The 137,373-nt window shown below is 49.2% G+C and overlaps 7 protein-coding genes and 1 non-coding gene across 12 annotated transcripts; 4 read left to right on the top strand and 4 right to left on the bottom strand.

Moving 5' to 3' along the window:
* Positions 1 to 54,635: 54,635 nt before the first annotated feature.
* Positions 54,636 to 59,148, top strand: DUSP26 (dual specificity phosphatase 26). Its single transcript, XM_052806578.1, has 4 exons — positions 54,636 to 54,926; positions 57,009 to 57,281; positions 57,693 to 57,901; positions 58,366 to 59,148. The coding sequence occupies exons 2-4, from the start codon at positions 57,103 to 57,105 to the stop codon at positions 58,563 to 58,565; spliced, it is 588 nt and encodes a 195-aa protein (XP_052662538.1). The 5' UTR covers positions 54,636 to 54,926; positions 57,009 to 57,102; the 3' UTR covers positions 58,566 to 59,148.
* Positions 59,149 to 61,228: 2,080 nt separating this feature from the next.
* Positions 61,229 to 69,399, top strand: RNF122 (ring finger protein 122). 3 transcript variants are annotated; one of them, XM_052806566.1, is made up of 7 exons: positions 61,243 to 61,341; positions 63,891 to 64,035; positions 66,744 to 66,900; positions 67,865 to 67,910; positions 68,165 to 68,206; positions 68,559 to 68,641; positions 68,740 to 69,381. In XM_052806566.1, exons 3-7 carry the CDS (start codon positions 66,788 to 66,790, stop codon positions 68,852 to 68,854), a joined length of 399 nt encoding a protein of 132 aa, XP_052662526.1. In that variant the 5' UTR covers positions 61,243 to 61,341; positions 63,891 to 64,035; positions 66,744 to 66,787; the 3' UTR covers positions 68,855 to 69,381. The 3 variants fall into 3 exon arrangements, with proteins under 3 accessions (XP_052662524.1, XP_052662523.1, XP_052662526.1); XM_052806564.1 differs by lacking the exon at positions 63,891 to 64,035 and having other exon boundaries at positions 61,229 to 61,341; positions 68,562 to 68,641; positions 68,740 to 69,399; XM_052806563.1 differs by lacking the exon at positions 63,891 to 64,035 and having other exon boundaries at positions 61,229 to 61,341; positions 68,740 to 69,376.
* Positions 69,400 to 69,675: 276 nt separating this feature from the next.
* Positions 69,676 to 69,770, bottom strand: LOC128150578 (small nucleolar RNA U13). Its single transcript, XR_008238104.1, has one exon. It is a non-coding gene; the product is annotated as a small nucleolar RNA U13 (small nucleolar RNA).
* A 281-nt stretch (positions 69,771 to 70,051) lies between these two features.
* TTI2 (TELO2 interacting protein 2) lies at positions 70,052 to 73,904 on the top strand. Of its 2 annotated transcripts, XM_052806402.1 has the most exons (8): positions 70,052 to 70,944; positions 71,215 to 71,401; positions 71,857 to 71,949; positions 72,335 to 72,519; positions 72,608 to 72,751; positions 73,325 to 73,487; positions 73,584 to 73,671; positions 73,781 to 73,869. In XM_052806402.1, the coding sequence occupies exons 1-7, from the start codon at positions 70,283 to 70,285 to the stop codon at positions 73,635 to 73,637; spliced, it is 1,488 nt and encodes a 495-aa protein (XP_052662362.1). In that variant the 5' UTR covers positions 70,052 to 70,282; the 3' UTR covers positions 73,638 to 73,671; positions 73,781 to 73,869. The 2 variants fall into 2 exon arrangements, with proteins under 2 accessions (XP_052662362.1, XP_052662361.1); XM_052806401.1 differs by lacking the exon at positions 73,584 to 73,671 and having other exon boundaries at positions 70,053 to 70,944; positions 73,781 to 73,904.
* On the bottom strand, positions 73,880 to 77,442 carry MAK16 (MAK16 homolog). Its single transcript, XM_052806403.1, has 10 exons — positions 77,350 to 77,442; positions 76,919 to 76,968; positions 76,590 to 76,699; positions 76,377 to 76,441; positions 76,067 to 76,218; positions 75,697 to 75,751; positions 75,531 to 75,605; positions 75,053 to 75,163; positions 74,757 to 74,813; positions 73,880 to 74,481 (listed from the first exon to the last, which is right to left on the bottom strand). The coding sequence occupies exons 1-10, from the start codon at positions 77,362 to 77,364 to the stop codon at positions 74,293 to 74,295; spliced, it is 879 nt and encodes a 292-aa protein (XP_052662363.1). The 5' UTR covers positions 77,365 to 77,442; the 3' UTR covers positions 73,880 to 74,292.
* A 1,299-nt stretch (positions 77,443 to 78,741) lies between these two features.
* On the bottom strand, positions 78,742 to 88,686 carry SLC18A1 (solute carrier family 18 member A1). Its single transcript, XM_052806006.1, has 16 exons — positions 88,307 to 88,686; positions 87,136 to 87,329; positions 86,548 to 86,908; positions 85,883 to 85,941; positions 85,533 to 85,616; positions 85,150 to 85,242; positions 84,744 to 84,833; positions 83,755 to 83,798; positions 83,530 to 83,590; positions 83,296 to 83,391; positions 81,394 to 81,472; positions 81,218 to 81,269; positions 80,940 to 81,003; positions 80,719 to 80,838; positions 80,393 to 80,526; positions 78,742 to 80,074 (listed from the first exon to the last, which is right to left on the bottom strand). The coding sequence occupies exons 2-16, from the start codon at positions 87,257 to 87,259 to the stop codon at positions 79,961 to 79,963; spliced, it is 1,575 nt and encodes a 524-aa protein (XP_052661966.1). The 5' UTR covers positions 87,260 to 87,329; positions 88,307 to 88,686; the 3' UTR covers positions 78,742 to 79,960.
* Positions 88,687 to 93,183: 4,497 nt separating this feature from the next.
* On the top strand, positions 93,184 to 101,649 carry ATP6V1B2 (ATPase H+ transporting V1 subunit B2). The gene is made up of 14 exons (XM_052806005.1): positions 93,184 to 93,342; positions 96,101 to 96,156; positions 96,909 to 97,007; positions 97,663 to 97,756; positions 97,857 to 97,934; positions 98,447 to 98,586; positions 98,724 to 98,825; positions 99,199 to 99,296; positions 99,545 to 99,668; positions 100,108 to 100,258; positions 100,642 to 100,724; positions 100,814 to 100,918; positions 101,148 to 101,277; positions 101,400 to 101,649. Exons 1-14 carry the CDS (start codon positions 93,234 to 93,236, stop codon positions 101,540 to 101,542), a joined length of 1,512 nt encoding a protein of 503 aa, XP_052661965.1. The 5' UTR covers positions 93,184 to 93,233; the 3' UTR covers positions 101,543 to 101,649.
* Positions 101,650 to 108,501: 6,852 nt separating this feature from the next.
* On the bottom strand, positions 108,502 to 128,428 carry LZTS1 (leucine zipper tumor suppressor 1). 2 transcript variants are annotated; one of them, XM_052806452.1, is made up of 4 exons: positions 128,332 to 128,428; positions 114,029 to 114,516; positions 112,778 to 113,599; positions 108,502 to 111,441 (listed from the first exon to the last, which is right to left on the bottom strand). In XM_052806452.1, exons 2-4 carry the CDS (start codon positions 114,377 to 114,379, stop codon positions 110,776 to 110,778), a joined length of 1,839 nt encoding a protein of 612 aa, XP_052662412.1. In that variant the 5' UTR covers positions 114,380 to 114,516; positions 128,332 to 128,428; the 3' UTR covers positions 108,502 to 110,775. The 2 variants fall into 2 exon arrangements, with proteins under 2 accessions (XP_052662412.1, XP_052662411.1); XM_052806451.1 differs by lacking the exon at positions 128,332 to 128,428 and adding an exon at positions 127,705 to 127,869.
* Between the last annotated feature and the right edge of the window lie 8,945 nt (positions 128,429 to 137,373).

Raw genomic sequence — 137,373 nt, forward strand, 5'->3', positions numbered from 1 at the left:
TTGCCCAGTCTAAAAGAAAAGGTGGGTTATAGTTTGTGCTTCATTATTGGACAGAGACTAGAAGAGCAAAGATTTATAAAGTTAGGTGATGCTGTGTCCCTCTTATCACTTTGTCCTTTCCTACTTGTCTATTCTCTGTTTCTTTTAGACAAAAACCTCCAAGGTAAGGAGGAAAGTGTGTTGCTTAATATCCTTGTTTTCATGAGGATGTCATCTAGAACAACTTCCTTTTCCTAGTGGTCTTGCTGAAACATAGGTACAGAATGCCTGTGTGGCCAATTAGGATATCACTTACCTGTAGGAGAAGATCAGTCTGCTCAGCCCACGTTGTTACAAGTTTGATTTAAACCCAGTGTGTTTAAATGCCCTGTGGACATTGATATACCCTGCACAAACTATTTTATATATAACCCCATAATATACATATATGTGTATGGGTTTTTTAATCTCTCTGAGCTAAACCATTCTGAGCTGAAGTTTTGGTCCTAATTGAAATCAGCGTCAAAAGGACTAATCAGTAAGTCCAGATTTTTACCTGCCATCTTTTCAGTCTTTGAATTAAAATCCCTCCAGGACTCTGATCATTCCCTCCACTGGTCTTTTAATACCTGTTTCTCTATTGCATAGTGAGGTTCCATTTCTGATCTCTCAGCTTGGACATGCTCCAAACCTGGCCACAGGTGTATCACTGGTACACAGGACTGGAAATGTTCTCTACAAATGAATTTTCTCCATATTCTTGGGTTTGAAACATAATCAGCAAAAATTACTTTACAACAATTTATAGCAATAGGGCAGTGGCAACTTTCCCAAGGACAGACTAGCAGGAATCTGGAAATGATTGGACAGGAATATCTAGATAGGCTGTTTGATACTGAAATAGATGTTAAAAATGTATTGCATTACTATTAGCTGAAGTAGTAATAGTGGGAATGGTCATACTGGTAGCTGTCATGAAAAATCTTAAATCTAAAATTACTAATTGCTATCAGCACTGTTAATCTAGCTATGAAATCCTCCAATTGGTATCTAGAATGATAAACTATTGGTCTTTGTTATGGTCATCACTGATCGGGCCAGGTTGTGACTGAATCTGTTTCTGGACTCTCGTGCTCTCCCTCAGAGATAATGTTCAAAGTATAACACAAGGAGCAACAGCTGGATTCTGAGACAGATGTGGGGAGCAGAGTCAGTGAGATTGCTGTGATTAGTGTGATAAGCAGCAATCACAACACACCAGCTGCCTTGTCACTTTGAAGGTTTTTGCAACATGGTGTAGCTTCTGCAATGTCTCAGTCTAGGGAGGTCCCAAACATCTGTGTGCAGAGCTCAGACTTCTCTTTCAGCAGAACAAGAGCTCACATGTGTGAAGCATTAAAAGATGTTCTACAGTGAGCCCTACAGTTACTGTCTGCTAACCTGAGATACTAAGGGCTTCCCTTCTGTCAGGTGAATGCAGTCCAGAGCTTTACTAGCACTCATGGGATTTTGAGACTGCTTCTCAGTCCCAGGTGACCTGTTTCTCGCCTGTTCTTTCTGAACTCTATACTGACCTGTATGCTGAGGCATCATTTCAATCTAAAGGCAGATGCCATTTTCCTTGATTGCCAGATTCTTATGATGTTATAATGTGACCTGATAAAAGTGTCAGCAGAATGCATCCATCTGGCCTTACTTGGTTTGATAAAGTGGTAATGAGCTGAGATCCAAGTTATATGCAGAAAACACAAATGCACACATGGGCACCCTCTGTGCACCCATGAGGTCACATGCTTCTCTAGTGCTTCTCTTCAAAAACATTTGATCAATAATTCTCTACCCATGGGGTAATGCAAAGGACCTCTGCGTGTCCTAGAAGCAGCCTATTTTCAAGACCTTGGTAGAAACCCTGAAGTTTTCCTAGGGCTTCCTCGACAGCTGGCAGCTTATTTAGCTGTGGGTTTACTCCTGCTAATGAGACAGTGGTGTACAAAGACACTGAGGGCTCATGATTATGAACAGGTGCAGTTATTCTTGTAACCAGAGACTTTTACTGCATTTAAGATCAAGTGCTGAAAGTATAACTATGTTACTGATTTTCTTGGGCACCTTTTATCAATTGCATACACTTATGCCTGCCTGGTATTTCAGAAGTGTCCAGAGAGCCTCACGCCTAAGACAGTGAACGATGACAAATGCTCTGGAAACAAGAGTAACACCAAGAGATGCTCATTGCCAAAATGGCAAAAGCGGTTTCAAATATTATTGCCTTGCCTTTATTACCACTAACCTTCCAGTATAATAAAATCTAGCAATGCTCCAAAGCAGTGCAAGTCTGGTGACTAAGCTCGATGCAGTAGCTAGAACTAAGCCAAATTTTTCACTAAAGCATATGAAGAGAGTGCATATGCTCTGTTTTACCAGCAGAGCTTTAAGGATAGTAACTTTTATCAAGAGAACAACAATTTAAACCATTGCAGCTATTTTGATAGTGACCCTTTTCTATAACCTAAGAGCTAGTTCCTTCCCTGATACAATGACATGCTGAAAGCATAAGGTGCATGTGAGGGAAAAGGCAGGGTTATTATTTTGATTTTACAGGTGAGAAATCTGAAACATGAGGGAGATGATGTGATTTTCCCCAAACTTCACAGGAACTGATAAAAAACACTAGACTTCAATGGAGATGTATCCATTCTACAGTTATATTATGGGTGGCAAGTGCAGCTTGTGACTGCAACTGCAAGGTGATGTTCTGATTTCAAATTTTCTTGTCTACTGTTGGATGGAGGGAGCTGGATGGAGGCAGTGAAGCTGCTGAGGGGACTGTGTTAAATGTGCCCATGTAATTACAGGCCAGGGAAATGTGATGGTTGAGAGCCTATAGTCTTTCAGCACATTTAATAAAGATCCCTTTCTTGCTGCAGCAGCTAGGGCTAACAAAATGGTGCTTGTATATACTTGATGAGAAGACCCCTCATGCCTGCCACTTTGTGTGTGTGTGTTCGCTGAGGGTCAGAAGGCTGCAGAGCAAGTCAGCTTATGACTTGTCCTTAGAGCAATTCCTTGCTTTGTGCTCTCCTCAATCTGCTGTGAATGCCAACTGGATGGATATAAACACAGGAGCGTTTTTTGCATATGGGAAAATACATCAGGAGAGGAAGGGTGATGTGCAAACCTCCCTGTGGGGAGTGGCATAAATTATCTGTTGAAGAGCTAGGCTGTGGCCATTACCATTACCTGAATTATAGGTCTTTAGTCTGAATGGCTTCAAAGCAAGCTATGTTCTTGTGTATTACCCCTTCATCCTTTTATATTTTGAAGATGAAAGCAATGATTTCAAGCACCGGGTGGGGAACTTAGGCAGGAACAGAACATACTGTTACTTATTGTGTAGACAGGATATCTCTTAATTAAGGTAGAAACTATGAGCACAACTACATAGAAATGCTCATTTCTAATGGCTTATGGGATATGCCTGGGAATACAACTTACCTATGTGTGTTCTGACCAATTCAGGCCAAAAGCAGGACACACCAGAAGGCCTGTGGTCCTCAATTTTTCAGCTCAGTTTTTGATCTGTTAGACAAGTCTCAAGTCAAAGCTGCTGAAAGCTAGGTAAAAACAATGGATGATGTTAGCTTATAATTTCATGAATAATTACAAATTACTACTCTGGATTTTTCAGAAGAAAATACCTAGTAACAATAGCAACAAACCTCCATTTTGGGGGCTTTCTGCTAGACCAGAAAGCAGCTCTTGTGAGGCATAACAATTGTGTATGATGCCAAGGAGAAATGAGAGCTAATAAAATGCAGAATATACATCACCCATTTACATTTATTGCACATTAAACCTCGGCACACACAAAAGATAATGACAGATGCAAATTAAGAGCCCTCAAACAGTGTACCTGTCCATGGGGAATGGGCACAGAGCCAGAGACCCATATTTTCAGCAACCACATGTTTTGAGGGAGGGTCAGGGAGGAACCAAGCTGCAATGGAGGGTCTATTAGACTGTGGATTAACATTACCAGGGAAGTGTGCTAGCACCTTTCCTTCTGTTTTGCACCCAGATTCACTGCAATCAATTATTTGCAGACATGGGACTGAAGCCGAAGCCAAATTACCACCTTTGCAAGCTTAGAGTTTTGATCCAGACAGCCTATCTTGGGATCATCTGACTGTTCATTTGTATTAGGGCAGCAGCTAGGAACCCTAGCTGAGGTAAAAGTCCTGTTGTACAAATGTATAAAAGGCAGTCCCTAGCTGGAAGAATTTATGATATAAACAGACAATTCATACAAAGGAGTTAGCATCCCTCTTGCTCAGGGGGGGTGATGCTGAACTTTGGTATACACACACAAGATTCCATATGGAGTGTATGGTAGAGCTGGAGATTGCCTTCTAATGTGCTGTCCTTATGCAAGTGTATTAATTATAAGGCAAACTTTCTAATCTGCTCTAGGAAAGAGCTGGCTAGTTTGTTCTTTCTCCTTATTCTTTGTATTCAAACTCTTTACTCTTCTTAGATCACTTTTCTTTAGTCAATCAGCACAAGAGTCTGCTCCTGTAATGTAGAAACTCCCTTTTTAGGTGGGAACAGCAGAGCAAGATGCAAGTTTCTGCACAGCTGGAACATAGCTATAGTACTGGAGAAATATCTGGATAGAACACAAAGCACTTAATATTACAGGCAAGTGGGTTGACAGGTCTCTATCAAAATAGTCACCTGGACAATTACCTAGAGATCTGATCCTTGTTCTTGTATTTATTTTCAAGAAACAATGCTGGCACTGAAGACCAAATACGTTTTTCTTCAGCCTTTCTGTCTCTCCCCCTCCTGTGAATGAATTGCTACAAGAACATTTTGCTGCTTCCTTTGCTTCTGCTGTGCCCAAAGATAAACAGCCTGTCAGCACAATGCTGAAAAGGAACAGAGAAAGGGGGCTGGAAGTAGTTTAATTACTAAGAGTGCTTGTTTTGTGTACGGTGTGATTGCTTCCTATGATACAGTAACTTCTCTTTCCCTATGCGAGTGTGGTGTTTCTATTTATCAAGATGAAACTGAAGCAGCAAATTACAGAGGGAGAAGGAGCAAGTGTATTGCTCTATTTGTAAGCAAAACTGGCAGCGTGTGTGAAAAAGCAACAGTTCCTTTTGGAAGCCTATTATGGATTTTCTCTCTGCAGAATTCCAGCTGCTTTGGCCTTTCCTTGCACTTCCTGTTCTTAATTAGATTTTAAAAGATTGTCCAAGTTCTTGCCAAGTTTGAAAGAGTTGGATATCATTATTTTCCCATTTTACAGAGGGGAAAACTAAGACACAGAGCAACTTTCATCTGTGAACATTGGTAGTTACCATTTTTTTTAATACTGAAAATGTATTGAAGCTGGAAAATCAGATATAGTGGACAGCAAAGCTGACTCTGCTCTAGCCTGGCTCCTTGCTTGCAGGGAGCCACCTCAGTTGGGTCCAGAGCTGTTCAGGCCTTGAGATGTCATGGGCTATGCACCAGAAAACCTGCCTCAGTACAGCAATGCAACAGACTGGAAACATGCAGTCTAGCCAGTGGATTCATGTGCAGCACTAGGGGTCTCTGGCAGTGGGGGAAGAGTTCTGTTTACATTAGGTAACGTTTCTTTAATCACCTCTTCCATTTAATTTTCTGTGCTTTGTGCTGCCTGCTAGGGATCGTTAAGCAATACTCTAGTTATCACTGCATATCACTTGGTGTGCTTTGCTCTAATAAGCTTTTGTAAATAAAACCCGGAGAGATGAAAAGGCCAATGCCTGATTATGAGCTACCAATTTTGTCTCATTAAGTTCTTATAAGGGGAAAAAAGTAAACAGAATCTTTATCAACCTCATACACTTACAGTGTTGAAGAGAGCTTTCCACATTCATTAAGGAAGATGCTGAGAATAGAGATGCATTTCCAGGCGTTTTTTTTCTTATGAAGCTGTTAAGGGATGTTTTACTGATGATCAGCTTTTACTTCAATCAAAAGATGAGAAGGTAAAGATGGAACCAAAGGAATCATAAAATATTTATATGCAGAGGTTGGAAGGGGCCAATACACAATGGTATGCCATTTTCACTCTTCAAATGTGTAGTCTATGTTGGCAGTGTTATAGATACTAAAATAGAAGAATAGCTTTCCTGCTGGAAATTTCTGCATTTCCATTTTTGTAGCTGTTTACATGGGTTTACCACTAAATGTGGAAAAATATAATACAGGAATCATACATAATTGGGTTGACCTGTCTGCTGATCAACAGGAACTTACCTGCCATTTTGTATTTCTTTTCTACATCTACAATTTAAAACAAAAAAAAAAACAAAAAAAAACCCAAAACAAAAAAACCCAAAACAAACCAAAACACAAAACCTTGAAATAGATGTCATTTATCTCTGTTTCCATCTTTTAACATCCATACTTTCTTGAATATGTTAGTTATCAGTTTAAAGACAAATTATTGTTGTGGTCGTTTGTGACTATTTCAGTAAAAACATCCCCAACTTCAGCTCTTACTAGATACATACCTTTACATGGAAAGCCTTCCTGTTGCAGGTTTTTCCCTAAAATCTGGGGTAAAATTTACTCCAAAGTCTGCAATTGGAAAATGTTGGCCAACTATGAGCAGACCCTGGAATTTTCATTGGCAATTTGAAATTCAGAGAATCCTGATGGATTCTCCTCAGGGGCAAGGCTAGTAGCCTGCATATGTATCCTTGCTTTGTTAGTTATGTGTTGTTATATTTTTTTCTTTTAATACACTGAATATATAAAATCCCCCATTATTCTCCATCTTTCATTATATAGTCCCCTTTTATCTTCTTACACTTCCATACTCCAGCTTCAGTGTCCTTGTGTTTCCTTCCTTCATGAAGACAAGCAATTCATTCATCAGACAAATTCATGAAATAGATGAGTAGAGATGGCTTAGTCAGCTAATTTCTTGTGGGCGTCACAGCACAAGTAGATGATTTAAAAATTGTAATAGCGTTTTCTTCTGGAGGAGATATAGTGTGGAATTTTTCTTTTCATATTTCTCAGGTTCTATTTAGTCTTTTTTTTTTTTTACCTAGTCTTCACAGCTTTGACCTCTATCATTTCTGATCATTCTTCCTTTCATCCTGTTTAGGAACAAGAGCAATCTTCCCCATGGGGTACAATGGCAAGGAGCTTAACCTTTGCCCCTTCCTTTAAATACTGAACAGAAATCATCCATTAGCATTAGCCGAATGAAACCTGCACTCCCTAAAACTGCTTGGCATTATTATATTGACATTCCTGACCTCTGTTGATATTTGAAGCCTGACCATTTTTCTGGCATGCTGTTCTCTGAAAACCACTCTGATGCACTGCGTATGAAGTGATCTTTAGTCCTAGACTGCTCAGGAGCTGTGGGTGTCAGAGAGGCGTTAAGTAACCATCCAGTTGGAAAATTGGGCTGTTTGCTTTCTTAGTTGTGGTGGTTGGGTTGGATTTCTTGCATTCAGTGGTAGGGGCATCGCAGCCCAACTCTCTGCTGCTTCTCATAGGACATGCCTCTTCTCACTGTACCCATTTTTCCAACTCTCTGCTGCTTCTTGTAGGATGTGCCTCTTCTCACTGTACCCATTTTTCTCCACTCTTTGGGTTGTGCAGTGCCATTTTTGTTCTGTTGATAGGCTTGGATGGCACCAAGATGTGCTCTCAGCCATTGCACACTGTCTCAAGCTGTAGTCTCCAATGCACAAAGCTGATACTACAGAAGCATGGAAAAGGGGTTTTGTGAACCAGTGTGGCTCTAGGTTCTTCTGTAACTAGTGGGTACTCGGGGTCTGAGAGAGGGCCTGGAGGGCCTGTTCTTCCACTACTATTTCTGTTAAAACCTCGCTAAGGCTGCTGAACCAGGGATGCCACACACCACTCAACACCTCTGGCTAAAAGTGAGCTCAGCAGCAGCAATAGGAATACAGATGCACCAGATGTGTTAATGGCAAAGGCATACATGCAGGTGTCAGGCTTAAATATGGCTTGTGAAGTTAAACAATACACAGTTTTAATCTACAGGCAACTTGATTTAACGTTTTCTTTAATAAAAAAGGTGTATTTGCCAGTGTACTGCCTTTAACAGTAAATGCAACAGCACCACCTTTGGGTCCTGGAAGAAAATGCACCTTGAGCCGCAGCTACGTTCCTCCTGTTTTTCTCTGTAGCTGACTTATCTGCTGCATTGATGAAGATTTAATATGAATAGTAAAACCGGGGAGAGGGGGGAGGAACTGCTGCAGTACTGAAGTAGCCTATCACAGGGTAGAAGCAATGGCAGGTCCATAGCTATTGTATATATGATGTCTTGATGCTGGTAGTCAGTGGTAAGCACAGAATGCAGGGACGAACTCAGACTTTGTAGGCAATGCTAGGACCCAGAGTCAGGCTAGAGTGGATTTCCCCACCTCTAATTCTTATTTTTGCGTCTGGCAATAATTCATGCTAATGTTAGGCATTTGACCAGAAGCATTTTAATTAGAAAGATTAGCTCTGTGAATAGCAAGCCAGGTATTCTTTTTCCTCTGGAAAGAAGGTTTTGAACATTTTGCTCTTGCTTACAGAATGTGCATGTCTGCCTGAGACTGCATAGATGGGTGCACGTAGCTGTGCAAATATGCAAGCATGCATACGTGATGATTGTGCTGATAAACATGGCTGAGCACATGCACGGAGTTCCTGTACATGCCTGTGTGTCCACGGGCAGTCAGGTAGCTGTATAAGCAAGTGGTTGCATGAACGTATGTTCATGTAGCTTTCATACTGGTGTTGTATGTGTTTGTATACTCCCACTGATATGCTGATGTCTTATTGTGTTTATATGGATGCGTAGATGGTGCCTGTGTGTGCACAGGTAGTTATTATGCTTGTTTAAGAATCTAATACCTATATAACTTTGAGTGTGTGTGCATGTGGGAGTGTTAGCACAAATACTAGTGAAGCTAAAAAAATTCCAGTAGAAGTAATTGGATACCGTTATTATAGTCAGTGCATTCAGAAAGTGAGATTTCTGACCAGAACAACTTTTCCCCCTAAGAAACAAAACAAAAAGCCCCAAACAACCAAGTAAATGAAGCAAAAATGCTGTTGCTTTTAGATGCGGAAGGTGGAATCTAAACCTTGTTAGCTGTTGTTCTTCCACATGGTCTAAGACTCTGGAAACTCACTAATCACAGGGAGATAAACTGGAGAAATGTTGCTAACAAGCCTTCAAACTGACAGCAGGATTTGGCAGGGTTGCTGTACTGCTGTGTTGAAGGTGTTTAAACTTTAGGGGTCATTATCCTCTGACCCTGGAAAAAACCCTACCAGATATCCATGCACACTGGCTGTGCAGTTCTCACTCCTAATTGGACATACAAGCATGCTGAGGAGCATCTGACATTGCTTGATGGACTATCTGCATAGTTTTCTCATGTCTCTACTTTGTGCTATTACAGAACGAGAGAACAGCTTGCATTGTGTCTGTCCAAGATGGTCATCAGCCTCATACCAAACTTTGGATACTAGCCAAAAAGCTCCCCTGGGCTCCAGCAGGCTTTAAGCCAGACCTGGCCAAATCCTCTGCTTTTGTAGGTATTTGTGTGTGAGTGTAAATACAACCCCAACCTTGATCCTCCGTACTTAATGTTCACAGGACTTGCAGGGATTAGCAACCAGCAAAACACCTCTTTGCATTTCATGTTCGCATCCAGTCCTATGAACTGATCCCTTTACATTCAGGCTTGATAATCCTGGGAGTACAATCCTTCAGCACTATTATCCTTCGTTCTACTTAGCTTTCAGCAAGGTCATTTCCTCACCTTTCTTACGTCCTCTGTCATTTCTTCTTCCTATACTTGCTTTGATGCAATTGATTTCATCGCTGCTTCTCAACTCCCCAAAGGGTTTTTCTCAGATCCTGCCAAACATGCTGCAGTCATGTACCTCTTAGCAGCTTCTAGCTAGGCTCTTGTAAGACCCTTTAATTGAAAAGGCTCCTAAGATGTAGCAGTGTATGCACGTGTCATTTGAAGTATCTGTATTTTTTTTCTCACAGTTCACTTGCATATAATGCTCAAAGGAATTAAATTAGTGAAGTGGGATTTGGCCTATTCCATCTCCTGCTTTTCCTTCCCTCCCCCATCTCTGAGGCAGTGGTAAAAAAAGTGAGGATCTGCCCCTCCACGGCCACAAATGGAGATCAGCTCCCTGGGGTGGAAAGGACAAAACCCAGATTTGTACTGGTTCAGCTGATGCTACCGCTGCTCTGTTCGCTTCCCATGGGCTCAACACTGGAAGACTGAGCACAGCACAGATTCCACAAGAACTTGTCTGATCTACACTGTGGTTTCATCCACATGTTGTCAGACCCCTCTGAGCCTCTTTTTGAGGCCTACAGAGTACTTTTAACCACATGCAGCTGCTCTTGGAACAAGCTGCAAATGCAGAGCAGTGTTTGAGATCAGCCCCCTGAGACCACTTGCTGCATGTACCTTGTTCTCCTTAGGAAGTTCTCTGGGGCTATAGGCTCTCAGGGGTGGGGGTAAGCTATATGCATTTTTACAGATGAGAGCAAAGCACCACGCAGATTTATAGCACTGCACAGATGATTTTAAGTCCCTGTGAAGAAGAATTGATAGCAGCATTGACACACAACCTGATCCTGCCAGGTGCCATGGCTTCCATGAGGAATGAGATGCTGCCAACTCTCTCTGACCTTGGTGCTTGAGATCGTGTTGCACCCTTGGGGAGGCATCCAGGTAACTTCTCTGGATCAGGCCCTTTGTTAGCAATACTTTCAGATCACATCCATTAGAACCAATTATTGGCTGAATTATCAATAAAGGGCAGCTTGGTGACAGCAACGGGTGACCACATGAACAAACAAGCAGATGTATCTTGAAGAGAGTTCCTTCATAGGAAGGAGAGGGAGGAAGGAGCAAGCTATGTTGCTACTTCCACAACATTTCTTAAGGGAAAAAAGAAAGCAAATGAAGTGGAATAAAAGCTGCAAAATAAAACACCCCTGACAGTTTGCTACTGAATGTAGTTTTTTATTTAGAACCAAGAGGGTGGTTCATAACAGGAGCAGAATGAGGGGCACACAAGTGTAGGTGCCATCCCAGGGAGATTTCAAAGAATATCTTGAATTGAAGAATTTGTATGATTAGCTGGAATTACACAAAGATGCACAAACAACCTTGGCAAAATGGCATGAGCAAAAAGGAAAAAAAAAATTCCAGAGCTTCACAGTGTCTGATGCTATTTTGTCTTTTGATGTTTGTTTTCTTCACAGTGCCAGCAATTTTTGTCATCTCTGGTACATGTTGCCAAGTCTATTATTCGGGATGATTCCTGCTTTAAATATTTTTAGCAGCAGCGGATCTTTAATCATGGGGAAATTGTTTTCAGGGGTGATTATTTTATGTACATCCAAAAGCAACTCTGAAGGTCTAATCCAAAAGCATTTGTGATCATCTTTAGCCAAGGGACAAAGTAGAAAGGATGGGGCAAACTCAAAGGCCATTAAGGAGAAGGATGTTTCATTTAGATGAAACAACTGATCTCTGCCCTCTGCTGAATCTGTAGGGTGCTTTTGACTGGTGATGATAAATTCAATCGGTGACCACAGAAAGCAGTCCACCCTCTGATATCGATAATGCTGGAAATTAAGTATTTATCTGTAGCATGTTTATGATGAGCTAAGTAAATCATAACTATAGAAAAGACTTTTTAATGTTCCAGTATATCCATTGTTCTTTTGAAAAGAAGCAATGATTTTTGATGCTTGAGAGTTAGATATCCAGCTGGTCTACATCTGTATAGTTCCATTGACTTCACTAAGGAAACAGCAAACTGAGGAGCAGAAATGTAAAGTCAAGCTTGTTTTTTATTATGTCATTCCAAAGATCCTGGAATACAACAGTCTGATTTTGAAAAGTCCTATTAGGAATTTAAGAACTGTGGCTTTGGAGCTAAGTGAGACATTGACCTTGAATTTGTTCTCCCTGTGAGGTAAATCTCACCCAGGATACTCTGGTATTTGAGTACAAAGCTTCCGTGAATTTTACTGCTGTGTTTCTGTGTGTGTGTGCTAAATATCTTCAACAATGTTACCTCAGTATCAGAGGCTTGAAGGTTCAGATAAGCACATAAAATCTCAGATGATTATCTGAATCAATTTTGGAATGTAAAATTAATACAAAAACTTAACAAGAGCACAGTTTTTGTAACAGCCTATCTGAGTGACTCCTATTGATTATTATTTGTATTAAGAAAGCATCTGTAGTTGTCTACTGACATTAAAGGCAGGCATTTTTCATACTTGCATTTAAAATCCATAGCCAAGGCTTGCAAAGTCAGAAATGTGCGCACAGCATGCATTCGTAGGGATTTCTGTGCTGTTGGTGAAGCAACAAAGACATTAAGAGCTTGTTTGGACAGGTAGACACAGAAAAACTAATCCAAACTAACTTTCAAAGTAGATTAATTACATGACCTTAAATTGTGGTGCGGACAACCTCAGTCAAAACTAAAGGAAATGTAATTCAGTTAGTGTGGATGCAGGATTAAAAAGACTGAGCTGCACAGCTTTCCGAGCTACCACCTGTCAGCTGCATTGCAGTAACTGACTGTGCACAAACTCTTACCCTGGCCCAACTGTAAAGCAAAATCCCAGTAAAGCTAGTGTTTTTCTCGGCAGTTAAGATGGGCTAAGAGCATACACACAGGCAGTTGCTGTCTGATGTGAAGTAAGTTATTAAGTCATGGTTACTTGATTGCTCTCGACAATACCCATTGTCTCTAGATGGAATTGAAGTTTTTTCAGTTATGAATGTGTGTGTCCCCATGAGGCTAAACGTGTTTTAACTAAATCTTTCTAAATTCACATCATTAGTTAATTAGGATCAACTTTCCTATCTCAGTACTGTATAGGAAAACTAGGGCAGAACAGGGAGATACATTAACCAGCTCATTTCTTAGCCAAGACTGTCTTTTCTGTCACTGCAACTAGATGTTTTTCCACAGTATATTTTAGTATTTTGCTGTTGGTCCTTCTCTGAGCCTACTGATAGGAATAGAATACAAAATGAGAAAATAAGGAAGAAAACCCCATAGAATGTTTGGGCCCTTCCACACAAAGCTGTGGTTCAAGGTCCGGTCTGGATCCTGTATAGACACAGTAGCTGGTTCTTATTTTAGCCTGGGGTATATGGTCCACCTCTGGATTCTGATGCTTGATGTCTAGGCTGTATCATTGAGCACAGTTGTATTTATGACTTTCCCAGAGCTGTCACCTCTGCAGAGCGCTGCTTCTCAGCCCCAAGCTATTTGACACTGGGATGTTGCCAGTCCCATTATGCCATATGTGTGTGGAGCTCTCTCAGTAATGGTAATTTAGGCAACGTGTGATTCGAGCGCTATGACAATCCAGGGAGTAGTCTCAGAGCTGCCCCTCTCTAACAGGAGCTAATCTTTCCCAGCCAGAACGCCGTCTGCTTGGAGCTGGCGGTTTTACCTCAATAGAAAATTACAACAACTGACAGGACCACATTAGTTACAGTAAATTAGCTTTGGTAACACTCATAGAGAAACAAGCATGCAAACAGTCTCTAAAGGAGTTTGCTGCTTGCTGACAAAATCAAGATGGGATGGTGTGTGGGTTCCCATCCTTCAGTACGGTAACAAAGAGCTTCGTTTTAACTTGGGGCAGCAGCCTGCACCGCAGTGCTCAGGCTGATCCAGTAAGAGGCATTACTCAGAATGGAAATTTACAGTGCAATGAATTTGATTATTTTTGAAGAAAACAGATTGAGAATCAGAAGAGTAATTCCTTGTCTCTTTTGCAGAAATATGTAGGAGTCAGTTCATTCTGAGTTATTACAATGTATGCCAGTCAAAAGGAATGTGTGAAACAGGCTAAAATGAGGCATATTATGTTTCTGTTACTGGTATTGTTGTTGCAGCCTAGCATTCATTAACTAATTCCTCAATGGTATAGACATACCTGCCTCAGGAAATTAATAAGAGTGTGATTGAGACCATCTTCTGGGTAATGTGGGTCCAATCAACTCTAAGTAAAAATTAAATGTATCAGGGAGAGTTTAACCTTAATAAATCTTATATCCTGGGTGGTACCAAACATTTGCTTATGCCTTGCTTAGAAGCTTAGAAATAAGATAACATTTACAAAAGTGGATTCAGCTGATATAAGCATTTGGGGGCAAGGTCTGTCATTTTCTTTTGTCTTTGTAGGATAGTTTTCTTGTTACGCCTGTAGGCACTACTATAATAAACGCAATGGCATAAGGTACATGCAGAGCTGGAGTACAAGGGCTGCCTTGGGTCAGCACTTGAGGTGCAACAGAAGAGCTAGGAAGGAAAAAAACCTCTTTGCCTGAATAATAGTCTGATGCATATTTGTTACTTAGCCCTGCAGAGAATCAGTATGTGAAATTTTGTTACTACTGGGCCAAAACAAGTATATTTCAAGCTGATGCTAAATGCAAAACATAATCACGTGCTTAAAATCTAAGGTGCTGTATACCTGTGTCAAAAGAGATAACTCTAATGAAATTGGCCCCAGGAGCATAATTCAGTACTCATTAGCCTCCTCTCTTTCATGATTATGCTAATCCAAAGAAGGAGATGAGGAGATGGCTGAGGTAATCCTACAAGTGATCTTTAAAAAAAAAAAAAAAGTTTATTTTAAATCTCTTTTATAATTTTGGGCTGAAAAGAAACCTGGTCATTAAATACAACGAACAATCCTAAAGCAAACCTGAAATCAAAACGTTTCTTTTTTTAGTTCCTGCATCCTTTTTCCTTTTCTTAATGTAGCAGTTTCTCTGTGGCAATGTAAATGCAAACAAATGAGAAGGGCCCCAAGAAGGGACTACATTGTTTGCAAATGAGCTAATACAATGCAATCATGACTTGGCTGATCCCTTGGCACTCCAGTAACAGAGCCAGTTAAGTATAGTAATTATACAGTCCAATCAAGAGGTAAAGGACTGATCTGGTTGCTTTACCAGGTGGGGCTCTGATATGTATGAAAGATTCTGTGGCTACCAGCTGTTCATGGAAACTCAGATAACTTGCATCAGTTTTGCAGCCGTTCAGCAAGAAGAATTCCTGGGCCTGACAGTTCATACTGCAAAGTGTGTGATGTGGCAAGGGGCCCCGTCATGGGAGAAACCTGGAGCTGGAAGAAGAGGTCCTGCAAGCCTGTTGCAGAACCCAGTTTCCTTCATTATGCTGCTGTTGCAAATCGGGGCTTTCACAGAAACCTGAGGCGGTCTGCTTCTGTGGGAGTGCCACACACCATTTGCTTTTCATTCTTTCTGTGTTTAAATCACTTTAGGCTTCTAGTTAGGAAGCAGACCTGTAAGACTTACAGCAACCAATCTCCCACCACCAAGAGCAGATAGCTATGGTAGAATTTACTGAGCAAATACTTCTTGGATTGCAAGCTTTTAAGGATAGGCAGGAGATATTCAAAGTCTCCAAAGGGATTTATAATGTTGCCAGTTTTTGCGATTCTATCAGTGCGAGTCTCTCAATATTTACTGTTTGTTCTTAAGGCTGCATTTGTTGCAGAGATGTGATTACATGTGCATCTCAGCATTATGCACTTGTTTCTTTATGAAAAGTAATGTTTCTAACCCTTGTAGACTTAGAGGAAAAATGGGAGATGTGCCTTGCCTATACCCTGGGGCAAATAGAAAGAAATGTAAGCTTGAACTTTAAAGATATTCCATAAATTTAATCAGAAGTTTGTATTTTGAGCTGTGCCTTTGACATACAATAGCCTTAGTTGAGCTGTATGCTGCCTCTGTATCTCAGCTTCCCTGTCTTTATCATGCCTGAGGCAGATTGCTGTCTTGATAGTACTGTGACCACTCCACAGGAAAAGTTTTCTGCTTGTTATTAAAAGTGACTCAGATGTAAATTCCTAGTTCCTAACGCTTTATGTATGTTTATAAATCTGTACCAGGGAATATGGTTCAGAATCTCCAGGACTCACTGTTTGCCTCTGAGCTGTGATGGGACAGGGATGCAGCAATGTAGTTTCAGCCATTTCTTCTCCTGCCAGAGCCAGAACTGCATGTGTATGGAAGCTTTTTCAGATGTGCTCCCTTAGTCCACATTTCTACTGCCTTACAGCCAAAGCAGGCCTACCTCCTGGCTGCTACTATCCAGCCTTGTGGTGCACTAAGGCACAGATCTTCTTTTACCCTCTGGCAGTCTAACTATCTTCTCTAATGTAATTAAAATGATAATTATTCCCTGTCCAGAACATTTCTCTTACTTATAGTCTGTGAAAGTATTAAAGTTGATTAAACACATATGCTGCTGGTAGATAGCTCCTCCAATCACACATGGAGTGATAAAGGGTTAGCTAAGGGAGGACAAAATATAATGCAATACTCTGCTAATGCAAAAGAAAAGGCAACTGAAAAAAGCTGAGTCTGTAACAGCGGGAAGGCCTGCATTCAACAAAAAGACCTCTTTGCGTAAGGCAGGGCTAAGGCAGTAGTGAGAACAAGCCTACAGAAGTTTTGAGAGAGCTGGGAGAGCATTTCTTACCTCTACCCAGTAGAGGCCAATTATCTACACTGCCAAAACGGAACATTCAGCCAGGAGACAATCCTAGTACTCTGCCCTCACCAGGTATCTGTGCAATTACTTTGCTTGGTTTCAGTTTGTGTGAGGTGCATGTGCTCAGTTTTCAGTGAAGTGCAAATGCAGAGAGATGGTGTAGATAGGCATATGCCAGATCCGATCTGTCTCTATTTGTCTATGTATCCACCATATGTCTAGCCATCCATTTATTCCTATATTTATTTGCTGTTGTCTTACATACGTCTACTCTCAATCCTGATAGAACAAATGGAATCAGAGGGGCAATGTTATTAACAATTATTTCACAGTGTGTTTTCCTGCACACTGAAATTAAGCAAAGTCTGAGGTGTATATACATAAATATGCCCCTATCTGACAAAACTGGCTTAGGGCTGAGAGCAGTTCAGTGTTGGCACCAAGGGGTCCTGCTGCGATGATGTTTTTCCCTTGAGGAGTGCCTGCATGGGCACTGGTATGGGAGCACTGCACCCATCTCGGGTACTGCACTGACTCAAGCACTCATGTACTATGAATAACCAACAGTGGGAACCCATGGCAGTTTCAGGCCTGAAGAACACTATGGAAGAAAGTTTGCAGGCTTTTGTGGATAAAAGAAATTCAGTCACCAAGGCTTTCAAGGAATTTTATTTAACTACTGTGAAAACTAGTATGAAGCAAAGCTATTTCCTCATTCCCTGATCTCATAGACTAGACGCAAACTGCTGAAGGTGGCCATCTTCCTCACCACAAATAAGTGTATCTTTATGTATCTTAAAAACATTAGTAAGACTGCAAGGCGAAAGGGACAGAAATAGCACTTGCTTTCACAGTGTAATTGCCTATATTCCATCTGGGGAAGAAGTGTGCATTTTCTAATTTGCAGAGGTCACAATCTAAAATGCTTTAAAATGTACTCTTTTTTTTTTCCCTCCCCCATTTTCTTCCCATGGAAAAAGTGCTGAGGTAGATTTTTCTTTCCCAGTAAACAGGATGCATTTTATCATTGTGGTAGGTACACTGCAAACCTTTACAAAGAAAAGAGTGGAAGTCAGAGTGAGAGAGAGAATGACAAAAGCTTCATGGATTGAATTGGCTCCCCTGTATACTGGAGGAAAAGAATAGGAGCATGTTACTATGGAACAAGGCCTTTGATCATGTGAAAAAGTGGAGGAAGCTGCAGAGGTAGGGGCAATTTTTGAATAACTCATAACTAAAAAAAAATTGTTTGTTGCATGCTCTTTGCTCAGAATTTATTCCTTTCTAACCACTACCTTTGACTACTTGCTTTTCTTCTGCTGCTGTCAGCAAAGTTTCACGGAAGACCCAGGTTCCTTTTCCTGCTTCTTCAGTGACACGGCTGCATTACTTGGGCTGTGTATTTTGTAAGACTGAAGCTGCTGAAGGCACAGGTTTACATTTGCCAACCCTCTTGACCCACACATTTTCTGCCCACATAGCCTTCTGTTAACCTGGCTGTACCTCAGGGCTGTTTATTTTTTAATATACGCCTGCATGGTACCCTAGTACAAGGGTTAGGTCCAGAGTCTATAGCTGCAGCTGTAAATAACAGAAATATCTAGCTCTTACTGCTGGAAAACAGCCTGCTATGAGGATTCCCTTCTGTAAGACTTACTTTCCCTTTCCAGAAAAAGCCGTGGAGGATTTTTCCTCTAAGGGAGGCCATGGCTATCCATGAGAATCTCAAATGTAAGGATCCAGCCTGTAATTTGTAGATCCAAGATCTCCAAGCCTGAGATGTAGTTTAGATGAGATCACACCTTTGAACCAGTTCTGTGTGCTCCTGCCCTCTCCGTTGCTTTGCCCGTCAGTGGCTACAAATTGGTGTGCCCCACTCCCTGAGAAAGGCTCTTGCAGGGCATGTGATATGGCTTTCTGACTCAGCCTTTGGATAAATTGAAAGCTCTTCGTGACCATCTGTCTTGTTCTGGTGCATGAATGGATGATGAGTAGACCCTATTCTAGTTCATCCTCTGCCCATCCATCATCCACCCTGCCACCTGCTGTCCCCTTAATGAAGGGAACAGAGACAGATGAGAGCTAGACAGACAAATGGACGAAGACTGACAAAGGGGTATGCTCCTGGGTTTCACTGCTTTCAGCACCTTATGAATAAGGGGTACATAGAGCTAATTGAACTACTTCCCCTTGATGGAAACTGTTACAACTGGGGATTTTTTCCATATTTTTTCTCTTAGGGATTTGCAGATAACACAGTTAATTTGGGAACAGTGTATCTGCACAGACATAGGTAAAGCAGGAATCATTAACTAAAAGATATGGGTGGGAACAACGAATTCCATAGAACGCTACTGTGGTTTTGTGATATAACCTGCTACAACATGGCTCACAGAGAAAGTCTCTGTGCAAGTAGGAGAACCCTTTAGCTTCATGCCACACTATTTATAAGGAACCTAACACAAAGGTGATTGATATCTATGCAAGACTGCAGCGGCCTTTGGATCAAGCTTGTATTCACAAAGACAGACATCTGCAGCATTAATTGTACTCAGGACTTTTATGGCAAGTAGAACTTAAAGCAGCTTGCAAAAGCAGGCACTCTAGTATACTACTCCTTGTGCCGTGTTGGTATGTCACCCTGTGCCTGCCAGTCATGCAATGGAGATAATAAAAAATATCTCTCTGGCAACCTTCTCATTTACAATCTTAGATTAACACTGCCTACAAGGAGGAACTCTACCCTTATATTTGACTGTTGTCAGAGAAACAGTGACAGAGCACTAGTTTCCTGACAGCCTTATCTCTCCCAGAGAAACCACTACAGAGTTTCTTCTAACTGAAAGAAGATTTGCTCCTGTGCCAAGAGAACATATAAGAGGACGTGTAAGGGCACCATCTGGAGCCCCCTGCTACAGTGGTATTAGCAAAGACATCCAACTGAAATGAATTGTAATGAAAGTGCCATTTGTTTTTAGAAGGGAAAATGCAAATTTGTTATCCTGCAGGAGGGGGAGGTGATACTAGCATATTCTTGCCCCAGATGCCAGTTTCAGCAAGCAGCAATACAAGCTGAGAGTAGAAGTTCCCAAACATTTACATGGATTCAAAAAGTTGCAGTAGGAAAGGCAGCTCATGTCTGTCCTGTAGTGTCTGGCTTTCTCTTCTCCTATGATGTTGTTTCAGGTCAGCTCATGCTCCGAGTTCCCTGGTAAAGACTACTGCTGCCCTCCTTGTTGCTAATGCATATTGACATACTAGAGACTCTCCAACCTCATTTAACTTGACAGAAAATATTACGCTGTTGTAAGTACTGTTGATGCAATAAGTTATGTCTGTAAGCTCACCTGTTACCTTCCAAGGCGTGGGAAAGGATGGAGATGCAGTCTCTGAATTCTCTTTGCTCAATGGGTTTTTGAACAAGGCAGAAGAAAATTCTGTTGTGTGGTTTGGGGTTTTTTCTTCTGTTTTAATGCAAACTGTTTTGGTTATAGAAAAAATAACATATGCTTAGCTTTTTGGTATATACTCATTTCTTGGAAATATCTCAGAATGAAGAAACCTTGTCCCAACCTCACCCAGGATTTTCATGCCTCTCCACAAAACTTAGGGAGATAGTATGCAGGACTGTCTTGTATTTATCTTCTTGTGGTTATTACCAAGAGGATACAGTAGCTAGCATGGATGCTCAGGGATTTGAGAGAACAACCTGGCAAGAAGGCAGACGGCATCGCTGTGGTGCACATACAACTGAGTTGCGGAATACCAGTGCTCTGCTTCCAAACAAACTCTGCCCGTTGCTACTGTCAGCTTGCTCTATGGCATGGATGTGTGGTCAAGGCATAACATAAAAGCAGTAAAAATCTGTTGCAACCTGCTGAGCCACCTGCAGATTGCAAAGTGTGCCTGATTATATGTAAAACCAGACCTGATGAGAAGCTACTGCATTCAAGTTGTACTGGGTCCATTAGAGACAGGTAGCTGACTCCCCAGGTGGAAGCAAATACCTGATTAACTCAGGCATGCTGTTTGGCAGGTACGCAGAGCCCTGGGAAACAAGAGAAAGACAAAGAGAGGGATCCATGATCAATAATTAATTGCCATACTCAGTGTTTTACTGAGACATGATTACACTGTTGAGAACTGCCTTTTCTTTTTCTCTTCTTGTTCAGGATTTTTCAAGCTTTCTGTGCATCAAATGCTCTTTTGAGTGAGCATTGTGGCGATGACTGTTTTCAGTCCTGACTGGGTACCAATGCTATAATAAACGCAAATACCTTCCAGGCCTCTGATCGCATCCAGTACAAAAGCCACATGAACACTAATTGTCTCCCTGTGTACTACTTCTGGATGCTGTACACAGGCTGTGATGAACTTACCAGCTTGTTTGGCACCATCCAGATGAAGCAAGTGCAGTGCCAGCTATGCTTCTGTACCTCTTTTGCCAGCAGATAATTAGACCTGCACAGGGTGGTCCTGGCAAATGATATGATACTCACCTGATTTAGCAGGAGATACAGGTTATGTTCTTTGCAAGATTCATGAACTTTTCAACCTATACAGATCCTCCCTCCACTTAGATGAGGATAATGTCTGAACATTTCACCAGCACGAATGCTTTATTCTACCAATGCTGCCGCTAGCTAAACAAGGATTATTCCCATTTTATAGGAAGAACTGAATCACAGATGGATCAAATGACTTATCATAGGGAGTAGAAGGTGGCACCAGGAAATGAATGTAGTTCTGATGCCTATCAACTATTTTGATTAACCTCTGTGAATCTTGCTACATGTGGTTATTGGTGAGCTTTTAGGGGCTTTGCCTCAAAATCAAGAGAAGCTGGTGATTTTTCAGTGTTTCAGGGTAAAATCAGATGCCATTTGTCCTTGGGTCCCTTTGTTTAGTCACACAATAGGACTTTTTCAGCATTTAAGGACAATAAATTCCTTTCACATAATGTCCCACAAGCACAGATGATAGAAAGAGGCAAATCTCCCATTGCCTTGAAGTGAATCTCTGCCTACCCGTCTTGCAGCACCAGGGTGTTTGAAGAGAGCTGGAAGCTTGTTAAGATCAATGGGAACCAAGCACAGACAGGGGTAGGGAAGGCTGCAGAGATTTTAATATCAAGTTATGAAGGAAAAAGAAAGGTGCCTTTCTGCTTCAGCTGAAGGGAGAATGGGAAAAGACAGCTCTCTTCTTCCCTAAACGAACCCATCTGCAACAGTTCCAATTTGAATCCAAACAATATCTGAGGTTTGGGATTCACCAGCAAACTAGCTTTGAGTCCTTAATCCCAGCGCCTGATGTTTGGGGGTGTTGGGATTTGGAGCTAATTAATTCAGCCACCTGTAATTTTCGCTCAGATGTACTGTCTGCCTTTTCCTTAGATATATCATACGGTTTGGAAGGCTGCAGACAATGCTGGCCTGAATCCTAATCCCCCTGTACTGCTTTTTAAAAAAAAAAAAATCTTTCCCTTATTCTTTTTTTCCATGCTTTTTCTTGTTTCTTCTTTTTTTCTTCCATCTTTCTCCTGCTGCTGTCCCCCTCTTCTGCATCCTTACTCAAAAAAAGCCCAATCAAAAAAAAAAATCTGACATTCAGTAAGTGATTCGGCTCTGCACGAATGGAACGGTCTTGTTCCCTTCAGGCCTGTCTGCAGAATGATGCTCCCAGTGCCTGTCCCAGTCTCCCTGGCTGGTTTCATCTAAGCACAAAAGATTCAGTGCTGAGTGTTCCTGTTGAGAACAAGGCTTCAGGTGATAAATATTGCAAGATCTAGAAAGCCCAGGAGTGCTGTCCTGATTTCTTTCCCTTGGCAGTGAAAGGATGGAAGAAGAATGGAAAGATAATTAGTTTGGAGTTTTCAGAAATGAAATGGAAAAGGTTAGTTCATTCCCTTCTAACACCAAGTGAAAGCTTGGGTTTAAACTATCCAGGCTGCAAGGTTCTGCAGCCAGCGAATGTGTCTGCTTGCTTGTTTGCAAAACGCCCTCTGCTTCTTTGTTCCTGTAAAAATAATGCCTTGCAATAACTAAAGCTGGAGTCAGTTTTCCCACATCTGTAGAGCCTGGAGCTGTTATTTTTTATGACTACTTTTCATATTATGTTAGTGCCAAGTGAGCCTGGGAGCCTGGTTCTGCTGGGTGCTGCACACACAAGCGGCAGGAGGCAGCTGCAGCCCGAGCAGCTTGCAGCCCGAGGCCTCCGTCCAGAAACGATCTCTCTGCAGCAGTTCTGGGCATTCATGCAGAGGCTTAATGGCTTCAGTGGGAGCGCCATACTGAAGAAGGGTGTCTCTTCAGATCTTATGCAGGCCTGGAGGCTAATGGGTACATGAAAAAATGAAGAGGGATGGAAGATGTCAGAGCAACAGGAACAAGAGTGTTGTTGTATTGGTTACCTTTACATCCAGCTTTCAGGTGCCTAATACAGATACACTAAACCAATCAACAGTACAAGGCTCATCTCATCCTCTGCCCAGCCAGTATCAGCAGCATTGTGAGTTTCTCAGCTAGTCCATTTGAATTTCCGAATCCCCACCAGATTTACCTTGATTTTGCAAGGGAAAATGACCAGGCTTTGCGGGATTTCCTAGTTCAATCCCTGTTTTCCCAGGCTGTTAAGGATGGCTTGTAATAAAACTTCCCCTAATTCACATTTGTCATTTCACTTTATATAAATTGGTAGCAAAATTGAGAAAATCCTACAGCTGCAAGCCCTTCACATGGTTTGAAAGTCTCTCTTGCAAATATGTCCTATTGCTCCTGCCTGATTTTAGGTGTGCCTGGTAGATTCGGGTGTATGAAAACCCTTCTTTGTCTCCTGCTACCTTAGCAAGCATCAGCTTATATTCTTGTCTCATGCAATCAGGCAGCAGAGCTATAGTTTCTGGTGCTGGCAGCTGTTCATTAATATGGTTGTCCATGCTTGGATCTGTCTTGAGGACTTGGGTGAAGCACTTTGATACTGGTATAGTCAGACTGCTAATGCACGCTACCACTGTTTCTCTTGCAGAAATCTTTCTTTTGAAGGTACAGAGAGGCCACCCAGGTTGTTTCGATTGAAGGTCAGGGGACATCTGCAGTGGTAGCAACAAATAGGCCAAAAGGACCCTGGAGCTCATGGGCCATTGCTGTTTGAATGAGATAAAGTTATAACCATTTAACATTCCTGGGTGTGAAATTAGAATGATCACATAATCTCCTTAGTCTCTGACTACAGGTCCAGCATGGGAATAAGAATCTTAATTGGTATTTTCTTATCAATACACTCAAGTTGAAGGATTAAGGATAAGACTCTTAATACAACCTGAATTTTTGGAAGATGCTTCTGATTTTAGTGTGATCAAAGAAGCATCACTGGTGCATAGAGATCCTGGGGAGAAAGGAGTGTAGGAACACAAACGTCAGTTCTCAAGGTGCACATACTTTGTGCACACAATCCCACCCATGCTCTTCTTCACCTGCACACCTAATGTACAGGCTGTGCAAAATGTCTCAAAGAATCAGTAACACGGACAGGTAGGAAATGCAAACGCATTGTTGCTTGGTCTCTAGGTAGTTTTTTAGGCATTTTATTGGTATGACAGTGCTTTAAATGATGCTCCATAAAAAAGATCTGTGACCATGTGAATAAATACACAAAGGACTCCTGTTGATTGCTCTATTTTTATTTGCTATTTAAAGTTAAAGGCATGGTTAAAAACTTTGCTGAACAGTGATGATGATGATAAGATGAATCCCCTTAATGTATACCAAAAGATGCATTACAACCACATGCTGCACCTCCTCTGCCTTCTAACTACAGCGTCATGAGTTACTGTGTTAATGCAAAACTCTTGCCATCCTAACAAATGAAGAATGGCAGGTATAATATACCATCAACCCAGTCCCAGAGCACCAGCTGCTGGCTTTGTCAGGGTGACCTGGAGCAACAACAGGATGTGTGAATTGGTGTATTTTCCTCCAATTAAGTGCAAACTCAGGGCTCCTTGGAGTACATTAGTGTGCAGGAATGCCCTCTGTGTGAGACTGCCTGCCAGCACACATCCGTGTCCATCTTCATTTACAGTGAAAGGCAGAGGTTTGTACCGTCTGTGGTAGTAAATGGGCAAATACGACTGCAATAACCAAATCTGCAATTCTCTTCTGTTGTGGGAGCTCTTCCTATTTGTTCCCTCCTGTCAGCTCCAAGTTGCATTTCTCTCTTCATTATGTCAGCTATAACTATACATCTCAACCCTCCTTCCCTGCTCCCCCTTGTTCCCTAGAGCTTTTCCTGTGAAGTTCTCTTATTTCATTCTTTCTTAACTGCAGTTATGTCCTCTGCCTGACCATCAACCTTAGAAGTTGAACGGATACAAGGAAATACTGCTATATAGGGGGATATTTCCATCACCTTACTCTCTAAAATGTCTGGGTTCAAAGCACGTCCCCATAGACTCTCCTCTCGTAGTTGTGAGACAAATTCCTCTCGTGAGCAATTCAGAGCCAGACCTAGCTTAGGAGCAGAAGCAGCTTGGAGTGAGGAGGAACCGACCGTATCAGTTTAATAATCGTTTCTTTGCGAATGAGAACTTCTCTGCAGACAACCCTGAGTGCAGAGATGATAAGGCAAGCACCCCCACTTGTTTTTATTTCATTTTTCATTGCTGTCAAGCAGGAAGATCACAAGATTTGGCTATTGTATCATAGTATATATACACACTGGGCTGTGTCTTCTCTTTAAAATATTCAGTGTTGAAGGCAGTTAGAGACTGACAGAGCCATAGTCCAGACAGTGGCCTAATCCAGCCTGTGAATTGCAGTGGATCCTGTATTAGCATGTATCAGGCCTGATTTTCCTCACAGTTGACCGCATATCAGAAGTATTTACAATTGTGTATTCCCACCCTGTAACCAGCAAAAGAGTTGTACTTTCTTTTCTTAGCCTCAGTGGCTGAAAGGTTAGAAAGTGAAGAGGATATTTTATTCCTAGAGCTCAGAGCATTTACCATTTTCCTCATGAAAATTCCTCTTTTTCCATACAGATGGAGTTGGGGACACATGGAGGGGCGTGGCTGTATATATTAAGGATGTCATATAGGAAATCAGTGGCAAACTGGGAAAAACTCTCATAACTTCCAAGACCAAACAGTATTAGAGAGACCAGAGGAAACGCCTTGCAGAAAACTACAAACGCTTCCTTTCCAAGGAGCCAGAATCCTATCTAACTCAAACAGCCACCAATACTGTTCTTGGCACCATAGTGTCAAGTCTCCTGAAATTGCTCTGCTGCTTAATCCTTCATGCCTTGCATAACATGATGCTTAATTAAATGTACCATTTCCTCTTCCAAGTAATGTTTCAGCAGTAAATAGAACCCTTGGCCTCAATGAACAGGCCATTTTGTGCGTAGTTATTAGAGTCAGTTTGTGAAACGAGCTTGCTGTGCTGCGGAGATGGTTATTATAATACAGCTGTCAGAAACTGCTGGGATCGCAGAGGGTGAAGGTAAGGCTGCCTGGCCGGGGGCAGCCTCCCTGCTCTAACGAGGCGCAGCCTGGAAGACCTCCAGCCCTGGGATGCACCACAGTGTCCAGTCCAGCCCCAGTCGCTCAGGCTGGAGCGTGACAAAGCAGGACTTTGTTACTAATGAGAGCAGTAACAGGCCATGTTATACCGCAGTGCAGGGTTGCGTGAGCCCACCCAGGCTGTGCTGTTATCAGCCTGCTTTAAATTAACTTTTCTTCTCTGTGTGGGATAGCGTCAAACTCCCAAACTTAGGAGCCTGGTGATACTTGGCTCCTTAGTGTGAGATACCTGTTTTTAGAGCGCTGCCAGCATAGGAAAAGTGTGCAGTTGGTGAAACCTAAACCTGTGTGGGGAAACAACAACAAATCTCTGCATGGTGCAGAGCTATCAGGTTGTGTCTACAGCTGTAAGCGTGCTTTGCCCACACTCAGGGCCAGCTGGATGTGAGCCAGGCCTGAAGTGGAAGCCATAGAGAGGTATTAGTGCAGTGCCAGCACCAGGCTAGTAAACTCTCCTGAGAGGCTGGGCATATTAGCCCAGGCTCAGCATTGCTCTAAAACCGGTCCACCTCTTTTGGACTGGAGCTGGCTCACATCTGCCCGTAGCTGACCCTATAGATACTCCTTTAAATCCATCATTTGCATGCTAGTTCTCTGCGTAATGATGAATCTCACCCAGTATAATTACTATCCAACTCCAGTCCCTAAGGTCAGAAGCTGGTTCCAAGGAGTTAAAAGTATATCCAGGAAACTTTGGGTGATCTGGTATGCACAGGCTCAGGCACTATCTGGAATAGTTCAGTTCAGGAGTCTGCACTTAATTAAAACTGCAAAATGGAACAATTAGCTGAGGCTGAAAATTTCCTACAGCCTCAGCTGAGTGTAACGGGTGTTTTCCAATCTCTCTATTTATCTTATTGTTAATCTGTAGCTATCAATTAAAATAATTCTGCAAACTTTGATGACTCCATTTGGAAACTACTCAGATAACAATAGAATCATTTAACTTTTCTTTTGTGAAGCTTAATTTGCCTTCACTTTCTTTTCAGTGCTTGCCATTATTAAAGGGAGTTTATGCTCCGATCTCAGACCTGGTTACGGAGGATGCTGTTGGGGTACCAACGCTGTCTAGGCTGGCAGAAAGGGCAGAAGTATAATTTATGGTGGTTTTCAGGTGCTGTAGTAACTCCCAGTCATGCTGATAGTTTCAGTCAGTTGAGGAAAAACATGCAGCAGAGTCTTGGGCCGGGAAAAGCGGTTGAGGTATGGAGCCTTTGAAGTCTGAAAATTGATTTTCTTCAAAAGGAAAAAAGCTTCCTATCAGCTCACAGCTACAGTCATGGGCCATGGTGGCTTTTTCCTGTAGTCACAGTTCAAATCCAGACTAAGAGTTAAAGAATAAATAGTGTGTAATGCTTAGTCAGTTACAAGGCGTTACTTTAGGTCCATTTTCTGCTAGTCAGGCTGGGGGCATCTAATTGAATTGGCACTGGTGAGAAACTATATTGCCAGGTCAGGGTGTCACAAACTTCTGCTGGTGCAAGGAAATGCAGCTCAGTAATTTTGTATGAGCCACACAGCTTCTGCTAACATGTCACCCTGTCGGTGTGTCCCAGGCCACCTTGTAGGGAGGCTCTCTGGGCTTGGGGAAGATTTAAGTCACACCATTCTGTCCTGGATCGCTCTGTTTGCCTTGTAACAAGGCGGGCAGTTCTGGTGCATGTGCATTTTTTTTTAATCCAATGTAGATGTTGCTCTTTCAGGCCGTTTCACAGAAGTTGCTGGGCAGGCAGAAATAACCCGTATTGTCTGTTGGCCTCAGGCAGTGCTCAGAGCTGTAGCAGAGGGACAACAGCTCTCCCTCCCTGCCCCCTCTCAGTGGAGCCCTCCAGTTCCACCTTAGCATTTGATTCAATAATCATGAATATACTGTGGGAAGAGCTGACCTTTGCAGTGACCCTTCCCGCACAAAGCTCGTGTTCTAGCTGAGAGCTGCATTTTTGTTTTTAGCATGAGTTTTAAGCACTCTAATTAAATCAGGGACCTGGTTTAATAATCCTAGTTGGCTCAGGCAGCTGAGACAATTCGTTCACAGTTGCTTTATTAATGCAGCAGTAATCTCCAGGTTGGGAGTTCATCTCTTTATTCATTCATCCAATTCTTTGGGAATGGGGAATGATTTTTAAAGCAGCACTTGGTCTGGCTGGGAATGCCCAGCCTGCAGCCCAGTGCACAGAATTAAAGCACTTGCCCAAAGAGGGCAGAGAAGGATGGAGCAAGGAAACCGCACTGACAGTTTTCCATCAGACTTTCACATTATGCCATTTTGTATTTCCACGGCACCCGGCATAGTTCAGGTCCATTAAGTCTCGAATCTAAGCTCCTGGGCACCCACTACAATTAATAAATCTGTTGTCACCTGTCCATGGTTTAGAGCAAGCCTAGCAAAACCCTGACCAGGTTTTGAGCTGAAAATCGTATTGTTCTGTAAGTCTTAAGTATGTGGCTTTGACTATTGAGCTTCCTGTATCTGGCTTGGATTAGAATTTATTCTAGTATCCTCCCTGTAAAACTGATATATTCATCCGATGTCTGATGCTGTTTGCACTCACGAGGGTGTAAACCAGGAGCCGCTCGATTCAAATTGACAGCTACACCACATAAAAATTGGCATGAGCAAGAGGAGAATCAGTCCCCTGTGTATTTGCAAGGTGTAGAATGAAACGCCTTTCAAAATGCTGCATAATATACAACCTAGCGAGTGTACAGGATGGTTTGATTTTTCTTGGTTCTCCAAAATATATAAGAGGATAGAGATATAAAAAGAAAAAATATGCATTGCTCAGTACATGGAAACTATATCACAAAGTGGCTCTAAGGCAGATAATATTTTCTTAGATGACACCAGTTTCTTAGTAAAATATCCGACATCTCAACTGCTGTAAATCACCATTGCTGTGTTGACACAAGTAAAGCTGCCTTGATTTACACCAACCAATGATCTGGCCTTTATTCATTATTATGGCCTCAAATTAATTCCCTCTGGAGAAAAACAGAGAAGTTGGAAAGTTGGACTAGTTTGTTGCGCATGTGTATTCAGTCAAGACAAATTCCAGAAACTCAGATAAAGAAAAACATTCCAATGAAGCAAAGATGAGTAATTGACGATCACAACCGTGATTATAAGGTATAATTACAATTAGCTGCACAAGAGTGTTAATCATTAAAATAATTACATCAGCTCTTCCCAAAAGAAAAGAGAATGTAATTAAGTGGCCCAAATGGGTGACAAAAACATAGCACAGGAGTGACAGAGATGGTGTTGGCAGAAGGGGAAGAGGAGTGTGCTTAGAGGCAAGGTCCACTGAATATTCGCTATTGCCTCTCAAGCCTTTCCAAAGAAAGAAAAGCAGGGAGTCAAGCTCTCAGCTCTAATAATGGGCTGTTTAGGTTGATTGAGCAAATTTTAACACCACTAGAAGATGGAGAGAAAAGGAATCTCAGGGTTACAGCTACTGGATTTCTCATGCATGTTAGGTTAGGGCTGTCTTTATTTCTTTTGCAATGGGATTAAGATCGGACCAATCCTCAAGCCACCTCTCCTCTACTAGACTCTACTACCAAATGAAACTTCTTGTTTTGTCCCACAAAATAAGGCTTGAGGCAGCCACCCGATTTTTAGAAGGTATTTATGGAGCAAGCCTCTCTTATTTCTCATGGGGTTGTTTTAGCTGGCTTTACTGGGAGTTTGCTTTTGGTCCTTTCCCTCTTTTTGCTTAGACAGCTACTTCTTGTTCCAGCTGGTGTTGGGTGAATCAAATATTGCAGCCTCCACAGCAGGTCATTGTGCCACAGGATATCTGTCAGAAAACCCAACCGTCCATTCCCTTACACACACATCGTGAATTATAAAAAGCTCTCTTCAGGGAGTGAAGGTGGCAGGGTCCTGTAATTTATCTCGCATGAAATGAGCTTGTTTGAATGGACTGGAAAAGCCAAGCCATTAATTTAGAATGGCTTCTGGACTCTGCAGAGCTGCAATTCCATTCTACGTATCCACTGCCGTAAAAGTTATGGGATTTTAATACCCTTTCCTTTTTTTTTTTTTTTATTTTGTCCTGCTGCAGACTCAGTGCTGGCTGCTCCGGTTGCATGCTTCTGAACGCTTCGTCACCTCTCCAGTCGCGTGTGAACAATTGAGTAAGTTTGCTCAATGTAAATCCTCTTCTTTAAACTCATTAAAGTGTGCCAAGCCTCTCCAACAGCCATTTGACAAACTCCCCTGAGTAGCAAAGTAGTGTTTATTATGATTATTATTACTATTATTATTTTTCTCTCAGCTCCATCTGTAATGTAAACACCATTACATTTTAATTATCTGTTTGAAAAGGAGATTTAAAAGTGAATCCCACAGGAACCTAGCCAGCATACACAATAGAAATCCCCTTGAGAGTCACTCCAGTAGGTGAAATCTGACACAAGAGGCATCAAAGATGCACTGGAAGGAACAGGGCTGAATGTCACAGCCATCCCGTACCCACAAAGTCTTTTGTCCCATAGAAGTGGGACTGAAAGCTGATGGATCACACCCTCCAAGAGGGTGTTTTTCCAGGTCTATTCTCAGCTATGTGTTAGGGGAAGGAAGGTGCTGGCAAAAGGATGTTTCTCTACCTTTGGTAAAGGGATTGTCACCCATTCAGTAGAGAAGGAATTCAGGAACTAAAGGAGCATCATCCTAAAGACGAGGGAAAGAAAATGCGTTGGTTGCCATGGTGCCTCGTCTCAGACACGATGATAATAACAAGTATGAGATCACGCAGACAGTGTACCTCTGCAGACCCCGTACAGAATACCAGCTGGAGATCTGGTATTCTTGGCCAGATTTTCAGATCCCATTTTTCTCCCTCACTCCTAAGCCAGCTCTGTCCTCTCCCCTGTCGTGCCCTATGAAGGGAACTGAGAGTCTCTTCTCTTTGCTGGTTTTCCTCCCCTTTGTCACACTTAGGACCACGTTTTAATGTGCAGGATTTGGCAGGGGACACTTGGACTCACCCAAGTAAAGGAAATAGGAAGGATAAATCATTAGGACAGGTGACCAAAGGGTGTGCAAATGTATTCATGAATTAAAAATGCTGCCAAAAGGAAAGGCACACTGAGGGAGTGAAGGGAGATCAAAACCAAGACAGGAATGAATTGTTGCAAAATCTGAAAAACATCTCTCTCTTACTTCATAAGCTTGAAGTAAACTCAGCCTTGTGACCCCTTTTTCACACCCTTGCATTGGGACAAATCTATTTGCCAGTCCTCCTCCACAATGTAATCACTCCACTGTTTAATGTTCTGCATTTTCCATTATCACTAATCTCCTTAAATGAAAGGCAGGAACCCAGGCTGCTCCTCTGCCCGTGCCAGAGCCAATGTGTTAATCGCAGCCCTCCTGCCTGCCAGGATTGCGGGAGGTGGATTCCCTCCCGCACAGCAGTCTCTTCCTGACCATCCCCTGTGCTGACCACAATGAAAACACCTGTAGGGAGGATGGACAGCAATGCACAATAGTCTTCTGGACTGCAAAGCTCTTTTTCCCCTTCCTGCGCTCCAGAGAAGTCAGCAGCCACCCAAGAGAAGGACCTGTAACATCATGACTTACATGTGACCATAACATCTTGAAACTAAAGGGTTCCCAGAAACTTGGAAGAGGCCCTCCTGCATCTTGCAAATCCACAAAGCTTAGAATTCCTCTGGGAGGAATGACACCGTGAAGATGTGAGATGAGAATATTAACACCCCCAGGGTTACCAAATAAAAAAATTGATTTTTAATAACTCTAACTGTCTCTTCAGCTTTCATTAGTCTCCTCTTTGGCTTTATAGTGCTGGGCATGAAGAATATGAGGATTTGAAGAATTAACTGAATTAATGAGGGCTGATTATTAATGTTCAGAGCTCAATAAAAAAGGGAGAGAGAGAAATAAAACACAAAAAAATGAGCTGAAAATAAGGGTAATATTTCATTCCCCCAAAATGAGATACATTGAATTATTGCTATACTTAAAACTGAAGCACCAAAGGAATGGAAATAAATACCTCCCATTAGCTATTGGAGGACCTGTGAAATTTGCTGCAGGCAAATGTCCAAGTCAGGGGAATAGGATGATAATGAGGAAACGGTACTGAAGACTGCTGCTAAGGCTTTGGGCGACTCCATTTGGGCCAGACTTTGAAAAACACTCAGCCTCTGCGTCGTGGCCAGATCACCAAAGAACCCAGTGCCATTTCTGCCCTGCCCGAGGATCGTAGGGGATCCTGGGGTTGGGAGAACCTGGTCCATAATCAGAAGCTTTTTAGGTGTTCAACTCCTCTAAAGGTTTTAGCATTCAGTATTCTAAAAAGGCCTGCTCCTTTGCACCTATGAGTATCTGACCATTAATTCCTCATTTCCAATGAGAGTTGTACAGACAGAACCATTAGTGCTCCCATGTGTTTAGGTTGCAAAATCTTCAGGAGACGGATTGTCTGTGGAAATCTGAACTCAGTCCAGGCCTACTGTCACAACAGATATTACTAACAGTAATCCCTACCTTGCCTCCATCCCAAAGTCCTAAGCAGCTTCACCCTTATGAGTAAAGCAAAGCACTTAATTATCTGCATAGAAAGAAATAGAGAATTGACTGCCATTGCTCCTTCACCATGGGTGGGATTGTCCAAGATTGTCGGGGCTAATGGTAATTGATGTTTCCTTTCACACCTGCTCTCTTTCCTGCTTTATTAAGCCTCTGCAAACACTGCTGTCTCTGGGGAAACAGTGGGAGTGGAGGAGGAAGCCTGTGGAAGAGAACAATTCCGGTTGTTCAGCACAGCGCTTTGCTAAATTGCATTCAGCCTCTTTTGCAGAGTAATAAAGTGTTGTCTGAAAGGCAGCATGGAGTTTTAATTTTCTCATTGTCAATGGATGCTGTAATCACGTAATTAACAAAGTGCGGGAGATAGTAATTTGAAGCAAGCTGAGAAAGCCAGGACATGAAGCAGATGCTTGAGGGAGTGGAACAACTTTTATTTGAGCTCTTCTAGACCTGGAGACCTTTTTAGTACTTGAAAGATGGAGGAATCACATTTGGATAAAAGCAGTAGTTAAAAGAAGGAGTGTGCTCTGGTTTGCTGTTTTATCCCTGTACTAACTTAAAAATTAGAGGGTTAAGTTTTACCCTGCATTGCCCCAGTCTGGGTGCTCAATGAGGGGTAAATCCTAGCATCCGATCCACTGGCTTCAGGGGACACTGTTCTCCGTGGTCCTACAGCCTCAAATCTCATGCTGTTTTTTTCTCCCACAACTTCGAGATTTCTCCCTACCCCAGCAGTCTTCACTATATCTATTTTTCACAGCCACTGCACTTCTACCAAAGTTTATTGCTGGTTGGACAGAGCCCTTACTGCTTTATATTACAATGACACCAGTGTTTCTTCTGCTGTGGTTTTGTGTTTTTCTCAGAAGCGAGCAAAGGGTTTTTTGGACCAAATAGCAGCAGTGCCTCCCCCTCCTGATGGAGCTGTGAGGATGTTGGGTTTGTCACGGCACCCGCACAGCCATAGCCGACGTGTGTCATATCAGAGTAATCAGCAATCTTCAGAGAGACAGCAGGCGGTGATACGTAACCAGTAACTTCTCATACTCTGTGATCAGCAATAGGCAGCTGATGACTTTTTCAAAGTAACTCTAATAACCCAGTGCACAGACCGCAGGCACAAATGCGGCAGCTGCATCCAGACAGCTCCCGTACGTGGCCCCAGAGCCCGTTTTACAGAGAGGGCAATGGCTCCTGTGCCTCTGCCCTGGCCCGCAGTCAGATTTTCTGGAGCTGAAGAGACTAGTGAGTGCAGTGGTCTCCTCTGTTCTGCACCAGCTCACCGTGTGGCTTTGGCAAGTGCCAAGACCACTTGAATATTTCACTGCAAATGCTGCCTGCCTACACGCTGCGTAAACGCCCTTGGGCTACATCAGCGGCCGGCGCCTGCTGTTCGGCTGGGCGGATGCTGAGTGTGGACCAGGTCTTGCAGCTGCTGAGGACAAGACCAGATCTGTCGCTGCGTCTCTTCTGGCGGTGCCTTTCCTCAGCGTGGGCCGAGAGCTGGAGAGGGTCAGACCACGGTGGGTGCAGCAGCCTCCATAAAGCATCCTCCTCTTACCCTCTCTCTTCCTATTCACTTGTAGATATTTTAGGGTGAGGAAATACAATCTATCTGCAGGGAAAACTTTCTTCCTCAGTGGCTATTGACCAAAGAAAGAGACTGTCTGGAGGAAAAAGAGAGGTACTATTTTTTATGCAGGAAATGCCTCCCTAAGTCTGGGAACCCAGTAAACAATTACAGCAATGGAAGGATCCTGGAGATTTAGAGATGCAAGAGTGCTGACAAAGGCTAAGCTTGACCCATTTATCTCTCAGCCCCTCTCAGCATATTTAGCAGCAGCTAAGAAGCACCTTGCAAAATTGAAACCGGTGAATTTAAATGATAGCCTCTTCTGTTCTGGCTTTTTAATTTCACATCCCTTGGATACTCCCCTCCCCATTTGGAAATGCAGAGTCCCCTTCATCTCCAGTGATATATTGCGTGTCTGTCCCCACCTCCACACTGCTAAACTGGGAATTGTTTACAAAATGACATTACAGGTCTGCTGATTTTAATTAGGAGGAGATACCAGCTTACAGGTTGCAGGCAGGGAGTGCAGACTTTGGAAGGAGGTGGGGCTTGAGGGGTTGGTTTCTGGACCAAAGTGAGCTCAACGAAACATTGCAGATAATCAAAGGTCACAGTGTTCCTCCAGATGTTTGTTGCTGTGAAGCTCCTTTAACTATCAGACCCCTTTTAAAGTATTTGTTTGCTTTATACCTCATTAACTGAGAAAAAAAATCACCCAACAGAGCCCATAATTTTGTGCTTCTGACCCACGGATGCTCTGTACTTGTATGGCTTTGAAGAAACCATCAAGATTTGTGGTAGTATTTATCGTATGACTGTGTTTACAGGCCCTGGCTGAGAACAAGACCTGCAGTACGAGGTCTCATACATACATAGTGAAAAATATGTGAGGTACGAGCTTATGGGCTTAAAAGCTGAGGGGGCAAACAGGCTGCAGGATTGCATAGGAGGACAGTTCTCAAGAATGGTTCGGGTTTGACACCTTGCTAGCAGGGCAATGCGTTGGTGAGCATCCATAAGCATAAGAGTAGAACTGAAGAGAGCTGTGCTGAAATTCAGTATCTTATCAAGGCTTCAATACGTACTGGGATTTAATGGGGAACAGCATCCAGATTACATAAAAGTTTGAGACAGAGACCGCTAATGGAACTGCCCCTACAGTCAATGGAGGGAAGTAGTTGCAATTCTTGCATAAACCATCTCTAGGAGACAACATTACTACTTGATGTTACACCCCTAAATAGTATGTGATGCGCATCCCTCACTGCTGTCTTGAGCTTAACGCATCATAGTTGGTGGTTTACCTCTCAGTGCCTCATTTAGTGTTTTGGGTGTAGGGCCAGGAACCAGACAAAGACCTCCAACATCTCATTTTTACCCATAACATCACCACATCTGTGCAAAATTGATGCCAGATTTATACACAAGTACAAATGCACTGGCTCGGTGGAGTTACTTCCAGTTTGTGTGGGAGTAAATAAAAGGAACATTATTTCTGTGCGTGCTGCACGCGGTCCCTGTTAAGATTTTCTTCAGGACTGTCACTGTCCGTAGTCACCCTTCCAGATGGGAAAATAGGAAACTTCGCTGGTAGCTACAGTGCTAGCAGCAGTGCAGAGCTTCTCATCTGCAAGTCACTGCTTGCACAGCCCTCAGCCACCCACAACAGTAATTATTCACAGCTCTTTAAATTCCTTTTGTACTGCTCCACTGCAATTTTAAATCACTCCATCAGTTGCGACAGTTTATGAGAGCTGATGTGGCTCATCCTCTGGAACAGACAAGCGGGCACAGAGCGATTATTCCGTAAACTCCATTTTATTTTTCACTCTGTGTCTTCCCTGCTCCTTAAGCCATTAAATATCAGCTTCTTTCCCCCCCTTTTTTTTTTTCTCTGTTTTTTTTTCCTTTGAGCAACTCTTGTCAGTGGGGCTGTAGCCCAAGTTATTTTTTTCATAACACCCCAGTGTGTTCACAGCTGCACCACTCCCCCACAAATGACAGGCTCCATATTGTGCCAGGAAAAGGTAAATTGTTAAGTGCGTTTACTTCTGTTAACACAATAGTCGACACAGTGCAGTCTCCTGTTTGAGCTGCCAGGCATCCATATGATTTTTAAGCAGCTGTCACTTAGGTACCTTGGAAGGATAAACTGCACTCTGAAAACTCAAAGATGTGGGGAAAGGTATTTGCTTATGTAGCTCCTGTAAAATGATGAGTCCTATTAATTAATCATTCCCTTTCCACGATAGGTGTCAGAATCAGAGAAGAGCCAATCGGTAAACATGGGAGCACGAGTATCGTGCAGGAGCGGTGCTGGCAGCAGCAGCAGGAGGAAACAGGACAAGGTGAAGAAGGAGCCGTGCCAGGGGATGATGGCATCACCCCCCCGGTGTGTCAGACCACAGGATAAGCTGCCCCGGAGCTGACCAAGGCCTTACAGGTAGACTGTAACGACTCTCCTTAGCTTACCCACAGCAACGTATAACAGGAATAGCCCTACAGAAAGTTAACAGGCTACGCCAATGTAAAAATCACTGAAGCCTAGAATTTTAAAATTCATTTAGGTGCCTAACAGCCATTGAAATCAATGGCAGTTAGATACTTAAAACCCTTTAAATAGAGCAGATCTTATTGAAAGCCAGTGAAGTCAGTGGAAAGATTCCTGTTGATTGCAACAGATATTCATCTGAGATGGAAATGTAAGACACAATCAGGGAACGGTTTGATGTGGCCCTGTTGGTTTCTTCTAATGTTACCCTACAGGTGGTCCCAGTCTCACATTGCATGTCTGCACAAACCTGGATTCTTCTTCAGACAAAGGGGCACGTTCAGATGTAAAACTTGAGCAATAAATTGTTTCCAAATGCACAGCTAGGTCAAGGGAAGGAGTCAGCAATCCCTGGGCAGTTTTATGATCTAATTTAATTTCTCAAGTGTATCAGTCTGTGGTTCATGTAGTCCCTGACATATGTACTTGGCCAAAACCTAGGAATAGAAATATGTGGGTGGCAGAAAAACTCTGGACGAGACAGGAATATAGACTCTTATCAGCAGAATGAAATCATCAACCTTTTATTGGTTTGAATTGCTTACCTTTTACTCTCCTACAGAGTCAGATCTCCAGCTGATATATATCAGCTGAGGATCTTCCTCATGGCAGTATTATCAGCAGAGAATAAAGTCCCTAGAAATATGTATTAATTGTCTAGGAGGAAGCATTTGCATCTACGCGCACAGCTGAAATTTGCCTTGAGGTGTGTCAGTTTTGTCTCCATTTAAAATGGTAGCTGTATCAGCACAGCCAAAGGCAGAATTCGTGCCAGCATGGTTTGGAGCAGCAAACCAGACCAAAGTGTAAATACGCCTTCTCTTCTCACATTCATTTACAAAACTGGCTAAATGCTAAAAACTGCATTTTTTTTTATATCCTCACTGCATTCAGAAGAATAGAGAATTATTTCAGGCTTTGTGTTGGGGGCTATAGTCCCCTTCTACTCCAGAAAACAGCTGTATGAGGCCACCCAAGTATCGGAGGAGAGGAATTAAGCTGCAAGATGGCTGGTGAGGTCATGTAACACCATGAAAGCTGTAATTTTCCTGCAATTGATTTCCTAAAGACAACTTGTGGTCTGTGTGCAGTGAAAGCTAATTTAAACAAGAAAGATGAGTCTTTCCAACACACCTTGATTGGCAATTTTGATAAATTCCTATAATTACTATTGACTCCACAGAGGGTTTTCATTTGTTAAAGATGTTGCTGAAATGACAGCCCAGCAACGGAATAAAACGGGTGAAAGGGAAAGTTGCATGAAATGCCTGTCTTTGCAGAGTTCCCTGAGTAGATCTGTGATGAACCACCAGTCTTCCTTCTCTCTCCCACCAGCATCTCACTTCTCATAGTCAGATAATGCACAGTGAAGTTGTTTTGTTCTGTTTTCTGGCCGGGTAGTTTCCAATGTGGTCATTTATTATTCAGTCCTTGTACTAGAACATGGAGAAATGTGTGCTTGAATCACATGGGGTTTAGTCATAGGAATAAAATATTTACAAATGTGAACTATTTCACAAGTGTCTATGATCTCTACCAAGCATTGAGAAATTATGAGTATCGTCCAGAAATATTTTGATCTCTTTTTAAAAAGTCACAAGTTTAACAATGCTATAATACATGTGGCAGCTTCATCTTCTAATTTCTGTTTCTGCAAGTTGGTCTTGCTTCATGTTTTCAAGCTTTTGTCATTCCCCCTCTCATTTTTTAAGAAAATGGAAATTGTGATGTTCTTGCCATGATTCAACCACTAAAATTGTAAGAAAAAATCAGAGCTGAGACCCATGATAAAATATCAAAAACATGCAACATTACTACCCTCCTCCCCAAATTAATCAGGAGGTTTGCAAAGCCCTAATCTCTAAGGAGTCTTTCCAGATCTGTTTGAAAGTTGTTCTTGCCTCAAAGCTTCCAGGACAAGAAGAACAAGGAAAAATGAAAACTGCAGATGGACTCTGTGTTAAATCAGCAGCAGCTGGGAGGAGTCCTGAGCTCTGATGCATTGACTTCAGCGGGATTTGGAAGGAGACCAGGAGGGAAAGAGCTCCAGAGCTGTTTTGCGTCCATTAAGGAACGAAAGTATGAGACCAGGTCACTCAAGAGCTCATCTGGATACTGAGTTCTTTTAACAAGCAGACCACACATCCGCTAAGTTCATTATTCCCTTCCCTGGTCTTTGCAGACAGCTGCAGAGCCCATGCTGTTTTGTAACCTCACAGATTAAGAAACACAGGCCTGGAGCTGCAAAGAATGCCAGTCTGCATGAGCAAACCCAAAGGGGTCAGATATTTTCCTTCTGAAAAGAAAACTACATGTTTACATCTGCTATTTGTTTCCAAAAGAAAAACAGTTTACAAGCGACAGACAGAGGTCACGTCTTCTATGTGAAACACTCAAAAGCAAGCAGGAATCATATTGGCCACAGATAAATCTGCCTTTCTGCATTATAAATTTTCATACCTTAAATTTGGCCAATTGTGTGGGTGTGGGAAGCTCAGCCAGAAGCTGTGTTTCTTGCAGTGGAAAAGTGAGCGAACACAAAGCAACAGAAAGGGAAAAGAACAGCAGGTAAAATGAGTGCCTCGTAGGAGTCCTCCACTCATTACGGCAATGATGATTTGACTCTTGCACTTTTGCTTTTGGGCTTTTTCCCTCCTCGGAGACAACACTTAATGATAAAATACCACCTTTGTTAAAGCAGAACTAATATTTAACAGCTGCAAAGCAACCAGTTCACACTGGAGTGAGTTTCTTCAGTGGAGAAGGAAGGGGAAAATGTCAAGGGCACAGCAGGTGCTGCAGTTTCCTTCCAGCCTGCTCACATCTGTGTGTAAAGTGGGTTTTTAGATTGCTCATGCCCAGGTCCATAGGCAAACTGCAGATCCAGCACTACACACGTGTGTGTGGATCTGTGACGGGCAAGTCACGGCTATGAACACACTTGACCGCCTGTAAGATACGGTGTTACCTCTCTCTTCACCTAGCAGTGCCGGAGCTGGAGCAGATGTGTCCCCGTGGCCCTCTGCATGTGTAAGTGCCACCAGATACATGTCCTAACATAGACACACATTATTACACACATCAGTATGCCGCTACACAAACTCGCACATGACTGCAGCCACCTCAGGAGTACATGGCTCTGCTCACAGCCGCAGAGAGGTCTGAGCTTTCCTTCCCATCTTGAAGAAGCTGAGAGCTGTGAACAGCTAAAACCATACCAGCTGCAGTCTGTCCAGCCTATCCAAGACCTTGCGAAAGAAGCTGACAGAGACTACTCACAAGTGAACTTCTTTGTGGGGAATGAACATTGCGGTCCTGGCTTAGCCCTGTGTACAAATTGCAGCCCTTGGGATATTTGCACTGGAGGAGGAGGACAGAGGAAGCTGCGTGCACATACAGAGCGGATTGCTGAGCCAACAGAGGAAAGGAAAAGACAAGCACTTCCTACAGAAATATGTGACAAGACACTGGAAAAAATTCAGGCAGAAGAGTCACTGTAGTTTTGTGTTCTGTACGAACTTTGTGGGCAGAGAAAGAGTGAACTGCTGGCACTAATGGACATTTCTGAATCAGCTCTTCCAGCAATTGCTGAGACTGTGCTGGCAAGCTCAGCACAGGAATTTCACAGATTGAGCCTTTCCAGTGACTGGGTTACTGTTCTCAGTAAGGGTCTTGCATTCAACTCTAAGTCCTCTCTGCTGAAAAGGAGGGGGAAACTCCCTTTATCTCCCCAAATCTACATTTGAAGGCCCAGTTGTCTCCTTTAGATTCTCACTGGTTTTAGCGGGAATCTGGCACACACAAGGGAAGCGAGGGCAGAATCAGGACTTGGAACCTGCTTTGCCCACCAGCAACGGAAGAGGTGGGCTGTGCTCCTTACCCCACCTTTCAGAAAGGCACCTTGACTACATCTTGCCAAACTGGGACCTTGTTTTCACTGGGGAAGCTGCTTAGTCCCACCAGAATGTCTCACAAATAACCTCACAGAAAGCTCACTTACACAGATCTGTGTTACAATGCAAGAGGAGTAAGGGGAAAACTTGTGTCCTGCATCTGCGATGGGGAAAGACAGATCTCAAAAGATTAGTTTCTTCACCTATAGTTTGCCATTGTTTCTTGTTAACTGCATCATCCCAGATCAGCCCCTCTCCACTTCTTTCTTAACCACCGTGTCAACACAGCCCTACAATTCCCAGCGGAGTAACTTTGTAGATATGCTGGTTTAGTGAATGGCAGAATTCGACCTGTCTTGCTGCTGACACGATACTTTCCTACCATTCCTAGGTAATTACAATAGCTCTGCATTATTGTAAGACATATCTTATTGGTTTAATTCTCCTCCTTCTCTGGAATTCCAGGAGTATGCAGACGTATTCCAGATATATTCTGCATTCTAGCCAAAGCTTGGTGAGTGCAATATGTGTATCACACCAGTTACAGCTATAGCATGAGTAATTTGGGGGAGGAGAGAGGTGAGGGAGCAGAAAAAGAAAGAGCTTCTCCAAATCCTTCAGCTCTTCACTTGGACACTGTGAATGAGATATTTAAATACGTTGCCTTGGAAACAATCAAAGAGGGGGTCTTTGTGTGTGTGTGAGTGTGTGTGTTTTAGTAATCCCAAAGAGGGTATTTAATTGGAATCAACCACAGCTTTTTAACTGTGTTTTAAATTGGAGAGAAATAAAAAGAAGAAGCTGCCAGTAAAGGAACATTAAATAAAAGGGGAAAATAAAAAAAGCCCACATGAAACAAGATGGGGGGAGAAAGGGAAATCAAAAGAATAAATTTACTGTAACCGGCAAAGGATTCATTAGGGTTACAAGAGAGCTCAGTTCAATTTCCCTCCTATTGACATTAACGAGTTTGATGTAGGTCCAGCCTGAAAAGCAGCAACGTCTTTCTCTCTCCCCCTCTCTGCCTGATCCCAGGGGACCAAGCAGCTGTCTGTAAATTGCTCCACACAGGGGAATAAGGTTTCTTTTCTTTCCTCCTTGCATTTTTCTTTGTCCAACCGCACCCACATTGAGCAGTGCCCTAGGAGCCTGCCTCACCACTTTCCACTCATTGCAGCATCTCTCCTCCCTCGTGGACTCTCTGACTGGGACAAGACATTTTATTGCTGATAAACCTGAGATGTTATTTATTACTATCCTGCAGCTTGAATACATTGAGCTTACCCGGATTATTTTTGGACCCAGCAACAGCCCCTCTAGGCTCGTAATTAACTATTATTATTGTTAATGTTAGTATTGAAGTTGCTGTTTAAGCTAAAGGACACTGTTAGTATAAGAGCAACCTCACTGTGAGTAAACTTATGCTGGAAATTAGAGACATTTCTACACATTGGAAAGACTGATCCTGGACTAAGGGCAGCGGGAGAGGAAGCCTAACAGTTTTAAGAGAAAATTTGGCATGGTATGAATGAGATTGTATCTCAAAGAGCTGAACTTCGTGGTCCAGAAGGTCTTTTCCAATCTCATGCTCCTATTTTTTTATGCTTTTTGTATTAAAATGAGATGTCAAAGGGTCTCAATTACAATGCAGTGTATATTCAGTCACGCATACACAGAGTAGGAGCCAGTTCCCGACCCTTGTGTAAAAAGACAAGATTACAATTGAGATTAGTTCTGCATGGACAGAGGTGCCAGTACGTGCACATTAAGGAAGGGGCATTGATCCCAGATGCCAGGATCAGGCTCTGATGTTCTGCTGCAGAGAGAGCCAGCACAAAATTAGCACACAAGATAGACAGTAGCTGGGAGGAGTCCAGAGGCACAGCGAAAGGAAGGGACTTATTCAAGGTCCAGTTTTAGTATTATTTTTAGATACAGCACTTTTTCACCATCCTCTGGAGAGGAAATGGGAGAATGCTGCTTGGTCCTACTGCCTTTCTAAAGGACTTGGAACTCAGGTGACAGAAGAAGTAAGGCAGTTTTGTCATTATTAATAATCACTTACTGGACTCCTAAGTGCAGTTTTTAGAAACTGGGAATGCCCAGGGAGGTGAAGAAATCAAAGCCTGAGCAGGAACAACCTAATTCAGCCTCAGCCTTGTGTAACCTTGCAGGCTGGCTCTGTTGCATTGAGACATCTGTGTGAAGAGGCCGTGACTGTGATGGAAGTGCTCTGCACTTGGTACTGTCCCAATGCACAAGAGCAGCAGTCTGTCAGAGATAAGCCTCAGAGACACCCTGGCGCACCGTCAGAAGCAGCTTTACCTCATGGACCAGAAATTAGGACGTGCCGAGCTCCCATCAGTTGAAATCATTACATTTTGGGAATATTCTCCCTTCCCACTTGGCTATTCCTTGACTGGATCTTCCAGTTTTCAACCACAACAGCTCCAAGCCCTAGCTCAAGTGCAGAAACCTCTGCTTGCTTCTCCCTCCTTTTCACCATAAACCAAACTCCTGCTGCCAGCCTTTCCCCCTTACTCCCCCCACTCTTTGCAACTGGCACCTTCCTTGAAGAAAAATAGCAAGAAAGAAGATGTATAGCTGTAATAGATTTTCCCCACTGGAGCATACATTAAATGTAAGGCTTTGCTCTGGACACTGAATGGTTGGTCATTAACACACCTCAAACCAGCAGCATAAAACAATCCTCATAAGTGCTACCATGAAAAATGGTGGCAGAGATCAGAAGTGATCAGAATGCAGACGGGAGCTGCAGCTCTCGGTGTAAAAATGATTAATGAAAAATCCCCAGCATCCTTTCTTCTTTTTGCAAGGGAGGAAGCGAGCAAGCTTGACAAGAACAACGTCTCCTCATGTGAGGAGGGTAATAGCAGGAATGATATGTCTCCAGGAGATTCCCAAGGCCTTGTGTGCACATAATAAATTGCCCTTGTCACTTTTGGGAAACTTATGAAGAAAGATCACCAAAGCAGAAGCAGGGAGGGAAGAGAACAAAAGATTCAACTCAAAAGAGCCCAGCCTTGCCTGGGAGATGCACCAGCTCTGCTCACCCCTTGCCTCCATTTGCTCAGCAAAGTGATTTTGAACTGAACAGAAAGAGTTGGGTCCCCAGGCTCATAAAGTATCTGTCAGTGTATGACGGCAGGAAAGCCAAGAAAGGGACTGCAAGATGCAGAGGCGCAGATCTTAAACCCTGTGTTAGAGAGAGCAGAGGATGCCACTGCAATGCTGGCCTGTGCTGCCATGGCAGATACTTGCAGTCAGGTGTCCAGGTGACTGACGAGGATGTCGTGGTAGGTCGATGCTTTGGCTTAAGAGAGCTTGCTTTCTTCCCGAATTGAGGCAAATTTCTTACAGGAGTGGTGCAAATCAGCTAATCTCTTCCTGCCTCAGTTCCTTACCTGTAAAACAGAAATGCTTCCTTTCTATTCTCCCTTGGCTACTTATACGCAGATTCTTTGGGGCAGTACATTGAACATGCGTATCACATAGCTCAAGAAGGTGATCCTGCAAATACAAGAGCCAATTGTCATACGAATACAGCCAAGCCTTTTGATACACGTCTGGTTCTCCTTTAGGCATGGGATGCCATACAAGCAGTGCTACACAGACTGAGCTTTACCCCTGTGAGTTTGTATAAGCCCACTGGTGAGGTGAGGAGGGATTCAAAGAAGGGGGTCACGCTGGGAAATCTGCTTTAATTTCCTGCTCTGCCTCGAGCCTCCATGTGACGTTGTAAATCACTGAAAGCAAGAAACATGAAGACAGATAGACTTTGCAATGCTTGACTGGTACTGCCCAAAGCACACAGGGACCATCTAACAGAGTGCAATCAACACAGCTCCGGGCAGCTATTTGTGCATATGCAGGGAAGGCAATTTAACAGAGCAGGGGTCCTTCAGGCAGTGACTCAGGAGTGAGATAGTTTCCCTTTGTGAGTCATCTGGTAAGACTTAGGACCTTGCAAATGATCTTTGTGGATTTTTCCTTTAGTGTCTCTGTGTCACACTCTCTGTATTTTAATGAAGGGGATGGCAGCACTTGCTGTTATCCTTCCTTCCCATGGGCATTCATTTGAACACCTGCTGCAGGTGGCTCATCCTCCCTCGCTAAAGCACCATCAACCACAGCTGTGAGAATATTTCCATGAATGCCTGCCAGGTGTGTGGAGAAGATAAAGGCAGGTCCTGCATTGATGGCTGCTCTGGTTTTCTGCCAGGACCGGCTGTGAAAGGAGGGCTGGACAGCGGTAGGTAAAGGTACCCCTTGGCAGAACAGGAATGACCACGGTCGAACAGATGCCGCTAATTCTGCATTGTTATTCCACTGAGAAAAATAGAGAGGAATGGCTTTTGCTCAAGCACCAGCTCTCCCAGGTCTGTGTGGGGAGATAACAGCCCACTGTGGCCAGGTTAGCACTGTTGTTAGTGAGAAACATGTTGTGGAGTTGGAGGAGGAGCTTCCTTCCACCTCCTACCTCTGGGCAGCATAAATCAGCCAAGAGCCACTGCACATTAGTGACTCCCCTCACCGGGGTGGCCTCACCTGGACATGCTTGTTTACCTGCTGTCATAGCCTATTAGTCCCAGTGCTTTATGCAAGGCAGGCTCTGGCCTCCCAGGCTCAGCCAAGTTCTTTCAAGGTATTTGCTTTCCTCTGTGCAGCGCTGGAATAATAGTGGCCAGTAGCAGGGTCATTTGTTTGGCCTTTCATCCTTCAGCGTGATGGATGAGGATACTGATAAATAGCTGCCTCTATGAGAAAGTCTATTTTTGGTCCTTAGCTCTCATATGTGGCTGTATGAATAGTCTTCCTGCTCACCTGCTTCATGAACAACTGTTAAAGACTTCTGGATCTTTGAATGCTGTGCCCAGGGTTAAAGCTGGGCCTTACGATAAGGGCTGCGGATTTTCTGCTCCCTTACTGTAAATAAAAGCAAGTTTCTTCCCTTCTTACAGTCAGATCCTTCCCATGGGGCAGTGACTTCAAGGAAGCCCACAGACGCCCCTGGGGCTGCATCAAATCTTTGTGGATTTCACAGCCTGTTAAGTGTCTGATCCCTTGGCATTACCCAGCTCCGAAGGCGCTCTGTTCCTGAGGGACTGACAGCTGCTGTAACTTCCAGGTCAAGGAATCACAGCTGCATATCCCTCAGGAGAAGGGCAGAGGGTGAAACAGGGAAACATCCTCATCGGTTACAGAAAAGTTAGGAAAAGGAAAGCTATGGCATGAGAGTGGTGTGCCGGAGGCTTAGGTTCAGGGCTGGTTTTGCTTCAGCTCCCTGCATGACTTTGCAGCAGTCACTGTGCAGAAGTATGTACTTTAATTTTCTCTCCTGTTTCTAAGCATATTTTCTATTATTTTCTGTCTTGTCTATGCAAGACAGAACTCAGGATAGATTTAGATACCTGCATTCTGTGACTGTACATTTCCTAGTGCCATGGGACACTGATTTCATTTGGATTTCTAATTTATTTCACAATACTGTGGAATAATTAGAATTATTAAAGCCAAAATGTTCTTTGCTGCCTGTTTCTATTAGGCAAAGCAGCTCAGACTGTCAGGTCTTTGGGGAGGGAGGAGAAGGTTTGTTTTTTACCACCTCCCAATCTTTTGTCCTTCATGACCTTTACTTCTTTTGCTAAAATTAACATTCATGCAAAAAAACAGAGGTGGAGAATTGGTCCCTCTTCCCATTGCACCAAACATTCCTGCAGAGGCAAGGTTACTCTTTTCATAGTGGTGCTATAGGGCGTATCGGATGATATGATCTGCCCTTTCTCAGGCTAAATCATGAGCTCTAATATGTTTTCCTTCCTTCATTATTACTGTCCTCTCCTTGGAACATGAGTGCTTTCCATGTTGACTGTAACATTACCGTCTCTGGTGGTAGCAGATGGAAAGCCAAGCTGGAGGTACAAGTCATGTTACCATTAAGAGCCAGCAGTGAAATGTAGTGGTTTCTAATGTAACCCGTCAAGTCATTGACAGACCTGTTTCTCAAAAAAAAAAAAAAAAAAAAAAAAAGAAAAAACCCCAACAACCCTGAGGCACAGCTAAGTGTACCGGTAAAATCCTGTCTTTAAGATGTTGAGAGTTTTACAACTGGCTTTGATGGAATGGGAATTTTTAGCTTTTTATTGGAATAAATCAATCAATCAAGTGAAAGCTTTCCTGGGGATAAGCAAGAAAGAATTCCCGTACTATGAAATCATGCAGCCAAATTTTCAAAAGGAGGACTATTCCTGACAATCTAATTTGAAACATCAGTTTGGGGTCTAATCAGCTGAAGCAAATCAGGCCCACATAATCTTGAGTGCATGCAATGAAAATCAGAATTTCTTTCTACTGGGAAGAGCCAATGTGCCTGCATTTGTTCTAAGAAAATGAACAATTTAGAAATGGCAAAACATTTTGTTGCAATTTGTTAATTTAAATTGTTCATTTTGGGTTGACCCAGTGTAATTTTCCCCCCTGATGACGTTTTTCATTTCGTAATGAGCTAAAGGTTCCTATGCAGATATGAAGTTCACATGTGGAGTCCAGAGGAGGGCCACAAAGATGATCGGAGGGCTGGAGCACCTCTTCTATGAAGACGGGCTGAAAGAGTTGGGGTTGTTCAGCCTGGAGAAGAGAAGGCTCCGGGGAGACCTTAGAGCAGCCTGCCAGTACCTAAAGGGGGGCTACGAGGAAGCTGGAGGGGGACTTTTTACAAGGGCATGTAGTGATAGGACAAGGGGTAATGGCTTTAAACTGAAAGAGGGGAGATTTAGATTAGATGTAAGGAAGAAGTTCTTCCCGGTGAGGGTGGTGAGGCCCCAGAACAGGTTGCCCAGGGAGGTTGTGGCAGCCCCATCCCTGGCAGTGTCCAAGGCCAGGTTGGATGGGGCTTGGAGCAACCTGGTTTGGTGGAAGGTGTCCCTGCCCATGGCAGGGGGTTGGAACTAGATGGTCTTTAAGGTCCCTTCCAACCCAAACCATTCTATGATTCCAGTCTCAGTTGGGCTGGTTTCATGCTGGTGCTGAGATATTGACTTCAGGGGCGTCCTGCTTGTTACCTTGCATAAGCAATGCAAAGATCGTAGCTGGATCATTCTTATTTAGCCAAGGCAGGAGGGTGGTTAAAGTATCCTGCTAGAGATCCAGACTGCTTTGTTCAAAATGGGCACTAGAGGCACATCTCCCCGGACACAGCTGTAAAAGGCAGCTGGCCGTCTGGGTTAGAGAGTGCTGGAAAGGCTGAATGTGAACAGGACCCATGCCACTCTCCTGGATCTTTCGATATTAAAGTTAATATCCCTTAACTGTTGACTTGCCAAGGCCCCTACAAGCTTTCTAGAGCATCACTGCTGGGGTCATTCTCACTCAGTTGAGAGATACTTTCCTCCCTCGCTTTCTGACCTTGTACAGCCAGCTGCTGTTAGAGAGCAAACCCCGAACTCAGAAGGAAAGAGAGGAGCTGGTTTTGATTCATTTCACTTGCAAATTTAGTGCCTTGCCATTGTAACATCTTTAGGAGCCCCATAGCCAGTATGGGATTTAAAAAGCTCTCCGTATTAGCCGTCTCTCCCTTGTCCCATTCCCCGCTCCCCCCCGCCTCCTCATTCCCTATTCCAGGAGCTGTGGTGAGCCTTTGTGCTCCAACCGCCCAGCAGTCACCGTTATGTCTCCATTCATCAACAAAGAGAAACCTTATCTTCTGATGGACACATACAGCACATTCTCTGTGACATTTAAATCTCCCTTTGTAGCCAACTCAGATATTTTTGCTGTTAAAAGAAGACCGTACAGCCGGGTGATTTCATTACTGCAAATGTTATTACAGTGAAAGCCTGTTTAAGACATAATGTCACTGAAGGGAAAATAGGATCTAGCAGCAAGTGTGGCCTGATGGACGATGCTGGGATTCATCACAGGCTGAAAGAAACCTCTCAAACATCAGACCTGCTAATGGAGCAGCTTTTTTCTTCATCAAATCAAACCAGCCACTTCCTCAAAGCCCTAAGGCTAGGAATTAGAAAGAAGATTGAAAGGAATTAGGCACCCAACTCTCACTGACTTTATATTTGAGCTCCTAAGCTGTTCTTGCTGCTTTAGAAATTATAGCTGGGCTGCTGGGATTCTTAGTACCGTAGACACAGCGAATAGAAATGCATTGTGTTAACAGCAGCCACAGGCCTCAAAAAGACGCTGCTGCTGTGTGTCCATGTTCATAATGATTAGTTCTTGGTCCAAGAACACTCAAAAAGAGAAATAATCACAGACAGGTCCCAGCCTCCCTGAAGTCAGTGTGAATTTGCTAGGGACCTGGCCCCAATTTCCACCCTGACGCAGATATAATTCCTTTTTTCTCCAAAGCAGATTTCCCTAAGGATTTTGGATTTGCAGGAGTAAAATTTGAGCTTCTAGAGTCAGAGGTGTCACGCAGACTGATCAGCACTCAGCTCTGGGAGCGTGTGGCTTTGCACGCATGGGTTTGAGCTGCATTGTGCAGATGTGGTGGTTAGTTACAGAGCAGAGCCATCCAAATGGACCTACACCAGCTCCCAACCCTCTGCCTTTGAGGTACTAGTTCCTAGTGTTGATTGGCTCTGTTTTGAAGATCGCTTTGCTATGCAAGATAGATGTGACCTTCATCTTAGCCTTTAAAAAGTGCAAGTAGCTCAGACTCCTTGCTAATGGGGATCATGAATGTCTCAGCTATACTCCCTTCTGGGGGGTGTGGGTCATTCTTTTCCATTTGACATCTTTCCGAGCGTTGAAACACAATGAGTATCAGGTCAACAGCAAACCTCTCACCAGCTTCAAGAAGGTTTGGACTGTGCCCCAGCCTACTCTGCTAACAAGATGTGACAAGCTGAAGTGAACAGTTAGACAGAAAGCATCAGGATTTCACAGCATATTTTGCCAGCAACTTACTGTTTTTTCAGCTGTTTTTTTCTTTGATTTTTTTTCCTCCTTGCACTGTAGTAACTCAAATCTGTCCCGGGCTGCTTCTGACATTAACAAGACAGTGGATGACAGGCAAAATGCGTCCACGAGCAATTCAGAGTCTCCCTGCTAAGTAATCATAAACACTACAAGTTTGCAACAAAGCAAGCAGCTGTCTTCCTCCCTCTGGACAAGGACTGCTTCCTCACAAATTGAGTCTCGGCAGGTTTTACAGCTGTCGGACAATGACTCTGGTGCCTGTTATTTCCTTCTCCTTTTTTTCCTTTTTCTTTCTTTTCATGGAAAATATCTCAGCATTGCCAGAACTCAAGTGGCCCCCTCCAGTAGTGAATCAATACAGCCAAGTGACGAGGCTTTAACTTTCTGGCTGACTCTACTGGAATGGGCACAGAGGGGTTGTGTTACTTGCACATCCTTTCTTCCAAGGGTTTATTACCTTCGATCACATTTCTTACAGGGAAGCAGATATTTATTCAGGGGCTGGGAGAGGATTCAACAGCACACAACTTCTGTCGCAGAGATGCTGAGGGTGAATAGGCTAGGGAGGGTGGCGTGGATTTGGGGAGAGCCCCCGGGAAGGTGGTCGCCTTGAGCTTTGCAATTTCTTTCCAGGCTGCTAGAGCACGTATGGAGCCCCCCCCAAAATCTTTATCCCTGACCTAAATGTAGGCAAGTAGAGAGTGAAGATTACTCTTTATTACTTCATTACTTTGACAGAGAGTTGATTCTACCCTGGATTGCCTGGCCACATGACCTTAGCCTTTTCAGATAAATTTTCTATGCTATATTCTGAGGCAGCCTGCAGTGGACTCCACCTCTACAATGCTTCGTCCATGGTGCAGTTAGAGAAGAGCCTGTGCCACCGTGCGAGTGGTGGATTTACCTCCCACAGCTGGTAGTTATTGCCCCCTCAGCTGAGCACACAATTCCTCCTGGGCAGTTTCAGTGCCGAGTAAATCACATTTGTTGAAACCCCTTTCAGTATGTGGCTGTAATGCTGCTCTGCCATCCTTTACTACCCTTTTCAACAATGCCACCTTCCTACCCTGACTGTTAACTTAGAGTAGGCTTAATTTTACCTTGTTATGCTACAGCTATCTGTGCCCTCTGCACTCCCTCCGTTTGCCACCCTCCTCTGCAGTGCGTCTATCAAGTAGCACATGTTGGATGAAATACATATATTCTTTCTGTTTATGATTGAGTATAATAAAGTCTGGCTCTTGTGCCTTCCAGGTGGCTTTTGGACATGTAGCATTTAGTGCGTGAAGTGGTTGATCTCTGATCTTTAAAATAGAGCTGTGAAGACCATGGTGAATTTGCATGCATGGGGAGTATAAAGCCACGAAACAGCAGCTCCGAAACTCTAACTGCTGCCCTTTATTTCCTTGTGATGAGTTTTCCATGTCTGACAATGCACACGGTGGTGATTTATGTATAACCAGAGCAGCCTCCAGTGGTTGGATCTGTGAATTTTCCCAAGCAGCCCTTCATCTTAGCTCACTTGTGGGTTTTGCAGACCCCAGCCCTGATTCTTCCCTGCTCCAAGCTCAGCCTAGGGGAAGGGGGGAGAGCTGGGTGCAGCGGGTGCTCTGCTTATTCTACCGGGAGCTGATTTCATCCCTAATTGAGCTGAAAACAGCTGCTCCATCCTCAGTGCCGCAGGCCTGCTCTGCACAGCAGTTTTTGACAATAGCTGAGATATAGGGATATCACAGCTGCCTGTGCCAGCATCCCACCCCTGTTGTAACAGCAGCACCCCCACAGCAGGCAAGTCTGCCAGTCAGAGGATTTAGGAAGTCTCTGCCAGTGCTATCCTTAAACTATCCAGCCCTTCAGGTACTCTCTGCGGTGGTACCCGTGACTGGGAGAAGCCAGACCCTACCTCTCTGTGTGTCTGTAGCTGTACTCCCACATTTTCTTTATCTGCCAAGGACCAGATGATCCTTCTCGGTTAGTGGGCTCAGGCATCATGGGGTGATAAAACTTGCAGGGAAGTGAGGTTGCAGGACACCTTTGTGTGCCGTCCTGCAGCTGGATGCTTCCCGGAGGGAACAGCTTTGAGAGAATTGCTGCCAGGAGGAGAGGGAGTTTTGGGGGTTGTCTTTTAAATTCTCTCCCTGTGCCTTGGTGATTAGTTCTCAGAGTGGTTTTTGCTTCTTGGGGCCCTTCAGGGCAAAACTGGTGAGAGACAGGACTCTGAACTGGGGTAATTAGAAGGAGGTGGGGAAACTGAGGAAGATGTATGTGAAAGTCAAAACAAAGCCCAAAACGGTGTTTGTGCCCCTGCTGAGCCTGCAGACCAGTTCCAGTGCCCTGAGTGGCTTCTTGTCTTCAAGGACAGGAGCTTCAGAAGCAATGTACTGAGCTGATAAATCCTTCCAGGGAGCAAGGAGCAGCTCAGTCTCTGCTACAGCACTGATGTTTATGGAAAACAAGGAGAGGAGGTGAGACAAAGAGGTCTGGTTTGTGTCTAAAGAACTTCTCTTATAAAAAGATAGATTGCTGACACTTTTCCTTGATGCAGCTGCCCAGGCATTTCAAAGCATCTGAAATTTCATTATCTAAGAAGCAGTCACGGGCTTTGTTGGGGACTTCTGGCTGCTTTACAAAGCAATTCCAGTATTATTATTGGAATAAAAACATAACAACTACTAATCCTCTGTTTAAATGACCAGTAAGTTCCCTGCAGGCGATGCTCTGCCAAAACATTTATCCACCTAATTTTATTCCATGTAGTTTTTTTTAAATTCGGATTTAAGCTTTTGTGATGGGGGTTGCAGGCACTTCTGTTTAGAATCACATTTTACAGACTACTGGCTATGTAATTCCTTGGTGCAGGGGAGGGAGAGGGCCTCTGCTTGTCCACGTTAAAGGCATCTCGGAGAGCTGTGAAAGTGCAAATTTCCTTGTAGATCACTCAGCCCCTGCTTTTTGGAGGAGCGCTGCCAGGCAGAAGTGAAACGCTCAACCTTTCTGCAGGGAAGTGGAATCAAACCCCTTGTTCAGGGTACAGGACAGGCTTTTCCCAAGCTGGCAGCATCACATTGCAGGGAAATACTGTTAGCTCAGTGAGGACAGTGAAGCCAGCCCTCACCCAGCACCTCCTGGGGTCTGTCCCTCGCTGTCACCTGTGTCCCCTGGGAGTCTGGGCATCGAGGAGCTGGAGCAAACCACGGAGGAAGGCGATCAGTCAGGTCTCTGGGTGCTGCTTCTCATGTGTTACACAGCAGCCAAAGGGTGGGACCAGCACCGCTCCTCGCTGCCTGTTACCTTGGAGCAGAGGCAGCTGGCGGCAGGGCAGCATTTCTTGAGGGCAGGAGCTTTTGGAGGTCATGCCAAGAGAGGGGGAGGCTGCTCCTGGCCAGCCCGAGGGGCTGTACCTAGTAGCTTTGCCTCTCTGTGCCTGCAGCTGGTGGCAATGTAGCTACCTGACATGTCACATCTGCTGCCCCAGGGTGGCTGGTGGACATGGAGCCAGTCAGGGCTGGGCACAGTCACCCTGGGGGTGTTCGTACAGCAGAGCTGTTTGATAAGGAGCGTTTGGGATGGATGGAGCTGGAGCCTCTGTTCCCTGAGGATCAGGTGAGTGTAGCTGGCAGGAGGGCTTATGGGGACCCCCTGGATCTGCAGCTCTGAGGGCTTTGTTAGTCTGGCATGTGGGTCTCTCCTGGCACTTGTTAACGCTGGGTAAATATTTCTGCAGGTGAAAAGGAACTGGAACAGCCAAAGTCCATCATCCCTGGTACCCAGCTCCTACAGTGGCCAGCAGTTCCTGCTTGGGGAAAGCAGTTAAGAGCAGGGCATATCCCAAATGCCTTCCTCAGCATATCCTCCAGCTTCTGGGGCGTTACGAGCTTCCTAGGCTGAAGCTGTATCTGGAACTTCATGGGGAAGGCTGACATCTGAAATCCAGGTGTGTATTCCGAAGTCTTTTTGAACCCATGTATGCTGTTAACCTCCAGTAGAGCTCCTGACAACGTTGTCATTTAGCTATGCACGATGAGGGGAAAAAACAGGCCTGTGATATACTGAAAGGTGTGTGCTGCTTTGAGGCTGCACTCCTGGCACCTGTGCTGTCCGCAGTGGATGTTGAAAAAGCCCAGCTAAACCTCATTGTGTGTACATACCGCGGTGCAGGTGGGACAGGATGGGTATCTGGTGATGCTGAGTTCAGCCCTGAAGCTTCTGACACTGTATCCTGGGATAAACACAAGTTCAGCTGAAAACAAAACAGGAAGTTTTCCTGTTTTTTAATCAAATAGGAATGGGGGAGGGAATGCCATAAATCTTCTTAGGATGTGTCGTTTGGCCTGGAACAGCATGTTTCGATTCTTCCTCGGCTTGTTTTTCCCACCACACTCCTACTTTCTGATTTGAGTCAAACTTTTAAATTGAAAGCCAGCACTTCAAAGGGAAAGGGAGAATATTCTGCTTAGAAAATGTTTAACTGAAATATTGCAGCACTTCTGAAATGAATGGTGTCATTTAGAAAATGTCAAAACAAAAAGCTTCAATCTTTTGAGTTTCCTCTTTTTTTCTTTTTTTTTTCCCCACGAAAAAAGCGTTCCCTGATTTTGACATGAATTTGTAAATAGTTTGCCATCTCACCACATACATTCCCCCCACCCTCACCCCCCACCCCAGCTTATTTTCTTAGCAAATGAAGAAAATGTCACCAAGCTCCGGCTCCGCCAAAGAGACCCTAGCAAGGGGGGAGGACAAGGTCAACTGTAAAAAAAATATACAAAGAAGCATCCTCTAGGGACGGCTACAGATTTATGATATGGGTAATCATGTCATCAGCACCGCTTTATCGGCTTTTTCTTCTCTCCTTCTCTGTGCGCCTGTGGCTTTTGGTTTGCTGGAGGAGGAGTGAGAGAAAAGCTGGCAGGAGAATTTTGATATGTTATTGTTGCTGTTGTTTTTGTCTGCGTAGTAATGGGCACTTATGTGTAGTCTGTGCATGCTTGCATGCAATCTCTGCATTTGTGTCCGTCTCCCTCATTCCTCCCTTATCCATCCATGCACAGCATGATATAAACAAACCTGCCTCTGGACATGTCATGGCTTAAAATAGATGTTCATACATCAGCCTTTCTACAGCAGCGGCGGCAGCAGCAGGAAGACATGGCCGACTGGATCTGACTACAACACTCACTTTGAGCTGAGAAATCACAGCCCTCACAAAGGTAGAGTAACGGGGTGGGCGTCTCCTTCCTCCTGCGTGTCTGTCTGTCTGTCTCTGCGGCGTGTGCGGGGCTGAGCAGCCCGTGCTGGTTCAGCGATGCCTCTTCAGAGCTCGCTCTGTGCATCTAGGCAGGCTCTGGCTGTTTCTCCCCTCCCTCCGAGCGTGGCACGACTGGCAGAGGGGCTCCGGAGGCAGCCATGAGGGTGCTCGGGGGAGTGGGGAGCGAGCCCCCAAGCTTGGCTGCCAAAAGGGGGGCCACAGCCGATACTTGTGAGGGTTTTGGGTGCCAAGAGTGCTTTGGGGTCTGTTCTGAGGTCTTGGATGTGGGGCAGTTTCTCTTCCCCTGCAGCACTTTGGGGGGCTGGCATGGTGGGGGGGGTGTTGGGGATGAGATGCTGGAAGCCAGCTTTGGGCCTGAGGTTTCCAGAGCTACATCCCAGGATAGGTATGGATTGCTATTTCCCCAGCCAGCTGTAGCAATAAGAGGGTCTGCTATTTGGCTAGTTACAGCCTTAGACTGATGATTCAGTTGCTTTTTTCAGACTCTTCTGCTGTTTGTTTCTTAACGCTGCCTGGGGCTGGTGACATGTGGCTGTGCTGCAGCCAAGGTCACACAAGGTTTAAGGGCCCCGGCACACAGCCATGCCGAATGCCTTTTCCAGGTGGGGTTTGCCAAGTCTGAATTCCCAGCGTGAAGGAGTCCAAAATTCATCAGGGCAGGGGGAGATGTGTCAGGGTGAGATCTGGCCCGTACCCCGTGCTGCGGGACTGTGGTGTGCTCGGTGCCAGGGATGAGCAGGGCATGCAGGGCTGACCTCTTCTGTGCAGCACCCCAGGATGCCAGGCAGGGTCGGAACTGGTACAAGGAGTGGGGACGGAGACATCCGTGAGTGTCTCTGGACTCCCTCTGAGCTTCCCCATGCCCTTGCAATGTTTTCCTCCTCTGCACATTGCCAAGAAATGGCTGGAGGCTTCTTCCTTCTGCACCGTTGGCTGCTGGCCGGCGCCTTAGGCAAAATGTCAAAGCAGACAGACATGCTCTGATCCAGCCTGGCCAGCCCAAGGTCGCTGCGTTTCCATCCCCGAGTCCCAGAGACAACTCGCCAGTGCTGAGCTGCTGCTGAGGGGGGCTGTGATGGGATGCTCTTTGGACACCTTCCAGGGCAGCTCAGGGGAGCGGCAGTGATGGTGGGAAAGAGAATTGTATTCTCACGTTTGGGGGGTTCTGTCAGTGGGGCAGCAGCAAACGAGCAAAAAAAGGCAGCTCTGACGAACATCTGGCTGCAGGGACTGTTAACTGCTCCGTGTGGGTAAGGCTGTCCAGGGAGGTTTCTTGCAGATGTGTGACAAGTATCAGCATGATCTAAAGGTTTGAGAGCAGACCTTCGTCCTAGAGGATCCGCTCTGTAAAATGAGCTTTCTCATTCCCTGAAATTAACTCTTCCCACCCCAACCCAGTCCTCGATGTTCAAATGCAGCGGCAGGACTGGTGTACTTGGAGGGGTTAATCCTGCCTCTCCCTCTCCACAGGCTTTTGTGCCTGGTCCGTAGTAGTCTGGGTCCTGGCCAGACTCTGCGTGGTGCCATATGGAATCCTCCACCTGTTTGGGGGTTTTTCCTCCCCAGTCCTGGTGGCTTGCCCAGACCTGGCCGCCTTTCATTGCTGCTGATCACAGGTTGGCAGCATCAGTTCTCGAGCTGGCATTGTCCCGCTGGCAGGCAAAGCCCCAGAGCCAGCTCAGAAGGAAGGTGGTCCTGTGTAGAACATCTCTTGCCAATGTGGCCTCAACCCAAAGTCGTGGGCCTGGAGCAAAACCTCAGCCTGTGGAGACTCAGCAATCTGGCTGCTTCTCTGGCTTCCCTCACCAGCCCTGGCATCATAAACTTCTCCCCAGCAGTATTGCTTCTTGGAAGGGAGTGTAGGTGATACTGTCTCACACTGGGAACCACTGCGTAGCTGACTCAACACAGCCCTCTCATCGGGAAGGTGAGAATTGGCTGCTTTGGGCCAGTATTTCTACAAAAGGGATGGAGTGAGACCTCCCCAGTTCTTCTAATGGCACCTCCACTGCTTCCTCGACAGGACCGTGGGTGGCAGCAGCAGCAGAAGCAACCTCCGGGCCACTCTCCGGCCTTCACGAACCCACAGGTATGCCTTGTGGGTCTCGGCAGCTCCAATGGCTTTCCTGTCCAGGTTCTCAAGGAATGGCACCAGGTCACCGAGCCGGGGCTCACGGGAAGAGCGCAACAACCACCCCATCCTCAGCGTCTTCGAGCTTGAAAGGTTGCTGTACACGGGAAAGACAGCCTGTAATCACGCTGATGAGGTCTGGCCAGGACTCTACCTGGGCGATCAGTATGTATCAGAAGGGGACAAGAACTAGGGGGGGTCAGGGCTATTTTTGTGAAATGGGGAAATCTGGGAGGGGGAGGTTGGGAAATGTGACGGAGGGGAGGACATGATGGGTATGGTACATTGGGACAAAGGAGGAGGAAGGACAAAGGAGGAGGAAGGACATAAGCACAGTTGTGCAGAGAGTTCAGAGCACTGCTGTGGTGGGGTAGGTGAAGGTGGAGTGTCTGTAGAGTCAGGGACTGTGAGACTGACTTAAAATTCAAGAATCTTAAGAGTCTGGCATTTTTCCTTTGCATCCAGCTTTCTCAGACGCAAATGTTTGTCCAGGACAGCCCTTACACTGTCCTTGGAAACTTTTCTTTTAACTAGTCTAAACTTACGTATCTCTGCACTGTTTCTCATTCTTTGCAGAGATATAGCGGCCAACCGGCGTGAGCTGGCTCACCTGCGCATCACCCACATCCTCAACGCCTCGCACAGCAAGTGGAGGGGGGGTGCTGAGTACTACGAGGGCACGGGCATCCGCTACCTGGGCATCGAGGCCCATGACTCGCCTTCCTTCGACATGAGCCCCTACTTTTATCCTGCAGCTGATTTCATCCACCAAGCGCTGAACGAAGGTCAGTGGTAAAGATTTCTGGGAGAGAAGCGGGGAGCAGGAATGGGAAGAAACTGCCCCGGGCAGGTGGGAAGCTAGACTGACATCCTATCGCTAAGCATCCTAGAAAACAAAGGTATTTCTAGCCTGGGATGGTGTCTCCTGCACTGGATCACCTCCTCCAAAGAGACAACAGTCTAGATGAGAGCACTGGCCCCCCAGGTCGCAGCCCCAGCCTGTGTCCTGAGTTGTGGCTGGTCCTATTCAGTCTCTTTTGGGAGATGGCGATACACTGATACCCTTTGCCAAGAGGGGGACCTCAGTGCATCACAGTCATACTGTAACTGGGGCCCTACATCTAACCCCAGAGGCTGCACACCTGAGCCACTGCTCCAGGACGCACCACGGCAAACAGTTAGGTCCTCAGTATTTTTTTAATTGGGATATTTGGTCTGCTGTGACACAGCCCCTGTTTTTTACCCCCAGGAAGGATCCTTGTGCACTGTGCTGTCGGGGTGAGCAGGTCGGCCACCTTGGTCCTCGCCTACCTCATGATCCGCCACCACATGCCCCTTGTAGAAGCCATAAAGACAGTCAAGGACCACCGCGGCATCATCCCCAACCGGGGTTTCTTGCGCCAGCTGGTCGCCCTGGACAATGCCCTGAGGCTGAAGAGGAGCGCGTGAAGGAGGACGAGAGGGGTTGTGCAGTGGGAGCGTTGTGTGTGCGGTGCTCACCTGATCCCGATGCCCGCTGAGTGCCAGAGATAGGGCTTTCCTCACGGTGCAGACGCTTGGCAGCTAATGGGTTACATGCAACTGGTCCCTGGGCCTCCCCCTCAGCGAAGGGGGTCCCCAGACACGTGAGCTATTCCTAGTGGTAAAGCATAGGCCCTCAACCTGCAATCTTGCCACCTAGGTAAGCCTAACGTATAGCCTCCTTCCCAGCCTGCTCGCTCCAAGATGCCTCCGGAGGGACTCAGCCCCACGTTTCAGGTTACTCTATCCCTGTTGGCTCCAGGAAGCCTTCAAGGCTTCGTTCTCCCACGTGGCAGATGCATTTGCCAAGGCAGCCCTGTCCCTCCCTCCCAGGTGACTGAAGCTCTGTGCGTTCCTTGTCTTGTTTCCCATTTGTTTTCGGTCTGTTGTAGCAATGTGAATTAGGTCTGGTGTGTGGGCTCAGGCAAACAGGCCTTTTGTCGTAGTGTTTGGATGTCCTCCATGCCTAGTGTTAACCTGTGAAAATAAAGACAGTGCTAAGGAAAAAGTTTGGCCATCCCTTGCGTGCTTTGGGACAGACTTTATGTGCTCAGGCTGGGATCCGTCACAGGAGTCGGTGGGAGAGCATCACCCTGAGTGCTGTGGGTTGAGATGGACCCGAGTCCTTCCAGATCCTTGGTCCAGGGGCTGAACCTGTCAGACCCCACTGGTGCCCAGTGCCTGTGCTGGGCCTCCCCACTCTTTTTTTCCAGCAGTGGGGACAGAAAGGGGGGGTTCCTGGTGGAAAACAGAGCCCAGCTGGCAGTCACCAGGGTCACCATCCATCACGAGGTGGCGATGTCGGTCTCCCAAAGGCTGGCACCAAGCTGTCCACCCAGCCTTGCAGAGGGGCCAGCTGTCCACCGGGACCTGCGAAAAACACCTTCGCCTGCGAAAAACACCTTCGCCGCTTGCAGAGAGGATGGGCGAGCCGAGCCCCAGGATGGTGGCCAAGGCCAGGAGCGAGTGTCCGTGGTGGCACCGGCCACATGGGTGCTGGGTGGCCCCATGGGTGCTGGGCTGCCCCTGCATGCTGCCAGCGCTCATTGTCCGCCCGCTCTTATTATAGCCCCATTCTTCCTCCGTTTCCTGAGAGCGCATGAAGCACCGCTTGGCTGCCAGCTATATGTTGTGCTGAGATCATGTAAATACATAGCAAGAGGAGCCCGACGGCCATGCAGAGTGAGCCGCCTGGCTTGGGGCACACCGAGGGGTGCCGTAGCACCCCATCCCTGCTAACTGGTGGCCCCAAGCGATCCTGCTCCGGGGAACGCCTGCCTTTAGCTCAAGTGCAATAGAGAAGGCAAACTTTAGTTTGCAGAAGCTGTGGTGTCTTCTGTGTGTGTTGTACAGCTCTTGGGCTGGGGACTCTGCTCTTACAGGTCCCTGAGGTGCCCCGGGGTGCTCGGGGCATGGCACCATCCCAGAAAGGCACTGGCAGAGAGGAGAGATCGACTGCTGGCAGCGGGGCCAAGGTTACCCCGAGCAAGGGCTGCAGACGCTGCGGCAAGGAGGAACTGGTGTTGGGCAACACGCAGGGGCTGGTCACGGTCTGCAGCGACGCTGGGTGCTGCTGGGACCGTTGGACATGCCAGAAAGTTCAGTGGGGGGGAGATTGCAGCTTGGCAAGGTCCTGGGGGGTATAAAATGCCTCCTGTCTGATTGTGCAATTCTGCTTTGTGTTCCTTGCTGCTGCGAAGCTCCCTTTGTGCAGCCTGCTGCTAATCGTCCCCTGAATGCAGAGCGTGGCTGTTGTTGGACAAAGCTGGGATCAGGGAGGCTCCGAGCACGAGGGGAGATTGTGTTTGGAGGATCAGCAAACTAATCCAGAGAGCGAAATCACTGGCAGAGCCTGCGGTGTGCTGTACCTTACTGTGTACTTGCAGCGGCCAGGCACCCGTGTTGGGAGATCAAAGCATAGCGTGGGAAAGTGCCCTGATTTCAGGAGGGCTGTCAGCCACCGGCGGCAGAAAACTGCCCGATCCTTGGAGCTATCGGCGGCGGATACTGCCATCCCTGACACGGGGCACATTGGGGCACGCGGAGCCATTTCACAGCCCCACGCTGCCAGTCCTGCTGCCCTCGTGGTCACCAGTCACCCGCAGGGTCCACAGTTTGGATGGAGATGCCGCTCGTGTCCAAAACCATCCCCTGCACAAGACCTGAGTGCCACCGGGAGCTCAGCGCGTTCCGGCAAGTTCCCCCAAGGGGAACTTGTGGTACAGACACAAGGTCGGGCTGGGTGAGGCAGGTTTTCCAAACTCAGCTCACGTGCAGAGCATCTCCGCCGGACGATGGAGCCGTATTTGAGCAAAGCCCCTCGCCCGCCCGCATTTCGTGGAAACACGCCTGGGCAAAAAGCTGCATCCTGGGCGCACGTACCGCGGGGATGTGGGTGCCAGGAACCAGGATCACCAAAAAACGCGCGTGGTCCGAACCTACAACCCGGGAACAGCCTGGATCCCGGGGGGGGGAAGAGTTTCTCATTCCCGGGGTGCTCGGCGCTGCGCCTGCCGAGGGGGCGGCTCCGGGGGGGGGGGGTCGGGGCGGGGTTTGCAGGCAGGGCCGATCCCAGTCCAGCCCAGCCCAGCCCAGCCCAGCCCAGCCCAGCTCCGCTCCCGGCCATGGCCCGGCACCGCGTACGGCGGAGCCGGCCCGGCCCCGCGGAGCGACTCCCGGATGCCCCCCCTCCAGTGGTGCAACGGTGAGAGCGGGGTCCTGGGGGGGGGAAGCTATGGGAAAAGAGGGGGGGGGCGGTAGGGATGGGGTGCTGCTCCCCTCCTTCCTTCCTTCCTTCCCTCCTTCCCCGGGGTTGGGGGGGGGGGAGGCTGCGGGGCGTGAGTTTGGGGGGGGCAGCGGGTATCCCTACCGCCCCCGCCAGCCCCTCCGGTTGCCTCGGTCCTTCCTTCCCTCGGCTCCCGCCTTCCAGCCGCCGGCTGCGGAGCGGTGCGGGCCGCCGCGGGGTCCCCGGGAACCCCCCCGGTGCTGCTCGGACCGGGGATGAGTCGGGGAAAGGAGTTTTACTTCCAGAGCAGCGAGTCCCGCTCAGTTCTCAGGAATAAAGCCAATTGCTAAATGAATTTGCCATGCTTTCGCTTCGTGTGGTAGTTGCAATGGAAAAAAAACCCAAAAACCCACAGCCCACCAAAACAACAAACCCTCTTTCATGTGTCTGCAAAAGTGGAATAAACTTATTTTTAACGGACCCCAGACAAGGCCCTGGCTCCTCACTCTCATGTTCGCTGTAAGAAATTCTCAGGAACGTGGAACTGAGTTTGCACATGTGAGGAGGTTTTGGTTTAAATGAGAAGTGGTTTATTTTTATGACTAAGTAGTTGAGAAGCTGCGCTGGGAATTCCACCATCAAAGCCCTGCCTGAGCAACAAAGGCTGGGTTATTTTAATTTATGAAGGGGTTACAGCCTTTGAAGCTAAATATAATGCAACCAGTGGCTTCCTCTCCTGTAATGCATACCTTGTGTGTTCTTGGGCAACGCGGGGATAAGAAGCCACCGGTCCTGCAGGCAGTTAGCCCGGGACATGTGGTGAGTGCATGGGTTTCCATTAAACAGGGTGCAAGTAAATGCTCCACAGCAGAAAACGCAAACTTGGCAGTGTTAAAGAAACATCATAAGTAAGAGAGACTCTGCTTTTAGAGGCTCTGAGCAGCCACAGCTCTCACCAGCTTCCCAAGGCACGGGCTTTGGGAAACACCAAGAACAGAGCCCACCCTTGTTCAAGGGCCAGGACGTGGGTTTAGGAGACCAGCCATGGGCATCTGACTCGTACATTTTGGCTTTAAGCCCCGAGCTCGCAAATATTTAAATCAGCGGAAGCCAGCAAAATTGCTTACCTGTGTGCTGTTAAGGACCTTTGCAGAATTGGGGCCATTGGTGTAAATAAGTCAGAGACCCAGTAAAGAAATCACATTTTCAACCTAAATGGGTGTATTCGAAACATCTTAGCAGACAGCGTATACTGTGCTGCCTTGGCATTTCAGCTCTTCTTTTGCATCACAATTTTTCCTCCTGTTGCTCAGCTGTAGTCCAGGGGACTTTGCAGTCAGCGGGCACGAGCCAGGTAAATTTATTTGGAGCGGAGCTGGTTATCCCCCATGGAGAACTGCTTGGCTTAGGGGCAACTTTTGCAGGAAGCCTATTCCAGCATCACAGCAAAAATTATATGGAAGCTGCATTCAATTTTTTGATGCAAAGCTCACAGCTTTTGTGTGGGAGTAGAAAGAATGGTTTTATTTAATGACCTGCTGAGTTTTCCATTTGTTTTATTGAACAAGAATTGGGGTGAGGGAGAAGCTCTGTTCAGCAAAAACCCCGTGCCTGCACAGTACAGGCAGAAACTTGTGTCTGTCCTGCCTTGAAATACTGCAAAATACTGCAAACTGTTGTGTCCAGAGGGCCAAACCACACGGGTTGCTGGAGCACGAGGGCCTGCATTTGCAGAGGTGTCGGCCTGGCTGTTTAGTGGGGTTGTGACGGTCAAAATCGTGCTGTAGGGTTTGGGGTGGAGGTGGGGAGCAGGGCTGGGGTCACCCCGTTAGCCAGCTCAACCGGAGGCACTGGGTGTCCTCACCACAGCTTGCAGCAGGGGTATTTAGGCCAGCTCAGTGCTTAAATCTGCCAGAGAGCCGTGTGGGTCGGAGGAGGAGGAGTTGCAAACCACAGCCGTGGCAGGTCAAACTGCATCTTTGCTGCTTCTGCTTACAAAGGGGAGGTTTTGCAGTTTGCATGAAAAACACTTTGCTGGTGAAATGAACCACCTTTCTGAGCATCCTTCTTGTAGTGAGGAGGGTCCAGAAAGTCAGCGCATGTCTGTAGGTACTTTCAGAGATGTCTAGTGATCCCTCATCTCTCATTTTTCAACTAAATGATTGTTCCAGCGTGCTGCCTTCAGGGATTCTGGTTTCAGATACAAAACTGGTAGGCCTAAGCTGGTGAAATGGGTTGTTTCGGGTTGGGTTTGGTGCCCATCAGGTCTTCATTTCATGTTGGTTAAAACCAGATTTGATCCATTCCCCTTGAACTAAAAATATGAACGCCTTTGTCAGGCGAAGGGGTTTGCGCTAATCAAAACCATCGCTCAGCCAACGCGCCCACCATGTCGATGAGCTCTCGTGGGGAGGAGCGGGAGGGGAAGGGGCTGGCCAGGCTTGGGAGGACCTCGCTTTTTGGGAAAGCTGGGCTCAGCAGCTGCATTGCCTCACTGAGACCCGCTGCTCAAGGGCTTGTCCTGGCAGGACCTTCGCATCTCAGCCGAGCCGATGGCTGCTCCCCAACCAGGAAAGGGCACTTCCCCGGAACCATGCTCGCTTTTCGGCACCGCAGCCTGGAGCTCCTGAATTCTTGAAAGCCTATTTAACAGGAATGAGCCTTGCTAAGCTGGTGAGTCTAAAATTAGCCTTGCCAGCTGTGTTGCGGCTGGCAGGGACATGTTAGACCGGCTCGTCTCTGCTTCCTTCGGTACGGGGTTGCAAGTTACAGCACCTCTTGTTCCACCTCCGTTTTTTCCCTCCTGCGGCTGGTTTGACTGCCCCTCTCTCAGCACCCATGTGGCTTTTACAGAAAGCTGTTGTCACCTGTGGGGAATTTGGGCGTCTAACGTGGAGCAGTCCTCAGTAAGCAGCTTGCGGGGTCAGGGAATACAATTTCTGCTCCACGGGATGGGGCGCAGCTGGGCAGAGTGCGGGGACCGTAGGGACAACCCTGTGCAGAGGAGCGATGTCTGGGTGTGATGTTCAGGAGTTTGTACGCTGGGTTTTGAGCCCCTTAAGACGAGCGCAGAGGGATGCGCTGGGGAGGTTAGCATGGGATTGGCAGGGTTTGTCTCCCTCGGGGCTCTCCTTCCCAGCCCACCCCGTGCTTCTCCTGGAAAACCTTTGGGACGCGCATCCCAGCCTTTCCCTGCTCTCTGCAGAGCTGATTCTCCTCCCGCTATCCCCAGACAAGGGCTTTTCCATCTCATCACGGGTGGCCACGCAGCTGCCCGCGGAGCAGGTCCAGGTCATCCCTCGCCGGCTGGCAGGGAGCTGCGGCTCGAGCAGAGCAAGCGCTCGCTGTGGGCAGCAGCAGCCCTTCGGACCCCTCTCCCCTCGCCTCTCACGAGGCTGTAACTCGGGTTTGGGCTGTTTCTGTTGCCACGGCTCTCGTGGCATGGAGGGGAACGGCTGGTGCCTTTCAGCAGATTTTTGGAATAGCTCTCAGTTTGAAATACATGTAGCAAGCGTTATTGTTTCACTTGTGACCCATTATTGTTACCACAACCCGCTGCTTTCTGTTTGGCCAGCTTCGAATGAGGTTTCCTCCGTCCATCAACAGCTGCTCTGCAGCCTGTGTCCCACCACTGTGTGTGCCACCATTACCTCATTTAGTTGCTCAGTGTTTTCTTTCAGAGCTGATATAATTTTTTTTTTTTTTAGCATTTCTCAATCATTTCCAGCAGGGAAATGGAAAAAAACCCCACCTTTCCTATTGTCTTTTCCTGCACCTGGTGGTCTCAAGAGCAAAAGGCTAGGAGAGGAGGACCCGACAAACAAATCCTCCCTTTCTCACTCTGTAGATGAGGTGGCTGATGAATTGTCTCTGGCAATTGCAAGAGGCAAAGATTGGCAAGAGGCTCTGCCCTCTGCAGCAGGAAAACCCCATTTCCTATGGTCCAGGCTCTCGTCTGGTGCCTGCTCCAGCTGCGCAGCGACAAACTGTGGTCCCCAGAGCCGAATGCCTCTCTGGCCACGGCGGCTTTGGCCATTGCATCAATGGAGCACGTGCATTCAAAGCGCACTGCAAATATACCGGGAAACAGCTGGAAATCGAGCATCCCAGGGCAGGATTTCACCCCAGGGGTGCCACCTGCCCGTCCTGCTCGGGCTCCCCTTGCTATTCAGACATCCCAGGCCTCTCTCGAGCGGCTCTAATGGAGCCCACGCCACTGCCTTCTCTCCCCATCGCAGCGGGGAGGAAACCAGACAGACCAAACTTGGGACCTCACCGCTTGTGCAGAGGTTTCTGCCGCCCGCTCTCTTCCTGTCTCTGCTCTCCGTGGCGGAGAGCAAATTTCATCCTCTCATGAGAAACAGGCGGAGGATTTTAGTGGGCTGTAATTAAACCCAGAAGCGTTTCTGCAGGAGCTTTTTGATGAGATCGAGCAGCGCAGGAACAGAGGGTGCTGAGCGGAAGGGGCAGGGGGAGATGCTCCGCGGAGCACAGATGGGGCTCGGGGGCTGCTCTCCTTTAAAGTCCCATCTGAGCGAGATCTGATGAGAAATCAAAGCTCCAGCTCTTGTGGGGTCAGCATGATTTCGAGACATAAAAAGCGGTGCTTATTTAGTGCCAGAGCCTGACTTCGCATCGGCTCCCAGCAGAGGCAGCTGCAGTGGGTTTAATATTTCTGTGCCTTTCCCCTCCGTTAGCTGGGGACCCTCCTGGGGTGGCCGTGCTGTCACCGGCTCTGCGTGACTCCCTCCTCTGCTTTTCCCCCATGGTGCCAGACTTGAAGCAAGACTTGGTGGCCCAGGCAGCGGCATGTGGCTGGTGTGTGCCGGCGCCCACGTTTTTGTTCAGAAAGGGGATTCGGTCAGCGTGGTGCTGAACGTGCTCGCGCACAGCCCCAGCACTTCTCCCAGCACCGAGAATGAACCAGCGACTTGCCGTTTCTGGCTCCTGCAGAGCAATGACAGACGCCAACTGTTCCTGTTTTTCAAGCTGTATTTTTGCTCTGTCCTTCCCTAAATCCCCTTCCAGCCTCCATGTATTTCTCTGGAGATGAAAGCACTGGGCCTCCTTGTCTCCCAGACGTCTGGATTCTGCCTGGGGTACATTTGTGCTGCTGGAGAAGGGTTTCGTGACTGTCGAATGCAGCGGTGTCTGCTGCCTGCGCTGCACCGAGCTGCTCTAAGGGGCTGCTGCTCTTCCTGGGGAGATCTCCAATTCACAGGCCACGAGACGATGTCTTGGTGTTGGTTTCTGCCCACTTTGCAAACTCCGGAGGGGACAGAGTCAGCCCAGGCTCTCTCCTCTCTCACAGCACATCTTCTTCACCTCTTTTTCCCCTTCTTCCATCCTAAACACTGACTTTTCTCTTCCCCCCCGCAAAGGGTGCTCCTGCAGTCTGGGGCTGATTTATACCAGTAAACCCTGCATGATGCCTCCCATCACGTTCCAGGACCTGCCACTGAACATCTACATGGTCATTTTCGGCACGGGCATCTTTGTCTTCGTGCTCAGCCTCATCTTCTGCTGCTACTTCATCAGGTGAGCTGGGGGGCTGCGGCGGTGGGTCAGCATCCCGGGGGCATCCTCAGCCCTTCCCAGCACCCCGTCGTTTTGTCCCATAACACGGGAGCCGCTCGCCATAAGGATCTGCCCTGAGGAGCGGGGCCGGCCGCCCGCCGTGCTCGGGCCAGGCGCGATCGTGGTCCCCGCGGTCCCCCGCGGCCGGAGCAGGGCAGGAAACGCAGGAAGGGGCTCTTGTTTTTCAGGGGACCACGCGGAGGGGACGCATTGTGTCGGGCAGGGAAGGAGCAGAGCTGAACGGCAGAGGATGTGTCTTTATATTACACTCCCTGTTCAGGGAGGGCTATTTTTAAACCCAAAGCCGAGGCAGCAGCTGGCGTTTCTGCAGGGCCCGGGTGGCTCAGTCCTTCCCTGTGGATTGCCCTGGCTCCGCCAATGTCCCGTGCATCTCTCAGCCGTTTTGGGGACTGCGGAAGCACGTCTTGGTGCCTCGGTTGGAGGAGAAGCTCCGCGGCAAGCGGTCCCTTTCTCCCCGTGTCTTGCCGGGTTTCTTTGCCAGGCAGTTTTCCCCAGTGCCCGTGCCCCGGCCAAGGTCACAGCGGGGCTGGGAGCTGCCGGCGGGCCAGCGCTGGAAATACAGCGCTTCCTGCACCACGAATGACTTCCTAAGGCAAACAATCGGGGCTGCCGGCTCTTATCGCTCCCCGCTGCCGATTCCTGCCGGCACTGGAGGCGGCACGGGGCCCTGCGGTGCTGCGGGAGCAGGTCTGCCCGGGGTACGGCTTCGGGCCGGTCCTGCCCACGGCCACGCTGCTCCGACAGACACGAGTGCAGCCTCAGAGCTGCTTATCCCCAAATCCTGCTCGGGGAGGGTGCGTTCCCCTGATTTCAGGTGCCTCCCGAATATTTCTGGCTGCACTGTTCAGACGCGACCCTTGAGGATGCTGTAAAACTCACAGTGCCTTTTTCTCCCCCTCTCCAGCAAACTGCGGCACCAGGCTCAGAGCGAGCGGTTCGGGTACAAGGAGGTAAAGTCGATGGTTGTTTTCTGCACGTACCCGCAGCGGTTTGGGGCCAAGCGGGAGGTGGGTGCAGGTGGGTGGGGACACAGCGGGGACTGATGCTGCTCATCCCAGCTGGGCGCATTCAAAAGCAGCGTGACGGGACACGCTGCCCGCTGCGCCCGGCCTCGACCTGCCCGGCTCGGTTCGGCTCAGCTCCCACTGGGGCTCCTGGCAAAATCCCTCCTGATGTTAATCCTCTGCCTCCTTTTCTCCCTCAGGTGGTTTTGAAAGGCGATGCCCGGAGGCTGAACGTGCACGGGGTGAGCGGTTCCCGTCTCTGGGTTGGGATGGAGTTGGGGGTAACAGGGATGATGCTCTGGAACACATCCCCTCTGCTCCATGGGGTCGAAGGTGGCTCGCAGGCAGAGTGAGGCCGGCACCGCATGGCTGGGGAGCGACTTTGCTGGGCTGGGAATTGGGAGGGAAACCCCCTTACTGGGGGCGGTTTGGGAACTGGGCTGAAATCCCAGCTGGAAATACCCGGGAAGAGGCACCGCAGCAGCGGGATTTCCCCGGCCACAGCATTTCTGGTGGGAGCGGGGCCGGGTGTGGGCATCGCGCTGGGTCCCCCGTCTCCGCACTCGCCCTCACCCTCCATCTCGCCTCCCACAGCAGACCTGTGCCGTCTGTCTGGAAGATTTTAAGGTGAAGGAGGAGCTGGGGGTGCTGCCGTGCCAGCACGCCTTCCACAGAAAGTGAGTACGGCCACGGCAGCCGGCGGAGGGGCGCGGGGAAGGCAGGGGGGAAATCTCCCCACTGGGGATGTGCATTCACCCGTGATTCTGCCCCGCAGGTGCCTGGTGAAGTGGCTGGAGGTTCGCTGCGTTTGTCCCATGTGCAACAAGCCCATGGCGGGTCCGGCACAGCCCCGCGCCGGCATCGGCACCCTCCTGGATGAGTTGGTGTGAGCAGCCCCGCTCCTCGCCGGCCAGATCCCGCCGGGGTCGTCGTGGGACCGCGGCTCCCCCGGGGCTGCCCACGTACGGCATCACCCGGCCCCGCACGTGCCGGGGGAATCGAACAGTTCGTCTCGAAGGATTCGGGATTTCTGAGTTGGGATTTTGTAACTCGCAGGTCGTTGCTTTGTTTGGGGAGGGGGGTTGGTTTGGTTTTTTTGGTTTTGTTTTGGGGGGTTTTTTTGTTTGTTTTTTTTTTTACGTCGCCCCGGTTGTGCTCCACGGGGACCGCGTGGAGCCGGGAACCGCCTGGGGTTGCCCGTGGCAAGCAGAGCCCCACGGCGCAGGGTGAGGGGTCTGCGTCCCCCCCCTCCCCTCCCCGCTGCACAGAGTATTTTTGTACCTGATTCCCACAGCCCCCCCCACCCCGGACTCTCAGGCTCCCCGCACACCCGCGGGGTGGGGGGGGGGTGTGTGTACAGTTTTGTGTAAAACAATGATTAAACGGACAATTTCTCAGCCGGTCTGAGCTGTGAGCGCTCCCGGGGGCCGGCGGCGTTTCGGGATGGGGGGGCTCAGAGAAACCCACTGCGGTGCAGGGAACCGGGGGGAGACCGGGACCCCCCCCCCCCAGCGCCGGGGTGAGCACAGCAGCAGCACGCAGCGCCCGCCCTTTTCCGCGGGGAAAAGTTGCCCAAAACAACCTCAAAACGGACAAGTTCCACTTAATCCCAAGCTCACCCTCCGCGACCCCAAATCCTCCTGTTTTAAACTCATTTTTCACAAATGCAAGAGAAAATGACGCCACCAGCGGCGCTACTGACCCCCCCGGCGCTCAGAAGGGACTGTGCTACGTCGTAACGCAGGGCGCACACGTCACGCAAGCGCGTGCCACTCCCATTCATCATGCGCTATGAACCGGAAGGATCAAGAGGTCGAATTCCCGCGCCCGACCCCACCGCCGCGCCCCTCATCTCTGAGTCAGGGCGAGACGGCGGTACTGACCCCCCCGGTGTTCCCCGCCTACCGGTGCAGACCCCTCCGCACCAACCGGTCCCGCTCTCACGGCCTCTGCTCGCCCTCCTGCGGGCCGCAACTGCCTCGCTTTCCCGCATTCCGGTGATTAATTACCCATGCTAATTTATTCACAGGTCGCCACGCCCTCCCTTGCTAGCGCCTTTACGGCAAGGGTGGGATTTTGCGACAGCGGCGCGGTTTGCGGCGTCTGCGGGAGGAGGTGGTAGCCCTCTGCTCTGAGGGGTCCTGGGGGTGCTGCGGGGGTCTCCCCTCGCAGAGCGCTGCTGCCTGCGGTCGGTACCGGGAAGTGTAATTAAAGGCGGGTGTGTGGGTGTATTTAAAGGGGCTTTAGAGCGGGGCAGGTTACGCCGGGGGGCGGGAAGCGGCCGTGGGGTGTGGGTCGGGCGTGGTCCTAGTCGAGCTATGGAGCTCAGCGGCCTGGTGCGAGCCCTGAGGCTGGAGGGTCCGCGGGATGGGGGGCAGCCGGAGCAGCCGACCCCTGCTGTCCCGCCAGCCGAGCAAGTCCTCCTCCAGATCGGGCTGCTCTTCTCCGAGGGGGCTGGCGGTGCCCCCAAGGCCGGTGTGCTCAGAGACCTGGGTGCGCTCGTCGAGGCTGCGGACTGCCGGTGGCTCTTTGGAGGCGTGAGCCCTGCAACGCTGGGCGAGTTGGTGGCCGCGCTGAATGGCTACGCGGCACCCCCAGAGCAGGAGCAAGATGCTGCGGATCTCCCCAGTAAGGACAGTGCGTACGCTGCCACAGCTGAGAGAGCGGCCGATGTTGGCTCAGTGTTTCTACACCTCCTGGCGAAGCTGGAAGCTGCCAAGACCCAGGAGTCCCTGGGTGTCCCCATGGTGGGTCCAATCCTGTGCCGTGTGATGGAACCCCTCTACATCTTTGCCGCAACACATATTGCGGAGAGGCCCTGGACAAACACAAAGTCTCAGTCAGTGGCACAGGAGCTGCTGGCATTGCTGGTTCGGGCTACGGGCTGCGGGTCAGTGGCTGAATTCCTTCGGGGAAAGAATGAAGATGAGGAAGGAAGATTTGGAGCAGTGATGGGGCTCCTGAAACAGGAGCTGACCAAGTGAGTAGGAAGCAGGGGGCAGCAGTGGAGAGGGTGGCGTATTTGGCTGGTCTCTATGTAGGAAGCACTGGAAACTTTGGGAAAACTGTGTAAGCTCAGGCATTACAAGACACTAGATGCTAAATATGGGGCCAAGAGCTTTACAAATACCCCAGTAATGGAAGGTGAGGGGGGAATCGGTCAGAGCTTGCTGTCAGCTGAGGCCCAGATGCATAGGAAATGAACACTCATTAGTTCCAGTGTTCACTGAGCTTATGTTTGTATTTCCAGAGACACTTGGAAGCGTAACCCTGCCACAAAGTTTGTGTTCTCCTGGACGCTGCCTCAGGTCACCCGACCGTGGCTTAGCTGTTACCTGGAGCGTGTCCTCCCGCCGTCGCTGCTCATTTCGGACGACTACCGGGAGGAGAATAAAATCCTGGGTGTGCGCTGCCTGCATCATATCGTTCTCAACGTGGTAAGGGATTTGAGCTGGGTGGTGTTTGAAGGAAGGGTGGGTCGGATGCCTGTTAAGATTCCTAACTTGTAATCCTGGTTCTGCTGTTAACCTAGCAATTCTGCTCCATTGTCCATACTGTCCGTGTGTGTTTAAATATGTGTAGTTCTTATATCTGTTACATTAAGCGAAGAATCGCTTTGCCACCTTTTAAACTCAGCTGATTAACATATCAACCTGACAAGTTTGCAGTGGAACTGCAGAAGAGCAGCTGGGGAGGCGAAGGAAAGTGGCTGCTCCTGTGCATGGCAGGGTTTAACTTGCATTTTCTTGCAGCATTTGCTCCTGCTTTCTTGTAAGCAGTGTTCCTGATGTGCAGTATGTGCGAGGGTTTGTGAAGGCTGTTCTCTTTTATTAGGTTAAGCGGGTGTTGAATGTGATGCACGGGAATAACGTTCTGTTCTCTGTTGTTGCAGCCAGCTGCTGATCTGTGCCAGTTCAACAGGGCTCAGGTTGTGTACCATGCCCTTTACAACCATCTCTATTCACGAGGGGCCCCTCTCATCCAGGTAGGACAGCAGAACCTCATTTTAATCTGCCTTGCAGTATTGCGTATCCGCCCCACGAGGGATAGCCAGCTTAAGGCATGAGGAGGCAGAGACTGCTTCTTCGCAGGCAGTCCAGTCAGGCTGTTACTAGCTGATGCCTGTGGCCGAGAGACAAAGTAACTCAGTAGATTTCAGGAAAATACTGAAGTAGAGGGAAGACCTCTTCCCTCCTGTCCCCTTCCAAGCGGCAGCCTTGCTGAAGAGGGCCAGTAACAGGTAGTAGAAGTAGTCGGGTGTGTCAGGTGAACTGCAGCAGCTGTGGGTGGTCAGGGGGGTTGGAAGTTACTGGTGCTTCGGGGAGGATATCAGAGGCACTGCCCAGATTGCCTGCCTCGCACCAAACCAGGCAGTACTGCTGTGCCTGCTGGACTTGCTGCCGATCCTGGAGAGAGCCCAGCGGCAGCAGAAGCAGACCAGACCAACCACCCCCTGCGATGAGGTGCTGCAGCTGGTTCTGACCCACATGGAGGCAGAGCATCGCCTTGCGCTGCGGCGGGTGTATGCCAGGACCCTGCCTGCCTTCGTGCAGAGGTGAGAGCAGCAATCGCAGCCCTGCGGGGACTTGCTTTGGCCTTGGCATATATCTCCCTCCTCAGTGCGTGTTTCTTGGTGTCAGCAGACTTGGCATCCTGATAGCGCGGCACCTGAAGAGGCTTGAGCGAGTTATCCTGGGGTATCTGGAAGTCTGTGATGGCCCCGAGGAAGAAGCCCGACTGGGAATCCTGGAGACACTGCAATGCACCATCGAGCATGCTTGGCCCAGGTACTGGTCTGGGGATGAAAGACATTGTAGAAAGCATATCCTGAATGCGGTCCCTCTTTCAGAGCCAAAGTTACCGTTGCTTGAGAAAAAGGCCCTGAAATCTTAAGGGAGAATCTGTCACAGGGAGCAATCACTGGCATTACTGCTTTGCTGAAAAACCTGGCCCCAAAATTAAGCTGGGTCCTCATTTTGATCTGACTTCTGCCTGTTCTAGAAGCATCAACTTGGCTAAAAACTAAATCTATGTGCTCTGCGTGGCAGAACTGTGGAGTTAAGCCCTGTGCGGTGAATGAGGCTGCCCAATGACAGGCATTCCTGATGCACCATCCTAAGGTTACCTCTGTGTTCAGGGCCTGGATCCTACCTCTGGTGGGTGTACTGAACGAGGCAGCTTCTTCAGCCTCGTCGCTGAAGCAGTTGCTAATCTTAGGCCAGCTACAGTCCTGCTCCACACGTAAATGGCAACTAGCAGCTCCTGCGTGAAGTGTCTAGGAACTGCTAAGCAAGGCTGTGCTTTCCCCTGCCTTGCAAAGAGGATTTAGAATAAGGCGCAGTTGCCGTTTCCTGTTGCAGAATGCCATGCAGACTCCCTGTGCTCCTCAAAGCCCTGCTGAAGATGATCTGGGACGTTCACACTGACCAAGGTTCAACGCCAGAGCCGGTAAAAGCCGCCTTGCTCCAGGGGGCCACCGAATGCCTCATCCTGCTGGATCGCTGCTCTGAAGGGCAAGTGAAGGTGAGCAGGGGACCCAGGACTGCTTCATCTCTGATCCCTTCCCCCTTAGAAGGAAGGGGCAGCGTGGTGCATGCAAAAGCCCACTTGCTTCCTCAGTCCAACAGTATTTTGAAAGCATCGGTTTCCACCCACCACAACATTAGTACTTGACTTCATCGATAAGTTACTCGATGCATATCGACAGGTACCTATAGATGTATAATTCTCTTCCAACAGATAGCTGGGGGAGGGTTGATAACACTACAAACCTGAGTGTGCCAAAGCGCTGGAAATTGATGCTTTTCTTGTTTCAGGTCCTGCTGGAAGGCGTGTACAGCAGTTGTGAGGAAAACCACATACGGGAATGCATCAGAAAAGTGCAAGAGAACACGTGAGGCGTGGCTGATCAGTGCTCACCCTGCTTTTTGTACAGTAAAGTTTTTTTTTATTTATTTAAAATGACTGTCTTTCTCATCCCACCCTTGTTAGCCCCGTACCTCTCCCAAACAAGATACACTTGGGTGCTTGCCTAGCCACTTGCGGGCTTCTCCAGCTTTAGAACAAAGCAGCAGTCCAAGCTGAGCCCTGTGGGGTTGTAGAGGTGGGGAGTCTTCTTCCTTAAAACTGTGCTTCATGCAGGAGTTGCACAAACTTGCTGCAATTGCCAGGGGTCGGGACAGAAACCCTTCTTTTCTTAAAGAAAATTGTTACTCTAGAATATGGAAAAAAAAGGAGTAATTTTTGAGGGTCCTGCACAGAGTGGCAAAGTTCTAGTGACAGATCTGGAGTCCTGTCATTCAGTACAAAATGCGGGTTCAGGAAGGAGTCAGGCTGCTTTTGTTTTGGTGGTTGGCTCTGTTTCTTTTTCATACTCTATTTCAATGTAGGGACGTTTTCTTCTGGCTGGTCCTTTCAGGGGAGTTTTCCCTTTAGATTTGGAGTGAGAGGCTTTCTTCTCTACTTCTTCCTCCTCTTCCGGCTCCTCTTCACTACTTGTCTCCAACTTATCCATGTCCTGAGAAAGACAGACAAGGGTGACATCAAAGGATGCTGTGTAACTAAACCTCCTGTTTCTGCAAAATTATCTCAGGTTTCCATTTTATAATTCCTGGCTCCCAGCTGTCTAGCCAGAGGAGTTGGGCTGTAGTGGATACAGTGCAGTCTGACTGTATCATTATGTCCCACAAATCTGATTTTGCTGGCTCTTATCCCGTCACTAGAGACACCAAGAGGGTGGGGGTTACTTTCAAACAGCGTAGCCTGACAGTTTGTACCTGGTGCTTCACCTACCTCAAAGTCACTGAGGTCACTGTCATCTGCTTCCACAAACTCTCTTTTATCCATGTCCTGTAAGAAATAAAAGTCAGAAGCTAGTACACGTACACTGAGCACAATACAGTGTCATGGTTCGCAATGGAGGAGCCATCAAGGCCACCGCTTGCACAAACATGCTTTTTCCGAGTTCATCTCTCCTAACCTCTTCTCCCCCCAACATCCAAACTAGGATGCCCAGCATGCAGGTGAATCTGAGGTGCTGCACCAGGTCAGGGAAGGATTAACTGTGGTGCTGTGGCTGAAAGCATTACCTCATCATCATCTTCTTCCTTCTCTGCATCGGACTCGCTCTCGCTTTCTGCATCTTGCTGTTGTAGAGCTTTGTCAAAGGCGTGAATGGGGAAGTTGTAAATGTCTCCATACTGAAAAGGAAAATGTGGATTTTCTGTAAGTCACAGGAGGAAGACAGCCATTGGTGGTAGGGTCATCTGAAGCCTATGGCCTGCACGGAGGCAGTACCAAACTAGGCTGAACTTGTGGCTCGGCCCCTTCCCCAATTCTGAAGTACGCACTGCTGTACAGAAAATGAGGGGCTCTGTGTTTTGGGGAAGCAAGTCCTCCAGCCTGTTATAAAGTCACTCAAGGGCAGCATGCCATCATCCCCTACCCCTCCTACGTGGGCGATGCTTCTCTTTCATACCAACGCCCGTCTCCCTCCCTGGAGAACCAGCAGGACAGAGAGCAGTAGGAGCAGTTTTCCTGCTGGGCTCTGAAGGCAGTGATCCTTACTGTATCCTGTTTAAGTCTTTCCAGTAATTCCTTCTCAATGGCGTTATCCAGCTGAGCGGCAATCAAGGCTTTCTCCTAATAGAGCAAAGAGGAGCTGTGTCAGTTGTTTGAAAGACATGTGGAACAGAAGCGACAGATGGGAGATTCCATGAAAGAGCAGCATTACCTCTCTTCTCTTCTCTCGCCTTTCAATCTTTCTGCGTAAAGGAACGAGCTTCCTCCTACAGGGAATGACAAGCGCTAGTTAGTGAATCTGTCAGCCTCTCGTGTAGCAGACGAGCAAATGCTCATTCAGGGCAACAACCAGCAGTTACATTGTTAGAAATGTGCCTGCAACTAGTTTAAGTGCATTTATATAGGCAGACGACACTGCAATTAAATCCGTTTCAGCCAGGTTCATTCACAAGCCTGCCAAAGCCTCAGGAAAACAGCTAGGTGCCCTCGGGCTCTGCGTACAGCCAGTGACCATGGCCCTGTGGACGGGCAGCAGCTTGATAAGCCAAACCAACGTGATCCCTCTTAGTTGTGTCACTTACTGTCGCTTGAGCGTCAGCTTCCGGATGCGGATGAGGTACTGGGTGATCTTAGTAAATCGCTGCTTGCATTTGTGTCGGATGAACCGTGGCCAGTAGATGAGGTTCTCGTCTATCTCTTCCAGTGCTTTCTCATAGTTCTTGCTTAGCAGGACCTGGGGCGGGGGAGAGGGAAGGAGTTGAACTGCGGAGCAACAACAAAGCGGGGACATACCTGTTTTGGGGAGGAATCCCATCGCTCCCTGCCCTCCATTGCCTCTCGGTAAATTATATTAGAGCACGCTCGGTTAGCGGTCTGCTCTCGTTAACTCACCCGCTCCCAGAGTCGACGGGGAAAAGCTGCCCGCTCTATCGTCTTCATGTACAGGTAACACCGACCTGAAGGAAAGGCGAACGTGATCCCGGGCGAAAGGCTGAGTGTGTCCCCGACAGTGGGGGAGTGCTCAGAGCCGCAGTGCCCTCAGGCAGGGGGTATTCGCCCCCTCCCCACCCAAGGGGTTGTTCCTTGCAGCTGCTAAACTCTCACCTTTCTCCTCCCTGACGGTCGCATACTGACTGTTCGCCAGGGGGCAGGAGGAGCGGTTGCACAGACCAGTCAGGTTGTACTCATTGCGGCAAAAATTCTGGGTTTTTGTCCTGAAAAGAAGAGAGGCGAGGTAAAGGGGAAAGGCTGGAGTACTGGAGTACCCCACTGCGTGCCCTGCCCCTCGCCCCCGCCAACCCCGTCCTCTGCGACCCTCGCGTGTGGCACAAGGACAAGGGGAACACCCCGGGCCCTGAGGGGCACCCAAATTCGTCCCTCCCGCTCCCCTCCCTGCACCCCCCCCCCCCCCAAAAAAAAAACCCCTCACTCACGTTATCTTGTAGGAGCAGAACTGCCTGTTCCCCAGCGTGTCCCAGACAACCTGCCAGGACAAACAGCGGGTGACACTTCGCCCACCACCTCCCTGCAGGGCCCCCCCCCCCCCCGGCGAGGCTCTAACGGGGCGGGGGGGTGGACAGACACCCCACAAAGATGGGGGTCCCCTCTCTGCACCCCGCTGGCGGGGAGGGTGCGGTGCCACAAGAGGCGCAGGGACAGCACCTCTGCTGCTGCCACAGTCCCTTTTAACCCCCCCCCCCAAAAAAAGCACCCCCAGGGCTGGGGACACCCCCCCCTCCCGCCACGTGGTGGTTGGGGCCGGGGGGTGTGTGGGGGGGGGGGAGAGCCCCGGGCGGGCGCTGATTGGCTGAGACGCGGCTGCCTGACGGCGGGCGGACGGGACCGACTCAACCGGCGGACTCACGTCATCCGAGTGCATGGTGCTGCCGCCGCCGCCGGCCCGCGCGGCCTACCGCGCCGCCATCGCCGGAAGGGGCGGGGCGCGGCGAGGTCTCGCGAGAGCGGAGGGAAGGGGAGGGGCCGGGCTGTCATGGCGGCGGCGCAGGGAGGCGCTGTCCGTAGGGCCGCAGCGGTGCTTCGGCCGGGGTGGGGGGGGAATAAACCTGTGGCTCAAACCCGAGAGGTTATCGTGGCCCGTTGCCGGTGCCCGCCGCTAAAGGAGCCCTGTCAAAGTGCGTTGTGCCTGGGCAGGCGCGTCGAGGCGTGTTGTTTTGCTTGAGGCAGCAGGGTGGTGGCAGAGGGGAGGGCCCGGCCTCAGGCCCCGTCTGCTCTGTCTTTCCTCCTCCCTGCTTTTCGCAATAGGAAATGGCAGCTGCCTCGGTGAGGGAGGGGGCGGCTCGTACTGTCAGCCCCCCCGTGCAGACCCATGCTGTTTAATTTTGCACTGCAGAAGCTGCGAGGGAAATGTTTTATTTGCAGGCTCTGGGCCCAAAGGGGGAAAACTCTTTCCTTCACAGCTACCAAGACCCCTCACTTGTGTCCCCCAGCAGCAGAGCTAGCGGTACCTGTTCATGTTGCTGCTAATGTGCTCAAGAAGATGAATTTTTTCAGCAGGATGGGTGAAAATACCAGGTCATTTGATGCAAAGATGACGACCTAATTCTTCCCTCGGAGCAGAGAAACTCCATCAACGTCATTGGCACTGCAACTAATGTATTAATTAAAAAAGTCTGAGCTGCCAATGCCGAAGGAAAGAGCCTGACTTGCGTTGCCGATCGGAGTGGCGAAGTGCTGCTGGGTGAGGTGCCTGGGGAGGGCTGGCTGGCGAGGAGCCTGCCTTGCAGGAACCAGAGGCTTGTCTGCCTTCGTGGTGCTCGCAGGGGGTGGATTTCCAGAGCAACCAGCCACGGGGCACGCAGGCGGGATTAGAGGTAATATTTAACGGGGAGGTGCACTGTGGAGGTGTGAATAGATCCCCAAATAGAATGGATTACTTCTTTTCCTTCCATCACAGAAAGCAAACACATTTTTCCTTTTATTCTTGGCAAAGCAGGGAAACAGGTGGAAGATAAAAATAACCAGTTTTTGAGAACAGGCTTAGCATTAGTCATTTCCAGTCAGCCTAAGAAATATAATTTCATCTTGTATGTGCAGAGCGAGGGGCAATGGGCCCACCGTGGATGTGGGATTGCCAGACAATAGCCATTTATGACCTTTGGTAATGAGTCATAAGGTACCGAATCTTGACGAATTGTTATTATCCTCCTGTTTCCCTGCTGGCAAGCGCATCTGCATTGTGCTGCTGGGGCTCCAGAGCAGTGAATCATCTGTTCTTTCTGGCAAGTGAAATGGCTGTGCATTACACAACTGCTCATTCAAGACAGAAATGAGTTTATATAAACTGCCAACAGTGGAACCAGAGAAGCTGTAAGTTTGAGGTTTCACTGGAAAAAATGAGATCACGGGAATTTTTCTGATACTTACAAAATTAATTTGGTACCTCTAGTACTTCGCTCTTTCTCTTACTTAACCGTAACATACTTTTACAGACCATTATACTCAATAATTATTGTTAACAGCGCAGCTGCTCCCTTTCTAAACTTGTGGCCAGGAAATTGCAAAAGGGCAATTAAATCGATCTATTGTACTTCTCATTGCAATGGGTTAGGATCACAAACACAGCCCGTTGCCCCATCTCAGCTGAGGAGCAGGGATTTTTAAAAATGCTCTATTAGTCACTTATAATCACAAGGGATCTAACTAGCTTTGTTGGCTGAGTCTGTGTCTAAGAGTCTAAAACTGCTTTCAGCCTTATTTCTACCTGAATTTCTTAGAGTTCTTCAAATAATTAATGTAATGGATGGTGGAAGAGACAGACAAGCAGCTGTAAGTAGCACATAAAGAGCACAACACGTAAAGCTATACCGAGACAGCAATGAACGGGGTTTTTTAACTGTCTTCAGAGGAGTGTGGAGCACATTAGCAGTACAGTGACATCTTTATTGATGGACTGGCAGTGACACAGATGGATAGCGCCCTGTTGTTACAGAAAGGTTTCATGCTGGGGATTATAGCAGAATTCTGGAGAAAGAAATCTCTCAAAGCTGATGCCACTGACTTAGTTTTCATTTTCTCCAGTGCTTTTCTTTCAAGAACAGTAAGTGCTTTAAAGACATTGACAAATGCCACAGGACTCATCTGGGAGAGATGTTGGTGTTATACCCTACTGCATGAGGAGGCTGTGCCCAAGACAATATTGTCCTGCAGGACAGGTTGATATGATTCTCCTCATCTTTGCACCTTTTTTCTACAGATGAGATGTAGTGAGTTTGGGTAACTTGCTTAGAAGTCACACAGCAAATGAGTGGCTTAACTAAATGGATAGAGCCTCTAAATCCTGGGTCTCTGCTCCCTGCTGTGGATTGCATGGCCGAGAGAACGGGTCAGCGATACAGCCTGTGTCCATCCTGTGTCCACAAGTCTTGGGGGAGGCTGGGTTATTCTTGGGTGCTAATACATCCATGTTCTGGAAGCATAATATTAGCTTCAAAACAGGGCACGCATCCTTGCACTTGCTATTCCGCATTTTCTGCCTCCACATCACTGTCATCTGTGAGAGGGAAATCGCGCAGGGTTTTCTGAGTGGTGTAGCTTTTGGTTTGCATGGGGCATTCCTGGCTTAAGATTGCCTGGGTAAAGGAGAGAAGACATCATGCTTTAGTAAAAATGGTGATTAATTTGAATAGTTAACAGGAGCATTACCACTTTTAGAGAAAGCCAAAACAGCCAACAACTTTTTCCCAGGAAATACAAACTGTGAGTTAGGGAAAGGACCGTAGCTCTAAAATTTTCTTTATTGTCTGAGGTTTTTGTCCCTTTTTTCAGGGCAGAGTGGAGCCCAAGAGGGAAGACATAATCCCTGGCAAATTTATTGTAATCCCCACCCTCCAAATATCTGGATTATTAATCCCCTGTACTTTAAGGGAATAAGGTATACTTAAACTCACAATCTTCTCCTCTTTAGCAGGAGGGTTGCGCAGGTACCAGCAGAGAGGAGCGTAAGCAATATTGATAACTCCAATGATGATCATCAGCCAGGGAAACCCAATAGCTCGTACAATCGCACCACCTGTGGATGGACCTGCAAATTTAAAAATTAAAAAAGGCTAAGATGACAGGGAGCAAAAGGTTCCTTTCCAGTTTGGAGGAGGTCTGTGAATCTACGGTGACTGGGTTGCAGACTCTGTGCAGTGAACGCTGGGTGGAGGAAAGGGAGCGATAAACTGAGATACACACTGAGTACGTCATCCCACGAGTAAGAGTTCCTCCATACCGATCGCAAAGCCCATGCAGAAGGCGACGTCAGCTATGGCATAGACATTGCCGTAGACAGAGGTGTGGCGAAGATCCACGAGGTAACCCATGGTAGGCATCATGGAGGAGTCCACCATTCCTGCCCAAAGCAAGAAGGACCTGATCAGTCATCGCCTTCTCCGAGGGCAGCAGAGACCTGCGTTTGATCTGTGTTGCACAGCCTGAACACCAACAGCTTACCTATGGCAAAGCCAAGCCCACCATTTGGGCCAATCAGCCCGTAAATGTTTTTGGCCAGAGGTACCTTTGAGAGGGGGGAGAGAGAGAGTATATGAATAAGGTGAGAAGAGCTTGCTGAGCTGTGTGGGCATAACATAGATCTGCAAAATGGATACACACGCGCAACCACTGATCATCTACTGACTGCTGGGCACGTAACCTTGTTTCAGTACTCTTGCCCACACCGCCCCTGCTGATCCCTCTGCAGAAAGGTCTTGAAATTGTCTTGGGCTACTTACACAGAGGAGGCTAACTCCCACCACAGCCATGCCGATCAGGGAGCACAGCCACCTGCAACAAGGCCACAGTTAGGAGAGGGCAGATGTTCTCGGTGTGTACAACACCACGAGCATAATTCATGCTGAAAGCACAGGTCTGGGCTGGGTTGAGCTGAAATCTTTTATGTTCCACTTACCGGCCCATTTTGTTAGCCAGAATCCCGAAGAGATTGGTGCCGATGAGGTAGGATATACTGGCAGGGAGGAAGGCCATCCCTGAGAGACAGAGAAAGAGTAAAAAAGAGTGTGTCATCCCCAAGCAAATACAGGGGATCTGCAAAAATGTTCACTTCTCTAGCTGCCTCTCTCATTCGGAGAATATCGTGAGCCAAGCAAGGCAAGCCAACGTCCAGCGCCCACTCTGTGGGTGCCCATCCGTGCAGCGGTGCTTCTCCATGTCCTCCACTGTCATTGCTCCGTGTCACGGCTGTGCTGGCTGACCACTTCCTCCATCCCCTGTAGAAGGGTGGGGGTCCCGCTATGAAGACAGAGGGAGGCATAGAAAATGTGTTTGCTTTTGATGGGGTGGGAAACTGAGGCACACAGAGGTGCAGTGATTCACTCACAAGATCTGTGAGACAACCAGAAGCTAAATGCAGAACTTTTTTGTCCCCACTGTTTTAATAAGCTTGTCCTTCTCTCCTGTTGTAGTTTCTTCCTTTTCCACCTTTCTCCCCTTGCCTTCTGCTTTTCACTTACTAAATAAAGAGGAATAAAATAACTGCTTAAGTAAAAAGCTTGGGGATCATTATGTAGTCAAAATTAAATATTTGCACTGTTTGCTGATTTACCAGTTGTTTATTTTTAATATACTCTCCCGCCAACTATAAATAAAACTGAACAGCTCCATTTCACTAAGACAACTTCCTTATTGAAACACACTGATTTGTGTTTGATTTTCTTTCCTCTCTTTAACAGCTACAGAACACGGTTAATCCTGCAGATTTAGTCCAAGCTCTTCTGGTGGTTTTGGTTTTTTTTCTAGAATTATGGGAGTGGGCAAACCGAGCATACAAACAAAGAAGCCCCTTGAGTTCATAATAGTTTGAGAGATGGGTGGCTTGCAGTTGAACTGTGTCTAAATCCAAACTGCTCTCAAATCTCAGGTACCCGAAAAATCCAGTGAATATATTTGGGATTTTCTTTGATGTCTACTGACCTCTGGGTCCTGCTAAGTCACCTCAGAGGTTCCCCTTGAGGTCAGTGGTGACGGGGGCAGCCCTGAGTGCTTTTTTCAGCCTGTGACATTTGTGGTTACCAGGCAGCTACACTGTCCCTTCTCCCCACTGCTGGAATACTTGGGACGCTGCTTTACCCTTGTCCATCCTTGCTCAATCACTTGCTCATGAGAAGCATCATAGGCTCTTATCGGGATGGATGCTCCTGCCTGACCAGAGGATAACTTGATTAGAAGTGCTCTCAGCTCTCCTGCTTCCAGGCTGCAATTCAATTTGGGATCTAAGTGTAGCCTGGGGCACCCCCCTGGTCATTCCTCAGCCAATTGGGTTTTATAACAATTAGTTTTTATTTTCGCAGCAAACACAGACAATGTTATCTCCATATCACATTTTCTAGGCAGCTGGTAATTAGCACATACCATCCTGTCCTGCCTGGGACTCTAAATGGCCTTGTTTTACTCAGAGCTGCCTCTGCAAAACCCATCTGGCTGCCACGATTTCAGCCCAGCACGATACCATTATCTGCCCTGCAGAAGACGGGATTCGACAGGCTTCCCATGCACGCAACAGCCTTTCTTCCACCGTTATTGCTCTTGTGGGGAGTCTGATTCCATACAATTTTTTCAATAATAGAGAAAAGCACATTGTATAGCTACCACTAAGGACATTTCCAGCTGAAATTGGAGCAACGCGCAGCCTGGGATCACTCACTCTGTGCGGGTGAGGGCATATGTTTTCTTCTTTTTTAGAATGATATAAGAGATTATTCAATCCATCTCGCAGTGCCAAAGCAGGACTGGTTCTAGCTAAATTATATCAAGCAGCTGTTCAGGAGTGGAGGCTGCAAAGCACAACACCTACCTAGCTGCCATTTCGGGGAGCACATGGTTTGCATCATCCAGATGGGCAAGGTGGGCTCGAGCATGGCCACCCCCATGTTGGAGAAGCAGAGGGCTCCTGATGGGGAGAAAAGGGAGAAGTGCTCTGTTTTAGCCACCTTTTGCTGCTGTTTCAAGCAGGCACGAGTGAATCTCTTTAATCAGGAGACGCAGGTGCACAAAGAGGAGCGCGGTGCGTGCTGACGTCCGCCTTTACCTGCAGCGACCAGGATGTAGGGGTCTCGCAGGAGGGTGGACACCGGCGTGCCTTTGGTGCTCTGCAGGATGGCAAAGGGGGGGGTTACGTCGGCTGAGAACCGCGTGTGCGTTCGCACCCATCCTCGGCTGGGTGCCCACACAGCCCTCGTCCCCGGGGAGCGCGCGCCCGCTTCGTTCACGCCGCATGGCACCGGCTCACGTATGCACACACGTCTGTACTCACCTCCGGGGAGATCTTAGAGGGCTGCAGTATGCAGAGCTGCAAAGCTGGGAAGAAAACACTGATGTTAGCTTACTTCTGGAGGCAGCATCCCTTCAATCCACATTTCCCTCTGGCTTTTCCTTCAGCCCGACCCCTTTCATCAGCAGAGCCCCCGGGGACGCAGTAACTGTGTTTGGGGCCATCGTTCAAGCGGGCAGGGGGAGAGGTGAGTCCCAGCTCTGCTCCCACGGGAGCGAGCAGCAAAACTCCCTGAAGGGGACTGTGTTAGAATTGTTTTGTCAACCCACGAGGCAGTCAAATATGCAAATGCTCTCCATCAGGCTGCCAGCTGCCTGCTGCGGAGCCACAACTAGAGCATGACAGAAATTAGATGTGGAAAAGAATAGGATTACAAAAGGAAGTTTCACATGTATGGGACCTACGTTTCATCTTCCAAAAGCTCTTACATGCTTCATTAAAGATGTCTTGCATTACATCTAGGCAAAGATGGTAGCTGTGACTATAATTTAATTAGCTTAATGCTTCCCACTGAAAATGCACATTTCTGCTATCTATAACTTTGCTGTTACACTCTGAAGGCTCTCGTGGCCTGCATCTGTAATACAGCTATCAGAGAAAGAACAAGGATCGCCATTTATGCTGGCAAAGTCTAATTCCTTCGTGGCATGGTGAAGAGGCTGCAGACAAGTGTGCCTTTCACAAAGAATTCACAGTTCAAAGAGCTTTACTGAATGTGCTATTTAAGCCATTAAAGCAATCAGGGGGTTTATTAAGTAATGAGGGACTAATTCTTACTATATGGCTATGTCAATCATCTGGTGGTAGAAAACATATGATTTAGCAATAACAGAGTAACCAGTGCTGATGATATCACCCGTCTTGCATTAATGGGCTTCTTCCTTCACACAAGATTCTCCCCGAAATGTCCGCATTTCAGTCTTTTCCCATGTTATTTTTTTTTGGTAGGATTAAACCGTTTGGCTTCTCACCTCCATCCAAGAGGGCGAGGAATGCCAGGACCAGGAAGGGAGACGATTTCCCCACGAATTCATACATCACGCTCCCAAAGGGGGCCCCGACTGCAAGGGAAAGGCTGGGTCACACAGCGGCAGTGCCACCGTCCCCAGCGCCCGGGCAGCAGCGCTTGGCTCCTGCCATCGTGGTTTTTCCTGAATCCCCCGGCGGGTGTTTGGTGAAGGTGGTGGGAAGGTCTCGGGTCCCGTGGGCAGTGGCCGTGGAGAGTGGGCAGGGGGAGGGAGGAGGACAGGCCAGCCATGCCCGTGGGATGCCGCTGGGGAAGGGGCACAGGCAGGCAGGTGGAAGCCGTAGGTGATGGCCAACAAAGCTCCAGAGATGCTGTTGATGTAAACCCCATTGGGAGCAAGGTTTCCTTACTCAGCACACCCAAGGCCAAGCCTCCGAGAGCGATCCCCATTGCGTTGCCCCTCTCGAAGTCATCCGTATACACGCTGGCCAGCATGCCCAAGCCTGGGAGCAGAGAGAAAGCGGAGGCCACGTGAGGCTGGCTGGTGCTGTGGTGGTGGGGCTCCTCTCTGAAAGCAGCCTGGGTTTTTGGGGAGCTTTATCTGCTTGCCAGCTGGGCTGTGGGGGTGCACCCCCTGCACCAGCCAGGCAGGTGCAGCGAGGAGGAGGAGTTCGAAGCCGAGGAAGGCACTCGGTGTGTCTGCGCTGCTGATCATTCCTGAGACAATAACTGAACCCAGACAAGGGGAGCTAACGCAGAGACTAAGGTATAGCTAAAACATTTACTCATTTACCTGCGACTGATGAGAATGATGACCCAACGCCTTGGAGGGCTCGGGCGATGAACAGCAAGGTGTAGGTGCCTGAGAAAGCAAACACTGCGGAGGAAGGAGAGAGACAGCATCAGGCAGAACTGCGGACTGAGCGTTAAAACCCTGCAGAGGGTAAGAGCGGCCTCAGCTTGCACCAGTTTGGGTGCTGGAGGGGGCAGGGGGCCGCTCATCCTTTCTTGTCACCGATTTCTGAGACCAGTTGCTCTGCTCTCACTCCTTTCTCCAGCACGGGGACAGCGGTGCAGGCACAGACCAAAGTCTTTTCTCCTGTGCTGCTGTGTATGAAGGGCCGCCAGAAGGGCAATACTCACTGACTGTGGAGAGGAACATGATGGTGAATCCGATGAACATGGGGATGTGGTATCCTATCCTGGAAAGGGGAAAAAGAGGCACGATCTCAGGGAGGATTCCTCATTCCAGCTTGAGATTTGGTCTTGCCGCCCAGCCTTTACACACAGATCTCTGTGGGCTGGCGAGCATCTCCTGAACGTGCGGATATGCCCACGAGTGCTGTTCAAGGAAGCACCCAGTGTCTAAGTGCCCTCAGATAATACTGTAAAGCACACCCAGAGACACGGCTCTGTTTTGCCAACTCATCTGCCCACCCAGACCACGTGGAGATGAGCCCAGCACCCCTTACATGTGTCTGCTAGAGACAAAGGCAAAGAAATACTCAGGGACAGAAAGTCTGAACAACATTATATCCATAGCAGGGTGGGAATCTCTGTTTATTTGATGGTTACTAATATTAAATAGCATCTGTCTGCACCTGGAGAGAGCATTAGTGAGGCTTATGTTGTAATATAAACTTGCAAGCCATTTGTAGGCTTTTAGAAAAGGTAAAATTCATGCTTATCTTGATGCATATATTCTCCTCCTTGCTATTCTACCCACTGGCTCCTGTAATTCCATGGTTCAGGAGCTGCCTGTCCCTGAAGGGCTTACACCCCGGTACAAACCCAGGTCTCTGACCTACCTGTTGGTCAGGAGACCCACAATTGGGTTGACCACCAGCTGTATGAGAGCCTTGGAGGCAAACAGCAGACCCACGCGGACATTTTCCTTGGCGAGGAACTCCTCGCCCTCCGGGCAGCCGCTCGGCACTGGTGGGCTGCTGGTGGGGGGCTGCGGCAGGCGGCTGCTCTCCGTCCCGTTCACCAGCTCCTCAGCGCTGGCAGAGCCCAAGACAGTCACCGTGGTGTTGTCAAAATAGGAGAACATGGAGGAGAAAAGAGGAGCCTTCAAGGCTGGAGGAGCCGGCTCAGTCCGGGCTGGGGCAACAGAGCCGTTGGTGCCTTCGTATTCTGTTGTATAAAGGAAGGTGGGGATGATCGGTACTGGAAGAAAAGCCAGGGAAGGGATTAGTTAGTGATTTTACTCCATTTTCTGGCTCAGCACACAGCTGAACTGAATGGTGCTGGCCAAATGTCGGCGTCCTGGAAGCTCCCAGCCCTCCCCACGGCTCTCCCTGCGCAGGGACCCTGCGGCATCAACCAGAGACCGACCGAGGAGCTTAAACCCCGAGGCGGCACCCGAAGAGCACAGCGAGAGCCGGACGCCGTACCCACGACTGTCAGCAGCATGTTGTCCAGCAGCAGCGCGACGAACACCACCACCAGCACCAGCCTCCGCGACGCTCTGCCTGCTGCCAGCCAGCGCCAGGGCACGCGTTCGGCAGCCGGAGGCATGGCCGAGAGCCGGGAGCTCAGCCTGGGTCCTGCTGGCTCCTGGTCTTCAGGGCTGAAGGTCTCCTATAACCTTTAAAGGAAACACTCTGCGTTACAACCTCCCACAGCTCATGGCTTCTCCCTCGAGAAAGCAACTCCTGAGGTCACTTAGCGTCTGTGTCCTCCAAGAGCTGGGTGATGTTTCGTAGGAGCTGGGGCCACCAGCTTTGCTGTCAAAGACCGTGGTTTTATCAAGCTTGCATTTAAAGTTGCAGATGGAGTGCGCTCTAACCCATTTCCACTCTCCTGAGACATCTTGTACCTGCCTCAAGGCATCATTTAAGTCTTCTTCCAAAGACTCAAAGCACACATCAAGCCGGTAGCTTATCTGTGGTAATCTCTACATCTTTTACTCCATGTTTGTTCTTTGGAGATTAAATTTGGTCTCAAAGGAAATTCATTTACCTTACACGTCTTTTCATTTGACCTAATTGAAATGTCATGGCAAGATACAGGACTTAAAAGCCTAACATATGTGATTAAGATCAGGGCTTCAGAGGGGCTGAGAGAAGATTGCTTGCTCAGTCACACTGAAAATATCAATCAGAAATTTGCACTAAACCAACCAAACAATTAGCCAAATAGCTCTTAAGCACTTCAGAGACTAAGTGGCAAAATGAATGGAGCTGAGTCTGAACTATCACTCTTTCCAATAATCCTGTGGTTTCCTAAAATCCCAGGCAATGATATTTATCAATTTTTAATTTAAAAAAGCAAACACTCCAAACCCTCTATCATCAAATATGAGTGCCACACAAGTCACCAAGTTGGGAAACGGGCATGTTTTCTCACTGTACCTCCAAGTACTAGTAAATACCAAATAATAGAATTAATGCAAGAGAAGATATGTATATATATAAATTAAGAGAGAGAGAGAGAGAGAAAGAGGAAGGAAGCATAGACAATAAAGACATGTAGACTAATGTAGCCCTCAGGTCTCAAGCCACAAACCCTGTCCCCTTCTCAATGCAAACCTGTTGCGTGGAGCAAAGGAAAACAAACTCTTACCTTGGAGCCCATCTTGGTGCGAGGAGCCGACTGCTGCTGCGGGAGGCGGTGAGGTCTGCAGCTGCCGCTCCCGGAGGATTTATGATTACCTTTTATCAGAAGAGGATATGAGTGTCCCTCTTCCATGGAGATTTGATTGGAACCTCAAACAAGTTTCATTCAGCCCTGCAGCTCCCTCTGCGTCAGAGCAGGACGATGGTGTGGGCTGAGGGGGACTGGGAGGAGAGAGGCAGGAATGTTTATCTGCAGCAGAGGCACCCTCTCTCCAGGCTTTCATCAATGCTTATCTCTCTCCGAGCACCTTAACTCTTGCCTGGGTCTGAGCACACCGAACGTGCCGCCCCGGGACTGCACAGCCCTCTGCTCTGTGGGGGAAGCCTGCTTTGCCCCGTCGATGGGTCGTTACGAGGGGCAGCGAATGGATTCATCACTGGGAGGCAAGGCTGGCATCGTTAAATGGCCCTGGGAAATGCATTTATAAAATACATAATAGTCTAGGTCTTGGAATACTCTCCAGTGACTGATGGCCGTTCTCTTGTTGCCTAATGCTGCTTGTCCTTGGTACGGCTGCCCTCGTTCCAACTGTGACTCCGTGTTACACATCCTGGAGTAAAACTGGGCAGATTTCACCGACGAGACCTGCAACACCCCAGGGATTTTTGATTAACTCCAAAACTCAGGGAACACAATTCGGTGAAAGAGGCATATCGCACCAGTCGCTCTTTCCTGCTCCCTCCGCACGTGTTTGCACGTCACCGTGGGCCGTACGTCTGTGTTTACCAGGTTGAGCCCACGGACGTTGGCAGCGAGTGCCGGTGCGTGGGCTGGGTGCGTGTCTGTCGCTGCCTGCACCGGGCAGGTGGTGGAGAGGCATCGGCCGGCAAGTGGGGAAGGACTCGCTGCGTGGGTGGGAGAAGCTTCTGCAGGATACACAGCTGAAAAGGCAGCAGTGGGGGGGTTGTTAAGGGTCTGTGTGGAGGCTTTGCAGGGAGATCTGCATTGCTTTGCAGCCTGCAAAGGGAGGGACAGGAGCTGCATGGCCAACAATTCCCGCAGCAGGCAGTACCAGAGTCGCTGCTTCTCCCATGGGATGCGGTACAAGGAGCTCCCTCCAAAGCATCCCTTCTCAGGCAGGTTTTTTCCTTTATGTGCTGAATGTTTTTAGCATTAGAAGGAAAATAAACTGAAAGAGAGCTCTTCCTCAAAGAGAAATATTTAGGTCACTGAGTCTCACGCTGTGGGCTGGTCCATAGGATGCTGACAAGCTGCCTTTGCCTAGTCCACAACATAGATCAGCTTTTCAGGATTTCCAAAATTGTAAGTGTGATAATAAGCGTTCATAGTGGATGTAGATATTTTTATGGCCAGAATGCACTGATCTGGCCCATGATTTCTGAGAGGTGTGGGGGATTCTCGCCTCTCCCCTGGGTATCAGCAGGTTATGGTCCCTCCACATCTGAGCTCTGCCCCTGCCTCCTCCCCACAGAAGGACGCTGGCAGTGGGATGCCTGTCCACAGCCTTTCCCTATGCTGGTATGACGTCTGCTTTATCTCCAGGGAAATGGAGATACTTCTTGGACTAACAAGGCGTGTTTCTCATAAGCAACACTGTATGGAAAATTATATTTGTGCATGGGTGAGGTACTGCAAATGCCATTTACAATGTGATCTCTTTTCTTCCATCATTTCTGTTTTCTTAAACTTTTGACACTTTGCTCCATGATTTCTTTTTTAAACCAAACCCGATACCATCATTCATTCAGGATACAGAGATTTACCACAGAGAAAGAAAATAAATCCTAAACATATTCACCTTTTCTCTCTTGGCGCATAAATCTGCCATTGAGGCCATTTATCTGGCTTCTGCATGGCCAAAAACTATTGCCAATAACGTGAGATGAGTACATCCTACCAAGGAATTCTCTGGGTGTGCATTAGAGCAGAAGTTGAAGCCTTTAAATATATTTCATGAGCTGAGAATTGAATGTCTAGGCCTGGAAATTACCTTCTAAATATCTGCAAAGTAGACAGAGGATGAGCAGTGCAGCACTACCATCTACTGAGGGAGCTCAGAATTGCTCAGCTGTACCTTGGGCTCTGGGTAGAAAACAATTCAGATTCTCCTTCAGGTGAGGAGGGGCATGTGGAAACAGTTATTATTATTATTATTGTTGTTGTTGTTGTTATCTTTTTCTTTCGTAGGCCCCAAGGACATGTAGGACACCATCTCATTTGGCAGCTGAAGGAGATTGCAGTGTTGTGTCACTTGATTTGCAGAGATGATGGGAAAGCTTACTCAGATGTGCTTTGGAAGCATTTCCATGTGTCTGTCAGATTTTTCCAGGCAGTTCTCTTTGAGTTTTTGTTTTTTTTTTTAGCCATTATAAATGTTTGCCATGAATTTTTCTTTCAATAACCCTACGGAAAAAAAATGACTACAATTTTCTTCCTGGCCAGACTGAGGTAGTAAAGTATAGTGAATATTTCTTATGTAATGAAAAGTATAAGAGAATTTATGGGCTGTCTCGAGGCCCAGCATAGGATGTGGGCCTGAAAAATCGCTGATAGCAGACCTCACGCCAGCTCTGCAGGTTGATTGCAATTCTGGTGAATTCGGTTGACAGCAGGCTTCGCTCGGTGAGATTGCTGTCTGCTGCTGACTCACCTCAGAGGTGCAGTGAAATACGTCTGCTGTGCAGCGAGGGCTTCTGAGTACCAGCACAAAGCAGCATTTTACAAACCAGCGTGAGACAAATGGCTTATAGATGTAATACCACCAGCCCTGGGTCGGGTGAACACGACAGCGTAAACAGAAATTGGAACAGGCACCCATAAAACCATACTTTGCTTTAAAGTCACTCTCTGCTAATATTTCCTTCACCAGAAGGTTTCTATTACCCAGTGCTGGAACTGCTGCCTGTTGCCTTATGCTCTCCTGTGGGCGAATTTGCATCGTCCTCTCAAATGCTATGAACTGAATAAAAATATTTAGAACACAAAAAAAGGTCTGTTTTGAGCAATTGGAGTTTGCATCCCTGGGCCACCTTTTAGCCAGGCTTTGAATGCAGGTGGAAGCAGTTTGCAAAGTGGTGCCAGTTGAAGTAACCCTTGAGGCTGCCATTTAGCGAGTCCTGCTGGTTTGAGTTTTGTTAAGTCCTTTTGAATATTAACAAACGCGAGAGCTCGGTAATGTGCGCAAGGTCACGTTGCATTAGAAGGAGAGCTGAAACCTGGCCAAAGCCTTCCAGTTTTGTGTTTAATCCACTCGGCGGCATTGTCCCGTTGTCTGGGGATTATTTATTGTGTTTACTCCCTCCTTAGTCAAACAGTTTCTTGTGTGATTGTTTGTTTTTTTCCCATCAGTCTCACCAGTCCTTGGTACTTTGTTGCTCCTCCAAACAAGCACAGAATTGCCAATATACCTTTGAAAATGTATTCCCCCAAAATATTTCTAGTTTTAGCGTAAAAGGAGATAGAATATTGTTTTATAACATCAAATAATTCTATCTCACTGCTAAGTGTGTGGGGGGAGAACAAACAGCAACTATTAAAATTTAACATGTATGAAGAGATACATAAACCATAAGGAAATAGAAGGTTGACAGACTAATGGTTTCCCGGAAAAAGGTGTTTACAAATAACCCACTGTCTTTTTTTTTATTAAATTAAAGGTTTAGAGGATAAGGCAGCTCTCATTCTGTCCTTTAAGCAATTGTACCAGTCAGCCCTTGATGTTTGAGTATGTGGCATCAGTGCAAGCGGGGTGTTTCCATTGACAGCCCTGTCTCATTGCCAGTTCGTACTTTATTTCTCATCTATCTCCTATCTCCCCTAAGCAGCTACTGTTACGCTCTTAGATCAAAGCGCTGGTTTTAGATGAAGCATATCCATGAGAACATGGCTGAGGTGTAAGGACACATGCGGAGCTTGTGGGACACCAAACCCCATTGCCGGAGCAGTGCCGAGCCGAGGCAGCGGGGCAGAGAGGGCTGGGGCAGGAGGCCAGGGCTCTGCTTTTTGTTTACAGCAGAATAACTCCTTTTCTTGTCATCTCAGCCATTAAACCTTCTGTCAATTCATAAATTAATTAGCTTGTTTTTTCTTTCTCTCTCTTTCTTTCCTTCCTTCCTTCCCCCTTTTTCTTCCTTTTCCTTCTTCTCTTTTTCTCTTTTTCTCTTTTCATCTTTCCTTTTCTTTTTCTTCTCTTTCCTTTTCACTTCCCCCTTTTCCTTTTTTTCCTTTTCCTCTTCCCTTTTCTTATCTTTTTCTCTTCCCCCCCTTTCCGTTCCCTTTTTTCCCTTTCCCTTTTCCCCTTTTCATCTTCCTTTTTTCTTATCTTTTTCCCTTCCCTCCTTTCCTTTTCCTTTTTCCCTATCCCTTTTCCTTTTCCCCTTTTCCTCTTCCTTTTTCTTATCTTTTCCCCTTCCCCTTTTCCCTTTCCCTTTCCCTTTCCCTTTTCCTTTTTTCCCTTTCCCTTTTCCCCTTTCCCTTTCCCTTTTTTTCCCTTTCCCTTTCCCTTTTTCCCCATTTCCCCATTTCCCCCTTTCCCTTTTTTTCCCTTTCCCTTTCCCTTTTCCCCATTTCCCTTTTCCCCTTTCCCTTTCCCCTTTTTTCCCTTTCCCTTTCCCTTTCTTCCCCATTTCCCCCTTTCCCTTTTTTTCCCTTTCCCTTTCCCTTTTTTTCCCCATTTCCCTTTCCCTTTTTTCCCCAGTTCCCCTTTCCCCTTTCCCCATTTCCCCCTTTCCCTTTTTTCCCCTTCCCGGTGCCCCCCCCCCCCCAGCACCCCGGCCAGCTCCCGCCGCTCCCCCGCCCCGTCTCGCGGACGCTCCCGGCGGGCGGGGCCCGGCGCGGCGCCGCTATATCAGCGCATGCGCGGCGGGAGCGGTGGCGGCGCGGGGCCGGGGCGGCGGAGGAGGAGGAGAAGAAGATGGCGGCGGTGCGGGCGGTTCGCGGGCTGGTGAACGGCGCCGGGCCCGGCGGGCCGCGGGAGCAGGTGGCGGCCATCACCCGCGACTACGTCTCCCAGCCGCGCCTCAGTGAGTGCGGGGCCCGGCGGGGAGCGGGCGGGCTCCCCGGGACGCCTCGGTGGGCGAGCGCCCGCTGGGCCGCAGGCTAGGCCGAGGCCGGGCCGCCCCGGAGCCGGGCGGGCCGCAGCTCCGGCGACGGGCGGGCGAGGCCGGCGGCCTGGGCCGCTCCTTGCGGCAGAGCCGGCCTCCCCCCAGGCCGGGCGCCCCTTCGGGGTCAGGCGCAGGGCTGGCCTGGGGGTGCGCGGGGGGCTCTGGGGGGGCTGCAGGCCGGTGTGTGTCCCCCCCTCGAGCTGGGCTTTTAGTTGCACCGGGTGGGTGCTGCAGTCGTGCTTTTCATGGCCTTGTCCTGTCTAAACACTTAAATTAATCACACTCTGGAACCACGGGCCTGTTGCCGCCATGCTGGGTGGCATAGGCCATTTTGGTGTCCTTCATGAGAAACTTGGGGTTTTAGCAGGAACTTAAAGTTACTGTGAACTGCGGGGGGTGGTGTGGATTCTGTCCCTTTAAAATGAAGTTGAGAAATCCGATGGAAAAGGGGAAATGCCATGGCCTCGTAAAAAACCTTTATTGTGGTGTAGTAGGGAGGAAGTCAAAGCTGTTTGAAGGTGCACTTGTTTTCTGGCCTTTTTTTGATCTAGGTAGTAATTACATGAGTGACTCTACCTGTACACCCAAATAGCGTGAGTACTTACAAGGTGGTAAGCAGGGAGCTTCTCTGCGATGGTTTCTTTGAAAACATAAGTCTGGTTTGAAAGCCAAATTGATCATCACCATTCCTGTTCCCCCAAGTCTACTGCTCTGCTTTAGTCTGGAGTGGAGGCTTCTGTCAAGGTTGGAGCCAAGGTGACTTCATAGTCAGTTCATCTTTTTCTATGTAGATTTTGGCTTTTGCCCAAACTGACACTGCTTGCAAGCTGGATAAGAAAAACATTTCAGTTGCTTTTGGTTTGTCACAGAACTGGTTGATCTTATTGGAAACAGGATTTTGAGTTAGTGGTGATCTGCTTTCAGGGGGAATTGATGCTGATTGATGTCAAGGAAATACTGTCTTGCGGACAAAACGAGGAGTGTTGTAAGCCCTTTCCCGTTGACTGAGGAGGAAGTGGTCATGAGACGGTCATGAGATGAAACACTTTGCTCAAGATGGTGTTTTCCATTTCTTGTAGGCAGTGGGCTGCAAACACTTGCAGTCTAAGCAGAGTCCACTGGTCAAGGAGTCATAGCACAATGTCTGTGTAATTCTCCTTGCTCAGGTGAAAGGAGCAGGCCAGCTTGTGCTTTTGATTAAGACTAGTTCAGGGACACATGTTGTGTCTCAGGGTGTTTAGCAGGATTTTGACAGGAGTAAAAGTGAGAAATAGGAGTTCCAGTCTTAGACCATCTTATACACCCAGTGACCCTCAAACCTTATCTAATGCAGTTTTGATTATTGCCAATTAAGAGATTACATTGCAACAGTTCAAACTGCTTGTTTAAATGTAAATACTGCATTGTTGACAGTCTAGACAACACATGGTAAGTGTGCCAAACCTGGGCAGACTGAAGTGGCGAAGCCAGATGATTCTCTGTGGCCTGGTGCTGGTGGAATTTGTGATCTTTCCTAGTACCACGAGCGCCTGTTTCCTCTGCCTTGTAGCGTGACCAGGAATGGGTGCTGGTGTCTCTCCTGTTCTACAAATGGCTCCACTTGCTCATTTTTCCCTCCCAGGGATAAGTGATTAACAGTCACTCTCTTGGTCACTGCTGCTTGTGACCCTGATAAAGCTTTGACTCAATGTTGCTTTTACCTGTGGATCAAGTGATGCTGGGCTCTAGCTGGGATACTAGTGTGTCCTTAGAGCAATGCAGAAGGACTGTTCACTACAGCTTTTCCACTGGGCTGATAGCAGAGTGATGAATTCTGGGCACATGGTACCTCAGAAGTTGTATGTAGTGCTAATGCTTGAGCTGCTGATGTTTAAGACATGAGCCTTCTGAGGAGCTGGCTAGCTGTGGCCTTCTATCAGGTGTCAATCCTGAAGTTAAGCCAGGATAACCCAAGAGTAGGAGCAGTTTGGCTAAGGTGAAATTCAACCTTTTACAGTATAGTGCATTGACCTTTTCTCAGGAGTCAGGAAAGGTGTTATAAGGTTTCCTCTTAGCAGTGTGCCAAAAAAACACAAGTCACTGTAGAAGCTCTGCTGATCAGCTTTTGAGCATGAGATCCGCTTGCTTTGCTAAGTCCAGGCTTTCATGTGGGCTGTTTTGGTGTCATGGAGCAGGATATTTCTGTGCTTAAAAAAAAAGCATAGAAGTTAAGTATTGATATTAAGGTCTTCTCACCATTTGTTGGACATAAAGTGCAGTGGCACCTTCTTTATCACAAATTACAGATGTTGTTATCCCTGCTTTTTAAAGATCTTGCAACTGTATATTTTTCTTAGCTTAGTATGTCAACTCTACGTTGTATTGGTGTTTCTGGTGGCATTTGAATTATCCCTGGATATAGACTTGCAGTGAATTGCTGTGACAGACAAGAAAATGGCAATATCGTATATCTTAACGTTACCTTAGGTGCTTTGGAAGTAGCAGCAAAAAATGCTGGCCACACAATTCAGTAGCTAATCCTTCTTGTAGAGTTCATAATAAACATAGAGGCGGTACAAAGCTGAGCCCAAAATCTGCAAACCTGAGACTGGTGATAGGAATGAAACTTTTAAAACTTTATGTAGGATATTTCTGATATTTTGAGGAAGTAGCTGACTTGTGGCTTGCTTTCTTTCAGCTTATAAAACTGTATCGGGTGTGAATGGTCCCCTGGTTATCTTGGATCAAGTTAAGGTAAAGATTTAGATTGTTAATGAATGAAGCTTTTTGAGAGAGAGTTTACAAGAAAACCTGTGACAGATTAAATCCAGACTGTCATGAAATTCATGGGTCCACTGAGCAATTTTAATACAAGATATGTTTCTAACTGCTGAGATAAATGAGCGTACGCAAATTGCTGTAAAACTGAGGAGAGTTGGAAGCAAGGGAGAGTCACTGAGACTGTTGAGGGAAAGAAAGGAAACAGTGTTTCAGTTTTACCAAAATCCCCCAAATGTTGTCTAAACTTGAATGCATAAATATAACTATTCACTTTGTTCTTGGCTTTTTTGTTACCAAAGCGTAAGTGCTCTGTAAAAGGGGACTGTAAACAGTTTTGGCTTGTTTTCAAATTACTGCCAAGTTACTGTTGAAGGCAAGCAACTGGTGCTATGTACAGGAAAAAGCGAGCTTTTTCTTCTTATTGTCAGACACTGCATCGTGGCTTTCCATTAGTATTTCAGGACTACTGGGGCATTTAGAATGGGTTCTGTTGGGTCTTTCTGCAGCCTGCAAATCTGAGCAAATGTTGTATAGTCCCCGTAAAAATGGCTTTAGCCTGACAAATTTTAATTGCCTTGGAATGAGTTTTGTTCTGATGATAAAATTATTTTAAAAAATAATTGAGTAGTTGCTAAGCTTAAGCTTGCCTGAAACTGATAGCTTCTGTCTCATGATTTTTCTTCTGGATTTTAATGTTTTCCACCATCTATCTTGTTCATCTTCAGTTTCCTAGGTACGCAGAGATTGTCCACTTGACTCTTCCCGATGGCACAAGAAGAAGTGGGCAGGTTCTGGAAGTCAGTGGCTCCAAAGCTGTGGTTCAGGTACGACTGGGGACAGGAGTGTCCCTTGTTGCAACAGAAAAATGTTTTATTTATCAGCATGTGTCTAAGCCATGTCAAATCTATCTTGTGATATGTTCTTCTGGTACTGTAAATAAAAAAAAAAAATCACCTACTTATTCCAAATGCAAGTGGCATGAATAATTTTTGAAGATTGAAAGCTGGAGTACAGTGATTTTTTTTTTTCCTTATTTGCATCCCCCCCATAGATTTCTTTGCTGCTAGATTAAAGGAATCATACTGTAATTGTACAGTATTAGATTCAAGATCAACTCCTATGCTATGTGGATGCAGGTATTTCTTTTAAGCAGCTGTTTCTTGTTAATGTTAGTTCTTCTTATCTGAAGAACTTTACCCTGTCGGCAAAGGGAAATACTTGAGATCAAAGGAATGGCACCGGGTTTGTTGGTTGCTGCTGATACACTTCATGAATTTTGTTTAAAGTAGGTTTTTATGTGATGTTTTGTACTAGCAAGCTGCTCTTGAAATCCTTTGCTTGCAGAGGACTGCCTTGCTTTTCTGCCCTCTGGCTGATCAAGTTCTCAAGCTGTGAAGCAGCATTCTAGTGTGTTATTTTGTAAAGCACAATACTTACTCCTTTCTCCTGTGGTTTTTTTTTCTTCTGGTATATTTACAGGTATTTGAAGGAACTTCAGGTATTGATGCTAAGAAAACGTCTTGTGAATTTACTGGGGATATTCTTCGAACCCCTGTCTCTGAGGATATGCTTGGTAAGTACTTGCATATTGCTTTGAAGAATGAACAGACTTATCAGACACTAACTTATTTTCACAGTAGTTTACATTTTGATTTTATTGCTGTTTCTTGTAGGCAGAGTATTTAATGGATCAGGAAAACCTATAGACAGAGGCCCCATTGTTTTGGCTGAAGACTTCCTTGACATAATGGGTATGTTCTTAATCCATTTCTGGTATGGAGTTAAAGACAAATCTGGTGTTTCTGATTTCTGAAAGTTACAATAGATTTGGTTTTGAACATGGGATCTAACTGTTAAGGGGAGTTTTTAAGTATGTGTGTGGCATCAAACTCAAATCAAATTTACACAAGTGCAGGAAGATGAGGTAGCAGAAAATAACCATTTTCTGTAACGCCTGGAAGCTGTTCTTTGAAGTATTTGTAGACTATCTTAATTATACAGCCTCCAAAGATAAAAAGCTGGTAACCTGAAAGGCTTTTCTTGAAAGCGCTCTTACCGTTTACATGACCACATGTCTTGGGAGTCTTGGGATCTACAAAAGGCTCAGGTTTGACCAGGCGCATTTAAAGATTTGTAGGCTTAACAGTGGGGTTTGCACCTTTTGACATGAGCGTTAGATCAGTGCTCAAAGTCAGTGGTAGTTTGATCAAGCTTCAAACATGTACATGGAATAACATGTGTTCTCTTAAAAAAAATATAACAGGTCAGCCAATCAATCCCCAGTGTCGTATCTATCCAGAAGAAATGATTCAGACTGGCATTTCTGCTATAGATGGTATGAACAGTATTGCCAGGGGGCAGAAAATCCCCATATTCTCAGCTGCTGGCTTGCCCCACAATGAGGTGAGTACTCAAAGCTACTCTCTAACCAGTTAGTGGCTTGCATTTCACTGAGGTTAAAAAGTAAACCAAGTTAAATTCTGGTCTGTGTAATAGCATCAAACATACAGATGGACTGAAAAAATTTTTTTTTCCCCTAGATTGCAGCTCAGATATGTCGCCAGGCTGGCTTGGTGAAGAAATCCAAAGATGTGATGGACTACAGTGAAGAAAACTTTGCCATTGTGTTTGCCGCTATGGGTGTAAGTCAGTATTATTGGAGGAAAATTATGCTTGAGTAATAAATAAGACAATGCCGAGAGCTGCTGAAGTATTCTAAGTAGGTCTTAAGTATATAACTAAACAGTGCTAAACTGGCTGGCTGAATGGCTGAAAATCCCAAATGGCCAGAATTACTGTGATAAAGTGTGTCTGATCAGGATAAAGTATCTTAAACTTAAAATCTCCAGCCTGGAATTCTAGCAATAACTCATTCTGTTGGGAATGTAGGGGAGTTTTCATGATACAGAGAGCTTTGCTTATGGATTATTAATGAGGTGTTTGAGCCTTAATATGATGCAAAATGCAGTAACCTAAAATCTGGTCTGGAACTGATGCCTTAATATCTTGATTTAGGTGAACATGGAAACTGCTCGGTTCTTCAAGTCGGACTTTGAGGAAAATGGGTCCATGGACAATGTGTGTCTGTTCCTGAATTTGGCCAATGATCCAACGTAAGTAGTTACGCTATGTTGGTTGGGAAAAGGCCGAGAAGAACAAGTAAGCTGGAAGCTGAAGCCTCACTGGTGTCCTGCCAGATGTCACTTTGTTGAGGTTTTGCAGCAAAGTTGAGTATGAAATGCTGGTACTCCAGCTGGTGCACATAGATTTTCAGAGGGTTTTAAAGTATTTGTTACTTCAAACTGTTACCTTGCAGCCTTAAAGCACTCATCGTAAATAATGCCATACTATTCTATTTCAGCATTGAACGCATTATCACACCTCGTCTAGCTCTAACAACAGCAGAGTTCTTGGCATATCAGTGTGAGAAGCATGTATTGGTCATTCTGACAGATATGAGCTCCTATGCTGAAGCTCTGCGAGAGGTATGCATTTATTAACTCGCATGCTGGGTGTTGGCAGAAAGGGTTTGTCGTATAAAGTGAGAATGTAAACTTCTGCTCAAGCTGTTACAATTAGTGTTCATTACAATGTCCTAAAATAGCCAGTGAGGCTTTTAGTTATTCATTGACTGTCTAGTATTATGTTCAGCAGTCAAAGAGCTATTGTTTCTCTGATAGCTAAACTTGCTTGGCTGGTGGCATTCAGCAGTTTGATATTATAGTTTCTGTTTTGCCTTGGCATCTTTTCTTATCATACATGGTTGTGGTGACATATTTCTCTTAACAGGGGTTTGTGTGGCTGTATTTTGGTATCACCTGCAGGAAGAGGTACTTTAAGTTGCTAGTGTAGCTTAATTAGGAGAGACGGCAGGTCTGTATGAGTGATCTGACTTCTTGGAAATGTTTTTCTGGATTGCCTCAGGTTTCAGCAGCTAGAGAGGAAGTGCCTGGCCGTCGTGGTTTCCCAGGCTACATGTACACTGACTTGGCTACTATATATGAGCGTGCTGGGCGTGTGGAAGGCAGAAATGGTTCCATTACTCAGATTCCTATTCTTACCATGCCCAATGATGGTGAGTGAGTTATTTTCAAGTGTTTTTAATAAACAGCACTTTAAAGAACTCCTTTAGAGCAACCTGCCTTATTTTGGACACACAGCAAAATAGGAGGTCCTGTGGCCTTTAGGTTTCTGTTTGAATATGGTAGTTCTTGGCTGCCTTCTCTGTCCATATTGCTAACAGAAATGCTTTGCCCATTTCAGACTTCAGGACTTTTTCTCCAGCCCTCTGTCAGGAGTGCTTACAGCTCTAATCCTTGCATAAGAGCACTTGGTGATATATGGGGGTACTAACTGATAGCATTTTACTTTAGAAGTCACTTAACTGCAAAAAGCTGCTGTATCAGTGCTAGAATGGATGTAAAAGGTCTGAAAACTGTCAAACCATTTTTTCCACAGATATTACTCATCCTATCCCTGACTTGACTGGGTACATCACTGAGGGACAAATCTATGTGGATAGGCAGCTGCATAACAGACAGGTGTGTACCACGCTGGTTGGAACATATTTAAGATTACTCTCTACTTTTTGAAGTGTTAATATTGAAATTCTTGGATGTCTTTCCTCCAGATTTACCCGCCTATTAATGTCTTGCCCTCCTTGTCTCGACTGATGAAGTCAGCTATTGGAGAGGGTATGACCAGGAAGGATCATGCAGATGTATCCAACCAACTGGTATGTAAAAGCCTCTTCAGAGAAACAGAAGTATATTTCAAATATACCTTTTACTAAACAGCCTGAAAAGGGCATGCCAAACAGTTGCAATCCAGAACACTCCTGAGGTTGCTTTAAAAGCATTGACTGAGTGCTTAGTGTAGTCAAGTGAGACCCTTTGATTGGGTTTGAACAGAAGTCATTACATGGGTGATCAAGGTAAAAGCACTTCTGTTTCTATCCTTTCTAGTATGCCTGCTATGCTATTGGAAAGGATGTACAGGCTATGAAGGCTGTAGTTGGTGAGGAAGCTCTTACCTCAGATGATCTTCTTTACCTGGAGTTTCTGCAGAAGTTTGAGAAGAACTTCATTGCTCAGGGTAAGTGCCTGTTTCAAGAACGTCACAGCGTGCAGTAACACCTAGAAGGTCTTGTTCTCAGATCTGCCTGGTGGCGAGACATTTTTGTGCCCCATATTTCAGTCTGCGGTTGCTTTCTGCAGGTCCTTATGAAAATCGCACTGTTTATGAGACCTTGGACATTGGATGGCAGCTTTTGCGAATCTTCCCCAAGGAGATGTTGAAGAGAATTCCTCACACAACACTGGCTGAATTCTACCCTCGAGATTCAACTGCAAAACACTAGCCACAGCTTCATCTCTAACTCCTTGCTCTGTGAAATGCTGTTTGTTTTCTTTTTTCATGTGTTGGTGTTTACATGTCACCCTTAAAATTAAAACTGAGAATAGGTGACATTTGTGCCAGTGTTTCAATGTACACTGATACCAGTTTTTAAAATATCCCTTCTTCCAAAGCCTGGATCTTCAGGAGAATATTTAGGCCAGCTCTTACAAATGTGCAATAGCTATCACAAAGCTTGTTTTTTGAACTGGACCTTTTGTAGACATTTCAAGGGAATGTCTGAGCTTTACCAGAAATTGCAGATCTTTACTTTCAAACCAGGAGCACATGGTTTAGAAAACATGAAAGAGCAAATGTGACTTCCTTTGTCCAAAGCATCTGCTCAATTTGATCATATGCAGTTGCCATGCTGCTGGTGGAACAGATGGCACTCTGCTGTCCTGCTGTTGTGCCTGAAGACCAGGCTAATATGTGGAAAGTGTGGTGCATGACAACATACCTTTCTGAAAAATGCAAGTCACTGATTTTTAACTATGGCTTAAGATTCTTAAAGGTATACATGAACTGAGGACCCTAGTAGGCAGGCTAGGTGCTTAGTGAGTTGCTATATGAAGGTAGCATGATAAGGCTTAATTACTGAATTAAAGGTTTTAAATTGAAGTTTGCAGGGTAAATTTCCTACTTACCCCCCCCCTTTTTTTTTTTCTTTGAATTCTGGAAATGCCAGAGACACAAAACAGCAGCTAAAGCATTCCGAGATCTGTAGTGTCCCAGTGGGAAAAACTGTAGGTAATTCAAGGCTTTGTGCTGCTACTGAAGGGGATTATGAGATGTGAAAAAAAACCCTCTTATACCTGACACAGTTGTACTGGTGGGAGGTCAGCTTTTAAAGTATGTCTTGTACTAAATGCAATAGGAGAAAGCAACTTATTGTGTGAATGGATATTTTGAATTCTGTTATAAAGCATGCTCTAGGTGGCACTGGGTCCAGAGTCGTGTTTGAAACTGTTGTGGTTTGCACTCCAGGCACAGATTTGGCTAGCCAGGAGAGCTCAGCATTCCCAAACACTGCAAACTTGGCTAGTCAATTCAGTGTTGTGGTTTTTTTGTGTGTGTGGTTTTTTTTTTTTTTTTTTAAATTGGTTCAGATGAGGCTCCAAGCCCAGTGCTGGCAGGCTTTCTTGCTTTTTTTCCAGGCTTAATGTAGTCTAAGCTCTGGTATAGCTAACCAAAGCATGTTGCACCTCTCTAAACGCCTTCAGTGCTTGTCTAGGAAGGTGCTAACATGACTTGAATGATGGTGTACTAATTCAGCTTTCCCTGACGTCTCCTATGTGCAGTTCTTTCTATAGTTTGTTCAGTGTTCTTTGTAACTTGGACGCAATAGCAACTTTATTCCACTGCATTCCACCCTAAAGCTGTGTCAAATCTATTTTTCTTGAGGTGGGGATGGGAGGTTGGAAGTGTTGGCATGAGAATACTTTAATGTAGAGAATATCTAAATAAATTAAATATGGAAGGTGTTGAACAAAGCTTTTGTGATTGTGTTTGAAAACAACTTCAGGTCTTTCAGCAGTGCCTAAGGTGTCCTTTGCCACTGGGGATCCTGTTTACGTGAATGAAACTACTTCATAATGTGCTGAAAACACTTTTCACTTCCATTTCTAGGTGTGCAGTGAGGGCTGTGTGAGCCACCCCCACATTATTGCTAGAGCTGGTTGCTTTTGATGATCAGGATTTGGCCTTCGGTTTTGGGACCGAATGCTTTGTGCTGGTGGAGTGGGTGGGTGGTGCAGTCACGGGTAAAGGCTTTGCAGGAATGTTGGAGGGTAATGCGATACCACCACTGTTTCCACATGCTCTCAATGGGTCCTTTGCACTAGAGGAGGCTAGGAAACCTTGAAAGGCTTCTCAAAAATGAGGTTAGGCATATGTTGATTTTAAATTTTCTGTATGAACAGTACTACTAAGGGTGAGGGGGGCCTGGGTAGGTTTACTCAGGTATTCTGTGCAGACAGCCTGGGGCATGACTCTGCTTAAATTCCTGATGTCAGTCTCTCTCCATGAATTAATTGTAAGTTTCCCTGCTTTGGGGATGCAGCATGGCTGGTAAAGGTGAGAGACTGAGAACAGTGTGAAATGGAGAGATCCAGGATTCTTCCTGATGTACTCCAGAGAGCGGAGGTAAACCCAGACACACCTTCCTTTGCTGAACAATGTACACATCAAAACCAGTAACTTAGTGAGGGAAGGAAGCACCTTTCCTTTCTGCTGATTCTGCTATTCATCTTTAAAGAGATCTCTGTAAACAGTTTGTTCTGACTGATAAAAGCCTGAGGCTGTCTCAGGTTTTTTCATATTAAATGTTGCACTATGCTGTAATTTGAGCTGTTTCTTCTACAGAAGTACAAGTCCTTGAGGTAGTTAAAGACATTAGCTCATTTTAAAAAAAAAAACAAAACCAAACCTCATTTAAATGTCCAAGCTGGTTCATGCAGTATGTTTTTCATCAGGAGAGACACTTCAGTTACAAATCCCCTATCCTCAGTATTAATAGTGGCTTTGATTGTCCCACAGACCTTGAAAGACTGTTTGCTTAGAGTGGTGGAGGAAGAGGAAGGAGGATCTAGTATGCTAGAAACATGTCTGATGGCTTAAAGTTGAAACAAGTGCTTTTGACATTTTCTACCTGTTTACCCCCTTAGTTACAGTCCCTCTGTCTTGAGGGAGAGCCCGTAGCTAGGGCATGGGAATAACTTCATGAACAGATGGCAGCCGTCGGTGCTCAGTAACTCAGGTTGTGAAACATGAGTAAGAGGAGAAATTCCAAAGTCCGGTGAATTTCTGAAATCCTTCAGCAGGTGATGGGTTTTTGGGGACAAAGGTTGAACCAAGCATTCCCGAGGGTGGGTGAGTGCTGCAGAGCAAGGTAGCTGCCTCTCATGAGATACCTGCAAGTGTCTGCATATGGATAACATGGGTCCTGAAATGTGCATATGTTACGGAGCAAAGCAAAAGGAATTCTGCAATTATAAGAATATTCATGGCAATTAAGCTCTACTAATTTGCAGCTGATGGGAGCAAAGGGGAAAGAATGAGATGTATTCTGTGGCTCAGGGCAGGCTGGTGAGCAGCTCTGACGCACAGGCGAGCCATCGATGATAGCGTGGCTCATCCGGGCCAGACAAAGGTTTGGGATGAATATAAATAGCACGGGTGGCTTTGTGCCAGGGATAAAATAGCTGTTGTCTGCAGCACATGGGAGCTGCGTGCTCAGCCTGTGTTGTGGAGAGAGGCCGGCTGGGCTGCGGCGAGCGTGGTGCTTGGATGGAGCTCGGCAGCCACGCAGCGGCACTGCATGCCCGGCCAGGAGCGAGTGGAGAGGGGATGGAGCGAGCTGCCGCATGTCAGCTCCCCAGTCAGTCGTGTTGCTGCAGTCCAGAAGGACAAGGCTGTTTCAGATCCTGTATCACCTGGAAATAAGATTGTTTTTCAATTACATATTTAGACAGCAGCGCAAGAACCGCTTCAGAAATTATCAGGCCTGCTGGAAGCAGCAGTGCATGCAGTGATGCTTCTTAGTTTGCTTGGATGACACTGTAAATGCACTGAGGTTTTGCACGGTGCTTGTGGGGACCAGGGGTAGGGCTGGCTCTGGTTCGCTTGGCTTTGTAATGTCAAGGGAGAAGGTTGTGCTTATAGGCACAAAACCAGCCTGCTGAGGCTCTTCAGCTCATGTCTGGGGGAGTTAATTCAGGCTTACTTGCTGCTTAAACCTCTAGGACCTCTGGTTTAATGAGGCATGTAGGTCTGGCAGAGATTTGGTGGCGGCATCCAGCTCTGACCTACCCCTTCTGCTCCCTGGACTCCTGCGTGCGAGCGACCGGGCTGCAACGGCCGCGCTGCTCATGCCACGCTGCTCCTGGCTGGAAGTGACTCCCGCCGGGATCGCCAGGCAAGCCTGAGCCTGCTCTCCTCTGGTTCCGGAGACTCAAAGCGGGGCAGAAATCTGTGTTCCTTCTGGCTCCTGGAGAAAATGCATCTGCCAACACAGGCGCAGCATCGCTGTCACCCTGTGCACGCAGGCAGGTTCCCGGATAACGACAGACCCTGTCCTACAGACCAGAAGCTCCCAGGTAGCAAACAGCCTGAGCCTGGCACAGGGCCCTGTAAGAGAGGAATGACAAAAATAGCTTTAGCTCCCATCAGCCAGAGGCCCCGGGAGCAGGCTGGGGCTTGCAGCACAGCTATTTTAGCGCTGAATCGAGAACGTAGCCCTTTGCCAGGAAAACGGGGTGGGAAAGCAAAGGGTGCTCAGGGCTGGGAGGAAGGGGTGCCCCTCTGCATGGCATCGGGCCGGCTGTCTATGAGCTGTCCTTGGGCTCTGTGTCCCTGCTCGGCCAGGAGCGAGCAGCTCCTGACGTGGCGTTTAGCCGGACGCTAAACAAACAGCCCAATATTTCATGGTGCGGAGACAGCAGGTACCATGCTAAATGGGACGTGCTGATCTCCCAGCTGCTGCCTTAGCGCATTTACATGCTGTTTTCCTTTTTTCTTTTTTTTTTTTTTTTTTTTTTGGTAATGACTAATGAGGACTGCCTGGGGGTCTTATCCCCCTTTGCCAACTGATGTCAGCCAGTCAGGTCCCTCGGAGAAGCACACGCCAGCTGTCGGCTCATTTAGGAGGGGAGGAGAGCAAACATTGAACACGTTTCCCCTACCCTGCCCCTTGGGTTTTCAGTTGGGACTGGCAGATGTAAGGCAGGGGAGCAGGCTGGTGGGGAGAGCTGCTGCAGGTTATTTGCACATCAAAAGCAGCTTTGCCTCCGACCCTCTATCACCCTGCGAGCACGAGGTGGCTTGATTTAATTGCTCTTTCAAAGGCAGCCCTGGTCTTGTCTCTGCTGAGATTTTAGGTCTGACTCTGCCCCCCCATAGTCAGAAACTGGTGCAGTGGCACCAGGGTGTTAAAAGAAGATGCAAATCAGCTTTTCTCCATCTTGAAGCTTATTTGCATCCGCTGATTAGTTCAACAACTAATTCAAACTCCTTCTGTTTGAGGACGGTTGGTGCTCGGGCAGCTGGAGCAGAGCTAACCCAAAGCACAGACGGAGCAGGGAACCCCAGTGACTGTGGGGGAGATGCACAAGCTGGTGGTGCTTCTCCCGTTTTGCCCCCCAACACCTAAGTCAACCATGCCCCTCGTGCTCGGACGCTTCCTCAACCCCGGGAGCCCCGGCACATGCAGATGCCATCCCGTTCACGTTCAACCTGCCACAGAGGAAGCACCGGGTATCACGAGGGAATGGCTTTACCTTGGTATTATCAGGGTTTTCTGCTCCTTCCTGAACGTACCTCCTCTACGGCATGAAGCAGCGGGGTTGCAGCCATGGTTGTCCTCCACCACTCAGCTTTCCTAGTGATCTCACAGCATCCTAACGCTGGAGTTGTGCTTCTGTTTGCGCAACAGCCCTACAAGGGCCAGGCGGTGCCCGTTACCTGATTTCTGCTGCTGCCTGAGGCAGAGGATGCTCTGAGCCCTACCTGTGGGGAGGGGACAGCTTTTTCTCATCAGTACCTTCGTTAGGGTTTTGGTGGAAAAGGGGTGGGACATCATCTGGTGTAATGGAAGAAGTAGCCCAGGGTTCCCCAGGGCTGGGATTTTGGCTTCCCAGTGTCCTGAGCATTGCCAAGAAGTTGTCCTTACAGTGTACGTGCCCTCAGGGATGCTGCCCTTGCTCCCGGACCTGCCCTGACTCCTGCTGCTGCTCCTCAGCCCTGGTAAGCCTCTGCTTTGCTGCACTGCAGTATCTGCAATTTGGTTGTGACGTCTGTGGGACAAGGGATGTCCCCTGGGATAACAGCCAGCTCGGGGGGCTCCTCCTCGCTGTTCCCCTGACCCAGATACACGGACAAGCCTGGGAAGGGTTCAGCTGAGCCGGCAGCACCCCGCAGCCGGGGCAGGCGATGGTCAGAGGTGATTTGTAACAGAAGGTGCCGCTCAGGAGAAAGAGTCCTCGCACGTGGTTTTCTATCTTCTTCCTCCTCAGCAGTTTTCAAAGGCTCTAAAAATAAACTTCCCTCATGCCTCCGGCAGCGTGAGCAGAGCCAAGGTTTCCCTGGAAAGCATCAGCGGGAGCTGGGTGCCAGTGCTGGGTGCCCTTTCGGGGGGCACGGAGCAGCTTCTGTGTGGCTTGGGCCCCCCACCCTACGCTGTGGTGGGACGAGTGCCCCAGGGAAACAGCCAGATGAGTCAGCACGAATAGTGTTTTCTGCAATTTGAGCATTTCCCCCTATTTTCTGGCCCCCAACATCCCCTTTTACCTCCCCCACAGCACTGTTTAAACCTGTGAAACCGCCAGATTCGTGCAGTGCAAACAGGCTCTGAGTTGACCGGTTTTGGAGGAAAACAACTTAAATAGTCAAAACATTTCCTTGGTTTCGTTAAAGCGTTTCCACTGTATCTCTCCCTGTTATTGTTTTCTCCGGCTCTCCTCGGGAGATGGACCTGCCCACTCCTGGGACGGTGGGTCAGGGGCCGCCGGGGCTGGGGGGGTTTGGGCTGCGCAGGGTCGGGATGAAAATCGGTCTCACCTGCAGAGCAGGAGGCGAAGCCCGTGGGGTGCGGGCTGGGAGCGGGGCCAGGCGGATTATCTTCTCTCTGATACCCCCGTGTTCGCCGGAGGCAAGTTGCCGCTTTTCCATGCATGGGTTATCCCAGCTGCACAGCGGAGATAACGCCGCTCGCCCACGCGGCAAAGCACTCGCAGGGCTGGAAACAAACGGGGCCAGGTGGAAGGATGTCCCCGAAGGGGACCTTGGTGTGCTGCGATAAATGGTTTGTGGCTTGGGGGGGATGATGTGCCCCAGAGAGGGGCATGGCAAAGCGCCATCCTGCATTGCCGCTCACCGGCGGTGAAAACCCTCCGAACGCTGCCAAGCCAGGCACTCGGAGAGGCTAACTAAGTTTTAAAAAATTTATTTATAAATAAAAACATAAAATTACCAGTAGTTTACATCGGTCACCAGAAATAACATCCAAAAAACCTGCAGAAAAATAATTATATGTACAGGCTGAGCCTGGCCAGCCGCAGAGCGGGCAGGGTGGCCGCGGCTCACACCGGGAGCGACACACCTGCGATGCGGACGGTCACACACAGCGTTGTGCAAAGGCAGCACGTCGATGCCTCCGGGCGATCACATCATACAGCGCTGGCTGGGGAGGAGACGGGGCTGGGGCGACGGGGACCTGGGACGGTGCCACCGAGGCCAGCGGGTGCGGGAACGGGGCTGAGCAGGCGGACGCGGGCATCGCCTCGCTGGGGGCTGTGGGACGGGGCAGGCGGGGAGGGCTCTGCTCCCCTCGGCACCCCGTGTGTTTGGCACTGGAAAGCTCCTGGTCGCCGTGCTCTGGCTCCGGCGCGGGGTGCGGAGGGGGTGCAGAGCCCTTGGCGCAGGGCTATGGCTTGGATGATGCAGAAAATCCCTTCTGACCTCGTGAGCCGGAGCGGAGCCGGGTGCCGTCCTTCAACTCCTGGTCTTCTCTCCAAAACATCCTTCAGCAGGTCTGGGCAAAGGCTGGCAGACCCAACGTGGCCCTGACCTACAGCCGCAGGGCTGAACGGGGATTTGAGGTTGGCTTTTCTCCAGCGGACCATGGCTAAGGATCGCCTCGTGCTGTGTCCCAGCACCGGGACCGGCCGGGATGCCCCGGGGCGGTGCGTGGGGGGATGCTCTGGGGCAGGTGCAGAAGGCACAGACTGGTTTCCCTGTGTTGCCTTTACAGGCTGGCTGGAGCGGGGTGAGGAATGCTGAATTTTGCTGCTTGTGCACAGCTTTGAGCCCTTGGCCAAATTTGTGGCATGGGATCGTGCAAGACCCCCCCTGCAACCGTGGGATGGGGCTTCCTAGGCTGATGCCCAGCTTGCTAGTGAGTAAACAAACATATTGCAGTAAAAATACCATTGCACTAGCACAAAGTGGTCCCGGCTGGAGACCTCCATCCTGGCAAGCTGGATGCCGGCTGATTCCCTCCCGGCTCGTGCTGAGCTGCGGGGGGACAAGAGGCTCACCGCTGGTGATGTGCAGTGGAGCCTTGTTATCCGCTTGCTGGCGGCAGGAGGAAATTTTAAGAGCTGGGGTAGAAAACAAAATGAAAGTGGTTGGTTTGGGATTTTTTTCACCAGCTCCTGTCGACAGGATTCCATGGACGTAAGGGCACAGGAGGAGATAAGGCAGCTGGGGTTCCCGGGAAGAACGGTCGCAGCGAGCAAGTGAGCGCGCGATTTCCCCCTCGATTCCTTGGGTCAGACTGTGGCTTGGAAATTTCTGTTAATTCTTAAATCCAGTTGCCTGTCTGGCAGCTGGAGAAAAGGGACACTGAGTCCTTGTCCATCAGAGCAGGGAACGCTGGGCTCGCCACGGCTGTGCAGGTCCGGGGAGGAGGGATGTGCCGGTGCGCCCGTGGCCAAGGGATGGGACGGGTGCGGGCTGTGCTCGTTAGTGAAAGGTGATTTCAGTGGGGGCGTTGGCTGTAACGAGGTGGGGTGTGCGTGGGTAGGGTCCTTCTTGAGGCACGACAGCAGCCGAAGGACGGGAGAACTGGATGTGCAGCCTGTGCTGGCGGCAGGAGGCGGCTCCTTGGTCCCACGGAGCCCCGGAGCTCAGCACCGACCGGAGGAAGGTTGAGGAGGTGTGAGAGCAGCGCGGTGCTTCCTCCAGACCGTGGGCAGGAGCAGCTGGAAATGTGCCGTGGCCAATTCCTCTCGAAGACAGTGGGACGGGCTGTGGTGTCCCCGTCCCCAGAGCTGTGCCATCATGGGCTCTCTCCGAGCCTGGAGCAGAGCATCGCCTGGGAGTTTTGCATCATCTCGCTAACCTCACAGCAGATTATTTGCCGAAGTCCTGTTTCCTGACCGCCCCCCGTCACCGGCTTCTCAGTCCTAAAAGGGGGCAGAAGGGATGCTGCTGGGGCGGCAGCGGGGGCGAGGGGGAGCTGCTGGCACGTCACCATTGGCACGAGTTGCTTGTTCACCTCTGTAACACGACAGGCAGCGGAGGGTACCGCCGCGGTGCGACACGGGGAGGGGAGAAGGGCTGGCGAGCTGGCCAGGCCACCAGCTCCACTAATAAATACATGGCTCATCTGAACTGTACAAGGTGTGGGCTGAGCTGTGGGGCAGTGCTTCTCACCTGGAAGGGACGCCTGAGCCGCAAGAAGGAGAAGGCAGACCTGGCTCAGATCTCGGTGGCGATGATGTCCTCGTAGGGGACGTCGGCGCCGGGTATGTCCAGCTCGATGGGCTCCTTGCCGTCTTCCCCCGTGGCGAGCTGCTGGAGCATCTTCTCCAGGTTCTGGTTCCTCTTGTACATGTGCAGGTAGCTTTGCTGCAGCTGCTTCTGGTAGTGAATCACCTTCTCCTTCTCCTCCTTCCATGTCTGCCGCTCGTGCTGGAAGCCGGAGGTCATCTGCTCGTTGTTGTCCCGCTCAGCCTTCAGCTCTGCCCTCAGCCTCTCCACCTCTCCCTGCAGGGCTTGAGCATCGTCCACCATGGCGCAGGGCCTGGCCACCTCCCGGGCTTCGCTCAGCTGCTCCTTGAGGACGGCAAGCTCCGTCCGCAGGTCTACAATCTCCTGCTCCAGCAGGTTCACCTTCTCCCTCAGCAGCTCGGACTCGTTCTTCTTGCGCTGGAGTTCGTTCTCACACACCTCCAGCTCCATGGCTTTGGTGCGCAGGGAGCCCTCCAGGTCCTGGGTCTTCATCTCCAGCCCTTCCATCTTCACCTTCACCTCCTTCAGCTGAGCCTTCAGGCTGAGGATCTCGGTGGTCTTGGTGTTGAGCTCTGTCTGGGACTCCTTCAGCTGCTGCTTCAGGAGGGAGATCTCCCCCGACTTCTGGCACACCTGTGGGGAGGGATGCAGCACCCGAATTACGGCTGCGCCTCGGAGAAAGCCCGCAGCACCCACGGTACCCCGTGCAAACCATGCTGGGCACGGCTGGGCTTTGGCTTGTGGACACCCCGGCCATGAAATCCCATCCAGGGAGATGCCCCAGCACAGGGAGCAATGCCCCTGGCTCTCAGGGGGGGCTGGAGGGGACCCCACGCTCTCCATGCATCAACACCCCAGCTGACACGGAGGGCTGCTGGTGAACAGCCGTGAGGATTTAAGGAGCTGACACCCCTCAGCTGAGGTGTGGAAATGGAGGGTGTCGAGGAAGCGCTCAAGTCTCAATACCCTGTCCAACATGTTTGCCGAAACCACCTCTGACGGCTCACACGGTCAGTTAAACTCGCTGAGCTTGTTTCGCAAGCAGACACCCAACTGCACCCTGCACCCCGCAAAATTGCAGCTGGGAGCAAAGCGTGTAAATCCCACTGAAGCCTAAAGTGTGGCTGGTACAGCCGTTCCCAGAGACAGCTGTTGGGGGTTCGGCATCCAGCTGCGCTCGGCGGGACCCTGTGGCCGCAATTTTGGTAGGGCTTGCGAACCGCCTGGAAAGGTGGCTCAAAAATGCAAATAAAATAGAGATACTAAAAGCAGTATGAGAAACCCTTGCACGCAAGGGAGCTAAGATGAATGCCACGCTCCTCGAAGCGTGCCGGGCAACAGCTATGCTTCTCCCTGTACAGCCACAGTGAAGTGATATTAGTGTATGTTATTTAGGTGGGTGAGCAGGCTCGCTTCTGAATTTTCAGCAGTTTAACAGTCTTTGTTCAGCGATACCCAATCAGTGAGAAAATTAAGCTTAAGCACAGAGTGGAAGGTTTTCCTGCTCTCTAATAAATGACCATGGCAAGTCCAAGTAGTTCCTATTTACACATGGGAAGGCAGCTTTACTGCTCCTTTGGGGCAGGCAGCCTGAAAAACCCTGCGCTGGAGGTTGGAAGCACAAAGTTGTTTTAATGACTGGGATTTTTATGCAGTAGCTGTTTCCTTATATGATGTGAAGTGCTGAGGGGTTCAGAGGGGCAGTGAGTCACTCAATTATAACTTACAGAGCCTCCGCGTGACAGACTAGGGCTCTCCTCCACTTTAATATCTATATCCTACAGCCTGGGCTTGGTACATGCACCATCTGTTCTGCTCAGACCCTCTGTGGTGCTGCTGGATGCAGGTACAGAAATGGAGAAGAGCTGCGTGGTTTATTGCTGGTGCCCGAGCTATTGCCTCCCATGCACACGCTTTGCTTTCGGCATTGGCAGCCCGAGATGCCGCTCGGTGCTCCGGTGCCGCTTACCTCCCACTGGGTCTCCTCCAGCGCTGGGGCGAAGCTGGTCTTCTCCTTTTCGTAGGACCTCAGCTTAGTTTCCAGCAGGTTTTGCTCTTTCATGAGGTTCTCCAGCTCCTCCCGGAGCTGCTTCTTCTCCTGCTGCAGCTGGAACACCTGGAGGTGAAGGACCTGCTGCGTCCGCTGGGTTTTCTGGGAGGTTTGCTTGAGCTTGCTGTTGCATTTCTGCTTGAGGCCCTCCATCTCTTCCTTGCAGCGCCGCTGCTTCTCTTCATAAGCCTGGCAGGAGCTGACTTCCTTCTCCTCGAAGCTCGACTGAAGCTCCTGCAGCTCTCCCTCCCTCTCTAGCAGCTTCTGCTCCAGCTCCTGGATGGTGGACTCATCCGTGGAGATGGGCGAACGGATGCAAGTGGTCTTCTCAGCAGCGTGGTGGTGGGGGGCTTTGCCGGGGTTGAGGATCTTGTTGCCCCCATCGGAGAAGGACATGGCCTTGAGGCTCATCATGTTGCTGTCCTGGATGATGGCGCACTGCAAGATGTTGTGGGCTGAGCCCCCAAAGCGGCTGATGGGTCCCATGGGTGTGACCAGGGGGTCGAGCTGGTAGCTGCTGCTGGTGCTGTGGGTGGGGAGGCTGGACATGGAGTTCCTGCCGGAGTCGGACAGACCCCCAGAGAACAGCACCGGCTTCAGCTCCTGCTCCTTGGCTTTGTCCGGGGGGTGCAGCTGCTGGGAGAGGTGACCCCCGTTCTCTGGGGAGGAGTGGAGGATGGCGCCGGACCGGGGCAGCACCGGCTTGAAGGCGGTCGGTCGTGCAGCCGGCTTCTCCGCGCCCTGGGGAGAAGAGCAGAGCCCGTCAGCACAGATCGACACCACGTCATCAGTCCTCCCCCATCCCTTCTGCCCCCAAGGACGAGACCCCCATGGCGGGGGAGGGCTTGGGTCTCCATCAGGGGTCAACAGCTCGGGAGGATGCTGACGGCTAAAACCGCCTCCGTTGGGAGGCAAACAGCATGTTTGGAAATGAAAGGATACGGATCACATTGCTGATCCAAATCCCCGAAAGCAGAGGGTGGCAGGGTGCCCTCAGCACCCCCCCGCTGCCCCTCTCCTCCCGATTCCTCCGCAAAAACTATTTTTCTCTGAGCCTCCTCCTGGACTAGGACCAGGACAACCCTGCAGTGGGACCTGCACCCGCTTGGAGAGCAGATGCAGTCCGGCGGGACACCCCCCACTTCTGGGGCCACCGCGTCCCCTACTAACCACTTCCAGCTGACTGGGAAAGGGCATCAGCTTCTGCGGCGTGGGCGTCCCGAAATCCATGCCGCTCGTCCCGGCTTGGCTGCCCAGCTCCCCGCCGGCAAGCGAGGTATAGTCCGCTCGGTGGGAGCCGTGAGATTTCTGGCTGACCTTGATGTAAAAGAAGTCCTCATTCTTGCTGCTTTTGGAGCTGGACTTGTGGCTGGAGTCCTGGGAGAAGCCGAAGCGGAGCAGCCCGTCCGAGTACCTGTTGAGCTTTTTCAGATGGGACGACTTGCGGAGCTTGTACTGGGAGGCTCGGCAGTGCTTGCTGTGGAAGCTGTGGCCGGAGATGAGGCTACTGACGCTGCCCATGCTGCTCCCGGGTGGGGGGCATGCAGCGGGGGGAGCGGAGCCCAGCTGAACCGTGTGGCGAGGGGTCCGGGCAGTGGGTAGAGATGGCTGCTGCTGCAATCATAGCAAAGACCTCGTTGCGCCTGGGAGCTGCAAGCCTGGGGGAGGCAAAGGGAGCAGGGTGAGGAAAAGCGGCTTGGGAGGTGGGTGCAATGCTTGGGATGCCCGTGGTCCGGGCATCGGCAGGAGCAGGGCGGTTTCTGACGATATAAATGCCTAAACACGTGCCTTGCACGCATGTTTGGGTACAAGCTGGCATCGGGCACGTGAAAGGGCTTGTGCGAAGGGCACGCGTGCACCGCAGCGCACATGTTTCCCCGTGTGTGTGTGTTGGGCTGGGGGTGTGTGTGTGCAGATGAACTGGTCGGTCCTCAGGTGCGTGCAAAGGGAGAAGGATGCTGCTACGCTGCTGCCAGCCCAGGACGCCTCTTCTCCATCCCTCCGCAGAAGCCCCACGTGAATGAAAGAGGGCGGCGGACAAGGAAAGCAGGGAAGAGCAGGGCTTTTCCCCGTGCCTGGGTTTGTCTCCAGCAGCCTCCCACAAACTGCCTGTGTCCCCCAGGCTGGCTGGTACCCGCCGTGGCACGGCTCCCGGCCGGTTGGGCACATCCTGCCCCGCACCCGGGGGCCTGTCGGGAGCTGCTGGGTACGGTGCACCCGGATGAGGCCAGGAGGGTTATGAGACATGGGAGTCTCTAAAAATAAGGAGAGGAGGAAAAGGGATTTGTAGTGATTTTTAGGTGCCTAATAGGCACTAATTTCCACAAGTGCCCATGCCTCCTGCTCGTTCCATGCCAGATGGGTCCCGTCTCCTGACAGCCCCCCTCGACGCTGCGAGCTGCAGTCACAACCTCTCCTGTATCAGCCTGTCACTCCCTGATTTCTCTCCAATTTTCAGTGCTCCTCTTAACCTACCTGAAAAGGGATGCTGTGAGGCTTAATTATGCTTAATGTCTGCGCAGCTCTTAAGAAGACAAGAGGCGTTATGTGTGCGCTAAGTATTGTGATTACCGTTCAGAGGTATGCGGGGCTGTGCATTAATTCTCTTTGCTATGGGGGAAAAAAAAAAAATCCCAGCTCCTGGTGGCCTTTGTGACACTTGGCTCCCAGTGTCAGGGCAATAATGGAGATGCACCTTCCATCTAGATAATTAAAGGGTGAGATGGGGAGAAGGGGGAGGATCTGCTCGTAGGCAGAAGTTAGTGCATGATCAAAATGAGCTAAACCCTGTTTGCACAGGATGATGAGAGAGGAAATGTTTCTGCTGTCTGCTGCATGCAGAACAGCTCAAAGCTCCCACTCTTGTTGCTGTCGGCGCTGTGTGGTCCAGCTCTTCTCCGGAGCTGCCCCGTGCCAGGCTCCCATTGCCTGGGCAGGTGTCCTGAGGGTAAAATGTCCCTTGGCAGTGGGATAGGGCTGGGTGGCAGAGGGCATGCAGGCACAGTGTGCCAGGGCATCCTTGCTGCCTTATCCTCAAGGTCTAGAGAGTTGCTCCTATGTTTTTCCCATTCTTTGTTACATCCTGCCTTACGCCTGCTCCGGCGCAGGCTCCTCTGCATCCTGAACAGAGTAGCACGGCCCTGCGCTCATCCCTCAGCTTTATTTGTTTTCTTTTTCTCTGTGCCCTGAGGACCCAGATTGATTAAGTGTCAAAGAAAAGTCCCAGAAAGACAGAATATCCGCTTTAATCCCCAAATCCATTTTTGGGAGATTAAGAGAAGTAAGTAAGAACTAAGGTCTGAACTGCTGCCTGGATGCTGATATGCTAAAAGTGATCGATGACTTTGGCTTCATTCATTTTTACAGGGTAAGAGGCATAATGTGCGCGGAGGGGGAGGAATCGCTGCAGGGAACAGGATAATTGGCACAGGAGGCTGCTTCGCCAGCGTGTGTTCCCGACACCACGCTTGTGTGTATGCGCCTGCAGAAGAGAAAAGGCAGTGTCACAGCAGCAAAGCTGCCAACTATAGCGACAGCATCCCAGAGACAGCGTTCAACACGTGCGAGCGAGCGGGGAGGGGGGGAAAGCAGCCGATGTATTTACATACACCTATGGCAGAGGTGTCAGGGAGGTCTGATGCCTTAAAATGCGGCATGGCGTGCATGGATCCGCTGCCCTGGGGACGCCAGGCTTGCTGTCGCCGTGACCAGAGCACCCGGCCCCTTGGATAGATGTGCCTTTGGTTTTTTGGGTGCCTGCAGTAGACAGGAGAAATGTGGGGAGGGAGAGCTGGGACTTTCCAGCCTTTTGGCAGGAGGCGTTTCAATCAATCCCAGCCCTCCTACACATGCCTGAGAGGGTTGGGCATGCCTTTTTCTTCTTCTTCCCTCTTTTGATTTAAAAATGAACACTTTGAAAGCCGTGGAGGAGTTGGCATTCATGCACAGTGTTAGCAGAAAGAGAAAGGCTCTGGAGACAGCACAGCTGGGAGCACACCAAGCAAGCAGAGGGCACAGGCTTCAGCTTCAGCTTTGGGGGCACCTCCAAAAAGAGGGACCGGACTTGTCCTCCTTCCTTGTTCAGCCTTTGCGGCACGTGTTTGCGTCTTCCCCTGCGTCAAATCTAGTGACTGTGTGACTCTATGGGGAGCCAAATTGGTTTGCTGAGCCACACAAAAACTAATCATTATGTACATACATATATATTTAGACGCATGTATATATGTATATTTTAAGGGGTTTTGCATGCTTGGCAACAGCCACAGTTCAGTTAGGTTAGGCATATTGCAAAGTGTAAAAGGGGGTTGGGGTGGGAAAAATAAAGTGATACTGAGTGCAGGGTCTGAAAATGCCCCGGCAATGGTGGGTGCCCCAGTCCGTACAGCTGGGGGGGCTGCTGGAGATGGGGTGTGTGGCACCATGGCTGTAGGCACAAGCAGGGAGCTCACGCCGCAGCGAGCGGTGCAGGCAGCCTGGATAAGCATGCAGGTGTACTGGGGCTGGACCCGTGCACGTCTCTGGGGTGCACGTTGTCCGCTATGGGTCCGTGTGTGCCCACCAGCGTGCGATGGCGATGCCGCCGTACCTGAAGCCAAACGCTGCAGCCCCCCACCCGCTCAGCTCCCCGCCTCGCCTGGCTCTCGGTGCTAAAGGTGAGTACTTTGAAATGTAATTTGCCCTGATACTCACCAATTAATGAGGACAGAAAGCCAGAAAAGACACAAGCCTTTCCCTCTCGCTCTGCCGCCTCCAGCAAATGAACCCTTCAAAGCTCTTTTGTAGGCACCGTGGTGGGGAGGGGGCCGGGGCGACTGGCACGAGCCCCACGTCGGTCGGACCCCCGGGGTGACGCTGTGCCGAGGGGCAGTGCCTGTGCTCCATGACCCTTCACGGGACTTCGAGGGGCTGTTAACAAAACCCGTTGAGGCGGCATGGTGAGCCAGGAGGCGTGGGGGTCCGGCAGTGGCCGCCCGTGGGACAGACCCCCAGTAAACACCCGGGTAGTGTGGGCTAAACCCACGGGATCAGGGGCTGAACGCATGGATGCACCCACTCTTGCTTTTGCAGAAACAGAGGGGAAAAAATGAATGGCATCCCACATTCATTGCAGTCATGCCTACCCTGCAATTGCACGTAGGAGAGCAACTCTCTCCATCACCTCCTTTCTGAATGGGCTGCAGGAATTTAATCTTATCTCCCTGCAGCACGGTTTCTTTGAAGCCTTTCCCTCTTCCTTGCAGAGTTTTCAGAGGCAGTAGCTTTCTCTCTGCCTTCCCCAGACAGGTCACCTTCGTAAGCGCCTTCGTTTCCTTCCAGGCTTCGCAGTGTTACTCTCTCCCTGCTGATCCTGTTCTTCTCCCCTCAGTATGCGAAAGCTTCCTTCTCCCCTGCGCTCCCTCGCCTACTCTTTTTCCCTCTTGAATTATTATTCGTCATTTCTGTGCAGATGCACCCACACATTTGGGTGTTTGTTGGGAGATGCAGAGATAATACAGAAGCTGCAGCAGCTGCCAAGAGCCTGGATCCAGGAGCAGCCTCCTTCCTCTTTCCCTTGATTGCTGCCGGGTGATGTGCCCCTCTTTTACTCAGTGATTTGGGTCTTTGAGACACCAGGAATGGGACCCCAGGGGAAAATATGGGCATTTCCATGGTAAAAAGCCATGCACGTGCTACCTGGAGCATCTGGCTATGTTTTAATGAAGAGGATGGCTTAATCCAAAACTTGGAGCGCAGCAATCCCACCGAGCTGGATTTGGGATCTGCAATCAAAACCGGGTTCTGATTTCAGGACCCCCAACCCCAAACACTAACGAACACCAGGCCAATAAGACAGACCCACCCCGGGCTGCGTGAGCATCTGCCTGTCCACGCTCAGACTTACGAGCTCACCCTGCTCTCCCCGTGCCCAGCTGGAGCCAGACTCTCCGAAACGCGCTCATTTTGGTCTCCAAAGAAATGGCAGCAATAGGGCTTGGAGAGCCCCATCAGCGGAGCCGACCTTGCCCCCACCCTGTAATCTTCATCCTAATCGTGCTAATGGGGATGAATTCAAACACCGCCCAGGCAGACGCCATCCTTGTGGTGCTCAATTGTGGCTCGGTGCCGGCAAAGGGCCCCATTACAAGGCTTTCATTCACTCTAATTCATTGTCCCTCACTCATTCATTGACATTCATTGGGATCATTTTGATCGGAGGCAGGGAGTGAATTGAGTCCGGGATTCACAAAGCACGCACCATGTGTTCTGCCCTGATTTGCCATTAGTGAAGGGGGACACTCCAGATGAAGAATAACCAGCCTCAATTACATGTTACATCCACTCTAATAGCCCAGGAGTCCATCACACTTAATGTTATTTCAATGAACACTAAGAGAATTCACACTCGCTGGCTGGTGCTTGTTAGAGGAGCCGGCAGTGGCTTTGGCAGGGATTTGGGTGGGCTTCGTGCCAGCCCAGCAGTAGACGACTGTGCCGGGTCTCTGCCAGTCCGGTGTCCCCTGGCAGCTGGGCTCTTATGCCACAACCGGTGATCCTGCTGCAGGCCCTGGAGGTGAAGATGCAATTGCTCAATAGGGGGAAAAAAGCAACAAAAGGCAACCTGCATCTGTTTTGAAGCCCATCGGCAGCACCGAGCGCTGCCTCTTTGCACCCAGTTCCTGCGGGAGGGCGGCTCAGGTCAAGGTCGCTTACGCCGCCCTTCCTCCTGCCAGCCCTGCTGGAAAAGCCAAAAATCAATGCTGAATTCAGCATCAGCTTTGGGAAGAGCTTGACGGAGCTGCGCACACCTCTCTTCCATCCGTCAAGCAATCAAGGCACAAATCTTGACTGGGGATGAGTCAACAAGTGGCTTTAATGGGAGAGTAGGGCAAAACCCTCCATGTGATGATGTAGGTGGCATTGAGGCGACTGGCTTGAGCTATGTTTGGGGAAGCCAGTGCTAGAATAAGAGGAATTTCTCAAATTAACAATGAATCATATTGGCAGAGTGAGCTTTAGAGGATATCGGCTCAACACCCACTGTGCTGTGCCTACTTCCATACTGTCTGGTCCCTCCGCAGGGAGACAGCAGCGTTTCCCTGTGTGGGAGCCCTGGCTGAGCGGAGCGAGGCTCCTGTCCCCGCCCGAGGACGATTGCTCAACCCACAGAAAATTGGTGTAAGTCAGCAAAGTCCCATGACTTTCAATGTCTGCGTTTCTGCAGTCTCGTGCTTTCTCTCCAGCAAATGCTTACTGGACAGTTAGCCTGAGCACAAACTAATAGCACCAGCAAATACGTGGGCTAGAAAAAGTGATGTATCATTCTTTCTGTCTCCCTAGCCTGAGAGGGACTTAGAAGTGAGACAAGCCTTGTTGCTGGTGGCTGGAAGGCTGCAACCTCAGCCAGCAGGTATTTATTCCCAAGAAAAGCTGGTGTTTGCCCTGGCAGCCTGTGGGGAGTTACAGCCCACAGGAAAGTCGGGAGATGAGCCAAGTGAGCTGGTGGGAGAGGGCTGGGCTGGGGCAGCGTAACCGATCCTCGGGCTCGGCAGGTCACCGAATGATGAGGCGATGGAGGACAAAACATCACCTACTTAACCTGCTCCCACCCGCCAGCCCGGTCAGCGATGGGATGGTGTCATTAAAAGAAGGCTGTGCCGGGAAGCTGATGCTCCCTTGCCAGCCCTTGAGCACCGCTCGTGCTGACCCGGGCGAGACGGGGCTGTTTACGGAGCCAGCCTGTGTTTTCCATGTGCAGGGCGACGAGGGATTTCTGGTGCCGAAACACCCCGGCTCTCCCCCGCACAGCTGCAGTTTATATTAAACAGCTTCATATGCAAGCAAATCCAAACAGCGTTATCATAAGCTGGGCTTGAGATGGTCCCGGCCTCCCTCCTACTGTCCCTGTACCCCCGCCTGACCTGGAGGAGGGGTTGTTCCCAAGATGCGCTGCTCTCACTGGATGCAAGCGCAGCAACAGCAGGGCACTGTGGGAATATCCCTGCACGGCTCTGGGAGCCTGAGCATCCATGTTATTACCACCTTGGCTTGGTCTACAGCTCTTCTTTATGCTCCTGATGCCATGTATTTCTGCAAGTAACCCTCAGTCCTACACGTGACGTCCCCAGCTCTCCGCTCAGACCAGAGCCCAATGCTTTCTCCCTCTGTTTTAGGCTAAATGCGACTCCAGGACCCTCCAGCTCCCAAACTTCACTCGAGCATGTGCGAAGACACCCCACCTGTGCCACCCAGAAATACCCAGACCTCTTCACAGCTTTATCCCTGCTCCTGCCAGCAGCCTCATGTCACACGGATTTCGGAGCTCATCAGTGATTCAACAGCCAAGCACAGCACCCACACAAGTCATATCAGTCATGCTCCCGGTACAAAGGAAATGCTTGCATGAGACATAGTTAAATATTTCTGGGGTGGAGAGAAAAATCTTTTCGGCTTACTTAATTCCTAACAGCATCTGGCTTTTCCCGCTAATGAGCAACTAATACTGCAATTAAAGCCCTGCTAATTGGAAACTCAGAAACGCTCTGATCCCTGCTTTTGTCTTTCACAGGTCTGGGGACTCACCGGGGCTGTGGCAGGCACACCTGAACGGTGACGCCAGTGCTGGGGAACGGCCACCACCTCCATACTGGTGAATTCACACCCCTCCCACGACAGGCACCATCGCTCCGCGGAAAACAGCCGGGTCAGCGCCGAGACCCTGCCGTGCCACGACACCCGGGGCCACCGGCACCCGCTCAGTCTCCGCCGGCTGCTCGCAGGACCCCTCTGTTAACAGGGCAAGTTTTGGGGAGGGTTTTTTTACAGCCTGAGGATGCCATGGGGGGAGAAGGGGCTGCCTTTCCCAGGGAGGACCTTGCAGAAGGTACCATCCACGGCGGCCCATCGGCGTGAGGCTGGCAGGTGCAAAACGACCGCTCATTCCCTCGGAGGAGGGCGAGGGGGCCCTCGCATCCCCGCCGCGGGGTAGTTATTTTGGGAACCGTCTGGGGCTGGCAGCTGGTGCTGGGGTGGGTGACAGCTGAGCACGGCTTGCACTTGGGATCTGCGAGGCCCCTTCTCGCGCATCTATTTCCGACCCTGTAAAACACAATCTGCCAGGGTGTGAGCATGGGGAGGGCATCCAAAAAAGCTGGTTGCAGGGGACTGGCTTGCGTTAGGCATCTCGGTGTCTCTGTACATCTTGCAGGTGCCTCCAAGTACGGTCGGGAAGTTGCAGAGATGCTGTCCTTTAATTCCTGCCTGTGCAGCACCGATGCGGTGAGGTCTGTGCCTGGTGCTAATTGGTATAGCTGCAGCCCCTGTCAGCAGCCAGACTGGTGAGGTTTGGTGTCCTACACATCTCCCACGCGCTTTCTCTGGGGTCTAATTGATGGAAAGGACTTGCCTGTCCAGCTAAATATAGCAAGAACTTCATGTAACTTGAGATGAGCCCTAAATACTTTTCCTCCTGGCTTTCCGCTTCCACAGGCTTTGCACGTGTCTTCCTCTGTCCCTCTAATCAGGGATAAACCAGTAATGAGCCCATTTCCCCCAAGTTATGACAAGATGGTAGCATCAAGGGTTTCTTCCACAAGCCAGTCCCTCACCAGCCACCAGGAAATACCTGGACTAAGGCTCTTTCTGCTGTAAAACTCCCCCAAGAGCATACAGGGGAGAAGCATCCTCTTCAAGTACAGGGAAAATTTAGAAGTGGAGCTGCAGGCTGCCATGGAGACAGGGCTCTGTTTGCAATCTTCTTGCCTTTGATTGTCTCTCCTCCTCTCCCAAGCGGTTGAAAAGCAGCCAGGAGCACGGCCCGTGTTGCCTCCCATGTTCTTGCTGGCCACGGCTGCCCAGCCCACCTTCCCTGGAAGCCCTGTAAGTGCTTAGGAGCCCCAGTTGGGTCTCCTCTCTGGTCCTTCACCTCCTCTAGCCTTTTGGCACCTCCTTGGTATATCTGGGGATCATAAAGCAAATCCGTGCTGCTCCTCTCTCAGCCGTGTTGGGTTCACGTGCAACGTGAGCACTGTCAGGGTGCATGGACCCACCGTCTGCTCTCCCTTGCTCTTTTCTCACTGGCGATGACCAGGTAGCTGAGCACATGAGCAGCCAGAGGCTGAGATGGGGCTGGTTCTCTTGGGACATACGCCTCAAGTCATAGGCTGGAAACTGCCTGCTGCAGTGGGAAGCTTCGGCTGCTTCCCTAAGAAAGAGGAGGGGAAATAACTGACCCTGGCAGCAGCTGAAACCCCTCAATCTCTGTCCTTAACAGTAAGGCTGGGAGTATCAGGGGAAGAATTTCTCTGAGGTAGGACCTAAAGATCTTCCAGCAAACTAAACTTCTCCATGTCAAGTCTATGCTTGACTTTACAACACCTGAGCTCCAAAACTAAGCTGTGCATTATTTCTGTGCCATCCTTCCTTGTTTGTGGTACCAGTTATGCTGTGGTTTGCCTAAATGCTGGGTACTTTTGTGCCCTGCATGATGCTTAGCCAAGTGGGAGCTGAGAAAAGGCAACTTCTGCATGTTGAAGAGTCAGTCTCAGTCCTTCCTGCGAAAAGCATCTGCTGCGCTGCCGCTGTCTTCTCATCCTTCAACTCCCTCTCTTGCTTTCCAGAGTTACATCCCTGTAACACTCCCTGCTCTGCTCTGTCCTTATCTCTGCTCTGCTCAACCAGGCTTCAATGCAGCAGCCGCCGCAGAAGAAAAAAAAAAAAAAAAGGCAAATTCAGTTCTTGCTTCCTATTTTCCTCCTCCTCTTTTTTTCAAACTTGGCCCGTTGTGAAAACCACCCCTTTAATGCCTGGCTGCCAAATAGAGCAATTCTCTCAAAAGAGAAATGTACATCAAAGTTGCAAGGAATATTCAATTAACCTTTAAAGGAGATCATCCATAACTGGCTTACAGAGATGTCATTTAATTGTTTAAAAAAAATAAACACAGGCACTTGCATTTCAGAGGAGCATGTCTGCTGAGACAGTTCTGGCTGATGTCTTGCTAAAAGGCAATTAAATATCTAAATGTTCCTTCCAACTTGCATTCTGAGCTAGAACCTCTGACACAGTTATCATTGCTTAGGCAATATGGCAAGGGGCCAAATTCATCCCTCCTGCATCTAGGAAACCTCGGTAAACTTCTCTGAGAAAATGCCATTGATGGCAAATGGCCCTGTATCATTGCACGACAGCAAGTTAAGATGGACCTTTTGGAGGTTTTTCTCTTCCAGCAAGAGGGAGGCAAGCACCCAGCTGCAGCCTCTCTGGCTCTCCGACCTGAGCACTGCCAATGCCCTATGGGGGAGAGATGCTCAGTTCTCCAAAAGTCAGAGGCTCAGGAGATGAGGCTCTTTAATAAATGATTAAAAAGCCTCTTATTCTAAGGAGGAGAGCGTGCACATGCATTGCTACCCTCTGCTGGAAGGAGCTGGCTTTCACAGATGCCTTAAGCTGCTAAGGAGATAAACGGAGATCTCCTTTTAGCTCAGGAGGAAAACTTCTGTGTGTGAGGAAGAGGAAGGTCTGAACTGGAATGCTGCTGTTGAGAGAACCCGGTTGGAAAGCAATGCAGGGTCAGCATTTGCTCCTGCAACTCTGGAGTAATCCCAGCACTGCTTGTGCAATGGGGTGTCCCCCTTCCCCCAGATTTTGCTTTCCAAAACCAGGTAACGGCCATGCATGTGCACATTCAGAGCTTCCCAGAAACAATCTGTCGAGCCTTCCTGCTCAAGGGGGGGCTTTTCTTAATTGAGTAAGCACAAAACCCCAACAGTAGCAAACAACCTGTGTAGGAAAGACTTTGTGACCCACGTGCCAAATCTTTGTACATTCCCTGCTATTTTTAACTAATCCCTAATGGCAACGGTCCGCTTAGGTCCTGCCCGCTCCCAGCCGCACGCCTTCACTGCTGCTCTCCCCGACCCTGGCACTCCGTGCCTCCTCCCTGCATCCTTCCCCCTTCCATGGAGGAGCTTTCTGTGCATCCTTCTACCTATAGGTCTCCTGGAAAAACCACAACAACAAACCCAAGGGCAGCCGGTAAACATAGAACATCAAATAAATTAGACAGGGGGGGGATTTTTAAGACCTCCCAAGAGAAAGAAATATTTATAAACACACATACAAGTCAGTGGTTAGGGGGACTAGAAAAAAAAAGCCTCAAAGTTTCCTCTCCGTGCTACGCTTTTTCTAAGTGCTGGAGGATTCAGGTCCCATGCCGTGGAGTGCAGGGCATGGGCAGCCCGCATGGCTCTGTTATCGAGCAGTACAGGGCCATGGTCCCGTCTCTGCCAGTCTGTGCTGCTCTGGGGAGAAATTACAGCAGCAGTTTCCTGTAATGGCTGCAGTGATACTATCTTTTCACACTTGTCCACGCAGCACCTTGCACCACAGGCTCTGAGCTCTGCCGAGATGTCTGTGGGTGACTGAGTGTCCCGGGGAGCGAGCCTGGAGCTCAGCTCTCGCTGTCGGAGACGGGGACGGGTTTTTGAATGGTCTCAGAGAAAGCAGATACGTAATCCAGCCCTCCACCGACTTTTGCTCCCTGTTGCACTGAGAGCTGCTGCTCTGCGGCTGCCCACCTCTCTGCATGCCGCAGATGCCTCACCTGAGCGTGTGCTGAGCATGACTGTACCTGCCCGCAGCAAAATAGAGGCTTTCAAAGAGGGGAAAAATAGTGATTTAGGGCTAAGGATATCATCAGAGCAAGGGCTGTGGGAGGCACGGGATGGGGACAGCATCCCTGTCTGTGCCTGGCCCCGCTTTGCAGCGGAACATCTGCAAGGGCTGGGCTTCCCTCTTTCGCCGGTGCCGCAGTCCCTCTGCCCAAGCGCGGGGTCGGGGTCTGCCCCGCGCACCCCCGGCACGGGAATCCTGCCCTGGAAGTCCCTACGCCCGCTTTGGTGGCTCGCAGGGGAGCTGGCTTTTCTTGAAATCTCATTTTCCTGCCTGAGTTTCACATTCATTTGCTTCCCACCGCTCCGCAGCGCTGCCTGCCAGGGAAGAGTGACTAAGGGGTGGGTGGAAAAGAACGACTCAAGCCCAATTTAGCAGCCTGCGGTGCCAAGAGGAGGGGGTCACCCGGGGAGCAGGAGGGGCACCGGCACAGCTGGGGGCTCCGAGGGCGAGGGAACTGCCACGGCAGCGAGCGCAGCCCCTCGAGCGTGTGTGTGTTTTTGTGCCATGGGCTGCGGCTGGAGGCCTGGCAGGGAGCTGAGAGCATCCCCCGTAGCGTGCGATTGTGTTCCCGAGTGCACTTTTGCAGCTGCCATTAATTGCCCCCACCACTGATTGCACCGACGATTTTGCACTTACAATTCTTTGTCCCACTGATTAATGGCCCTGGTGATTAATTGTACGGGTGATCCGACAGAATGGCTAACAGAGGGCTCTGCGGACCCTCGGAAAAGCCCGGCTGCGGGCATAGGTGTGAGCTGGGCAGGTCGGCACGGCACGACATGGCACGACATGGAGGGGCTCGGGGAGACGGTGTGTGACGGTGCATGGCCGTGACTGCAGGCCGGTGTGGGAGGCTGGGGCCAGGCCAGGAGCAGCCGGGCAGGCTCTGCCCTGGCAAGGATTTCAAAGGGAGGTTAATCAGCGTCTGGAGCAATGGTATCAGGACAGATAGTGGAGACTCACGAGGACTTTTTTCTTGTTCGTATTCCACTTGCGGCAGCCTTCAGTGAGGAAAACACGCTCTCGGGAGGAATTTGGACAGCCATGGTAACTACTATGGAAACGCAAGCCCGCTCGGAAAACGGGTCAGGTGCTGGTCCCTCTGCGGGGAGCACACCGAGTCACACATGTAAGGAGTTCACAGGCCTCAGCTCATTTGTGAACACAAGAGAGAGAAGCTCCCTCAGCACCGCTAGGCTGGGGCAGCCTTGACTGAGGAGATGCCCAGGGCTTGGCACTGCTGGAAGGGGCTGACACCGGGGCCAGGGGAGTGTTAGCAGAAGGGGACCGTGGGAAACCAAATGCAAACACCCTGGGGACAAAGGGGTTTGTAGCAGGGATGCAGTGGTACCGCCGCTGCAGCTGGGATCGAGGTGTGTGGGCACAGCCGTGGAGGGGAATCAGGGCTGGGAAGGGGTCTGGATGGGAGCTGTCAGGGCTTCCCCACAATCCTGGACCAACTTCTGTGTGTGGGACCCTCCTGCCACGCACTGGGAATCTGTACCTGTGGTCAACTACTCCTGAACCATGAGAAAAAGCGAGGTGCTCTGCGCAGAGCCCAAGCAGGCATCCAGCCCCTTCGGAGATGGCAAGGTGCAAACTCCTCAGCTGGCTGAGCAAAGAAGGGAGCATTGTGCACCGAGCCTGGGACCCGGCTCCGTGCTTGTTCCCAACCGGAGTCGGCAGCTGCCAGGCTGTGCAGATCTGGCACCGAATGGAGAGCGTCACCGCGGTGAGAAGTGACAGCCCAGAGCTGACTTCTGCTACAGCCACAGCAACGCTCCAGAGCTGCTTTTAAAGGCAGATGTTAATCCCTGGCTTTCCAGGACCCAGGCGGGCACCTCCAAGAGCTGTGCATCCTCTGGTCAGCAGTGACCTCCCACCCACGCATTTACCTGCGTGCAAAAATAGGCACAGATCCCGCAGCCTGCCCAGTGCGCACACACCCCGAGGAAAGCGTTGACCGACCATGCGTATGTGCACCCAAGGACAGGCTAAAACGCTTCCAGCGATACCTGGCTGCACACTCACATGCAACGATACCCGCATCCAGACACAATTAATATTTGCACACAGAGGTACCCGATGCCCACGCAAGCCTCTGTGCTTGTTAATCCTCTTCCACCCACGCTGCCCACCCGCTTGCTGCCCATCTTACCCCACGCACACAGGCACTACAGGCAAATAATTCCTACCACGGGCAGGCAGCCCCTTTCCCGAGGATGGCTCAACGCTGATGACAGCGAACCAAAGGCATCTGCTCCTTTCTTTCTCTTCCCGGAGAGTTTGGGGACTGTGTAAACCAGAAGCAGCCTGAACCAAGGTGCTGAACATGCAGAATTTTCTCGCTGCCTTGAAAAGAAGTTTTCCAGACTTCAGAGGGAAGGGAAAAGCCGGAGCCGAGCCCCGTGGGAGCCGCTGGCGGCTCCGACCTGGCAGAGCTCGCCGAGGGATGTGCAGCCGGGGGTGGGGGGGGGGACACACGGGACACGAACCCCGCTGGGTTTAAGCCGCTCTCCCGGGCAGCTCCCACCCGGCGGGCTTGGGCAGCGACTCCCACCCTTTGTGCCCGAGCCCCCCCCCGCCTTGTCACCGCAGGATCAGCCCGGGAAAGCCGTCGCGCCGGGCACCCCCGGAGGCACGGTGCCCACCGGGCCGGTTAACCCCCAAACCTCCCCTCGCAGCCCCCCCCCCCTCCTCCTCCCCTCTACCCGGAGCTCCCCAGGCAGCAGCCCCCCCACCCCCGGTGCCCTGTAGACCCTCTCCATCCCTTCTCCCCCCCCCTCCTCCTCCTCCTCCCCAAGCCGAGGGGCTTTGCCCACCTCCGGTGGTCGCTGCCTCCTCTGCGCGGCGGCGAGGGGCTCCGCGGGGCTCCCGGTGCCCGCCCGGCAGCAGCATCCCCGGCGGCGGCGGCGGCGGAGGAGGAGGAGGAGGAGGAGGAGGAAGAGGAGGAGGAGCCTGGAGCCCCGCTCCCGCGCATCGGCCCGCCCCGGAGCAGCCCCCGGTCTTTGTGTCCCGGCCCGCTGGGTGTCCCGGTTCTCCCCCCCCCCCCCCCCAACCCCGAGCTCCCCCCCCGGGGAAGCGGCTGCAAATGCCCGTGCTCGGTGGGTTGGGGGAATTGGGGGGGTTCCTTTGCTCTCGGCGGGGTGGATGCTAGAGGAGAGGAAAAGGGGAGAGGTGCTTTGGGAAAAGGTGGCTGGATTTGGAGCATCCGTGCTGGCCGGTACCGGGATTCAGTCCGGTGCCTTGGAAAGCTCTTCGGGAAAAAAAAAAGTCGGGAGAGCCCAGGGAAAAGCAGCCAGCAGCAAGGGAGCTCGCCCGACCGGGAAAGGTCGGGGCTGAAGTTCCTGTTTTGCTTGATTTGGAGCAGGGACTCGAAGCGGAGTCTCCAATATCCCCCGTTTGGGATGAGGGCCGGGGTGTGCCTCGCTCGTGCCACAATTAGTCCTCACGGCAGGAGTAAGGACACGTTCCCCAGGCCTCTGACCACGGGCAAACGAATCGATGGGGCCGTGGCCAAGAGCCATCCTAGGTGCAGGTGGGGAAACTGAGGCACGGTACCTGCAGCCCTACTCCAGCTACAACGGGCGCAGAGCCAGCCGTGCTGTCAGGTGTCAGCAGAGGAGCCTCGCCGTGCTCGGGCTGATGCTCAGTTAAGCGGCTTTGGCTCCCCAAACAAGCCACCCCCTTGGCTGCTCCGCTGCGAGTGCCTGTGTGTATACGTTTATGGGCAGAAAGGCAGATAAATGCAGGACGAGGAGGAGCTGAGCCACGGCAGCGTGTGCGCGGGTGGCTGCTCCCGTCCTGGCTCCAGCGCTGTCAAGCCTGGCAGGAGTTTGCTCTGCGTACAGCCCTACCTTCAGGTACTGAAAATGTCCCCAAAGCAGCAGGCTGAGGTCAGCGTGGGCTGAAGACCACCTGTGGGACTGGGAATTGCTGTGCCGAGGTACAGACATGGTGGGGGGGGCAGCCTCCTGACCCCTCCTGGCCTTGCCTTTAGTGCTGAACAGTGGAGAGGGATGCTCTGAAGAAAAAACCCTGGGTGCCTTTGCTAAATCACCTTCCTGAAGCGATACAGGCTGGGTCCCTGGTACCAATTTCTGTAGCCCACGCAGGCTGTGCTTTTCCGCAGGTAAGGCCCATCCTGCTTGTGCAGATGTGCATTTTCCAGTATCAGGAGGAAGCTGAGTGGGTACCCACGCGCATTCTGACTTTCGGTGTGTCCCGCTGCTCCCCGGTAGGCTGGAGCCGGGTTGGAGGTACAGTTACGTTCCCACATCCCTTCCCTCCCTGTATGTCTGCCCCTGGGGAAATCTGTTTGCCTCCTTCTCCCTCACCTAGTCGTTAATCTCTTCCTACATGGAGGCAGGTTTCCTGCCTGCGCGCGCTGAGCAGGCCTGTTTGCCATCGACGGCTGACGCAGCGCTCAGGAATTCGCTGGGTAGCTGGCAGCACATCTGGACTTGCCCCGTTCGAGGTGCTGCGTCCCGGTCAGGTATGCAGCGAGGGAGGCTCCCCCCGCTCCAGTACATACCTGTGCCGTACTGGGGAGCAGCCGGTGGCTCCCCCGAGCCCCACATCGGCTCCTGCCCCTCTCTGGAGCGGGGAAGGGGGTCGGGGAAGATGGCAGCCCTAGTGTGAGCTGGCACATCACAGCGGGTGTCTGGCTGTACGGCAGGAGAGCTGCAGCCATTCCCTTCCCAAGGTCGGCGTGGGAAAGTAGCCTGGGTGCAGCATTAGCGTGCACATCCCTGCACACACGCGGAGCCCCAGCAGCAGCACGGGGAGAGGCAGGTGGGCCCAGCAGAACCCCCAGACACGAGAGGACCGCAGGTCCTCAGGGACAGGGACTAAACCAGTCTCAAACTGGTCTGCGCACCCATCAGCCGGTGGGTCCCCATGGGAATGGGCTCGTGTCCCGCGGACGGTCACGCCGCGGTTGCCAGCCTTTGGCATAACTCGAGGAGAGCGGCTGGGGCTCGGCGCCGGGGTTTTGCTTTGCTCCCACTGTGGGAGCCTGGCCGGCGCCCTGTGAGCAGGCAGGCGGTGTGAACCGGAGCAGCGAGGTCTGCTGCTGCCCTGCCTTCCGCCGGCGTGCGCCCAAATCCCAGCCTTCGACTCCCACTATCAGGGCATTTGACACCGAGCGAAAATAGTTACGCCGGGGTGGAGCACGGGAGAAGTGAGGTTTTAGCTCTGCACAAACCACAGGGCTTTGATTTATGGAGCTGGCGCTCGGCAGACGAGATCCACCCCCCTGCTTTTTTTAATATTGTTTCCTGGCAGCTTACTTGGTTTCTCTGCCGATTTGAGCAACGCTCCCACAATCCTGCGGGTGCCTTGTTGCCTTGAAAGCAGTCAGCTGGAATTTGCTATTTTAGGACCTAAAAATTGAAGAGAGGAAGAGGAAGAAGAAGAAGGAGAAGGAGAAGGAGAAAGTGTATTCATGTGAGTGCAGAGGAATGGTTTAGCAGGATCTCACTCAAGGGGAAAAGGCACAAAAAAAAAAATTATGATTAATTTTCAGTCCAGCAGAGCTTCGTGTTTCTATAGTAAGTCATAACAAAACAAGGCGGCAAAGCCAAGAAGTTATTTGTACCAGATGGGCCAGCAGTTGTATCTGCAGCTTTTCAGGAATCGCCCTGACTTGGGCAGATTTTGCAGCCAGGAGCTCAGGAGTTCAACCATCGGGGGGAGGACGACGGACAGGGTGGCTGGGGGACCACGGCCCTGCTGTGTCCCTTAGCTGTCCCTGCCTGGCTGGGGGGACACACACCGCTGTCCCCCAGCCCGTATCACTGCCCCGTCAGCCTCCAGCTCCTCCTGGGCTGAAACTCGTCCTCCCCGGCTCATCCGTCCCGTTCATGTCAGCACTCGCCCCGTCTGCCGTGTCCTCGCCCCCGCAAACGAGTCTGACTACGTGGTGTTGCCTCACCTCCCCGAGTCACCTGGAAGTTTTCCCAGGACAAGGGAGCCCCGGAGAGTAATAGTAAAGGGTCCTCACGGAGATTTGGGTTATTGAGGAGAGCGGGGTGAACTCCCAGCCCCTGCCTCTCCGTGGGGTGCTCAGGCAGATGCCCGCTCGTGGCCCGGAGTGGGGCTGTCCTGCCAGGGCAGCGTGGAGTTTGGATTTCCCCGATGCTGGGAGCTGAGCCGTAGTGAAAGAAAGACCTCCCTGCAAACACGCCCCTGTCTCCCACCTTCATTAACAGAGAGATTAAAAATTTCTCCAACAAAATCCAACCCCCCAACATTTCAAATAATCCACTTTTTGCACCCTCGCTGCAAAGAGGCGATGAAATACCAGCGGCTTGTTTCCTTGGGGGAAATTTGGGCAGAGAGTGGATGAAATGTTCACCTGCCTCGCTCGAGTCTGGCACCTCCGGCAGCTGCCGGCAGTGCCAGGACTGGCGCAGGTAGTGGGTGAGTGAGTCAGTCACTCATCCCTTCCACTTGATACTAGTCTTTCTTAATCACTTAGTGTAGTCATCCTGGATACAGCCCTAGGTGGATTTGCATAGATAGATTGAATAAGAGTCCCTTCTCACTTATATTTTAGGATAAAGGATAAGCAGAAATGACAAAGACAGGCTTTTTCCCTCTTTTTTTTACTAACAAATTATTTACAAATCTATTGAAATTGGATATAACTTAGTTCATACTAATTTACTGCTCTGTAAGGGAATTACAAGATAATAAGATCAGTGATAAGAGCAAGAAGTAGGTGTATTTAATGACTTTTTCCCCTACAGAGCTATGAAGCAATATTGGACAAGTGAGGCGAGCCTGGGAAAAGGAAATGAACCCGCAAAATGCTCCGCAGGGTTGGAGGGCTCAGATGGTACCCGGAGGAACAGGAGGAGGACGCCAGTATAATAAATAGTACCTTTATGTTTGCACATGAATTTTAAATAGCAATACAGGCACTGGATGTGAAGCCAAGCCGGGAAGTGCTGTCGGCGCGGGGAAAGGGGCATCGCTGGTGCTGGGGCCAGCACGGGGGGGTTTCACGGCCTGCTTTGCTTCCCAAAACCGCACGACCCACTTCCAAGTGGGGAGAAAGCGGCACAGGTAAAGCCGGCTGCGGTTCAGCTTGCACGTGAGAGCGCTGCTGGGGGGCTGCCCAAAGTCTGAGCCTTTCTATAGGTGACAGAGCGGGGACTCGGGGCTTCAGGGCTGGGGTATGCCCTTGGGATTGCTGAGGGCTTGGGAGCATCAGCCCTCATCCTTTCCAAAAAACCAGCTCCTTAGCAAATCGTAAGCTGAAAATGCATCCCCGCAGTAGGTTCACCCTCTCTGGAAGCACGCACGCTCCGCTGCAGGGGAGTGCTGTGCTTGCCCCTGCCCAGGGATTTGGAGATGAAAATGCAGCAGAGAAGAATGAGTGTTTGGTGTTTGATCATTTCGGCTAGGCAGGTGGATTACAAATGACAATTAGCCTGTGAACCTGCTCGGCATAATTGCGGTGGAGCTGCAGGGACATGTGCGTGCTCACACGGGCTATCTTGCAGAATAGAAAAGAAGCCGGCTTAGCCGTCCTGTCGGCGGGTAAACACTACGGTAGCGATCTGCAAGATAGCGAGAGAGGAGATTATGTATGCGGCCAAGGAGGATCTTGGCTGGTGCTGGTGGTGGCTACTTATGTGTCATGCGGGCTTTGCTTTAAGCTTTGCAAGGCTGTTGTGCAGGGGGTGATGTATATTAATCAGCTCAGCCCCGCTGTGGCCAAGCCACCAGCTGATATCCCTGACGCGCCCGTGATATTGTCCTCATTGTGCTGCACAAAGCGATTTCCAGCCAGGGCTGGGGATATTTCTTGTTTTGGTTGAGGTGGAGGGGAGAATCCATCCAGCTAATCCCTTCCGACCGTACCCTTCCTGATGGGGTTTAAGCGAAGCGACGTGGCACCCACGCGACACTTGTCAGCACTCCTCTGTGCTCTCTTCTTGCACGCTCTGTAATTTTAGGTAAAATACAGCCAGCCAAAGCTGGAATGAAAAGTAAAATCCACGTGGCTTTCCCAGCCCAGCAGCAGACTTTCACTTGGTGAGTTCAAGCCTGCTTAGACCGGACTTTGCTCTCAGCTTCCTTCCCTGGAGCCCTGAGAAGCAGCCCACGGCCCTGGTTTCAATCCCAGCCAGTTTAGCAGCAAAAAACCCCAAAAGGTCATGAGAAAAGCTTATCACATCCGAGCTCAGAAAGGCAGACTGAAATTTCCTCTTCCACTTCTGGGATTCATCCGTTCCTTTCCCATTAAAATTAATGATAGAGCACATCTCAGCTCCTTGGTAGCTCTGCAGCCTCTTCCTTTCTTGATGCTAAAATAAAGACAAGCCCAGACTATGTCCCCAGAGCAAAGTTTGCTTTCGCAGTTAAACAAAGCAGCTTCCTCTGCCCAGCGGAGTTGCAAAACAGCGATAAGTTGCTGCGTGGTTCTCGGTATTGATCTGCAATGCTAATCTGGGTATCTGTTAGCTGGACATCCCAGTCACACTGCAAAGTCTTGCTTCTCTAGTCCAGATCTCATGCAACCGGGAATTCTTCTAAAGCACCGTCCTGGCGTCATTTCATTACAGGAGCTCTGATAGTAAACACAGTTTCTAGTCCTCAGGGCCAGAAAGAGAAGCTGGAAAATTTGGCTCCTCGGGGCATTCAAGACAAAAGGCAAACATACACAGACCCTCAGATATATTATCTTTTAGAGCATCGTGCACTCCAAACCCGGCTTCTGATTTGCAGAGGGAGCCGATGGATGGTATCTCAGTGGGTGAAGGTGGGGAGAGCGAGCGAGTAATCCCAACCTGCAGGCAGGAGCTGGAGCCAGGCATTACATCTGGGGTCAGAAACAGAAACTGGCTGCAAAGCTGAAATATCCCAACCCCCTGTGCCATCCTGACCCAGGAGCTCAGGCGGGGTTTCTCACCGGATAGAGAGGAGCAGAGGTTTTTCCCTCTTGCAGCCTTTTCCTCCTGCTCCTCCCCTCCTCCTCGGCATTACTCACTGGGTTATGCAATGCTTATCTCCCAGCCCTGCACACATGCCAGTAACCAGTTGGGCAGCAAAAAATATTCTGCTGGAAAAAGCAGTTTGTCTGACTCTGCCTGCCTCGCTCCCAGGACTCAGCCCGAATATTGTAAGGCTGCTTTTCTACCACTTACCAGGGGAAAAAGAAGAGGAAAAAGGGCCTGGCTTTCTCTTGGGACTATTCAATGTGCTGCTTAGCTCAGTTTGCTTCTGCTTCATTGGCCTACAAATCCAAATCCTCCTAAATAATTCAGCAGAGCTGCTGCACTACAGGTCTAAATAATTCATCCTGGATCTTTGAGGAGGGAAATGTGGTTACATCACCCTTCAGAGCAAAGCTTTTGGGGCTCTTCCACTCTCTTGCAGAGCAAAGTTTCCCTCTGATCAGGCCAAGATGCTCCTGTTGTCAGGGCTGTTGGGAAAAGCTGCCGCGCTAAGGGCTTTGAAGGGAGCCGGATCCCACGCGGCCACCAAGGGCCGGGGTCCCTCGCATCCATGCCATGAGCACCCGAAGGTGGAGGAGTTCAGGGCAAAGCCTGGCCTCAGCCAGGACTTCCCAGGAGAGGGGATAGAAGGGGCAGAGTGAGGGGCTTCTCCCGGGAACACCGCAGCCGGAGAGCAGGCTGTACCACGGGGGGCTGCACCCACGGGTGACGGCATCGCACAGGCTGCGCCGGCTGCACTCGGCTCTGGGACAGCGGAGGCTCGTGCTTCTCCTCTTCTCCCTTCGGATATTTGGGATCCTGCTGTGCAGGGAGGGAGGTGGCTGAGACAGCCCCGTCTTCTCGGGCTGTGCTGGGGGAGGACATCGGGGAGGAGGAGGGAAGGGGTGGCCGTGGGGGGGTCAGAGCTGTCGAGCAGCCGCATGTGAAACACCCGTGTTGTGTTTTCAAATCCCTTTCGCCAGAGATGACTCTCCCACGGGGAATCATTGAGCAACTCATGTCAGCAGCCAGCTGATTTCTCCATGAGCAGACATATGTGCCTGCTTTTCCAAGGGGCTGTTCAAATTAAAAATTCCCCATCGGTGGCCAGGGCAAAGCGGCGATCATTAACCCAGCCGGGGACAGACCGGTTGCAGAGGGCATCTGTGGATGCGGTACCCACACAGTTACCTATTTCAGTTTCGGTGCTCGGTGTAAGTAAGCACACACCGTACACGTATCATGCTGAAAGCATTTTGCTTAAATATTTATGAAATCCTTCCAGGCCTGAAGAACAGCCAGTTCTGGAGGTGTGCAGAGCTCTGCAACCGGTGCAAGATGGGGGCTGGCAGAGCTGGCTCGGGGAGCTTTTGGGGGTGACGCTGCGCCGTGTCGAGCAACAGAGAGCTGGATGGTTTTGTGACTTAGAAACAGTAGAAAGAAGCAGGATGCTGACAGATGCTTTTCCCTACTCTGCCAGTGCAGCCCCAGCCTGTGTCCTGAAGCCCAAACCCATCCTGGTCTGTACCCTGGGCCTCAAATGTGCCCTGGCTCGGGGAGGAAGGAGAAATGCAGCCCGAGCTTCAGACCGGGCTGAAGGTGACAGCATTTCTCCTGGAGGAAATAGGAGTGAAAGAGCTTGAGCAAAGGCAAGCAAAAACCTGATTGTGCCCTTCCATTGGTCAGGTCCTCTTCATTTTCCCGACCAGCAATGCCCCGCTCTGCAGGCTGCAAAAAATCACCTAAATCCCCAACTGATCTCCTTGTATTTCCCATCCCTTTCTTCTCTGCATCCCTGTGATAAAAAGCTGCCGTACGGCTCCTTTCCCCCGTACCCTTCCTCTGTGGTGTGGGGCTGGGCCTTGGCCTTATCTCTGCACAGGGTAATTTGATTTTCACGGTGGTGGAAGCATTGGCAATTACCACAATAAAAGATGAGATTTGCAGCCAAGCGGGTGAGCGTGGCAGCTGGGCTGACACAACCATCACCCTTCTCTGTAGCTCAGGGGTTCCCCAGCCTCCTGTGCACGTGTGAGCCATGCACCGGGGAATATCCCCCCCCAAAAAAACCCTAGGGAAGCATCTCCCCTTCTCCTCCTCCTGCTCCTTTGCTCTGCACATGGGACAGCAGTGGGACATGCTGCTTTCACAGTCCCTGGGGGATTGGGGCTGAGCTGGGGTTGCAGGAGCGACATGTCCCTTCACCCCACGTTGTGGCATGACATCTGCAGCAGCAGAGGCAAAGGGGTTTGGACAAGATCCTCATTTTGGGGTTCACCCGGCGCCGTTTGCTCCACATCCCGACGGGGACGCGATGCCCCTCGTGCTGCCGCCTGGCCCGGCCGCTCTTTCCCAGTCTCGCTCCCGCTTGTGTTTATGGTGCCCATAAAAACCAAATGCGCTTTGCAGTTTAGCTTCGTATATTATAAACTATAATCCAAACCCCATAAAGGAGCGAGTCCTTTGCATAATGATCACATACGTTTCTTTATGTGCTTTTATAGCGTGCCAGGGCTGTGGTTACAGCAGCTCTCCACCTCGCAGATATGCAATTAGAGCAGCGGGAGCGGCTGGTCGGGGCTCGGTGGACCTGTCCCCTGCAAAGATGTTGGTCCCTTGGTGGGAGGATGAGCAGAACTGGGGGTACCCAGCAGCCTGGGGGGGTCTGTCCTGGGGGGACGCAGCTGGGCTGCCACGAGGAGAGGGACTGTGCAGCACATAGCTGCCGCAGGGACCCCTTCCCGAAAATAACGCTCTGATGCGGCCCAGGCTGAGTTTTGGGTTGGGATTGGAGGATGTGGGGTTATTTCGCCACACGCTGGAGGGAATCATGATGTGTTTGTGCAGGGCAGGAGGCCGTGAAAGGATGCCAGGAGGTATTTTTAGGGAAGTGGGTTTTTTTTAAAAATCATGACT

This window comes from Harpia harpyja, chromosome 13 (assembly GCF_026419915.1).
Source record: "Harpia harpyja isolate bHarHar1 chromosome 13, bHarHar1 primary haplotype, whole genome shotgun sequence".
Lineage (NCBI taxonomy): Eukaryota > Metazoa > Chordata > Aves > Accipitriformes > Accipitridae > Harpia > Harpia harpyja.

What these genes read in the sequence shown, in the direction of transcription:
- DUSP26 (XM_052806578.1), top strand. Translation starts at nt 57,103, where the DNA reads ATGGCTTTCCTGTCCAGGTTCTCAAGGAATGGCACCAGGTCACCGAGC. An exon ending in GGACTCTACCTGGGCGATCA is followed by an intron (nt 57,282 to 57,692) that starts GTATGTATCAGA and finishes CATTCTTTGCAG; the next exon opens with AGATATAGCGGCCAACCGGC. An exon ending in CCACCAAGCGCTGAACGAAG is followed by an intron (nt 57,902 to 58,365) that starts GTCAGTGGTAAA and finishes TTTTACCCCCAG; the next exon opens with GAAGGATCCTTGTGCACTGT.
- RNF122 (XM_052806563.1), top strand. Translation starts at nt 61,317, where the DNA reads ATGCCCCCCCTCCAGTGGTGCAACG. An exon ending in TTCTGCTGCTACTTCATCAG is followed by an intron (nt 66,901 to 67,864) that starts GTGAGCTGGGGG and finishes CCCCCTCTCCAG; the next exon opens with CAAACTGCGGCACCAGGCTC. An exon ending in CAGCACGCCTTCCACAGAAA is followed by an intron (nt 68,642 to 68,739) that starts GTGAGTACGGCC and finishes TCTGCCCCGCAG; the next exon opens with GTGCCTGGTGAAGTGGCTGG.
- TTI2 (XM_052806401.1), top strand. Translation starts at nt 70,283, where the DNA reads ATGGAGCTCAGCGGCCTGGTGCGAGCCCTGAGGCTGGAGGGTCCGCGG. An exon ending in ATCATATCGTTCTCAACGTG is followed by an intron (nt 71,402 to 71,856) that starts GTAAGGGATTTG and finishes CTGTTGTTGCAG; the next exon opens with CCAGCTGCTGATCTGTGCCA. An exon ending in GAGGGGCCCCTCTCATCCAG is followed by an intron (nt 71,950 to 72,334) that starts GTAGGACAGCAG and finishes GCACCAAACCAG; the next exon opens with GCAGTACTGCTGTGCCTGCT.
- MAK16 (XM_052806403.1), bottom strand. An exon ending in AAGCTGACGCTCAAGCGACA is followed by an intron (nt 75,752 to 76,066) that starts GTAAGTGACACA and finishes CATTCCCTGTAG; the next exon opens with GAGGAAGCTCGTTCCTTTAC. An exon ending in AAAGACTTAAACAGGATACA is followed by an intron (nt 75,164 to 75,530) that starts GTAAGGATCACT and finishes TTTCCTTTTCAG; the next exon opens with TATGGAGACATTTACAACTT.
- SLC18A1 (XM_052806006.1), bottom strand. Translation starts at nt 87,259, where the DNA reads ATGCCTCCGGCTGCCGAACGCGTGCCCTGGCGCTGGCTGGCAGCAGGC. An exon ending in CTGGCTAACAAAATGGGCCG is followed by an intron (nt 81,270 to 81,393) that starts GTAAGTGGAACA and finishes GCCTTGTTGCAG; the next exon opens with GTGGCTGTGCTCCCTGATCG. An exon ending in TGGGCTTGGCTTTGCCATAG is followed by an intron (nt 80,839 to 80,939) that starts GTAAGCTGTTGG and finishes TGCTTTGGGCAG; the next exon opens with GAATGGTGGACTCCTCCATG.
- ATP6V1B2 (XM_052806005.1), top strand. Translation starts at nt 93,234, where the DNA reads ATGGCGGCGGTGCGGGCGGTTCGCGGGCTGGTGAACGGCGCCGGGCCC. An exon ending in TTATCTTGGATCAAGTTAAG is followed by an intron (nt 96,157 to 96,908) that starts GTAAAGATTTAG and finishes GTTCATCTTCAG; the next exon opens with TTTCCTAGGTACGCAGAGAT. An exon ending in TCTTACCATGCCCAATGATG is followed by an intron (nt 100,259 to 100,641) that starts GTGAGTGAGTTA and finishes TTTTTTCCACAG; the next exon opens with ATATTACTCATCCTATCCCT.
- LZTS1 (XM_052806452.1), bottom strand. Translation starts at nt 114,379, where the DNA reads ATGGGCAGCGTCAGTAGCCTCATCTCCGGCCACAGCTTCCACAGCAAG. An exon ending in TTCCCAGTCAGCTGGAAGTG is followed by an intron (nt 113,600 to 114,028) that starts GTTAGTAGGGGA and finishes TCTTCTCCCCAG; the next exon opens with GGCGCGGAGAAGCCGGCTGC. An exon ending in TGGAGGAGACCCAGTGGGAG is followed by an intron (nt 111,442 to 112,777) that starts GTAAGCGGCACC and finishes CCCTCCCCACAG; the next exon opens with GTGTGCCAGAAGTCGGGGGA.